Source organism: Biomphalaria glabrata, chromosome 11 (genome assembly GCF_947242115.1).
Source record: "Biomphalaria glabrata chromosome 11, xgBioGlab47.1, whole genome shotgun sequence".
Taxonomy (NCBI): Eukaryota; Metazoa; Mollusca; class Gastropoda; family Planorbidae; genus Biomphalaria; species Biomphalaria glabrata.
The window spans coordinates 40,368,912-40,482,753 of record NC_074721.1 but is presented as its reverse complement, the minus strand read 5'-3'; the positions used below and the strand labels follow the sequence as shown (position 1 = coordinate 40,482,753).

At 37.1% G+C, this 113,842-nt stretch overlaps 2 protein-coding genes and 3 long non-coding RNA genes across 6 annotated transcripts; all 5 read right to left on the bottom strand.

The window, feature by feature from the left end:
- Positions 1-15,499: 15,499 nt before the first annotated feature.
- On the bottom strand, positions 15,500-25,778 carry LOC129921808 (uncharacterized). 2 transcript variants are annotated; one of them, XR_008773786.1, is made up of 4 exons: positions 25,663-25,778; positions 19,317-19,391; positions 17,954-18,024; positions 15,500-15,739 (listed from the first exon to the last, which is right to left on the bottom strand). XR_008773786.1 is itself a non-coding variant. In XM_056004764.1 (4 exons), the coding sequence occupies exon 1, from the start codon at positions 24,014-24,016 to the stop codon at positions 20,906-20,908; it is 3,111 nt and encodes a 1,036-aa protein (XP_055860739.1). In that variant the 5' UTR covers positions 24,017-25,655; the 3' UTR covers positions 15,500-15,739; positions 17,954-18,024; positions 19,317-19,391; positions 19,527-20,905. The 2 variants fall into 2 exon arrangements, 1 of the variants encoding a protein (XP_055860739.1); XM_056004764.1 differs by lacking the exon at positions 25,663-25,778 and adding an exon at positions 19,527-25,655.
- Positions 25,779-37,218: 11,440 nt separating this feature from the next.
- LOC129928982 (uncharacterized) lies at positions 37,219-65,014 on the bottom strand. Its single transcript, XM_056045600.1, has 11 exons — positions 65,002-65,014; positions 64,019-64,108; positions 61,900-61,944; positions 60,595-60,687; positions 48,820-49,073; positions 47,082-47,376; positions 45,687-45,815; positions 44,374-44,405; positions 42,161-42,280; positions 41,895-41,996; positions 37,219-40,668 (listed from the first exon to the last, which is right to left on the bottom strand). The coding sequence occupies exons 1-11, from the start codon at positions 65,012-65,014 to the stop codon at positions 40,438-40,440; spliced, it is 1,404 nt and encodes a 467-aa protein (XP_055901575.1). The 3' UTR covers positions 37,219-40,437.
- Positions 65,015-65,252: 238 nt separating this feature from the next.
- Positions 65,253-66,428, bottom strand: LOC129921624 (uncharacterized). The gene is made up of 3 exons (XR_008773561.1): positions 66,330-66,428; positions 66,049-66,186; positions 65,253-65,331 (listed from the first exon to the last, which is right to left on the bottom strand). It is a non-coding gene; the product is annotated as an uncharacterized LOC129921624 (long non-coding RNA).
- Positions 66,429-83,811: 17,383 nt separating this feature from the next.
- LOC106054943 (uncharacterized) lies at positions 83,812-92,495 on the bottom strand. The gene is made up of 4 exons (XR_008773704.1): positions 92,377-92,495; positions 87,858-87,936; positions 85,853-85,917; positions 83,812-83,987 (listed from the first exon to the last, which is right to left on the bottom strand). It is a non-coding gene; the product is annotated as an uncharacterized LOC106054943 (long non-coding RNA).
- Positions 92,496-93,972: 1,477 nt separating this feature from the next.
- On the bottom strand, positions 93,973-101,988 carry LOC106054944 (uncharacterized). Its single transcript, XR_001215476.2, has 4 exons — positions 101,842-101,988; positions 98,977-99,052; positions 97,623-97,687; positions 93,973-94,145 (listed from the first exon to the last, which is right to left on the bottom strand). It is a non-coding gene; the product is annotated as an uncharacterized LOC106054944 (long non-coding RNA).
- Between the last annotated feature and the right edge of the window lie 11,854 nt (positions 101,989-113,842).

Sequence of the window (113,842 nt, the reverse complement as noted above, 5' to 3'; positions counted from 1 at the left end):
AGGATACGCTCGTCCTCCATCCGGGGGGCATACATTTTAAATTAATTAACACATTTTTAATAAGGTCGAAAATAATTACAATGTGACAGATGTTTATTTGTTTTTGACTTCAACAATGTAAAAAAAAAAACAGTTTTAAAACTAGTCTATCTAATAATGTGGGAAGCGTGGTCGAGAGGCCAAGTACGCTTGGCTTGGCTACCTAGAAGGGGGCTCGAGGTTCGACACCCGACTCGGGCAGAGTTGTGTTTACAGAGTTGTGTCTACCTAAAGGCAGCACGGAAAACCAACTTCTAGATACCCTAACCCTCCCCCCACTGGTCCACAAATGAGATTGGACCAAAAGCGCTCTGAGCATGCTATAAGCATGAAAGTAGCGCTATATAAAAGCTATAATAATGTTATACAGACAAGAAGACAAGAACGGTAACTCAGTAGTCAACACTATTATCGTTGTAGTCGCCCTTTCCAAGCTGCTCTTGCGTATGACAGCGACCCTCCACAGTGCTAAATCCATCCACTGTGTGCAAAGTGGTTATGATGGTCTTGTATCCACTCTGGCAGCAGTAGGTCTACAAGGGAAAAACACAAGCATAAACAAAGTTAGCGCATTAAAGACATTTTTTTTTCAGTTGAATCCTTTACGTCAGTGATGCTCAAACTAAGGTCAGCGGGTCGTATTTGGCTTGAAATGCGGTGATATGGGGGGGGGGGGGTCATCTAAACTACTGTCCTCGATGTATATTAAAGTCAAAGGGGTTCAGATCAACTGTAAGTGTTACCGTGTTCACTTTTTGAAAGCATTTATATTTTTAAAAAAAGCGAACGACATGAATTCCAACTCCTAGCTCAATCCTCCTCAACCCGACATACTAACCACTTTGCTAACGAGATGAATATAAAAGTAGAAGATCGTATAAAGGTGTTTCAAACTTACTTCGAAGCGTGGACCTACAAAGGGGACTTATTCAGCTTATACGACCGTTTCAGTCATGTAAAATCTCTTTCCCTTGTTCGAGATACCAAACAGTTAATTAACTAATTGTTGTTGTTTTTTTAAATTGATTCTTGTGTTGTCAGGTAAAAGAAATAATTGTACAAACATTCAGCTTGATCCGAGATTGGGTGTTGGAGAAATAACGTGTACAAACTTTTTACAAGACAGACAAAGTGAAACTATGGAAACAATAGATAACTTTACAATCTTCCATGCGCATAAGCTCTCCAGTATTTTCTTGTTTTTCTTATATTAATGTCAGTTTTTAACTAAATAAATAAATAAATATTTCGCCACATCTAATGCAAACAAAGTGGGATGAGAGTCATCACTTAATAGACATTGATAATCTGAGAAACAAATGTACATAGAGTTGCACATATATAAATGAAATAGTTAGGTCGACCAGTCTCTGAGGCAGATAACTCGTGGCTTTGGCACTCAGCACAATGTAGACAAAAGAGAACTAAATGTAAAAAAATGTTGTGGCTCTTAGATCTTAATGAAAAAAAGAATGTTTCATTAGTGGTCCGTCGCTATTGAATTACGAGTCTTTGAAATTTCGCATTTTTTTAAATACCTGTAATAAAAACGGAAAAAAAACAATCCACATTTTGTCAAATATTACATTTAACGAATTCCAAAATTTATTTTAAAAAATATATGAATATATTATGAATACTAATTCTAGCACGACACGCTTCGCTGCTACTGATAATTGTCAACAGCATACGATTGGTTTCTACCTAGAGTAAGCGCCTGATTGGCTTAGTACAGCCATGGAAAAACAAACAACTTTTCAGAGTTAAAGTCATTGATTAGCATGTATGACTAGAATAGCACATGAAATGCTTAAAATTATTTAAGATAAGAGAGATAAAGAGAAAGAGAGAGAGAGAGAGAAAGAGAGAGAGAGACACACAGAGAGAAAGAGAGACAGAAAGAGATAGAAAGTGAGAGAGAAAGAGAGAGAGAGAGAAAGTCATCAATCCAGAACTTGCTACGCTACTGATCCCATACGGTATTGGAACCGGCATTCCTTTGGTCAGAACCAGTGGCGTAGCAAGGTACCCGTGGGCCCGGGTTCAAGAACATCTTGGTGGGCCCCCCCCCTCCAGGCAATAAGAAAAATTAGTGTGTGACAAAACATGAGTAATCTAAATGTTAAGACATTCCAATGTAAAGATAGTACCTTTAAAAAAAAGTAATTCGAATGGATGGTTTTAAGCTCATATCTATGTGAATGAGTGGGCATTGCATTGTATTGGTTTCAAAATCAACCACCGCTAGAAAAGAAAAAAACAAACAAACTTTGAATGGATGGTTTTGAGGTCATACGATGTGAATGTGTGGGCATTGCACCGTATTGGTTTCAAAATCAACCACCGCTTGAATCCTCTATCAGAATAATTTAAATCGGCACTCGCTGAACCTCCAAGAAAACATTTAACATTTACATTTCATTTGTCCTTGACAAAAATTGTTTAGCATGGGGATCGAACCCAGGACTTGCATGTGAACAACCAGACATTCTAATATGTGCAGCATTTTGCTTTTGAAATAAATGATTCAGTCTTTTACAATACCTAGATCTGCATGAGTCTAACATGTTGGTTCTAGAATCTATTTTAGTTCTTTTCTGTTCTGAAACAGATATTGTTAAATCTGAGTTAGTCCTTTTGAAGATTTCGGAGATTATGGCCTCATGACCAATCTACCCGCTGTCTCGCGCCCCCAGCCCCCCTCCCCACCCCCGAGGTGCTGTCGGTGATAACGTTTAGAAGCTTAACGTGTAGGACAAAAGGTTGCCACCTAAAGCTAACGAGTTCCTCCTGCCCGAGGGAGATGGAAAACTCAGAATTCAAACCTCTGCTGCCTCCAGATAATTATGATTTTTAGATCAAGGCATATTTTATATGAGATACAGCCCGCGCTTTTTTTTTCCTCGGCGCTATTTTAAAGACACCATTTTGTCAGCGCCACTTTGTTGTACGAAATTTTGGCATGTAACTCAATTTCAGTTATGTGTGCTTCTTAAAACAAGATTAATTCTAGGCAGTTCTATTTATGATTGAAGTCTATCTTTGTTCGTCCATCCTAGGTATGAGCGTGAAAAGAAACACATAATGTTGCTGTCTCTTTGTTTACAGTCTAATACTATAAAATTATACAGGTAATGTTTACGTCGGATCTATTCAGACACGGGTTAGCGGGCAGGACTTTTTGCTTTGATTGTAAGCTATCGCAGCAGTGCCGGATTTAAGGGAGGGCAGAATAGAGACGCTTTGTAGAAGAGTCGACAAGCATGTTCCCTGTAAATAAACGTTTGAACGGTTTACTAAAACGATATCCAGTTCTTTCAAGTGCGTCTGAAAAGCTGTACGGACTCGCATGTTTGATATAACTCTTGATTGGAGCATAACAATTTATCCAATGTGATAGCAGTCTGTGTGAAAGCACAAACAGCAGAGACTCAATTAGACATAGCTTAAGGAACCATAAAAACAGTCTCGAGCTTAATGGGAGATGGCAAAAACACGGCTTGGTGTTGGACCGAATTGATGTTGGAAATCAAGTGCCAGTGCTTCTTGTGACTGAATTAGAGACAGTTTTATAAGTGCACGTTCTTAAAAGCACGGGATAAAACGATATTTTTAATTAATATCTTTTCGATTTAAGACACATTAGGAAGTAATATGTAAGCATGTAGCTTAAATATTGGACTATTAGTGTTAAGTTAAATTTTAATTTAGGGCATGGCCAGAGACTGTAGATGTATACGACGTAACCACTGCCTGCTACACAAGTAAATATCACACCAGTACTGCGAGGACTATAGGACGTAACCACTGCCTGCTACACAAGTAAATATCACACCAGTACTGCGAGGACTATAGGACGTAACCACTGTCTGCTACACAAGTAAATATCACACCAGTACTGCGAGGACTTTAGGACGTAACCACTGCCTGCTACACAAGTAAATATCACACCAGTACTGCGAGGACTATAGGACGTAACCACTGCCTGCTACACAAGTAAATATCACACCAGTACTGCGAGGACTATAGGACGTAACCACTGTCTGCTACACAAGTAAATATCACACCAGTACTGCGAGGACTTTAGGACGTAACCACTGCCTGCTACACAAGTAAATATCACACCAGTACTGCGAGGACTATAGGACGTAACCACTGCCTGCTACACAAGTAAATATCACACCAGTACTGCGAGGACTATAGGACGTAACCACTGTCTGCTACACAAGTAAATATCACACCAGTACTGCGAGGACTATAGGACGTAACCACTGCCTGCTACACAAGTAAATATCACACCAGTACTGCGAGGACTATAGGACGTAACCACTGCCTGCTACACAAGTAAATATCACACCAGTACTGCGAGGACTATAGGACGTAACCACTGTCTGCTACACAAGTAAATATCACACCAGTACTGCGAGGACTTTAGGACGTAACCACTGCCTGCTACACAAGTAAATATCACACCAGTACTGCGAGGACTTTAGGACGTAACCACTGCCTGCTACACAAGTAAATATCACACCAGTACTGCGAGGACTATAGGACGTAACCACTGTCTGCTACACAAGTAAATATCACACCAGTACTGCGAGGACTTTAGGACGTAACCACTGCCTGCTACACAAGTAAATATCACACCAGTACTGCGAGGACTTTAGGACGTAACCACTGCCTGCTACACAAGTAAATATTGCACCAGTACTGTGAGGACTATAGGACGTAACCACTGCCTGCTACACAAGTAAATATCACACCAGTACCGCGACGACTATAGGACTTAACCACTGCCTGCTACGCCACTGGTCACAACAGCTGTGAACATTTCAAATTGTTAAATAGCGTCGAAACATTTAAACTATTTAATAGCGGTGAAACATTTTTAAACTATTTGATAGCGGTGAAACATTTAAAAGTTGCAGATAATGCCTCAGATTGGACTAACACTGTCGGAGTCATTGGAAGTAAGACCTCTACATTTAAGGGTACTTAGATATGATCAATATTTGTAATGGTCATGATTTACTGAAGAGGACAACACTGTAGATTCAAATTAATTGTTTTTGCTACCGCATAAACCGAGCGGAAATCACCATCTTAATATTGATTCTGCCAGGATATCAGAAGTCAAAACATATCGATGATTGTTTGATAGAGTTACGACAATACACAAGCTCCTTGGAATGCAGTGGGAAGCGTGGTCGAGAGGCTAAGTGCGCTTGAACTTGGCTTGTATTGGCTACCTAGAAGGGGGCTCGAGGTTCGGGCAGAGTTGTGTTTACTGAGCGCCTAAAGGCAGCACGGAAAACCAACTCCTAGATACCCCATCCCCCCCACTAGTCCTCAAATGAGATTGGACTAAGGCGCTCGGAGCATGCTATAAGCATGAAAGTAGCGCTATATAAAAGCTATAATAAAAAAAATGCATTGCGCCAAAGTTCAAAGCAGAATACAGTTATTATTGACATTGCAGGGCATACATACATCCAGCCTATAAACACAAGCTTCTGCAGTGAATATTATGCAGCTGAGTAAATAGTGGAAATTAGTTTGGATATACCTTTACCTTTACCTATCCCTTAGTCTGTTGGACCGTTGGGGCACCAGGCAAGATTTGTCGACCGTCTTTCTCCATTCCTCCCTGTCTTTTGCCTTGTTTAGAACCTCTCTCAATGGCAGGCCCGTCCATTCTTTAATGTTGTCCTCCCATCGCTTTTTCTGTCTGCCTCTTCTTCTTTTCCCCGGCACTGTTCCCTGAAGGAAGGTCTTTGCGAGCCCCGTAGATCTTGTAATGTGGCCAAAGGTTTTAAGCTTTCGTCTTTTTACAATAGTTAGCAGGTCATCATGGGCTCCGATCGCTACAGTAACCCTGTCTCTGATTTCTTGGTTTGTGATGCGGTCTTTGAATGTGATGCCTAGGATCCTTCTGTAGCATCTCAATTCCATTCCAATTGAATTGAGTTTATATATAGTGATTATCAACTAGCTCTAGAAAAATCCAAAACGATAGAAGCTGAAATTAAATTTTTTAATGGCCACCTTTTAGTAGTTGATAGTTGAGAATTATTTAAAGCCTGAGCCTATGAATCGTGTAATTTATAAAGGATAACAAGGTGAAACATTCACAATAAAGAGATTAAGACTTACCGTCAATCAAAGAGTAACTTGACACTAGAAGCACCAACAAGAGAGGTAACTTCATGTCCCGGGGTTTTATTCTCCTTAACTCGGTTGTCTCCGCTAGCAAACGTATTCGCGCATTCGCCTCTTTGAGGCTTTGTCGTAGTCTAGTGTCAGCTTGCTATTTTAAAAGCCCGTCTTAGCAAGGTCAAGGTTTCTTTAGTCACATGAACACTCGCAAGAATATTGTCTGTGTGTGTGTGTTTACGTCATCCTTAGTTCCCGCAAGAGAGAGAGAGAGAGCTTCTTTTGTGAGCTGGGTAGCTGGTTTTTTGTTTTCCCCCTTGGTGTTAGGCTTTGGGCTATGGGAAAGTGTGTCGTCTTCCCGCCCTTGGAGTTGTGGAGTAACTATCGTTGTTGAGGCGTAGGGAGTTGAGGTTCTGTTGGGCGCCGAGATGGATTGTGAGCGTGAAGGTGTGTTAAGGAAACTTATTGGTGTGATATTAGACTAATTATTAACCAAATGCTAACAGCAATGATATTGATGTATATGTAAATATGTTGGAAACTTACAATTAAGTTTTATTAAATATTCTTCCTGTTGACAACTGTTGTTATTCACTAAATGCTCAGTTGAATAACTGTTCTTCAATGTTCGTATTTTACATGCTATTACCTTTAGGTTCTTGTGTTACTCTGTTCAGGCTGGGGATACAGCACCATAATATCATACCCTACCTAAGCGACTAAACCCACCTGACAGAAAGATCGTCTCCTTAGGACGTACAATTTCACAAGACCAAAATGCCACAGTTGGCTGCATTGCTGTTGTTCTACTCCGAGAATAAGCGCAGCTGGAATCTTAAAGTTTAGAGTGTGGCCGCCCTCTCCTACGCAAATTAAGTCTGGTTTATCTTTATCTGTGGAGTCATGATTCTTCTTGTTTAATTGTCTATATTAAACTTGTATCGCGACATGCATTGATCAGACATTTAAATATTAGCATCTAGTGTTTAGGCTCAGCTCAGACAAATGAAATATCCAATATCAATTAAAATATAACAGCTCAATATCCCATAGACTGAATCATGACTATACAGAAAAAAATTCGTGTCTACACTTCAACTCTATCTATATCCAAAAGTCCAACTGTCCTGGACTAGGAACAAAACCCACACTACTTTATTATGAGTTACATTCCATTAAAAAAAAAATCTCACCAAGTAAAACAATCCAAAACAATAATAGTTTTGAAGTCAACAACCTGAATTGCCCCCCTTCTCCTCTGCAGTTAACAGAAGACCCAGGCTGACCAGAAATCAGTCCTGACACGTACTGAAAATTCATTCTGGCAGATGCTGCGACAGTATTGATCCCATACTAAATCGACACTGGGTATCCTTTGGTCACATCAGCGGTGAACCATTCCAACCATTGGAAAATTACCATCTTAACCTTGGCGACAGCATTGATGCTGCCAGGACAGCAGAAGTCAAAATCTATCGAAGAATATTTGATAGCGACACGGCAGTGCGCCAAAGTCTAAATCAGAGTTATAGAATGGTGTTATTGATGACATTGCAGGCTAAAACAAATATTCAGATTACAAGCACAAGCTGGTGCAGCAGATTTTATGCCACAGAGTGAATAGTTGAGATTGGCTTGAACCAAGTGATTAATCTATTAACTAGCTCTAGAAAAATCCAAAATGACAGAAGCTGAAATGACGTTTTTAGATGGCGACCCCTAAGCAATGAAACTTGTGGTATGATAAGATAAGATAAAAATGTTTGTTTGTTTGTTTGAAAAATGTTTTACTTATTTCGGATGTTCCTTCAGAGTTGAAGATAATTACTTCCTAGTCCAAACCTCCCGCAGGACGACGGGGGATAGGAGCGGGCAGGGTTTGAACCCGGGACCATCGATAAGTCCGAACGACAGTCCAGCGTGAAAACCGCACGACCAGGCAGACATGATATGATAAGATAAGATAAGATAATTTTTATTGGTCCAATCAAATGGAAATTCAGTTTGACTACAATTTGACAACCTCAGTGTAACTACTGTAACAATAACAATATAGATGCAAATACGAACAACATTCACAAATTATACACATAAACACTCACAGCCACAAGCAACGCTTTAACAGTGTTTCAGGCAGACATATTGAATACTTGATAATTATTTTAAGCTTGAGCCTATGAATTGTATCATTTATAATGGATAGAAGGCGAAACATTTATAATACAGAGATACTTACCGTCACTCAAAGAGTAACATGATACTAGAAGCACCAGCAAGAGAGGTAACTTCATGTCGTCTGTAAGATAGTTAAAGTCAAAATTAAAAAAAAAATAGTTTTAAAAAACATGAAATCTTACAATTTATTAATGATTTTAAGCATTGATAATACATCTCATTAAATATTAATTAGATATCCACCAATTTACTTATGAAGAGAGATGAAGATAAATCAAGATTATGTCTAAACTAAGAGTATATCTTTATTTCTGTTTGAGTTAAATGTAGCATGAAATATAGGTCAAAGTTGGGTCTGCGCAGTAACGTTAAATACTTATACCTCGAAATCTAAGTCTTATCATAAAACGACAACATCATCATCAACAACATTTTAAACATTAACAATATCATCAGCATTATTATCAACATCATCATTATCATCTACAACATTATCAACAATATCATCAACAATATCATCAACAATATCATCAACGACATCATCAACAATATCATCAACGACATCATCAACAATATCATCACAACATCATCAACAACATTTTGAACATTAACAATATCATCAGCATTATCCTCAACAGCATCATCAACAATAACATTATCAACAACAACATTATCAACAACATCATCAACAACATCATCAACAACATCATCAACAACACCATCAACAACATCATCAACAACATCATCAACAACATCATCAACAACATCATCAACAACATCATCAACAACATCATCAACAACAACAACAAACGATGCGAATGACTATTTACGTGTGCCCGCTATTCTACCCGAGGACCAGAGGCAATGTGTTTGTGACGTCTCTTTCACTTACAAAGTAAATATATGTAGGGCATTAGGTCATTAAATAGGTCATTAGGTCATTAATTAGGGTATTAGGTCAGGGGCAACTTTGAACGTGGGACTTCTGCACAAGATGTGACCTTCTTATCAGCCCCTAATACCTGAAGCACTTGTAGTCTGAGATTTTTCGCTTCTATATTCTGTCCCATTATAGATCCTGATTGACCAGAGGCGTGTTCTGTACTAAAGTCAGGCTTAGGGGTGGGTGTGGGGCGAATTAACTATTAACATGGAAGGATCGGGCGTAAAACAATTAAAAAGAATTACCAATTAGTTTATTAATTAATTTTGTTTTATATGACAGAAAGGGAGCTAAACCCTGTCATCTTCAGATGAATTGCAGTAATTAGCGGTTTATTCCTTTAGATAAGTTTGTTGTTGAAAAAGTATTTTTTTTTCTTTTGCATGTTAAAAAACATATCAGTATGGCAATCTGAACATTATAAATAAAAATAAACTTCATAGAATCCTAAATACTGTTGGTAAAGTAGAATGCCAGTAGGTCGACTTCCACAGGACATCCTGTATGGCGATCTAATAGAAGGCAGGAGAGCCGCTGGTCGCCCACTCTTGTGTTATACGGATGTATGCAAACGCGACATGAAGCTCTTCAAAATCGACACTGGCAACTGGGAAGAGGTGGCACTGGACAGATCCACATGGAGAGAGAGAGCATAAAGGAGGGGTCACAGATTGCAGATGTCATACACAACAGAAGCAGAAAGAAGGGTGAAAATGCAACGGCGCCTGGTGATTATATATGCCCAACCTGTGACCGCAGCTGTGTATCAAGGATTGGCCTCTTTAGTCACACAAGAAGTTGCAAAGGGAAAGGATCGTCTCTCGAGACGTAAAATGCCACAGATGTTGGTAAAGTCATTAGCGAAACTGTTTGATGAAAACATTCTTAAGAATGCTAAAAAATTCTAAAAATAAGAAAATCTCCCGTGGAAATTCTGGAATTGTCATTCTGTATCATATATTTTTATCAGTATATCAAGTGGAGCGGTGGCTGAGTGGTAAAGCGCTTGGCTTCCGAACAATAAGGTCCAAGGTTCGAATCCTAGTGAAAAATGTTTTTTTTTATTTTCAACCAACTGTAATGGTTACCTGACACAAGCGGTTGGTCATTGTGCTGGTCACATGACACCCTCATTAACAGTGCGCCCTTACCTACTCTTCCCCCCCCACCCCCCACAGATGCATGGTCTGAAAGGGAAACTCTATTTACTAATATTCTTAAATAATTTAATTTATGCAACAAAGAAAAGAAACCCCTGCCTGGAGGTATGCTCACTGCTACATTTTAAAGACTTGTTATGTCTAGTAAATGTATAGTAATTAAAATCACGCCCAACTGTCTACGCCTCTGGCATGTCAACTTGTTCTAGATTTATTTCTTGGATTTATTTTTTGTCTGGATTATCAGAGTTTTTTTGTTTTATGTTACTTATTCAATTCGTGACTGACATAGTTTTTAAATGGAACACCAAGGGCCAGTCACCCCCCGACCTCATTTATCTACATGCTGATAAAATGGTTTCTGGGTGGTTTTAATAAATGTACACATTTACTGAATTATACATTTTATTCTCTTATTTAGAAGAAGTTTCAACTTAGGTGTGGGAGAAATAACGTGTACAAACGTTTTACCAGACAGACAGACAGACAGAGGAGCTGATATAAGTTTTGTGAAAAAAAAATTTTAACTTGAAACGTTATACAATTTTAAGAGATTTGTACGTCAGAGTCCTGTCTTTGTGTTATATGATATATATATATATTTTTGTTTTATTTATTTACTTTATTGACATTACTTGGCATTACGTGACATTAAGTAACATTAAGTGACATTACGTGACATTAAGTGACATTACGTGACATTAAGTGACATTACGTGACATTAAGTGACATTACGTGACATTACGTGACATTAAGTGACATTACGTGACATTACGTGACATTACGTAACCTTACGTGACATAACGTGACATTAAGTGACATTACGTGACATTAAGGTTGTCAGTGTATTTTATCGTTAAAGTTTCACAGCACATGATATCACTACCCAATCTATGTTTTTGTCTTAAACCGTCTCACTCTCTAATCAGACATCAACTTCATACTGAAACAGAAGACAACAAAATGTGTCTTTCTCCAGAGGGCAAAGTAGGCGAGGTGACTGAGTGTTTCAAAGCGCTTAACTTCCAAACCGGGAGGTTCCGGTTCTAATCCTGCTGAAGTCTGGAATTTTTAATTTCGAGATCTTTTGGGCGCAATGGGTCTACCCCACTGTAATGAGTACCTTACATTAGGTGGGGAAAAGTAATGTCGGTTGGTGGTTGCGCTGGCTACATGGCACCCTCGTTAGCTGTGAGCCACAGAAACAAATGACTTTTACATCACCTGCTTTGTAGAACTGATCTGAAAAGGGAACTTTATTTTTTTTTTTACCAGAGTGCATTAAACAAAACTTTAATAATATTTAGGATATAGAATGTTTTCTCGTGACATTAAGAAGCACATTTTTCCTATTTCTTTAATTTTTATTTAGCTTAAAATGCACATATTGGAATCAGAATGATAAAGTGATTGACTACCAAATCTAGTGTTTCGAGTTTCAATCCCAGTGAAGGCTGTTTTTTGTTTTTCTTTGGGTGGTAAATATGTGGGTCGGCGCCTTAGGTCACAGCTTTTTTTACAAAATGAATAAAGCAAGAAGTTCAATCTGAACATTTAATGTCACATTGTATGTCTGGGAATCTTGTTAGGGGAAAAAAAAAAAGAAATTTCTCTTGTGGAAAGCGTGGTCGTGAGGCTAAGTACGCTTGAACTTGAATGGCTTGGCTACCTACGAAGAGGGCTCTAGAATTCGTAACCCGACTTCTGCAGGGCCGCATCTGCTTGTCGCATTTTTAATCCATGAAACCCTTGCTACTGGTCCACAAATGAGATTGGACCATAGAGCTTTGAGCTATTTAAAAAAAAGCTGTAATTTACTTGCCAAATAAAATAAAAAAATTCTTCCTTCGATTAAAACTCCTAAGATAATTAAGCACGCTCTATCATCAAACATTTTTTACTATATTTCAATTATAGATACACACACAGAGTCTTTAACATGAAGCTTCAAACGTATTGACAGACCCAGTCAGTTGTCTTCCCCTGTATTTATAATGTCTCCAAAATTAGCTTTTCTAACGACAAGAAAGAAATAGAATCTTCGACTAAAAAGATCCCTGTTTATTTTTAACTCCCTTGGATTCAACTGAACTATATATTTCAACCTACCCCTTTGTCTGTTAGACCGTTGGGGCACCACACAAGATTTGTTGATCGTCTTTCTCCATTCCTCTCTGTTGGATAGAAAATCTTTCAATGGTAGGCCCTTCGATTTTTAAAATGTTGTTTTCCCATCACTTTCTCTGCTATTTCTTCTTTATCCTGGTACTGTTTCCCGAGCCCCGAAGACCTTGTAACATGGCCATAGAGTTTTAGTTTGCGTTTTGTGTACAATAGTTAGAAGGTCATCTTAGGTTACAATCGCTGTAGTAACCCTGTCTCTAACCTCATCGTTTGTGATGCGGTCTATATTTAGCTTATTGGAATGCTGTTTCTCAAGATGTAAACATGTTCTATATTTTTCACATGCTTAAAAGGTGAAAAGCCAAATATATCAAGTATTCTGATATTGTTAAGTTCAAATTGTGTTTAAGTCAGTTTAAGTGAAAAAAGCTAAAAGGTTGGTTGCTTACATTTGTTTTTTTCAGTCTTGAAAATTATGCAAACTTTTAATACCTTTTTTATTTCCACTTATGTTTATTTAATTATTTAAGATCTAACAATTTCCATTTAGGGATTAGTCAATTGTTCTAGGTACAAAAAATTTGCAAATAAAAATCTATAATTAAAAAAAGCCCACTTAAGAAGCAAGATGGCCCATTAAAGAGTCAATGAAAAGAGGCCCAAGGATTCCTATGATGATAAAGCTAAAATTGAATAGCGCAAATTCTGAGGTTTCCTTTAAAAAAAAAAAAAGAATCTAAACTTGTCTATTGGTTCAAACAAATTGCCAAAACTGAAAATTAAATTGGTTCATAATTTCAATTTGATTTTTGTTTCTGAATATCGGTATCTTGTTTGGACTAGCAGGCTCAAAGCTTTAATAATAATAAGGTGTTTGATGCTGATTATTTAGAATTGACATTTAGGAAAGTTATGGAATTTAGGGTAGAAAATTATTTAGTTTGAGTTTTAAGTGAATTTACAATACTCATGCAGTATTCCAGAAATTAGGTTGGCGATATATGATAAAATTCGTTTTAAGATAGATGAAAAGAACTGTGTGTTTATTTGTGTTTATATATGTATGAAGTGTATGTGTGTATGGTTATGCGTGTATTAATTAAGGTGTAAGTATGTGGGTGTGGCCATGAATGTGTAAGTGTGTAAATGTGTAAATGATGGTGCGTATTTGCTTTTAATTTTGTTTAGTCATCCTTTGGTTGTTGATATCCTGGTTGTTAATCTTTGTATCATTTTTCTGTCTTAAGTATATGCTCATCATTTTTCAATTGTTTATGTTTTAATACTTGTGAATTATGAGAACCTACAATTAAAATTAAAAAAAAAGCCCACAAAAGAGGCAAGAGAGCCCAAAAAAGAGGCATTTAAAGCCCAAAAAGAGACAAAGAAAAGAGGCCTAAGGCCCAAATTGTATTAAATAGGCAACCGATGATTCCACAGAAACCAGAATGAGAGCCAAGAATGGCATTGGATAGCTTCCCGATTTTCATGTGAATTCTTCATATAGTAGACAGAAATAAAAAATAACTTCCTTGGAAGTCCCCTGTGTCAGACGTGGGTGGTATGTAAATCTTTACCGTACACATCCGCGTGACTTCTCTTGGCAAATAGTAAGGCCAATAAGTTCAATGTTTGGGTCACAAATCTTATGAATTTTATATTGTTTGAGTTGTAAGATTTGTTATTTATAGGGCTCTAAATAACACAAATAAAAGAGAGAGGAACAAAATCAAATCTGCAAAGCATCCACGTTATCCTGATGGAAATCCCAGCTGCGATGGGCAGGACACGTCTGCAGAATGGAAGACCGCTGCATCCCTAAACGACTCCTGTATGGCCAATTAAGGGAAGAAAGCGCTCATAAGGCGGACAAAGAAAACGCTTTAGGGACACCCTCAAAGCTTCTCTGAAAGCGTTCAACATAAACTCAGCCACCCAGGAGACAGAGGCACATGACAGAGCATCATGGCGTCGCGATGTGAAAACTGGCGCACCAATTGCTGAGGAAAGGAGAACAGCGCTGGCAGGAGAAAAACAAGGCCAATGACACTAGCTCCAGCTGGAATAACCTGCCCAGTGTGCGGCCGAACATTCTGGGCTCACATAGGTCTCACCAGCCACATGAGGTGGCATAAACCCCAGTGCAAAGCCCTCAGCCCCCTGGATGACAAAAGTTGTCATCCTCAAACCACGATGGACGAACTAAATATATATAACACAAGTAAGAGAGGGAGAAATAGAGAAAAAGAGAGAGAGAGTGAAAAAGAGAGGAAGAGATGGAAGAGAGAGAAAGAGAACGAAAGAGCGGAAAAGATAGTGAGTAAAAGAGAAAGAGCGAGAGACGGACGGACAGAGAAAGAGAGTAAAAGAGAAAGAGAGAGAGACGGACGGACAGAGAAAGAGAGTAAAAGAGAAAGAGAGAGAGACGGACGGACAGAGAAAGAGAGTAAAAGAGAAAGAGCGAGAGACGGACGGACAGAGAAAGAGAATAAAAGAGAAAGAGAGAGAGACGGACGGACAGAGAAAGAGAGTAAAAGAGAAAGAGAGAGAGACGGACGGACAGAGAAAGAGAGTAAAAGAGAAAGAGCGAGAGACGGACGGACAGAGAAAGAGAGTAAAAGAGAAAGAGACAGACGGACAGAGAAAGAGAGTAAAAGGGAAAGAGAGAGATACGGACGGACAGAGAAAGAGAGTAAAAGAGAAAGAGACAGACGGAGAGAGAAAGAGAATAAAAGAGAAAGAGACAGACGGACAGAGAAAGAGAGTAAAAGAGAAAGAGAGAGAGACGGACGGACAGAGAAAGAGAGTAAAAGAGACATATAAATATGCATTCATAAATACAGATTTTGTATCTGAATTTTGAAACACAAAACATAAAAGAAAGGCAAAACAAATACACAAAAAATATTTTTGCCAGAAATTTTATTCAAATCTGACAGCTTGACAGTCTCGCAAAACAGAATTAACTTTACACAACTTTGCTTGCAAAGACACTGTTTCAGGTATGGCACTTCCCTCAAGCAGGTCCTTTTGGCTCAGAAGCCGCCTTTTACGTTGTCAGGCAGTGACACTCCACTGTGCTAAATCCGTTCACGGTGTGCAGTTTGGTGGTGATTGTTTTATAGCCACTCTGGCAGCAGTAGGTCTTCAAGAGATGGAGATAGGAAGAGACCATTAATGATAATATCAAAACCAATGACCTAGAACAGCGGTTCTCAACCTGTGGGTCGCGACCCCCCTTGGGGGTCGATTGACGATTTGCCAGGGGTCGCCAAAGACCATCGAAAAAAATAGATTGTTATTGACTATGCATCTATTGCTGTATGTGTGTGTGTGTGTGGGGGGGGGGTCGCGGCAGATTGGTGGAATGCAAAAAGGGGTCGCCGAGCAGAAAAGGTTGAGAACCGCTGACGTAGAAGATGTGTCTGATTCAAACTATAGAAGCATCTGAATACAAGATTTTCAAAGCTGGCAAGAATTTTGGTGTATCAGGCAGAGGCGTAGTTGAGGGGGGGGGCAGAGGGGCACGATTCCCCGGGCACTACCCTCAGAGAGGCGCTTATACATGTTCAAGTTAAATGGGGGAGGGGGCGCCAATAAAGAGCTGTTATAACTCTGCAGTGCGCACCGCCATCCAGGCTAGTGCTAGAAGGTGCGCACTGTGATAGACTAGACCTAAAAGGATGTCAACATTAGGAAGAGAACGATTTCCGCCCAAGTCGAGAGCCAATATGGAGAGATTGTGCCTAAGATAGATGTTGTTTTGTGTACCTGTGATGTCGTGTACATAAACGTCTATGCCTCGATGAGTTGCCTCCCTTTACAGTACCTTGCCCAGGGGCGTATAATTTGCTCACTACGCCTATAGTATCAGGTGTACAAAATACTGAACTATAGATAAGCGAAGTATCTTAACTCTTTCTCTCCGTAATTATTTACCACATTCTGGTGGAATCAACGTTGGTATCGTCAGTTAGGAGAGAAAGAGTTAATAAACCACAGAATACTATTGTGTTCCCTTACTGTTTTATCTATTTATTATACCTCTATTCAACTTGCAGCGTCCTGAAAACTTTATGGCGGGCTCAAACCCTGGGTGGACAAATATCTCGAAAACGACTCTAAACATTTTCCTTGAAATTTGACAGCTGATGCGTAACGTTGGGAAAAGAATTACTAGCTCGTTGGCCACTGTGCAGAAACTTTAGCCTGACTGTTATCATTTTTTCAAAAGAATACAAAGAAACAAATTTAAATTTGGCTTGAGAACTAGAAAATATTTATCTTGTATTTCACCGGGTTTCTATGTGACGTCACACTAGCCTACTAATTTGATACATTGACTTATTGTATAACGGGAGACCATAGAGCAAAGTTAACATTCTCGTAAAAGAAACATATTTTTGTCTATGCAGTTAGATCTAGGATCTTGTAAGCCAAGAAAAAATGCGTATTAAAAGTAGATTTACATGCTTGACTAACCACGGCAGTGTGTATCTTCTCGCCTGACCAGTCAACATACAACAAACACTATCGCTTGGCTGTCTTGTCATGACCGACTACACGTAGTCTCGACTAGCCTTACACTGACCAGTTTGTTCGAATCAGTCAGACACGAGTTCTATTTACTTCTTGGGACAGGGAGGGGCTTAGATGAAAATGTTACTCTTTTTCTCGAGTTGGTTATCCTAATGCTTTTAGATCTTCCTAAGTTCCTATACATGTATTTATAACTGTATCATAGCTCTGGACTAGGCAGTCACTAAGCCTAACAGCTACTGTAAGAATGAAGCGATACGATTGGTTAAATCTAGTTTTCTTCTCAGTTTTGTTGAGGGAAGTGAAGTATGCCTAACCTAAAAACAAAATCTCAAAGCACCCAGTTTTTTTTTTGAGATGTAAAGAATGTACTGTCTTATTTATTAAATATAAATGTTTCTAAGCATTTAAATAAACAATGGTAAAATGTTTACTATTACAACTTTTTACGCAGAATTCAAATATGTCAATAACTCAAATTTGAAAAAAACACCGGAGTCTCCCTTTAATATTAAGATGATAATGTTTTGTAAAATTGTAACGGTCAAACCAAAGTTTTCAATGACTTACCTATTAGGTAGATTTATTTGTTTTCAAAAGATATACATAAACTGTCACATTTCTAGAAAGTCGTTAGAGTCATACTCGAAATATTCAACCAGTGTCCTGTCAGTGCCAAGACACCTTTTTGAACACATGAATAGAGGGAGGCACTGTGAAAACACTGAGCTGTCAGTTTATCTGTTTTATGTGTGCCACTGTTCGATGTTGTTACAGTAGAGATGTGATGATGTCAATTAATACAATTGGCTTGACTTACCTGTCCATTTTCTTTAGCAACTAGCTCGTGGTTCACACAGACAGCGGCCCCATAGAGACATGGGCCAGGAACTGTTGAGAACAAGGGAAAACCATTGGAAGTTATCTCTCTCTCTCTGTCTCTCTCTCTCTCTCTGTCTCTCTCTCTCTGTGTCTCTCTCTCTGTCTCTCCCTGTCTCTCTCTATCTCTGTGTCTCTCTCTGTGTCTCTCTCTCTGTCTCTCTCTGTGTCTCAGTCTCTCTCTCACTGTCTCTCTCTCTCAGTCTCTCTCTCTCAGTCTCTCTCTCTCTCTCTCTGTCTCTCTCTCTCTGTCTTTCTTTGTCTCTCTCTCTCTGTCTCTCTCTGTCTTTCTCTGTCTCTCTCTCTCTGTCTGTCTTTCTCTGTCTCTCTCTCTGTCTCTCTCTGTCTGTCTTTCTCTGTCTCTCTCTCTCTGTCTTTCTCTGTCTCTCTCTCTCTGTCTCTCTCTCTGTCTCTCACTGTCTCTCTCTCTCAGTCTCTCTCTCTCTGTCTTTCTCTGTCTCTCTCTCTGTCTTTCTCTGTCTCTCTCTCTGTCTTTCTCTGTCTCTCTCTCTGTCTCTGTCTCTCTCTCTCTGTCTCTCTCTCCCTGTCTCTCTCTCTGTCTCTATCTCTCTCTCTCTGTCTAAATGTCTCTCTCTCTGTCTCTCTCTCTGTCTCTACTACTACTACTATGTTCTATTTCATTATCTCTTTCCTTCATTCTCTTTCACTATTATGAATATCATAGTGATATCAGACGGCTAAACTCCAGACTTGGAAAGGCTTTATAAGTTAACACAGCGGAACAGCACTCTGTGATACACCCTGGCCGAGTCTGCGGATCAGCTGATTACCTTCTTCCCTAGTGCTATTAGAGCATGGAATGGGTTGCCTGAGCTAGCCAGGAAAATCAGTGACTTGGCAGAATTTAAGTCATTGGTTAATATGCCTGACTAAATGCATGACGCGTAGGACGTAATCATCTTCTTTTTTGAAGTAACGTCTGTATTATATAAGATAAGATACCGTTTGGACCGACAGCTGCGTTAAAGGGTGGAAACATTGAGTGGGCGCCAATGCCCAGACCACTTATGAAATACAGACATGACCTTTGGTCAGTCGTCAATCAATGACTTAAATTCTACCAAGTCATTGATTTCTCTGGCTCAGGCAACCCATTCCGTGCTCTAATAGCACTAGGGAAGAAAGAGCACCTGTACACATTTGTCCTAGTAGATGGAACAAGGAATGCGCCTTTATTTTGTGTCTTTCCTTCACGAGATGAGTTCTAGTTGTCTTACGACTAAAGGCTTTTAGTTAAATGAATACAGTAGATGTCTTAGTACTTATAAGACCAGAAAACTTACCACCATCAATAAGAGAATAAGACGACACCAGAATGACTAACAAGAGAAGAGCCTTCATTTTGTGATTAATTTTATCTGTAAGAAAGTTTACGCCAAAAAAAAATTAAATTAAAAAGGGTATTCAAATGTATTGTAGTTAAATATATATTAGTTCATGTCCACTATTTTAAGTTCATATGCTACTCTATTTAACTGATCATTATCACAGACCTGTAAAATTAGTAGGTGTCCATTTAAAGTCGAGCTTGCGCGATATTATGACTGTCACAACATTCATTCGGATGGTATGACGTCACGATGTGTTGTGATGCCGGGGATTTTATTTGAATTCAATAGTTAACAAAAAATGAAGATCTAGAATCACAATTGACAATTCTTTGATAAAACAAAACTCTGGAACTTTATTAAATGTAACGTAAGTACAGCTTATGTACAAATTATAAATCAATGAGCATGGAACATATTACAAAGGCTTTTCAAACAGAGCTCTTAGAAACGTGACTGACTACAAGGACATTATTTATTCGACTGACTTTACCTTCTTACTACCGCCAATTCTCTGGCGCTAACTCTTTTCAAAAATGTCTTTGTTTAAATTCAAATCAACCAATAGATTTCAAACATACTAATTAAGTCCCTTGGGTAAATCCTGATTTGAATGTCAAGTGTCTAAATTTGAGGATTAAATCCCGAGACTCATGTCGAGGGCTTATATTTCTTTTAAATAAGAAATGTACACACAATTCTATAATGTGATCTGTGACATATTACCCCCCTCTCCATTTAGCATTTGTATGGTAATAGAAATGCTCATATGTATTCAAATTATTTAAATATACATAAAATACCATACATGAAACTATAGAAAAATGGTTGAGGTAACATATGACAAAATAATGTCAACTTGGAGATAACAAAATATGTAAATGCAGTGAATAAAATTATTGATGACTTTGAACACCTGTCTCACTATTGAAATGGTTATGAAAATGAGACAATGCTTGTCATGAACAATATCAAAAATTGTACAAGGCATAATACTTGGATAAAATAAATCTTGAATTGAATAGGTTACTTCTCATGGTGCTTCATGATAATATTAAAATATGACATTATAACTCATTTGGTTAGTACTAATGTGAAAATGTGTACATGGAAAAATATATTGCATATGAAAAATTGACATAGAAAAAATAATTGTGATAGTACATGACAATCTTCTGAGAAAATAATACTCAATGTGATATAAATCTCAACATGTGTGAAGCAATGAAAAATTCCAATTATAAGTCATGTATCTGTACTATTATAATAGGATATATGCAATAATATTGTACCTGAAATAAAATACCTGAAATAAAATGCACATGATTTAAAAATTAAAATGTCTGATGCATGTCATATGCACAAAGATGCTGAAACATAATTAAAAAGTATCTTGAATGAGTGACCTTCCTCAGTGGGTTGCTTGGTGCTGAAATAAATACAACATCTGATATAGAACTCCTGTGGAAAAAATGAGTAGACAAATTAATTGATTAAGTACAACTGAATACTGTTCTTCCTTGACGAGTATGAATGATAATGGATCAAGTGGCACTAAATATGCTATAGTACATATGTAGAGTGGAAATGTAAAGTTCGGAACCCTTCTGAATTGCCGACATGGATGTGCATGTGCGTTTTCTAAACTTGAAGAAAAGGTCTTTCAGTTTATGAAGCTGTTGTCTCCATGTCATATTGATCTCACAGATAATGTCTGATTGAACCGCGTTTGAGTTTGGTGAAAATAAGAACTGTCCGAAACCAAAACTCAATTTTCTGGTTGATGAACTTTGACGCTGTAGAACAATGGTAGCAGAATGTTTTGCATTAGAATGTTCAATAGAGCAATGACTGAACATGTCTGAGTTCAATCGGTCAATACGGCAATGTTGAAGAAGTTCATTTGTTCCTTTCTGAAGAAAAGTTGCCCCTTGAGTGGACGGAGGATGAACCTTGGTGTTGTCAATGTTATTGCTTTCTGAGTTTCTTTCAAATTGCAGTACTGGAAATGTTTCAGAAACACTGGTAAAGAAATCTGCATGGTCTGGAAACACTTTAATGTTCTTCACTGTTTGTAGTGCTATGTCATTCAGAGTGATGACTTTGGGACTGTCAATTTGATTTGATGCTGCTATGTCATTCAGAGTGATGACCTTTGGAATGTCAATGTTATTTGATGTTGGTAATGAAACATCTATCTCAGGAATGGGTGTTGATGATGTTTCTTCTTCCTCAGGAATAGTTGCTAAGCTTGTAAAATGTTCAACTTCTGCTTTGATGTCTTCATTATCTGTTTCCTGGTAATGTTCAAACATATGAACATGAAATACTCTGGTAAACTTGTTGACATTGATTTCATAAAGCAGGTTGGAAATCTTTCTGGTGATGATAAATGGACCTTGCCATTTGTAGAATAGCTTGTTACTCCAATCTGGTAACAGTAAATTGACTTGATCTCCTTGAGCAAAATATCTTGATTTCATGTGTTCATGTAATATTCTTTGACTTTCAATATTCTTGGTTGTAATGGCTTCGTTAGTTGACTCGCATTCTTTCAAATGAGGAATACTTGTATGAGTGATAGAGTCAAGTTGCATAGTTTTTCTTTTGTCTGGTATAGCCAAAGTTGATTGAATAAAAATTTCTTTGTTATCTGCTTCTGATTCTGGTTCATGAGACTTGTCTTGATTGACTTCAGTTTGACCAGTTAGAGTTCTTGTATCATTGCTAGAGACTCTGGGCATGTCGTCTCGTTCTTCAAAGTTCAACAATGGACATTCGGGAATTGGAGGTGGACTTATGACCGGTAGGGATGGGCTTGATGTAACTGGGGGTGTCCATGTTGAATGTTTTTGATTGTTGCTGGCTACTGGACTAGTAAATGGTTCTGTTGCATCCTGCATAACTTGAGTAACTGAGGTAGCTATGTGATTATTTTGGCTAACTTGTTCAGGTGCCAAATGTTCTTGTCTGGTCATGGATCTTGTCATTACTGCCAAACATTTTTGACCTTGCTCTATGGCATTTGTACATTCAGTAAGTTCTTGAGGAGTGCATTCTTTAACTCCTTCTATGTTTCCAATGATTAGGTCCACTGGTAGATTGGGTGTTACTAATGCTTTGGTTTGACCACTGAAGAATGGTGTAGTAACATAAATGATGGCTTCAGGTAACTTGCTGACAGTTCCGTTGAATGCAGTGACTTGGACGTGGTTGCCTGTGAAACGGTTTGCGTGTACGAAGCGTTCATGTACTAATGTGGACGTGCTTCCGGTGTCACGAAAAACTTCCACCTTCTTGTCTCCTACAAAGCCTGGATAAAATTTGAGACCATTGGACTTTGCAATGACTGTCATAGTTGAGTGCTCATTGTAATAGCTTCTGTTATATGAGCTTCTGTTTGGCATATATTGTGGTCTGGAGTCCTGTGAATGACTTCTGTAGCGAGGTTTGTTGTTATCTGGTTTATTGTTTCCAGGTGCTTTGTTGAGATTGTATTGCTCTCTATTGTTGTATCTTTGAGTTGGTGATGTGGGTCTATCAAAATTTTGATTTTTGGAGACTGCCTGTTTTTTCCAACATTCATGATTTTGGTGACCCTTTTTATGGCAAAATGAACATTCTGTGGTTCTGCTGCGGCATTGAGACGTGAAATGCCCTAGTTTATGACATTTGTTGCATTTGACTTTGTCATCTGACTTATATCTTGCATTTTTGTCTTGAGCAAAGCAGACAAAATTTTCTTCAACAGATGGTTTGACTGACTTGTTTGGATAGGCTGCTCTATATTGTCTGATGATCTTGGTTAATGTCTGTATATCAGTAGGATTTCTCTCTATAATGTAGGATTGAATATCTTCTGAGTGAGCATGGGTGATGTTGTCGATAATAATATGTTGACGAAGAGCTTGGTAACTTTCTTCTATTTTTGCCATGGATACCCATCTATCAAACCACATTGACATATTAGCTACAAAAATTTGAGGATCATCATTTTGCTGTGGCCTTTCATTATAGAATTTCTTTCTATAGTTGGCTGAAGTTGCTCCGTATTGGCGCAGTAGAGCTTCCTTGATATCAGAGTAAGTGCTGCGTTCATTGATGGACAATTGTGAGCAAATGTTGACAGCTTTGCCAGTCAAAAGGGTGAGGAGTGAGCTCGACCAATGTGCTTCAGGTAGACCGGATGTTGTAGCTATTTCTTCAAATCTTATGAGATACGAGTCCATATTGTCAATGTTTTCGTTGAAAGCCGATATTTTGTTCATTAATCTGTATTTGTCAAACATACTTGAGTGACCTTGAATTGGAATGCTTTCTTTATTTTCTTTATTTTGCCTTTCGAATTCCATTTTTTCTTTTTCGTGTTGCCTTTGTTTCTCGGCTTCTTGCCTTTGTTTCTCGGCGTCTTGCAATTTTTTTTCTTCTAATTGCATGCGTTTTTCAGATTCTTGTAATTTTTTTTCTTCTAATTGTATGCGTTTTTCAGAATCTTGCCTTTGTTTTTCAGCTTCTTGCCTTTGTTTTTCAGATTCTTGCTCTTGATATTCTTTCTCTTCTTGTTTCTCTGCCCACTGGTCTGGCTTTGAAATTTGCTTTTCTTTGGCAAATTCTATTAATTCGAAGAATCGTTGTGTTCTAGAACTGGAAGCCATATTTAATTTTTTTGTTAGTTTCTTGTATTGGAGCAAAATGTTCAATATCTGGATTTTGGCTTTATCTCAGATATAATAATAATATAGATCTATTGAGCCGATGTACTTTTTACTGGTTTAACAGTTGGTTAAATCTGGTCTTCTTTATAACGCCAGTTATTTGATTTACTGTTCTTTTTTATACTGCCAGTTATTTGCTTTACTGGTCTTTTATATTGCCAGTTATTTGCTTTACTGGTCTTTTAATAATGCCAGTTATTATGTATATTGGTCTTATTCCTTTTGCCAATTACATATAATAATAGTTTTCGTGAGTTAGACGTAACTCTAACGAAAATCTTTATAAAAGAATTATCGATAACCAACTGACCTGTTAAACACAGAAATTCTGTCCTCCGTTAAATAAGAATGAAGTTCCTTTGAAGAGTTTAGAAATTGGTCCTAGATCTTGAATAAATTTCGTTAAAAGTTGTCCATGAACTTTTGTTAGTCGGAGAGTGCCAAATATGTCACAACATTCATTCGGATGGTATGACGTCACGATGTGTTGTGATGCCGGGGATTTTATTTGAATTCAATAGTTAACAAAAAATGAAGATCTAGAATCACAATTGACAATTCTTTGATAAAACAAAACTCTGGAACTTTATTAAATGTAACGTAAGTACAGCTTATGTACAAATTATAAATCAATGAGCATGGAACATATTACAAAGGCTTTTCAAACAGAGCTCTTAGAAACGTGACTGACTACAAGGACATTATTTATTCGACTGACTTTACCTTCTTACTACCGCCAATTCTCTGGCGCTAACTCTTTTCAAAAATGTCTTTGTTTAAATTCAAATCAACCAATAGATTTCAAACATACTAATTAAGTCCCTTGGGTAAATCCTGATTTGAATGTCAAGTGTCTAAATTTGAGGATTAAATCCCGAGACTCATGTCGAGGGCTTATATTTCTTTTAAATAAGAAATGTACACACAATTCTATAATGTGATCTGTGACAATGACCATTGACCAGTACTACACCCTGACGGAGCCTGCGACGCCACTGATCCCCAAACGGTATGGGCACTTGACGTTCCTTAGGCTAGATCAGCTGCGTGGAGTGTGAGGGGAACTGCTGTGTGGGCGACACTTTCCGACCAGAGCTAATGCCGAAACATCAATCTCTTTTCAATGAGATAACCATAGTCTCTCCGCGACTAGTAGTGTCTAAACTGATGCAGTACATGTAGCTATTTTTAGAAGGATCGACTGCGGTCTACGGTACAGATGAAATTATCTTTCCCTTTTTTCAAAACATTTATGCTATGTTTTAAAAGTAGTGTATTTTATTGAAAAAATTCTTTCATAATTAATTTTTTATGGTTTTCTTTAAGAAAACAAAGTAGCAATTGGACCAGAACTTTGCAAGCTGATAAATATTGTAAAATCGGATTTTCAAAAAAAGTTTTTTTTACATTTTGAGATTTGAGTGTGACAGTTGGACGGACGGACGGACAAACCGACCTGACAAAATGAACAGAGTCATTTCCCCTTCGTGGGTAGCTATTTCAAATAATAGCGTCTTTTCTGCTTACGGGGGCCTCTAAAAAATCAAAGTATTGCATTTGACCACAATCTATATCTTTCTTCTTACCTGAAGGTACAAAGTGCCGCTGTCGTCAGACTGCTTGTTTTAGCAGTTGAAAGACTTGTATAGGGCATATGGCCAGTTACACACATACACATTCTTTTTAACTTGTTCATGTTAATCAAGTAGATCTAGTCATCTTATCAGTTCCAAATACAGAAGTCCTTAAAAACAGATAAGGACTGCCCAGATATGTTTGAAATACCTATAGAACCAAGTGTTCCATCATATAGTCAAAGAAATTGATGAATCGATGTGAGGCATTTATCTATCTCTCTATCTCTATCTGTCTACCTGTCTACCTGTCTACCTGTCTACCTGTCTATCTATCTATCTATCTATCTATCTATCTATCTATCTATCTATCTATCTATCTATCTCTATTTTTCAATCAATCAATCAATCAATCAATCTATCTATCTATCTATCTATCTATCTATCTATCTATCTATCTATCTATCTCTATCTTTCAATCAATCAATCAAACAATCAACCAATCAGTCTATATCTATCTATCTATCTATCTATCTATCTATCTATCTATCTATCTATCTATCTATCTATCTTTTCATCTATCTATCTATCTATCTATCTATCTATCTATCTATCTATCTATCAAACAATCAATTAATTAGTCTATCGATCTATGTATGTATGTATCTATCTGTCTATCTGTCTGTCTTTCTATCTATCTATCTTTTCATCTATCTATCTATCTATCTATCTATCTATCTATCTATCTATCTATCTATCTATCTATCTATCTATCTATAACTATCTTTCAATCAATCAATCAAACAATCAATCAAACAATCAATAAATCAGTCTCTATCTATCTATCTATCTATCTATCTATCAATCAAACAATCAATTAATTAGTCTATCGATCTATGTATGTATGTATCTATCTATCTGTCTATCTGTCTGTCTTTCTATCTATCTATCTTTTCATCTATCTATCTATCTATCTATCTATCTATCTATCTATCTATCTATCTATCTATCTATCTATCTATAACTATCTTTCAATCAATCAAACAATCAATCAATCAGTCTCTATCTATCTATCTATCAATCTATCTATCTATCTATCAATCTATCTATCTATCTATCTATCTATCTATCTATCTATCTATCTATCTATCTATCAAACAATCAATTAATTAGTCTATCGATCTATGTATGTATGTATCTATCTGTCTATCTGTCTGTCTTTCTATCTATCTATCTTTTCATCTATCTATCTATCTATCTATCTATCTATCTATCTATCTATCTATCTATCTATAACTATCTTTCAATCAATCAATCAAACAATCAATCAAACAATCAATCAATCAGTCTCTATCTATCTATCTATCTATCTATCAATCAAACAATCAATTAATTAGTCTATCGATCTATGTATGTATGTATCTATCTATCTGTCTATCTGTCTGTCTTTCTATCTATCTATCTTTTCATCTATCTATCTATCTATCTATCTATCTATCTATCTATCTATCTATCTATCTATCTATCTATCTATAAATATCTTTCAATCAATCAATCAATCAATCAATCAAACAATCAATCAATCAATCAGTCTCTATCTATCTATCTATCTATCTATCTATCTATCTATCTATCTATCTATCTATCTATCAAACAATCAATTAATTAGTCTATCGATCTATGTATGTATGTATCTATCTATCTGTCTATCTGTCTGTCTTTCTATCTATCTATCTTTTCATCTATCTATCTATCTATCTATAACTATCTTTCAATCAATCAATCAATCAATCAAACAATCAATCAAACAATCAATCAAACAATCAATCAATCAGTCTCTATCTATCTATCTATCTATCTATCAATCAAACAATCAATTAATTAGTCTATCGATCTATGTATGTATGTATGTATCTATCTGTCTATCTGTCTGTCTTTCTATCTATCTATCTTTTAATCTATCTATCTATCTATCTATCTATCTATCTATCTATCTATCTATCTATCTATAACTATCTTTCAATCAATCAATCAATCAATCAATCAAACAATCAATCAATCAGTCTCTATCTATCTATCTATCTATCTATCTATCTATCTATCTATCTATCTATCTATCTATCTATCTATCTATCAAACAATCAATTAATTAGTCTATCGATCTATGTATGTATGTATCTATCTATCTGTCTATCTGTCTGTCTTTCTATCTATCTATCTTTTCATCTATCTATCTATCTATCTATCTATCTATCTATCTATCTATCTATCTATCTATCTATCTATCTATCTATCTATCTATAACTATCTTTCAATCAATCAATTAAACAATCAATCATTCAGTCTATATCTATCTAACTATTTATCTATCTATCTATCTATCTATCTATCTATCTATCTATCTATCTATCTATCTATCTATCTATCTATCAAACAATCAATTAGTCTATCGATCTATGTATGTATGTATCTATCTTTCAATCAATCAATCAATTAAGCTGTCTATCTATCTATCTATCTATTTATCTATCTATCTATCTATCTATCTATCTATTTATCTATCTATCTATTTATCTATCTATCTATCTATCTATCTATCTATCTATCTATCTATCTATCTATTAAACATATATATCTTCTTTAATGTCGACATCTCTTCTTACTCCAGTCTCTAGCAGTCACTTTAACAGTGTGCACCTACTGCATTATTAGGATGGATATTCTTCTTCTTCCTAAACTGTCAGGTAGAGTTCAGCCTTCGGCTCTTGGAACTGCAGGCCAGCAAAAGTGGACAAGAGCTCCCTCTCACCGGCCTGTATGAAAGCAGTGTACACTGTTTTGTCTGGCGGGTGGGGTCAGACTCGCGACAAGAGGCCGCGTATAGATCTACTAAGACCCCCGCCATTTTTCTTTTCTATACCAGGCTAACCATGCGGGACACGCCATTTATTATGTAACGGCCCCTTGAGGAACAGCGCCTGGATTGTGATAAGGTTGTGGGGGCTTTTTTACAACTCCGAGCAGTGCAATGAGGATGCTCTCGCACCCCCTTAGGCACCCCCACGGGAGTCTTGTTTTGCTACCCTTTAGCCTAATCGTTTCCTCCTACGATCGTTTCCACCCGGGCGCCACTATGAGGCAGGTAGCATGCCCGGGTAGGATGGAGATATAAACTCTCTTTCTGTTTATCTACCTATCTATATGACTTTACTTTCATACAGTGTTCACTAAAGCTTGAACATTTATTTCAATCCAAATAAATAGATCCGTTACATCCTTTAAGGTCTACATTGTAACGTTCACTGCCACCCACTTATCTTGCCCTTGAGCTAGAGAAAAAGTAAAGTACCCCAGACCTTGCGATCTATAGGGCAGATGATGTAAGGGCATCTGTATTTGTGGCCCACGGTTAACGCGGGTGTCATGTGGCCAGCACAACAACCAACCGTCTTTACTTTCCCCAACTAATGTCAGGTACCCATTAGAGCTGTGCGCCTCAAAGATCTCAAAATTAAAAATCTCAGTCCTTACCAGGATTCGAACCAGGGACTTCGGCTAATTCCTCAGCCTCCATAGAACTTTAGAAATTTATAGGTATTTCAATATTCCACGAAAAGGTCCTCAATCAGTCAATTTAGATTCTGATACACTTTTTTGGTCTTTTATTGTAGTTCTTATAAAAAAAAAACATTTGCTTTCTGGACCGCGTTGTTAAGCCCCCTACTCTGCACTACACATGATTTATTTTTACAAAGTTTTTATTAACCCACTTCGCCTGTCTGTCTGTCTGGGTGGATTCTTTCACACTTTTTTTTTTCACCAATTTTCCATTCTAGGATCAAGCTAAAATGTTGCAGCTATTCAGTATCGATGAACTCACACTACGCAATAAAAAAAATTAACAAATTAGTTAAATGGCAATTATGTTTTTTTTGGTCTTATATAGAAAAGCTTTCTCAATATGCAATGACCCTATCAATCACCTGGACCAGTTGAAAGGGGGAGAAAGAACGAGGCGATAGCTTTTTAAGCCAAGTCTTCGAACAAACGTCCAATAGTCTCAAGGAAATGAATAAAGAGTCTAGTCAAACTGATTGTGTTCTGAAGCTTGAGAAAGCAGATAGCCACAAAGCTCCACAAAGAAAGCAGATAGCCTCAAAGCTCCACAAAGAAAGCAGATAGCCTCAAAGCTCCACAAAGAAAGCAGATAGCCTCAAAGCTCCACAAAGAAAGCAGATAGCCTCAAAGCTCCACAAAGAAAGCAGATAGCCTCAAAGCTCCACAAAGAAAGCAGATAGCCTCAAAGCTCCACAAAGAAAGCAGATAGCCTCAAAGCTCCACAAAGAAAGCAGATAGCCTCAAAGCTCCACAAAGAAAGCAGATAGCCTCAAAGCTCCACAAAGAAAGCAGATAGCCTCAAAGCTCCACAAAGAAAGCAGATAGCCTCAAAGCTCCACAAAGAAAGCAGATAGCCTCAAAGCTCCACAAAGAAAGCAGATAGCCTCAAAGCTCCACAAAGAAAGCAGATAGCCTCAAAGCTCCACAAAGAAAGCAGATAGCCTCAAAACTCCAGAAAGAAAGTTTACCAAAGATTGCAGATTTTGTGGAGGACGACATGAATTTAACAGAAAGACATGCCCAGCTTGGGGCAAAACTTGTTTCAATTGTCAAATCTTTAACCACTTTGCAGTGCAACAAATCTAAATATTAGTTACCTGTTGTTTTTTTTTCTGGTCATCTAGCTGCTAAAATTAAAAGAAAACATTTATATTTGTTTATAAAGGCTAAGAATGCACTTTGTATGTAAATATCAAGCACATTCTTTTAAATGGATTTTTTAATGCAGCGCTTTCGTGCAGTAGCGTAAGTGACGCGACCACATGATACTAAATTAGTTTCTTCCAAAAAAAAATCAGATTTTGTATTTTTTTTGTTTAGTGCCTCCATCTGAATAAAAGTGTATATTTTGTCGGTCTACTTCTATGTCACTTTTACATTGAAATAGAAAGCAACAACTAAAAGCTATTGAAAATCTGATTAATCTTTCCCTTACAAAAACAACGCAATAGTTTTAAGTGTGTATAAGAGATTGTTCCGGATTTCTCTAGTGAAGCAGACTGTAGTGAAGCAGACTGTAGTGAAGCAGACTGTAGTGAAGCAGACTGTAGTGAACTGTCTTGACCGTAACACCTCCGTTCTTTCTTTATAGGGTCCACGCTGGCTTCGTCAGACATCTCCACTCGCCACGGTTGACCAATGATAGAAAGAACATGACAGTGAGACCATGACAGTGAGACCATGATAGTGAGACCATGACTTGAGACCATGATAGTGAGGGCATGATAGTGAGACCATGATAGTGAGACCATGAGAATGAGACTATGATAGTAAGACCATAATAGTAAGGGCATGATAGTGAGACCATGATAGTGAGACCATGATAGTGAGACCATGTTGGTAAGACCATGATAGTAAGACCATGATAGTGAGACATTGATAGTGAGACCATAATGGTGAGACCATGATAGTGAGACCATGATAGTGAGACCATGATATTAAGAGCATGATATTGACACCATTAGAATGAGACTATGATAGTAAGACCATAATAGTAAGAGCATGATAGCATGATAATGAGAACATGGTAGTGAGAGAATGGTAATGATACCTTGATAGTTACCACCATGATAGTTAGACCACCATAGTACTAAGACTATAATAGTGAGACCATGATAGTGAGACTCTGATAATAGTTAGAGAATGATTGTAAGGGCCTGATAATAAGTGCATGCTAGTGAGAGAATGATAATGATACCATGATAGTTAGACCACCATGATAATTAGAATAACATGATAGTGAGACCATGATAGATAGTGAGACCATGAAAGTGAAACCCTGATAGTGAGACCATGTTAATGAGACCACCATGATAGTAACAACATGATAGTTAGGAGAGCATGATAGTTAAGAGAGCATGATAGTGAGACCATAAAAGTGAAACCATGAAAGTGAGACCATGTTAGTGAGACCAACATGATAGTGAGAGCATGATAGTTAAGAGAGCATGTAAGTGAGATGATCAAAGTGAGACCATGAAAATGAGACCATGTTAGTGAGATTATGGTAGTGAGAGCATGATTGTGAGAGAATGATAATGCCACCATGAGAGTTAGACCCCCATGAGAACACTAAGATAGTGAGACTCTAATAGTTAGACCCTGATAGTGAAACCATGTTAGTGAGACCACCATGATAGTAAGGAAAGCATGATAAATAGGAGAGCATGATAGTGAGACCATGATAGTGAGATAATGATAGTGAGATCATGATAGTTAGACTACCACAATAGTGAGAGCATGATAGTGAGACAATGCTAGTGAGACATTGATAGTGAGACATTGATAGTGAGACCGTGATAGTTAGACTACCATGATAGCGAGAGCATGACATTGATAGTGAGACCATGATAGTGAGAGCATGATAGTGAGACATTGATAGTGAGACCATAATAGTGAGACCATGAGAGTGAGACCATGACAGTGAGACCATGATAGTGAGAGCATGTTAGTTAGACTACCAAGATAGTTAGAGCATGATAGGGAGACATTGATAGTGAGACCATGATAGTGAGAGCATGATAGTGAGACATTGATAGTGAGACTACCATGATAGTGAGAGCATGATAATGAGACATTGATAGTGAGAGCATGATAGTGAGACCATGATGGTTAGACCATGGTAGTGAGACCAAGATAGTAGTTTGAATAAGATAGTTGGAATATCATAGTGAGAATATGATATCCACCCAATTAGAGTTGGGCTGACTCAATGGTATCTAAAACTAAATCCCCTTCTAGTTTCTCCACTGCCTCCCACGGAGCTAACATAAAAGCCCAAGGGACATTAACGTTTTAACCCCCAATCCCCCACTCCTCCCACGGGCCTAGCACTAAATTTCGGGATGTGCGTCTATCGTGTGTTTTTGTTGGGCGTGCTTGTTTGGTTGGTCTTGGCGTGGTGTCTTAGTGGGTGTTGGATCGTATCTTGGTGCGGGAGGACTGTCTACGTTTAGTGAAGAGCTTATATGGCCTAGTGTAGGGAAGGTTCTAACCGGATCTGGTTTGTCTTTGTCAGCACATATGTTTGTTGCCTGTCGATGTAAAAAAACTAAGCATTAAAAACATTTTTTTAAAAAAGAGCATACCTCCATTCTACAATTTATAGACCGATTATTTTTCTATCAATAACTCATGAATGTTAGATTTTTTTTTTTAAATTACCACGATCCATTGCCCATAAAATTTTAAAAATTAAGACTCTCAAAGCAGAGTTTCCAATTAGCTATTAATTCTTCCCACTACGGTGTTCATCAACTATTAAATTTCGAGGACCTCTATGTCCAAGGTTTTGAGCCCACCCGCCCGGAAGTTTACACGAAAGGATGAGTCAAATGGAGGTATTATAAATAATAATAAAAAAAACAAAGAAATAAAGAAAACATATAAAGGTAATGTATTGGAATGGCTGCCACGTGTGTATTTTTTTTATCCCACCACTCCCAGAGCAGACGTGAAGTTTGTTTAGTTTGAATACACTTGGCGCGGACTTCAAAGAAAGCTATTGTGAACTTAAGCGCTTTCGATTACACACACACACAGTTACGCGCCTTTTTTTTTATTCAATGTTTTCGAGTCCAAAGATCAATGAGGAATGCAGTATTTCCCATGGATAAGCAGCCCCAGCAGCGACCTTCAAATTTTGCCATATCCAGCGTAGGCTTCACCATTGTGCGCCAGTGGTCGATTTACATTTTTTTTTTGCCGTCTACGTCTGTCCTTGGAAGTGAATTTTCTTTGTCCTTGTGAGTGACCTCCAGCCTGGTACCAGGTGCGGGATACGTGTTCTGCCAGACCACAAGAAGCTCCTCTATACTGTTTATACTGGCGCTCGCAAGTTCGTAGTGCGGTCTAACGTATATCGTGTATCGTAAATCTCTGATGGAGAGCAAGTATCTTTGTTGAAAGCGTTTAAGAAGTCTTAGTTGCTTTCTTCTTCTTCTTCTTATATAATACAGACGTTACTTCAAAAAAGAAGATGATTACGTCCTACGCGGCATGCATTTAGTCATGCATATTAACCAATGACTTAAATTCTGCCAAGTCACTGGTTTTCCTGGCTAGCTCAGGCAACCCATTCCATGCTCTAATAGCACTAGGGAAGAAGGAGTATTTGTACAAATTTGTCCTAGCATATGGGACGAGGAATGTGCCTTTATCTTTGTGTCTTTCAGAGTATTTTATTAAATTTTGTTTTTGTATTTGAAGATTATGGTTCAGTGTTTTATGTATGATTGCTACTTTACTTTTGAGCCTTCTGTCCTGAAGACTTTCTAAATTTAGTGATTTTACTAAAGGTGTTACTCTAGTCAAATGTGAATATTTCTGTTTAGTTCACTGCAATAAAAAAAAAACGTATTGAGATAAAGATTTTACTCCCTTACTGCGCACGTAGTTGGTAACAAATAATTTTTTTTTCTGCCTTTTTTCAAACAGTGTTAGGGTTAGGGTTAGGGTCAGACAAGCTGCTATGGAAGGTATAATTGTCACAAATATAGATTCTTTTCGTAAAATTCACGATAAGAAGACTTTTTTCTTTGGAAGTTTCTGTTCCTCTGAAATGGTTCCTTGTTATGTATTTAAAAGAAACGGACTGACGGACAAACAGGCCACACAAAATTAATAGCGTCTTTTTCCCTTTCGGGGGCCGGTTAAGATGAGCAAGGGGAAGAACAAAATATTTACTGCTGCGGGAACAAGCTACATTTTTTTTAAATTAATTAATTACCACTAGTTAAATAACTGATTCGCCACTCAAACATAATAATAATATTATTAATATCCGTAAGGAAATTTGTCTTTCAATTTGTGCATTACAATAAACAAAACATTATAACTATAGAAAACCAAAGTGTACATCAACACCAGTAGACATGGCTTTAGGAAATATAGATCATGTGAAACACAACTAATAGGACTAATTGATGATTTTTTCCAAAAGGATAATAGTGAGCAAATAGATGCTATCTTACTAGATACAGTTTGTTCTCTCCCTATCAGAAAATCTTTAATCCACTGATGCAGTGAACCATTAATGCCGAAATATTTTAATTTTTTAAGCAAACTATGGTGGTGGACTTTGTCAAAAGCCTTAGAAAAATCTAGTAAGATAGCATCTATTTGTTCACTATTATCTAAACCTTTTGAAAAATCATCAATTAGTCCTATCACATGATCTATATTTCCTAAAGCCATGTTGGTATGGTGTGAGGACATTATGTTTGTCTAAGTGGTTTATGATGTTGCTACATATTATGTGTTCTAGGATTTTACATGTGATGCTGGTAAGTGATACTGGTCTGTAGTTTCCTGGGTCAGATTTTTCTCCTTTTTTAAATAGGGGGGTGAAATTAGCTTCTTTCCAGTCCTTTGGTACTCTGCCCTGGTTAAGTGAAGCCTGAAAGAGTATTTTGAACACTGGGGCTAGCTCATTGCTTAGTTCTTTGAGTAATCTAGCTGGAATACCATCAGGTCCAGAAGCTTTATTTGGTTTGGTGTTGGCTAATAGTTTTTGAATTCCATTTTCTTGTACTACTATATCATCCCTTGTTAGGGACCCCTCAACTCAAGAAAACATTAAGAATCTGGAACAGACACAAAATAGAGCAGTGAGATTCATAACAAACGAATATTCACATTTGACTAGAATAGCACGTTTGCACGTTCCTCGTATTGACCTCCATGTCATCGCAACTCTTGGTATGCGCAGTTGCAGTCGGGATACGATTGTGTTAAGAAGGTATATGTTGTCTTAAGTCCAATAGCTTGGCTCGTCATAATAGGATACAGCTTTTGGAAAATTCTCCCTGCATTTCCATTCGGCACGCTACATCATGGTAGGCATCCCCATCATTTGTTATGATGCTGCCAAGGTATGTTAACTTGTCCAGCTCTTCAAGCTTTGACTCCTCAAGTCTGAATGGGGCACCCTTTGTCTTATTTTCCACTCGCAAACTTTTAGTCTTAACCATGACTTAACTTTTAATACCTAACGAAACATGAATCAATTTAAAAAAATAGCCAATTAGTAACTTAATTTCATCCATCGCAGCCCATGGAGGGCTCTGGCCTGCTTCAACACATCCCTCCATTCAGATCTCTCCTGAGCCTTTCGTCTCCACGCCCTAACCCCAAGCTGTTTCAGATCTGCTTCCACGTCATCTATCCATCGCATTCATGGTGCCTTAGGGTTTGATTTGATTTGATTTTTTATTTGAGGCACATCGGCACAATTTAGGCCATGTCGTGCCTGGGTGCCTTAGGGTCGCCTGCCTTTTTGGTTTTTGCCTGTATACAATTTTCGCTCCTCTGTTATCTAACATTGTTTCAAGGTGACCTGCCCAACGTAATTACTGCCATTCAATCATTTTGTTGACATAGAAAAAGTGACAATTTCTTCATTATTGAGTTATAGTTTTACATGTTGATATTATGGGATACATTTTTTTGCTTGTTTATTTCACAAACTCAATCATGGCTGACATAGTTTTTAAATGCCACACTTGAGCCATGCTTTATCTCTTGTTGGGAAGTGGTTCATGCTAGAAGCCTTAGCACGAGATTAATATAGAGCAATTCCTTTTCAACTACACATTTTATTTTATTTTTTGCTTTCATGCTGTTTCATAAGAGCTATATTAAAACACAGTAAACAAAACACTAAAATAAGTTCCTCTTTCAGATCAATAGGCCAGATGATGCGAACGTCATCTGTTTTTTTTTGTTGACGGTCAACGAGTGTGTCCTGTGGCCATCACAACGAGTGTGTCCTGTGACCATCACAACGAGTGTGTCCTGTGGCCATCACAACGAGTGTGTCCTGTGACCATCACAACGAGTGTGTCCTGTGACCATCACAACGAGTGTGTCCTGTGACCATCACAACGAGTGTGTCCTGTGGCCATCACAACGAGTGTGTCCTGTGGCCATCACAACGAGTGTGTCCTGTGGCCATCACAACGAGTGTGTCCTGTGGCCATCACAACGAGTGTGTCCTGTGGCCATCACAACGAGTGTGTCCTGTGGCCATCACAACGAGTGTGTCCTGTGGCCATCACAACGAGTGTGTCATGTGGCCATCACAACGAGTGTGTCCTGTGGCCATCACAACGAGTGTGTCCTGTGGCCATCACAACGAGTGTGTCCTGTGGCCATCACAACGAGTGTGTCCTGTGGCCATCACAACGAGTGTGTCCTGTGGCCATCACAACGAGTGTGTCCTGTGGCCATCCCATCGGAGCTTGGTTGACACGGAGACACCCTCAAATTTGATATTTTAAATCCCATTCTTTACCTAGATTCGAACCCGGGGAGTTTTTATTTCGGAGGCCAAGCGCTTTGCCCACTCAGCCTCCGAGCCCCCGAAACCAGTTTCAAATGTGAAAAATCAATTAATGCTCCAATACGAAAACAAAGAAAAAAAAAAGAATCCATATTTATTCAGTAGTGGATAATATTATTGAATGTATTTTTTGTGCATTGGTAATATGATAGAATACAAATCTGAATATATAAATATATATTTATATATATAAAATGTATAAAAAAAATTTTTTTTTCAATAAATAGTTGCATATAGCGCAATGTTTATATGGGGATTATCAGAACTGGAAGACATAAACAACATGGAGTTCTTGTCATAATGGATTAGAATAGAATAAAACGCTACAAGTGTTCCAACGTATCATAACCCTATCAACATATAGAACATGTACACTTTGGGCTACAGACAAGCCATATCACGCAGTCGCTTACTGACCATGTGACTGATTAACCAAATGGCTTCTCCCAACACCCAAGTACAAAAAATTAGTTTAAGCATTAAGGAGTCCCCGGCTAGAGAACAACAGATGTCACAGATTCAAAGCGACGTCAGTTCTGGTCCTGGTAGATATAATCTAAGGCAAACAACAATCAGACCTAATTATAAATTCTAGAATAATCCAACATATTGTTGTAAGTGGACTGTTATGCTGGTCAGTGTAACCCTATGGGTAATCAACCGACACATGTGTCACAGGCCTGTGTACTTAAAAAGGACTGATGTAAACATTCTCCGTGTAGGTCAACACTGTTTTTTGGTTATCCGACTATGAACTATGTGTTGGTTATAAGAAAGGTTGGGTCAGGTCTGGCGGACTGAGAGAGGAACAAGAAAGTTAAGGAAAAAGAACATTCATTGTTAACAAGTTGTGTATAGCTGTTTTATTCAGACATTGACTTCTGCCCATTTGTAAAATATTTGATTGTTTTCTCTTCATTATTTATTACACTCATTAAAGTGTCTCTTTATATTAGAGTCCAAGTTGTCTGGTTCTTGACTTAGCCACATTGTTTTGTCAAGGGTTTATAGAGAAACCTAACATACTGTTATGACCCTATTGGCGGCGAAAAAGGGTTAACTATAGGCTCAGCTGACACACACGTGAATCACTCAGGTCAGCGGGGCCATGGACAAGGGACAGTACTACGATTACACGATTACACGCAAATATGACCAATGTTATGGTCATGTGATCCAAAGCCTGCGTGTACGAATGAGACAGTGTGTAGGAAAGCGGGCAGTTCAAGACCGGAAAGCGTTGAGACTTTCTCCAACGACAAAATTAGAACACGAGGTGAGTGCGGCGACTAGTAAAAGATGCTTCTTTTGTGGAAACAGCCCACATCAACGCTTCAGATGTCCAGCCCGTGACGCTACATGCAACTTGTGCGGTAAGAGGGGCCATTTCCAGAAAGTCTGTAAATCGACCAGACAGACACTCAAATCTATAACCTCAGCCATAGTGAAAGGAGATGACGAGACGTCACAGACTACAACCGTTGGATCTTCCTGGGCATCGACACCAGCGTTCAGCCTTAGTAAATCTGCTATTTCAATACTCGTCAATGGAGTACCATTGAAGGCTCTCGTAGATAGGGGAGCAGTGAAAGCTATATATCTTCTTCAATTGCTAAAAGGAACTAATGGAAATTAGGAACGTCCAGAAACAGAATCTACATGGCCTCTACACACCTTTCTCGCACTACTCACGGCCACATTTTCGCCAAAAAAGATACAAAGATGGCGACTGGAGCTTAGTTGTTTCCAATATGACGTCGTTTATCGACCCGGGAAACAAAACGCTGCGGCGGATACCTTTTCAAGGAACCACTTTGCGTCAGCAATGACTGGAGAAGACCTCAAACTGTTACACAACAACCTCTGTCACCCAGGGGTCACGAGACTCCTCCATTACGTTCGGACTAAGAAATTACCTTTTTCCTGCGAGGACGTCCGCAAAGTGGTAAACCAATGTAAAACTTGCGCTGAACTGAAGCCTAGATTCTTCAAACAGTTTTCAGGCACCTTTCATCAAGGCTACCCTACCATTTCAGAGAGTAAGCATCGATTTTAAGGGACCAATCCCATCTGCTACTCACAATAAATATTTATTAACAATGGTGGATGAGTACTCACGCTTCCCATTTGCCTACCCATGTCCTCATCTACTGTCATAAAGTGTTTAAATCAGCTGTTTTCCTTAGTTGGGATGCCAGAGTACGTCCATTCTGACAGAGGTACGTCCTTTATGTTGAGGGAGGTGCAATCCTTTCTGCACGAGAGGGGAATAGCTACAAGTAGAACAACCGCTTTTAATCCTTCATGCAACGGGCAAATTGAACGACTAAACTAAACTCTATGGAACGCTGTTACTTTAGCACTGAAAGACCTCGATCTCCCGATCTCAAGATGGTAGCTTGTCTTGAACCAGGCCCTATACTCGATTAGATCATTACTATCTACGGCAACAAACGAAACTCCACATGAGAGAGTTTTCCGGTTCAACCGGAAATCCTCCTTCGGGATATCTATCCCAACTTTGCTATCCAGCCCAGGTCGAGTGTTGCTGAGAAGAGAGAACCGATCTTCAAAGTATGATCCTCTCACGGAGGAAGTCGAATTGCTGATGTGTAACCCCCAATATGCCGTCGTACGGTTGCCCAGCGGTAAAGAGGAGACGGTCTCTCTAAGACGCTTGGCTCCCACCCCCTCTCCATCCACAACAACAAGTGAACCTTCGTTCTTCGCTCAGGGTGAGGATAATGAATATCCTCCAGAAGCTCAAAACACGGAAGTACCAGTCAACACCCCTACGGTGATACAAGAAAGGAAAGAACCCCTGGAAGGCTCTGAGGACCTCCGAGCGCTTCCTCTTGAAAATACTCCACTTGACGCTCAGGAACTCACTAGTGACTCCCACACTGTAGAACATGATAGTTAACCCCGTTACAACTTAAGAGAGAGAAGAACCAGACAGAACTATAGAGTCTAGAGTTGTTTCTTTATTGCACTACTTATACTGACTACACAAACTGGCGTTGTTTATCTCTTGCTACTGATACTATAGTTTACTTTTCACTTACTTACGTACATATTTACTTACTACACTGTTTGTTATTGCTTAAAACAGAAACTAGTATCCTATTATACATATTTTTTTTTTTAGGTTTTCTTTGTATCATCATGCACTATTTTTACAAGACGAACTAATATTTCTACTATTTATTAATCTATTGTATTACAGGCACTGTCATTCTCTTTTTATTTAAGCTATGGCCTACTATATTACTATGCTTGCTATTTTAATTATAGGCGGGGTGAATGTGGTGAAATAGTTAGGGTTAGCGTTAGTCCAAAATTTGTTTTTCTAGCTCTTTGATCACGGAAAGCAGTACATCAACTGAGAACTTGCTATCTGCTTCAATCTTCGTCCTGCACAATCTGCAAACGACCTCTTCAGTCTCGGCTCTTTCAACACATTCTGAGCAAGCTATGTGTCTGCAGTTGATCTGGAATGGTTCTCTATCCAGTGTGTCAAAGTTGTTGGTGCATGAACAACAATTGAGCGACTTGTAGATCTGAAACGATAAAAATATTGATTAAAACTAGCAAAAAAAAAAAAAATATATATATATTTTTAAACTAAGATTGCTCTGGGTCTGGCAAGATATGTAGGTCACAGCTGCGGCTGCGTATCAAGGGTAAGTGCTGCATTCCTCATTAATCTTCGGACTCGAAGACAAGCTTTGTTATAATAATAATAATTATTATTATCATTATTATTACATCACACATAATTGTATCAATTAGTTTGGATCAGTCAAGTCTTGTATTGTCAATGTAAAAGAAATAGCCTAATAGTGCTGAATTTCAGCTTGGTTCGAGATTGGGTGTGAGAGAAAAAACGTGCACAAACTTTTGACCAGACAGAGAAGCAGTGTGAGTTGATAGAAGCTTTGTAATGAGTTTTAAAGAATACAATACGAATATTTTCTCATGGCTGACTGAATAGTATTAGAATATTGACTGTGTGTGAGCAGTGGCGTAGCTAGGGTGGGGGGAGGGGGGAAGAATTTGAAAATCCCCCCGGGCCCCAACTTGAGAGGGGCCCCAAATGAGTATTTTTTTTACATTAAAAATTAAATATTACACAAAATGCAAGGGCCTCCCAGGGAGGTCAAGCCCCCGGGCCCCCAAATGATGGCAGATTCCTAGCTACGCCCCTGTGTGTGAGTATAATATTTCGATTCGTTATGTTACGAGCTGTTTGTAATTGCGTATTCAGAGTTGACTACGAAGGCAATGTTTTAAATTTAGAATAATAGAGATGAGTACAGTGTTACATATGACTAGGCAGACCCAGTTGCAACCTACATATTTTCCCACATCTTATGCAGACAAAGACGTTGTTCGCAGGCGGTCTTCTGCGCCTGTCTTCAATTTATAGAGGTCGGGAGGCTAAGTGCGCTGGAACTTGGCTTGGCTATCTATGAAGGCCAGGTTCGACACCTGACTCGGGCAGAGTTGTGTTTACTGAAAACCTAAAGGCAGCACGGATAAACCTTCTCCTAGATACCCCCTCCCTCCCCCCCCCCCCCCAAACTGGTCCTCAACCGAGCTTGGACCAAAGCACTCTGAGCATGCTATAAACATCAAAGTAGTACTAAATAAAAGCCATAATTTATTTATTTTAAGTATCTAGGTGTAGATAAAACAAGGCACTATTTTAGTTCAAAAAATGAAAGGGCTTTCATAAATATATTTAAATTTTATCATTTTAATTGTATAGTCACTTTCCATTTACCTTCTGGAGAGCACAGTTCTTGTCTCGCAGTCTTTTCTTCGCCGCATCTAAAGATGTTTCTGCTTGTTCCGCTTTAGATTTCCAATCTTTGAGTTCTTTCCGCTGTAAAGGTAAAATCAGATATCATAAGAACCACGATCTACTATTGGTACGGTACTCAAATTACTGCAAAATCGATAAAGGATTCATACACTATAAAAACAAAACAAAAACTTTTATTTACTAAACAGAATATAAAATAATAGTTCTAAGAATCTTGCAATTACATAAGTCTCTTGGTTGCTTTTGCTGGTATGAAGTGTTCGCTTTAGGCTTTTAATCTCCTCGAACAAAGAGTCAGAAAATTTGACTTCCAAATCATCTTTTAGAGCTCTTGGATAGGTCCCCTGTGGAAAGAAAAGACAATTAGTTTTATTACAATTTTGATTACAATGATAATCGTAAAAGAAAACAACAACAAAGTTTATCTATAGGAAAGAACTCCACATTTACAACAATATTTCTCAATATTGTAAGATTTTTATTGCCCCTTTTTGAGACCAACAAGACAAAATTAATTAACACTACATTGGTTAATCTGTTTTAGAATCGAGGCATGTTTTATTATGATCAATTGTGCGAGGTTTCAAATTGATCCGAAAATGGAAAGTGGGGGGAGGGAGGGGAGAAATAGCGAGTTCCAAATTTGTACTTGATAAACAGATGGCGTGATTTGATACAATAATAAGGCTTGCCACTAGTTTGAAGAATAATGAGGAGTGCAGAATTTCCTGTGGCTACGCAGGTCCAACTGTGACCTACATATTTCACCACCCACAGCGCAGACATAACCGTTGTCCGCCGGTGGTCGATTTAAGATTTCTTGTCGCTGTCTACGTCTATCCTGGGCAGTGGATTTTCTTTAGTGTCCAGTGTGTAGCCCGCTGCCTTTGTAACAGTAGCCAGCCCTCTTTCAAAATTTACATAATATTTATAATCATCACCATTATTTCATCTGTTCCTGACTGTCATCGTAAGGTGCTGTGACAGTTTGCGTAACCCAGTGTTGCCCAACCTAATTCAACCTGCGGGCCATTTTAATTTCCGACACTCGTGTCGCGGGCCACATGACCAAAAAAGATTTTAAAAACATCAACATGAAATTGACCTGAAACTATTTCATTAAAAAACTCGTGGATCTAGTAATTACATTAAGAATTCGGTATATTTGAAGTTTATCCTTAATCTATTGTATTCTACGTGTCTGGAAATGGCTTTAGTTCCCTACTTAAATTGTGATCAACTTAGTCGTTAGCCGCGCCATTTAAGTCTTGTTCTTGTCTCTTTGTATTCCCATGGATCCTCCAACGTCATAATTGTTGTTTTGATGCTGTTGCTATATGTTTTTTATTGAAACAGCCAGACTTTCTTTATAAAAAAAAAATGCTGGCTTATTACCATGTTCCACAAAATAGATCCGTTCAATGGTTCTGGTACATTCTTAATTTTCTTTTCATAAAAACACAAATGTGGTAGTAGCTAGTGGTACCAATTTATTAGAGGAAAAGTAGGGAAAAGATACATTTTTTTTTATATTTTTTTAAAGGGTTTGGAAGATTTTCTACACTTTATACCGACGTTCCAGCGGGCCGGATGGAACCTCGTCACGGGCCGGATCTGGCCCGCGGGCCGTACTTTGAGCATTTATGGCGTAACCAATTTCCTCCACTTTTCCCGGTCAACAGCTATTCTTAGCAGGCTATCAAGAGAGAGAGAGAGAGAGAGAGAGAGGTCCACTCTGTTACATCTCCAGTTTTTCTTTGGGCGACAATTTCTTTGTGCTCATCACACCCCCCCCCCCCCAACTGTACATTGAAGGATGACTATTGACAAGGATTTATGTTACAACCATAGACATATATATATAGACTGGACGATGAAGAACACATTATTATCGGAAATAAAAGATAAGTGTGTAGATCCACATCACAAACCTATATATATTTGCCTATGTCTATGATTATGAAACAAAGACAAAATATTGGAAATATGGCAGTTTTTTACTTTTCAAAACTAAAGATCAAAGGTATATATTGGCTGAAATGTTAGCCGCCATTTCCTTTTCACATAGATATAGTTCATAAAACATATTTGACTTCCCCCAAATAAAAATAACTTCCTACTTCCAGTCTATATTTATTTATGTCTATGGTTACAACACTATAAGCAAACCAGCTCAGCTTTCATTCCCTGGAGTGTTTAGAGGTCCCTCATTTCTACAAGTCTGTTTGATTGTTGTTTTTTTTTTGTTTTTTTTTCTTTTTCTACTATCAGCATTTTTTGCTCAAAGGCTTTAATTCTTCTTTTGAGCCTGGGCGTTCTGTTTGCTCATTACAAGGGTTACTAAGGAGATATCCTACTTAGATTTTGTGTATATAGCAAAATTAAGACTAGGTTACAATTGCAGGTTGTAAAATATTATAATAGCGTCCTAGATTACCTCTTCGGGTTCCATCTTTGGTCGCTTCCTGGCTGTGGATAACAATGTAATGATTGATTAAAGTGTGTACTGTGTATTTGATGTGGGAATTTTTCTTAAAGATTTAATAGGCATACATCCTAATAATCTTCATACATTATTATCCCCTCTCACTATAGCGTGAAATCGTCGCAACTGTAAAAGTAGAACAGTTGTTTTGAGCTGATTGGACTTTGTATCGTGTTAAGATGCCGTAGGAACGCTTAAGGTTAGGGTGAGGCGAAGGTAAAAATGTATAAGGATACAAAAATAAACTGAAACATATAAACGTAGAATGAATTCAGTTATGTCCCTTTATTCTTCATGTAGTATTATTCTGTGTTATCCCCCTTATAGATTCACGTTGTCTGGTGAAAGGCCTTGCGCTGCCATACACTTGAAACTAAGATAGGTAACTAGTATTAACTACCACTTTCTTTACTAATTGAAAGTGCTTGTTTCGCTGTAGAGCATGGTGGCAGCTTAAAAATAAGCACAGAACGGCTTGAAAAAAATGTCACCCACGCTATGGTAATGGAAAAAATATATAAGCGATTCGTGTTTTGCTTCCCCGCCCCCCTTTTTTTGTTAAACACATAAGCTGAAATACTTTAGGACCATTAATTCTAGTAGCATTTTAAGTTTCTATTCTCCACCTCCCCCCCCCCCGAGCCTCTTTTTTTTTCAGGCTTCTTAATTGACAACCCCGAAATGGTGATATTAGTATGCACATATATATATATGGCTCCTTTTGTCTCGAAAGGCAATGGATGCGCCCAAGTGAGTCACTGGTTTTGGCTTAATCTTGAGACGGGGCAGAATCTGGTGTGGCTAATCAAGCCAATTCTAGAACGGCAGACTTTGCCACAATTCGTACATGTGTATGCCTCTGATTTAGGGCTAGCGGACAGGGCAGCTTTCTTTTTTTCCCTATTGATTAAGGCCGCTTCAATTCTTTTGTTCTCAGCAAGGGTTGTCCCAGCACGCACAGTCTGTCTCCATGCACTCCGGTCTTTGGCTATGTTTTCCCACATACTTTCGCTGATGCCTGTGGCTCTCATGTTTCGCTTGCAGACATCTCTATATGCTAGTCTTGGGCGGCCCTTGGGTCTGACTCCTTCCACAAGCTCAGCATACAAGATATCTTTCGGGATTCTACCATCTGGCATGCGGGTGACATGTCCGAGCCAGCGTAATCTTCTTTGTGTCAGGAGAGCATACATGCACATACGTCTGGATATAACGGTTTAAAAAAAAAAAAAAAAGGTAAAATTAATATTTATTTCGACACTTACTGACACGGCTTTCCTCACCAAAAGAGTCACTTGAGGAGCACGTTTCTTCAACAACTCTTGTACCAGGGTCAGTTTTTGGCAGCGTTTCCAACCCTACTTTGGAAGACATGAGTCCTGCTATTTTGTTTGCTGAAGGACACAGTTAAAAAAAAATTTAAACTAATTTTGACACCTAAAAAAAAAGAAAGTAAAGTTTCCCCTTGCAAACCTTGTGGTCTATAAGGCAGATGATGTAAAGGTCACCAGTTTCTGTACCCTATTATTACAGTACTAGTCGACCGGCGGCGTAGCATACGCCTCTATTTTGCAGGGCCGGCCTTAGGCGCCTGCAACCTATGCGACCGCAGTGGGTCCCGCACTTTCATAGGACCCGCACTTTCATACGGCCCGCTCTAATTGAAGATGTAGAAATTATTAAATTAAACCATTTTATAACTTAAAAACGATATTTCCCGCGCCCTCCTGTCGATTTACCAGGAGCACTTACATAGGACCTGCACTTTCATTGGACTCTCGCTTTCATAAGACACGACTTTCATAGGACCCGCACTTTCATAGGACCCGCACTTTCATAAGACCCGCAGTTTCATAGGACCCGCGCTTTCATAAGACCCGCAGTTTCATAGGACCCGCAGTTTCATAGGACCCGCACTTTCATAGGACCCGCACTTTCATAGGACCCGCACTTTCATAAGACCCGCAGTTTCATAGGACCCGCACTTTCATAGGACCCGCACTTTCATAGGACCCGCACTTTCATAGGACCCGCACTTTCATAGGACCCGCGCTAATTCAAGGTGCATAAATTAATTAATTAAACCATTTTATAACTTAAAACAGATTTCCGCGCCCTCCTGACGATTTACCAGGAGCACTTACATAGGACCCGCACTTTCATAGGACTCTCGCTTTCATAATACCCGCACTTTCATAGGACCCGCACTTTCATAGGACCCGCACTTTCATAGGACCCGCACTTTCATAAGACCCGCACTTTCATAGGACCCGCACTTTCATAGAACCCGCACTTTCATAGGACCCGCACTTTCATAGGACCCGCGCTTTCATAAGACACGCACTTTCATAGGACACGCACTTTCATAGGACCCGCGCTAATTCTAGGTGCATAAATTAATTAATTAAACCATTTTATAACTTAAAACAGATTTCCGCGCCCTCCTGGCGATTTACCAGGAGCTCCTGGAAATCTCCCGAAATCGCAAAATATACAAAACAGTTCTTAAAATATACTGAAATATATACACGAACATTGTCATTGTCGTTAACCGTAGGCCTTTACATCATCTGCTCCTATTGACCACAAGGTCTGAAAGAGTAATTTAAAAAAAAAACAACAAAAAAAAAAAAACACACAAGTAAAATAATGTAACTCACTGCTCCCATCTAGTTTAGGCTTGGGCCAATGACAATTGCAACCCACAAGCGGGTGCACGAGATCAAAGTGTACTGCGTCTGTGTTACAAATTGAAATATAAGAACATATGTTGGATAACTGTATGTCCTGAACTATTTGTTCGTGGACAAATAGAGGTTTGAACCGTGTCCAGGTGTACACTCCTGATTGGCACCTCACAAAAACAAAAATGTCTCTCTGCAGGAGGGTTGCCGCTGCAAATATTTCTGATGTTGTACCCCATGTGCCTTCTGTCGCCATGTCCTCCAAGTGGACCTGTAGTAAAGGAAAACAAAACATGCGAAATACATTTTAAAAGGCTAAAAAATATATAGCTTTGCTAAGGTGAAAAGCTTCACATTTACTACAGTGTATACACAAACGTTTTTACTACTTTATCTGGGGGTCCTGGGTTCGAATCTCGATGAAGATTGTGATTTTGATTTTCGGGATTGTCAGGGTGCCCCTGAGTCCACCCAACTCTAATGGGTACCTGACTTAAGTTAGGGAAAGTAAAAGCGATTGCGCTGGCCACATGACACCTTGCTCGTTAACTGTTGGCCAAAGGAACATATGACCTTGACATAATCTACCCTTTAGATCGCAAAGTCTATAAGGAAAGCTTTATTTTTTTTCTTCAAATGAATTAGTTTATTGGTTAATATTTTCATTGATTCATGTATTTGTTAAGTGAAATAAATAACTGTGCAAATTGTTTGCTTGATCCGCGCATGTGAAGGAGAGAAATATCGTGACTAACACCTGTTATGACACGATTAAGAATTAAATTATTTGTGTTGGACATAGGAAAATTTGTGACATATCTTCAATGGCATGACCAATAAAACAAGGAAAGGGTCTTAGAGACAGATCGAAATAGAAGCCAAACAGCTGCAGCTGGACAACGTAGTAACAACCAGCATTCCATGAACGCAGCAGACATTTGACGTTTCCCCTAGTTGCTATCAAACTTGCTTGACACCTAGTACCAGTGTCGACCAACCCCCATTGATTTCTCGGCACCGTCGACCAACCCCATTGATTTCTCGGCAGTACCAACCCCCATTGATTGCTCCGCAGCGTCGACCAACCCCCATTGATTTCTCGGCAGCGTCGACCAACCCTTATTGATTTCTCGGCAGCGTCGACCAACCCCCATTGATTGCTCCGCAGCGTCGACCAACCCCCCATTGATTTTTCGGCAGCGTCGACCAACCCTCATTGATTTCTCGGCAGTACCAACCCCCATTGATTGCTCCGCAGCGTCGACCAACCCCCATTGATTTCTCGGCAGCGTCGACCAACCCTTATTGATTTCTCGGCAGCGTCGACCAACCCCCATTGATTGCTCCGCAGCGTCGACCAACCCCCCATTGATTTTTCGGCAGCGTCGACCAACCCTCATTGATTTCTCGGCAGCGTCGACCAACCCCCATTGATTGCTCGGTCCTGAGCCGGTGTTATTGGATTTCGCATTACTCTGACCACCACCTCCATTTGGTTCACTTGTAGGAGACATTGCGCAAGCGCCCAACACACCCAACAAACCAATCACGTGTCATTGCTGGAGAATTAGTCTTTAAAAGCAAACTTAGATATTTTTCACTTATAAATGTCTACTTTGAACAAAAAGTTTCTTGTTTACTTAAAAAATGCAATTAATTACTACAAAGTATCCATAGTATCTTATAATTTTAAATTATGCTCAGGATCACTAACCTCAAGATTTTCCGTATCTATCAGGTGCGAAAACTGGTTAATATGTCGCCTTAAAAAATCCACTATGATTTTACGTGTCAACTCATGCTTGGATTCCATTTTGAACAGGTACGTGGAAATGGCTCTAAAAAAACAATTGCCATCAGTTTGTACGAAACTTATGCCACGTCCTTCCTCTGACAAAACATGAGCTAATTGTGAGTAATCAATTGTTGACGGTACTGTGTGTAGAGGGAAATGGTGCTCTTCTTTGCCTGTAGAATTCACTTTGGGTATTTATGTTTGGATTAAAGAACAAAGCGTCATGCTGCATTATCTTTACATATTTGTTTCTCGTATTAAAAATCGAGTAATTAGTTATTTTGTTTGGTATTTCGAAAAGAGGAAAGAAAAATAGTACTAGACTGGAATGGTAGTATAAGCTGCATTAGTCCCCCCTTATAGTCGCCTTATGTCACTTAATATCTTGCATCCCATGAAATGGTTGTACACTGATTACATTTTTATTCTGTTCTACTCAATTTTCAGTTTTTACAAATAGCGTTTGACATGGCACAGAAGTTAAAAAATAGGTGATGCAACATTGATAACACAATCATATCAAACAATAGGTGATGCAACATTGATAACACAATCATATCAAACAATAGGTGATGCAACATTGATAACACTATCATATCAAACAATAGGTGATGCAACATTGATAACACTATCACATCAAACAATAGGTGATGCAACATTGATAACACTATCACATCAAACAATAGGTGATGCAACATTGATAACACTATCATATCAAACAATAGGTGATGCAACATTGATAACACTATCATATCAAACAATAGGTGATGCAACATTGATAACACTATCATATCAAACAATAGGTGATGCAACATTGATAACACTATCATATCAAACAATAGGTGATGCAACATTGATAACACTATCACATCAAACAATAGGTGATGCAACATTGATAACACTATCACATCAAACAATAGGTGATGCAACATTGATAACACTATCACATCAAACAATAGGTGATGCAACATTGATAACACTATCACATCAAACAATAGGTGATGCAACATTGATAACACTATCACATCAAACAATAGGTGATGCAACATTGATAACACTATCACATCAAACAATAGGTGATGCAACATTGATAACACTATCACATCAAACAATAGGTGATGCAACATTGATAACACTATCACATCAAACAATAGGTGATGCAACATTGATAACACTATCACATCAAACAATAGGTGATGCAACATTGATAACACTATCACATCAAACAATAGGTGATGCAACATTGATAACACTATCACATCAAACAATAGGTGATGCAACATTGATAACACTATCACATCAAACAATAGGTGATGCAACATTGATAACACTATCACATCAAACAATAGGTGATGCAACATTGATAACACTATCACATCAAACAATAGGTGATGCAACATTGATAACACTATCACATCAAACAATAGGTGATGCAACATTGATAACACTATCATATCAAACAATAGGTGATGCAACATTGATAACACTATCACATCAAACAATAGGTGATGCAACATTGATAACACTATCACATCAAACAATAGGTGATGCAACATTGATAACACTATCACATCAAACAATAGGTGATGCAACATTGATAACACTATCACATCAAACAATAGGTGATGCAACATTGATAACACTATCACATCAAACAATAGATGATGCAACATTGATAACACTATCACATCAAACAATAGGTGATGCAACATTGATAACACTATCACATCAAACAATAGGTGATGCAACATTGATAACACTATCACATCAAACAATAGGTGATGCAACATTGATAACACTATCACATCAAACAATAGGTGATGCAACATTGATAACACTATCATATCAAACAATAGGTGATGCAACATTGATAACACTATCATATCAAACAATAGGTGATGCAACATTGATAACACTATCATATCAAACAATAGGTGATGCAACATTGATAACACTATCATATCAAACAATAGGTGATGCAACATTGATAACACTATCACATCAAACAATAGGTGATGCAACATTGATAACACTATCACATCAAACAATAGGTGATGCAACATTGATAACACTATCACATCAAACAATAGGTGATGCAACATTGATAACACTATCACATCAAACAATAGGTGATGCAACATTGATAACACAATCACATCAAACAATAGGTGATGCAACATTGATAACACTATCATATCAAACAATAGGTGATGCAACATTGATAACACTATCATATCAAACAATAGGTGATGCAACATTGATAACACTATCACATCAAACAATAGGTGATGCAACATTGATAACACTATCACATCAAACAATTGGTGATGCAACATTGATAACACTATCACATCAAACAATAGGTGATGCAACATTGATAACACTATCACATCAAACAATAGGTGATGCAACATTGATAACACTATCACATCAAACAATAGGTGATGCAACATTGATAACACTATCACATCAAACAATAGGTGATGCAACATTGATAACACTATCACATCAAACAATAGGTGATGCAACATTGATAACACTATCACATCAAACAATAGGTGATGCAACATTGATAACACTATCACATCAAACAATAGGTGATGCAACATTGATAACACTATCACATCAAACAATAGGTGATGCAACATTGATAACACTATCATATCAAACAATAGGTGATGCAACATTGATAACACTATCACATCAAACAATAGGTGATGCAACATTGATAACACTATCACATCAAACAATAGGTGATGCAACATTGATAACCCTATCATATCAAACAATAGGTGATGCAACATTGATAACAATATCATATTATTCCTCAAGAAATATTGCTTTTAGTATTAATTTCATTTATTAATAAGCCTCCCTTTATCCACGACTTTTGTCATAGCGATTTCTCTCACTGCGCCTGTGGACTTTCATTATTCTCCCATTCAACTGGACAAAACCGAAACTCCAACGTTTATAAGAAAAAATAGCATGAAACAAAAGTGACTCAGCAAACAGCAGGCTACAAGATGCACCGACACCGGCAATTATAACCCAAACAGAGGCACCTAACACATTATTGAAGCCAACATTTAACCTCTAATAAATTATTTAAAACCATAATGACCGAAATAAGGAGCCAAGCGCTAATATAGATTAAGAAGGCTAAAAAAAATGCTCAATGTGGAGCTCTGAGGCCGGATTTAGTGTTGTGGAGACCCCTAATTATTTCCCTAATGAAAGACATTTTTTTTTTTTTTTTTTTTGGTCAAATGTATTGCCACCAAATAAAAAAATTTCATAATAAACAAGAAATAAGTTGTCAAATTTAATTTATTTAACATTTATTTTTAAGGCTTAACCAATGCCATCTGTCAGATTTAAAAAGTGCTAAAATCAAGAAAAAAAAATTAGTTGCAAAAAAAAAAAAACAAAAAAAAAAACCGCCTAATAGTTGGTGAAGGTTGAAATAATTTTTAACTTCTTATAGTGGATGACCACAGCTTGTAGAGTAGTCCCTCCTGACATGCCCTAACCCTGCATTAATCATTGAGATAACGTTCATACAAATTGTCTGTTGGAATAACGAGTACATACTTGGCTCATCATCATCATTCATACAAATTGTCTGTTGGAATAACGAGTACATACTTGGCTCATCATCATCATTCATACAAATTGTCAGTTGGAATAACGAGTACATACTTGGCTCATCATCATCATTCATACAAATTGTCTGTTGGAATGACGAGTACATACTTGGCTTATCATCATCATTCATACAAATTGTCTGTTGGAATGACGAGTACATACTTGGCTCATCATCATCATTCATACAAATTGTCAGTTGGAATAACGAGTACATACTTGGCTCATCATCATCATTCATACAAATTGTCGGTTGGAATGACGAGTACATACTTGGCTCATCATCATCATTCATACAAATTGTCAGTTGGAATGACGAGTACATACTTGGCTCATCATCATCATTCATACAAATTGTCGGTTGGAATGACGAGTACATACTTGGCTTATCATCATCATTCATACAAATTGTCGGTTGGAATAACGAGTACATACTTGGCTCATCATCATCATTCATACAAATTGTCGGTTGGAATGACGAGTACATACTTGGCTCATCATCATCATTCATACAAATTGTCAGTTGGAATAACGAGTACATACTTGGCTCATCATCATCATTCATACAAATTGTTTGTTGGAATGACGAGTACATACTTGACTTATCATCATCATTCATACAAATTGTCGGTTGGAATAACGAGTACATACTTGGCTCATCATCATCATTCATACAAATTGTCGGTTGGAATGACGAGTACATACTTGGCTCATCATCATCATTCATACAAATTGTCAGTTGGAATGACGAGTACATACTTGGCTCATCATCATCATTCATACAAATTGTCGGTTGGAATAACGAGTACATACTTGGCTCATCATCATCATTCATACAAATTGTCGGTTGGAATGACGAGTACATACTTGGCTCATCATCATCATTCATACAAATTGTCAGTTGGAATAACGAGTACATACTTGGCTCATCATCATCATTCATACAAATTGTTTGTTGGAATGACGAGTACATACTTGACTTATCATCATCATTCATACAAATTGTCGGTTGGAATAACGAGTACATACTTGGCTCATCATCATCATTCATACAAATTGTCGGTTGGAATGACGAGTACATACTTGGCTCATCATCATCATTCATACAAATTGTCAGTTGGAATGACGAGTACATACTTGGCTCATCATCATCATTCATACAAATTGTCGGTTGGAATGACGAGTACATACTTGGCTTATCATCATCATTCATACAAATTGTCGGTTGGAATGAGGAGTACATACTTGGCTTATCATCATCATTCATACAAATTGTCGGTTGGAATAACGAGTACATACTTGGCTCATCATCATCATTCATACAAATTGTCTGTTGGAATAACGAGTACATACTTGGCTCATCATCATCATTCATACAAATTGTCGGTTGGAATGACGAGTACATACTTGGCTTATCATCATCATTCATACAAATTGTCGGTTGGAATGACGAGTACATACTTGGCTTATCATCATCATTCATACAAATTGTCGGTTGGAATGACGAGTACATACTTGGCTCATCATCATCATTCATACAAATTGTCGGTTGGAATAACGAGTACATACTTGGCTCATCATCATCATTCATACAAATTGTCGGTTGGAATGACGAGTACATACTTGGCTCATCATCATCATTCATACAAATTGTCAGTTGGAATGACGAGTACATACTTGGCTCATCATCATCATTCATACAAATTGTCGGTTGGAATGACGAGTACATACTTGGCTTATCATCATCATTCATACAAATTGTCGGTTGGAATAACGAGTACATACTTGGCTCATCATCATCATTCATACAAATTGTCGGTTGGAATGACGAGTACATACTTGGCTCATCATCATCATTCATACAAATTGTCAGTTGGAATAACGAGTACATACTTGGCTCATCATCATCATTCATACAAATTGTCAGTTGGAATAACGAGTACATACTTGGCTCATCATCATCATTCATACAAATTGTTTGTTGGAATGACGAGTACATACTTGACTTATCATCATCATTCATACAAATTGTCGGTTGGAATAACGAGTACATACTTGGCTCATCATCATCATTCATACAAATTGTCGGTTGGAATGACGAGTACATACTTGGCTCATCATCATCATTCATACAAATTGTCGGTTGGAATGACGAGTACATACTTGGCTCATCATCATCATTCATACAAATTGTCAGTTGGAATAACGAGTACATACTTGGCTCATCATCATCATTCATACAAATTGTCGGTTGGAATGACGAGTACATACTTGGCTCATCATCATCATTCATACAAATTGTCAGTTGGAATAACGAGTACATACTTGGCTCATCATCATCATTCATACAAATTGTTTGTTGGAATGACGAGTACATACTTGACTTATCATCATCATTCATACAAATTGTCGGTTGGAATAACGAGTACATACTTGGCTCATCATCATCATTCATACAAATTGTCGGTTGGAATGACGAGTACATACTTGGCTCATCATCATCATTCATACAAATTGTCAGTTGGAATGACGAGTACATACTTGGCTCATCATCATCATTCATACAAATTGTCGGTTGGAATGACGAGTACATACTTGGCTTATCATCATCATTCATACAAATTGTCGGTTGGAATGAGGAGTACATACTTGGCTTATCATCATCATTCATACAAATTGTCGGTTGGAATAACGAGTACATACTTGGCTCATCATCATCATTCATACAAATTGTCTGTTGGAATAACGAGTACATACTTGGCTCATCATCATCATTCATACAAATTGTCGGTTGGAATGACGAGTACATACTTGGCTTATCATCATCATTCATACAAATTGTCGGTTGGAATGACGAGTACATACTTGGCTTATCATCATCATTCATACAAATTGTCGGTTGGAATGACGAGTACATACTTGGCTCATCATCATCATTCATACAAATTGTCGGTTGGAATAACGAGTACATACTTGGCTCATCATCATCATTCATACAAATTGTCGGTTGGAATGACGAGTACATACTTGGCTCATCATCATCATTCATACAAATTGTCGGTTGGAATGACGAGTACATACTTGGCTTATCATCATCATTCATACAAATTGTCGGTTGGAATAACGAGTACATACTTGGCTTATCATCATCATTCATACAAATTGTCGGTTGGAATGACGAGTACATACTTGGCTTATCATCATCATTCATACAAATTGTCTGTTGGAATAACGAGTACATACTTGGCTCATCATCATCATTCATACAAATTGTCGGTTGGAATGACGAGTACATACTTGGCTTATCATCATCATTCATACAAATTGTCGGTTGGAATGACGAGTACATACTTGGCTCATCATCATTATTCATACAAATTGTCGGTTGGAATGACGAGTACATACTTGGCTTATCATCATCATTCATACAAATTGTCTGTTGGAATGACGAGTACATACTTGGCTTATCAACATCATTCATACAAATTGTCGGTTGGAATGACGAGTACATACTTGGCTTATCATCATCATTCATACAAATTGTCGGTTGGAATGACGAGTACATACTTGGCTTATCAACATCATTCATACAAATTGTCGGTTGGAATGACGAGTACATACTTGGCTTATCATCATCATTCATACAAATTGTCGGTTGGAATGAGGTGTACATACTTGGCTTATCATCATCATTCATACAAATTGTCGGTTGAAATGAGGAGTACATACTTGGCTTATCAACATCATTCATACAAATTGTCGGTTGGAATGACGAGTACATACTTGGCTTATCATCATCATTCATACAAATTGTCGGTTGGAATGACGAGTACATACTTGGCTTATCATCATCATTCATACAAATTGTCGGTTGGAATGACGAGTACATACTTGGCTCATCATCATCATTCATACAAATTGTCGGTTGGAATAACGAGTACATACTTGGCTCATCATCATCATTCATACAAATTGTCGGTTGGAATGACGAGTACATACTTGGCTTATCATCATCATTCATACAAATTGTCGGTTGGAATGACGAGTACATACTTGGCTTATCATCATCATTCATACAAATTGTCTGTTGGAATGACGAGTACATACTTGGCTTATCATCATCATTCATACAAATTGTCTGTTGGAATGACGAGTACATACTTGGCTTATCATCATCATTCATACGAATTGTCGGTTGGAATGAGGAGTACATACTTGGCTTATCATCATCATTCATACGAATTGTCGGTTGGAATGAGGAGTACATACTTGGCTTATCATCATCATTCATACAAATTGTCTGTTGGAATGACGAGTACATACTTGGCTTATCATCATCATTCATACAAATTGTCTGTTGGAATGACGAGTACATACTTGGCTTATCATCATCATTCATACGAATTGTCGGTTGGAATGAGGAGTACATACTTGGCTTATCATCATCATTCATACGAATTGTCGGTTGGAATGAGGAGTACATACTTGGCTTATCATCATCATTCATACAAATTGTCGGTTGGAATGACGAGTACATACTTGGCTTATCATCATCATTCATACAAATTGTCGGTTGGAATGAGGAGTACATACTTGGCTTATCATCATCATTCATACAAATTGTCGGTTGGAATGACGAGTACATACTTGGCTTATCATCATCATTCATACAAATTGTCGGTTGGAATGAGGAGTACATACTTGGCTTATCATCATCATTCATACGAATTGTCGGTTGGAATGAGTCGTACATACTTGGCTTATCATCATCATTCATACGAATTGTCGGTTGAAATGAGGAGTACATACTTGGCTTATCAACATCATTCATACAAATTGTCGGTTGGAATGAGGAGTACATACTTGGCTTATCATCATCATTCATACAAATTGTCGGTTGGAATGACGAGTACATACTTGGCTTATCAACATCATTCATACAAATTGTCGGTTGGAATGAGGAGTACATACTTGGCTTATCATCATCATTCATACAAATTGTCAGTTGGAATAACGAGTACATACTTGGCTCATCATCATCATTCATACAAATTGTCTGTTGGAATGACGAGTACATACTAGGCTTATCATCATCATTCATACAAATTGTCGGTTGGAATAACGAGTACATACTTGGCTCATCATCATCATTCATACAAATTGTCGGTTGGAATGACGAGTACATACTTGGCTCATCATCATCATTCATACAAATTGTCAGTTGGAATGACGAGTACATACTTGGCTCATCATCATCATTCATACAAATTGTCGGTTGGAATGACGAGTACATACTTGGCTTATCATCATCATTCATACAAATTGTCGGTTGGAATGAGGAGTACATACTTGGCTTATCATCATCATTCATACAAATTGTCGGTTGGAATAACGAGTACATACTTGGCTCATCATCATCATTCATACAAATTGTCTGTTGGAATAACGAGTACATACTTGGCTCATCATCATCATTCATACAAATTGTCGGTTGGAATGACGAGTACATACTTGGCTTATCATCATCATTCATACAAATTGTCGGTTGGAATGACGAGTACATACTTGGCTTATCATCATCATTCATACAAATTGTCGGTTGGAATGACGAGTACATACTTGGCTCATCATCATCATTCATACAAATTGTCTGTTGGAATAACGAGTACATACTTGGCTCATCATCATCATTCATACAAATTGTCGGTTGGAATGACGAGTACATACTTGGCTCATCATCATCATTCATACAAATTGTCGGTTGGAATGACGAGTACATACTTGGCTTATCATCATCATTCATACAAATTGTCGGTTGGAATAACGAGTACATACTTGGCTCATCATCATCATTCATACAAATTGTCGGTTGGAATGACGAGTACATACTTGGCTTATCATCATCATTCATACAAATTGTCTGTTGGAATAACGAGTACATACTTGGCTCATCATCATCATTCATACAAATTGTCGGTTGGAATGATGAGTACATACTTGGCTTATCATCATCATTCATACAAATTGTCGGTTGGAATGACGAGTACATACTTGGCTCATCATCATTATTCATACAAATTGTCGGTTGGAATGACGAGTACATACTTGGCTTATCATCATCATTCATACAAATTGTCTGTTGGAATGACGAGTACATACTTGGCTTATCAACATCATTCATACAAATTGTCGGTTGGAATGACGAGTACATACTTGGCTTATCATCATCATTCATACAAATTGTCGGTTGGAATGACGAGTACATACTTGGCTTATCAACATCATTCATACAAATTGTCGGTTGGAATGACGAGTACATACTTGGCTTATCATCATCATTCATACAAATTGTCGGTTGGAATGACGAGTACATACTTGGCTTATCATCATCATTCATACAAATTGTCGGTTGGAATAACGAGTACATACTTGGCTCATCATCATCATTCATACAAATTGTCGGTTGGAATGACGAGTACATACTTGGCTTATTATCATCATTCATACAAATTGTCGGTTGGAATGACGAGTACATACTTGGCTTATCATCATCATTCATACAAATTGTCTGTTGGAATGACGAGTACATACTTGGCTTATCATCATCATTCATACAAATTGTCTGTTGGAATGACGAGTACATACTTGGCTTATCATCATTATTCATACAAATTGTCGGTTGGAATGAGGAGTACATACTTGGCTTATCATCATCATTCATACGAATTGTCGGTTGGAATGAGGAGTACATACTTGGCTTATCATCATCATTCATACAAATTGTCGGTTGGAATGACGAGTACATACTTGGCTTATCATCATCATTCATACAAATTGTCGGTTGGAATGACGAGTACATACTTGGCTTATCATCATCATTCATACAAATTGTCGGTTGGAATGAGGAGTACATACTTGGCTTATCATCATCGTTCATACGAATTGTCGGTTGGAATGAGGTGTACATACTTGGCTTATCATCATCATTCATACGAATTGTCGGTTGAAATGAGGAGTACATACTTGGCTTATCATCATCATTCATACAAATTGTCGGTTGGATTGACGAGTACATACTTGGCTTATCATCATCATTCATACAAATTGTCGGTTGGAATGAGGAGTACATACTTGGCTTATCATCATCATTCATACGAATTGTCGGTTGGAATGAGGTGTACATACTTGGCTTATCATCATCATTCATACGAATTGTCGGTTGAAATGAGGAGTACATACTTGGCTTATCAACATCATTCATACAAATTGTCGGTTGGAATGAGGAGTACATACTTGGCTTATCATCATCATTCATACAAATTGTCGGTTGGAATGACGAGTACATACTTGGCTTATCAACATCATTCATACAAATTGTCGGTTGGAATGAGGAGTACATACTTGGCTTATCATCATTATTCATACAAATTGTCGGTTGAAATGACGAGTACATACTTGGCTCATCTTCATCATTCATACAAATTGTCTGTTGGAATGACGAGTACATACTTGGCTCATCTTCATCATTCATACAAATTGTCTGTTGGAATGACGAGTACATACTTGGCTTATCATCATCATTCATACAAATTGTCTGTTGGAATGACGAGTACATACTTGGCTCATCTTCATCATTCATACAAATTGTCTGTTGGAATGACGAGTACATACTTGGCTTATCATCATCATTCATACAAATTGTCTGTTGGAATGACGAGTACATACTTGGCTCATCTTCATCATTCATACAAATTGTCTGTTGGAATGACGAGTACATACTTGGCTCATCTTCATCATTCATACAAATTGTCGGTTGGAATGACGAGTACATACTTGGCTTATCATCATCATTCATACAAATTGTCGGTTGAAATGACGAGTACATACTTGGCTCATCTTCATCATTCATACAAATTGTCGGTTGGAATAACGAGTACATACTTGGCTTATCATCATCATTCATACAAATTGTCGGTTGAAATGACGAGTACATACTTGGCTCATCTTCATCATTCATACAAATTGTCTGTTGGAATGACGAGTACATACTTGGCTCATCTTCATCATTCATATTACGAATTGTCGGTTGCAATGAGGATAGTCGGCGGTCTCCTTTCAAGCCACATTTTGCCGAGACACGACCTGTTTAAAAGAAATAAATATAATTAGTATCAATTGATTTGACCCATCATCCTCTCAATTAATTGGCTTTCGTCGTAGGGGCGTTGTGAATTTCGAGTAACCAAGTCCCTCCAAATTTTACCTGTCGGCAGATGTTCCTAACAAGATATCAAGAGAGAGAGAGAGAGAGAGAGCGAGAGAGAGAGAGAGAGGCCGGTCCATTCTTATGCTTGTCCAGCCAGCTTTTCCTTAGATGACCCTTTCTTTGTGCTCCTCCTTTAGACCTTGAAGGATGATCTTTGGGTGTTAAAATAGAATTTGTCCTTTTAAAAAAAAATTGGTATCTTGTTATGGAGCAATATATAATTGTGCAGAGTTCAAAACCTTTAACTGACAGACAGAGTTTTTATGAGCTTTGTAATGGTACAATCACCTACGATATTAAATTGTTTTATGAGCCCCCACACCCTAACTAGAGATCCACTCCTTTTAGTTCTAATTAATTCACTTTAAATACTGGAATCTTCTCTCTCTCTCTCTCTCTCTCTCTCTCTCTCTCTCTCTCTCTCTCTGTATATATATACATATATATATATCATGGACGTAGCCAGGACTTTTTTCCGGGGGTGGGATGAGTGTATTTTTTTTCTCCCTCCCCATAAATATATATGTTTATAGCATATATATGTGTGTACATATGTGTGTATTTGTCTGTATATATATATATATATATATATGTATGCCTATCCAACTTTATTACATTCTGACCTTCAATTCTTATAATATCTTTATTTTTACATCAACGAGGGGGTTTTTAATGTCTTATAACTCTAAAGGGAGTTTAAACTCAACCCTCTCCCCCCTCCCCCATTTGGCTGTGCTCTTGAATGTTCGTGACTTTTGCTTTTTTTTTTTTAATTAAATATGAGGTTTTACCCCCCTTGAAAAAAAAAGGGGGGGGGGGGTGTGTTTAAACCATGACTACGCTGGTGCAAGTAACATTTAAATCTCATATACCGGTACAATAAACAAATTGAAGAAAAAAAAGGCCCCCTCCCCCCCCCCCCCCCTTTCGGGGATCTCAGTTATTTTATTCCAGCGGGTTTGAACCCCAAGAACCCCCCCCCCCTCCTGGCAACGCCCATGATATATATATATATATATATATATATATATATACTCTTCTCTTCAGGCTAACGGACACATCACATGATTAAAACTCTGTTAACTCACCATCTTGTGGTTTAGGACCTAGAGCTTTTCTCAACCTGACAGACGCTATGGGAAAAAAAAATATTTTTCTTACAATATCAAACATAGAATTAAATTTGGTTTTGTTTTTCTATTTGTAATTTACGGCTCAGTTGTTTTTTAAGTGTGATAAGATGACCGAGCCTGGCTCGTTTGAATAACTTGTTAACCCTTAAATTGCTGAGCTGTTTTAATTACAATTGTGTGGTTTAGAGGGTAAACTACCACACGCGTTTTAAGGGTTAAAAAAAGCTGCGGCTTTCGTGTTCATTTAGTTCCAAAGGTAGATGTACATGACGTTTGGAAAAGAAAGTCTCTTAAGCCCCAATATCACGCATAGAACGCAATCATCGTCTGTATTACATAAAGGGAATGGTCATAACGGCGCTCCTCTATGCCGATGATTGCACTCTGCGAGCGCACAATGAACATGATCTCTAGGACTCGGTCAACGAATTTGCATTCGCTGCCGCCTATTTCGGTTTATCTATAAACCTCGGGAAAACAGAAGCCATGTTCCAGAAGTCACCCAATGAAACCTACCCAGCCCCAAGGATCGCGGATTACGGACAGCCCCTTAACGTGGTAGACCACTTCTAATATCTGGGTAGTATGGTATTAAATGACGCTTCACTTTCAAGGGAAGTTGATAACCGTCAGGCCAAGGCCAGTGGCCTTCAGGCGAAAGTTTGGCGCATCAAATAGGTCCGCCTGCCTACAAAAATCAATGTTTACCAGGCGGTGATTCTCTCAACCCTTCTATTTGGATCTGAGACAAGGGTACTATACAGAAAGCAACTAAGACTACTTGAGCACTTTCACAGGAGGCCGTGGAAAATCTGTTATAAGTTATAAAATGGTTTAATTTAATAATTTATACATCTAATATTAGCGCTGGTCATAAGAAAGTGAGGGGCCAGCTGCGGTCGCATAGGCTACAATGGGCTAATGCCGGCCCTGCTGGTCGACTAGTTATTATTATTTCATAAAACGATACAGTCTAGAAAACCGCAGCTCACGCCGAGTCATTTACATTGCCTAAAATTATACGGCTATTATTGGCCTGGGAGATAGTCTTTGCAGTGAAACGTCTCAAATGGTTACGTTCAGACAGTAATATTGCAATCAGTATATTCATCAAGTCTTAAGTAAAAAAAAAAACATCAAGAGACGTAAATCTCTTCTTTATAGGGTAAAACATACAGTTTGTAAACAAAGTAAAATGGAACTTTTTTTTAATAGTTGGTCGGATAGTAAAAGTTCACATTATACCTATTTAATAAGCATAAAGTAGACCTCGTTTCATTACTGGTTATTATAGAATGTGTTAACGTTTATATTTAAAACATAAAATGGCTGCCTGGTCGTGCGGTTTGCGCGCTGGACCGTCGTTCGGATTTATCGATGGTCGAGGGTTCAAATCTTGCTCGCTCCCATCCCCCGTCGTCCTGAGGGAGGTTTGGACTAGGAAGTAAACTATCTTCAACTCTGAAGGAACATCCGAAACAATGTAAAACATTTTACAAACAAACATTTTTACAAAAAATGTGCTTAAAATAGGACATATGAATATGCACCAAACATCTTTTATTATAAAGACAAGGACTGGTTAATATAAATAGAAATCAACCTTTACATCAAGAATGCGCTTTACATACAGAGCAGCAACGGCTGGCACATTTTTTTTTATATATTTTGTCTTGAACGTTGGTTAGACCGCCGTCTGTCTAGCTGTCTACCTCTCCTGAGATAGAGATGAACAACTCTCACCCCCTTTTATTTGTTTAGTCAATTACATAAAGTTTATTTATAGACAGGTGACCACAAGTCAAATACCATCGACGAATTCACTCTCTAGAAGTCATACAAGGGAACTGAGTGTGTTTACTTAGTTGAAAATCTTAATTAGGGGGCTGAGCTTAATGCTACACCTTTACAGTAATTACCAGACAATACGTTTTCTTATTTGGAGGAAAAAATTCAATCACGTGGTTGGACTACAAGCCACGCCTGTACACTACGTTTTTACTCAAATGGATTCATGAATCTGACTTTGCCGTTAGCGTAGTTTGATGTTTTTATCATACCACTAAATAATTACCAGATATCTGCTGCTGCTTCTCTGACTTCTGAGACTTTGGGTTCTCTCTCAGGCCAATGATGACTTCCTCAAATTTGCTGACATCGTCATCTGCAACAAAAACATTTTACAGAAGTGTTTGACTCTCTCTAAATATCTATTCGTACATGCATCTCTCGCTCCCATATAAATTTGGTTGTTACTCATTCCATTTTAACTTTTCAGCCATCTATCTATCTATCTATCTATCTATCTATCTATCTATCTATCTATCTATCTATCTATCTATCTATATCTATCTATCTATCTATCTATCTATCTATCTATCTATCTATCTATCTATCTATCTATCTATCTATCTATCTATCTATCTATCTATCTATCTATCTATCTATCTATCCTATCTATCTATCTATCTTATCTATCTATCTTATCTATCTTATCTATCTTATCTATCTATTATCTATCTATCTATCTATCTATCTATCTATCTATCTATCTATCTATCTATCTATGTCTATCTATCTATCTTATCTATCTATCTATCTATCTATCTATCTATCTATCTATCTATCTATCTATCTATCTATCTATCCTATCTATCTATCTATCTTATCTATCTATCTTATCTATCTTATCTATCTTATCTATCTATTATCTATCTATCTATCTATCTATCTATCTATCTATCTATCTATCTATCTATGTCTATCTATCTATCTATCTATGTCTATCTATCTATCTATCTATCTATCTATCTATCTATCTATCTATCTATCTATCTATTAGATGGCTGCCTGGTATTGCTATATGCGTTCTGGACTGTCATTTGTTTGTTTTAATGGTCCCGGGTTCATAAATATATATATATGCATAAATGCTTGCACTAAGATTATGTCACATCGAATTAGAATGTTACAGCAGGGAGATACATGATGATCTTATCTTGCATGATACAAACTTTACTTAATAAAAAGAAGCTGTTTACGTCATACTCGTCCTACATCTGTCATGCATTTTAACCAATGATTTAAACTCTGGTTTTCCTGGCTGACTCAGGCAACCCATGCTCTAATAACTAGGAGAGAAGGAGCATTTGTACAATTCTACCATAGATTAATGTGGAAATAAACAAATGATTTACTTACGGTTGGGTTAGGTTATCATGTCACATACATGAATATTAAGTATTTATTATTTTTTTTTTTTTACAAATTAGTTAGAAAGGAACAATATCAAAGAAAAGTCAAATTACCTTGAAATACAGCCTTTAAATATGATGACCGTAATTCTCCTGCTTGGCCGTTCATATTCTGTCCTTTTATATAGAGCTTCTATAATTGTGGAAAGAATGGTATTAATATGCTATATTGAAGTGATTATTTTATACTTAAGAGGTTTACAATTAATACAACATCTAATGTAATTCAATACGCCCTTGGGTTCAGTCATGCAGATGAACAAAAAAGGCCTTTTAAATATGACTTTATGAAACCATAACCATCATTGAGTCACATATACCGCTGATCTTGACCTCATTTACCCTAATAAATCGCACGGAATGAAATGGGTATTTTTTTGTTTTGTAAAATGTTTTACATGTTTCGGATGTTCCTTCAGAGTTGAAGATAGTTTACTTCCTAGTCCAAACCTCCCGCAGGACGACGGGGGATGGCAGCGGGCAGGATTTGAACCCTCGACAATCGATAAATCCGAACGACAGTCCAGCGCGCAAACCGCAGGACCAGGCAGCCATCTTCGACCAGGCAGCCTTACAATGATTATGTTGTTAAGATTTAGTTTTTAATTGAGCCATGATTTGTCCGCGACTCGTAGTTGGCTCACCTCTAACCAACGCGTTCATCTTTAACTAATTGCACTTTGTCACAAGACATAAATCATTTAAACCAATACCCTTATATTCTAATGCTCGGCAGTAAACATCTTATTATTTATTTTTTTTTTAAATATAAGGTTGATACTCGTGATGTACAGGTGGTATTAGTCACAAACAGATGCCAAACGTTATCAGGAAAGTCAAGACGTCTTACTTCTCCTAACTGTTCATCACTGAGAAAATAGCACCCTATGTGGACGTTCAGTTGTGTAGGTTTCGTTGCGTTAACTGATCCTTTTGCTCTGTACACGTATACAGGGTGTCCTGCTAAATATCTCTCCAGTAGATTTTCCTTGTGTAAAGAAAATATACAATTTATTGTAAAAGTTTTGTTTGATTTTTAATAACAAGATTTATATGTATATTTTTACTTTAAGCAAAGCAGTTTGTAAAACCAAAGACCAAAATACGTAATGAACAATATTTATGTCGTACCTTAGGTTTTCTTCTTCTGGACGTTTCTCTAAACTTTTCCCGTCTCCCCATCTCCCTATACAGTTCACTACTGGTAATCTCTTTACAAATATTGGACCCCTAAAAAAAAAAAACAATGTTAATCATAGAAAAAAAAAAAAGGGAAAGACAAATACAATCAATTTAAGATGTTAACATTAAGACATATTAAAAGAAACCGCACATTGTTAATGTTTATAATAGGCTCAATCGTTAAAAAGTTTTCAAAAAAGTTTTTTTTTTTCATTTAAAAGCAAAGACATATTTCTATGGGCTTGTATTTACAAAAACAAACATAAAAAAAAAAACACTAGCTATATCAATGAACTCAATGATATTCAATGAATATATATATATATATAGATATATATATATATATATATATATATGAATACAGAGCCTGGACATGGACTAGGTGGCACCTACAGAAACACAGTTCCAACCAGCTGAAGTGTTCAAGAGAATATCGATTGTTACATCAGTTTGTGACCAGAGGCGTCGCATGTATGCTGAAAACTTCATAAGAATCGCCAGTCTCATGTATGGGTATAGCTGCAATGTTTTCCCTCTCATGGGTGGATAGCTAGTGAGTTTCTTCCCCCGAGGCCATTATGGTTTGTTCACACTCAATAACTCTGTTACCACTAACTGTCATTTTGCGCCAAAACAGACAAGTAAGCAAGTTAAATCAAGTTCCCTTTCCCACCATGTGGTATACAGGGCAGATGATGTAAAGATCGACTGATTCTGTGGCTTTCGGCTAACGAGGGTGTCATGTAGCTAGCACAACCACAAACGGCGTTTAATTTTCCCCAACTAATGACAGGTACCCATTACTTTTTATCCGTCAAAACAAACTAGTAAGTAAACAGATTTATATCCCTATAGAGTCATAGACAGTCAAGTGCATTATATTATCAAACTTAGGGGAAAGGGTATTTCTTGGTTTTAAATAAATTCATTAAAGTATTTCAAAGGTGCTTTAATCACGGGAAATCAATTTTTCAAAGTTTTATGTAGGCCTATATAGTGTTAGGTAATTATGAAGATGTAGAGTAATTTTGGGTAAGATGTAGTGGTCATCGGTCAGACTAAAATATTAACTTAAAGATAAACACCTATATCACAATATTTTTATATATATTTTAAACTAATTGCACTTCACATTAACACGTTATAGTTACAATGTCGTTATTAACTTATTGTCCCCTAGTCTCAGTCCACCACCAGCATGTGAAGTCTACTTGCGGCTGCATGGCGTTCAAGTCGAATTAGACTACCAGGGCCATCAGGCGTCAGCTAGCAAACGCCGTGGAAACTTTGGGGCACTGTGGGACACTGGTCATCCACTGCACCCAAAACCATCTCCAGTTGTTTGGACTCTGTTCTGCCACTGGATTCAGCTGGCAAGGGGTGAGAGAGTGAGGCTGATGCTGCGTTCTGCCACTGGATTCAGCTGGCAAGGGGCGAGAGAGTGAGGCTGATGCTGTGTTCTGCCACTGGATTCAGCTGGCAAGGGGCGAGAGAGTGAGGCTGATGCTGTGTTCTGCCACTGGATTCAGCTGGCAAGGGGCGAGAGAGTGAGGCTGATGCTGTGTTCTGCCACTGGATTCAGCTGGCAAGGGGCGAGAGAGTGAGGCTGATGCTGTGTTCTGCCACTGGATTCAGCTGGCAAGGGGTGAGAGGGTGAGGCTGATGCAGTGCAATTCTCCCTCACTTTAATAAATTTTCATTGCGCAAGCCACATTCTCATCTTCGATTTTCATCAATCAAAATCCCTGCGGAGATAGGCAAATGGCAAAGTGGCAAGTGTAGATACACTGCAGCCATAGCTAAAAACCTACACGTAGGTGGCCCAGACCATCTGGTTGATTGCCAGTGACTGGAACTTGGCAGTAGTCTGAGCGTCTAAAGCTACCTTTGTTAAGAATGCACTGCGAACCTCCTTAGCATGAGGAAAGGACTAGAGAAGGTGCCCTAAACATTGCCTGTCCCCTATGACCCTGGCCAGTCTCCCGCGACTGGCGGGGATCCCACTAATGCGGGAGAAACAAATCAAATAGAAAACTAAAAAAAAAAAAATCAAAACACATGAACTTACACTCGGCACCTAGTACTGCTCTTGTTGATAAGAGATCGCCTTCGACAGGCCTTGCAGGGCGAAGATGAATATCCGGACTGGTATCTGTTAGACAACTGGCCAAAAACAGGTTGGCGCAGCCTAAAGATTGTTCTTTATCTTGAAAAAAATAATGAGGAAACACTTGAAGCTGGTGTAGGCTGTGCTGTGAAATCTAAATTAGTCAACAAGTTAGCAGGATTACCAAAAGGCATAAATGATCGTCTAATTAACTTACGCCTACCTCTGACCTCAAGGCGACTTGCCACTCTTTTAATCAGACTACAACACCACCTAGAAACTGGCCTATTTCCGGAGAGTCAATGCGGCTTCAGGCAGGGTAGAGGCAAGGTTGACATGATCTTTGCATTCCGTCAACTGCAAGAGAAATGTAGAGAGCAAAATTCAAATCTCTATACTGCATTCATAGATTGGACCAAAGCTTTTGGTAATGTCAGTCGTGAAGGCCTTTTGCAAATCATGTCCAAATTCGGCTGTCCGGATCAATTTATAACAACGGATACTTCAAGCCTTTTCCTGTCTCAAATGGCGTGAAGCAGGGCTGTGTGCTGGCTACAACGCTTTTCAGCATAATTTTTACCCCTATGCTTAAAGATGTCTTTCGCACAGAAAGCATCGGAGTTGGCATACGACATCGCAATGATACAAGTTTATTCAACGCTCAAAGACTCAAGGGAAGGACCAAAGTAAACTATGACTGCACCAGAGACCTGCTAAATGCTTCAAACGAAGAAGACCTTCGAAAAAGCCTGTCTCTCTTCGCTAACGCCTGCATAATTTTTGTCTTAACCATAAATGTAAAAAAGACAGAAGAGCTGCACCAACATCCTCCAAAAAATCTGTCACAGAACTAGACATTCTCATAGATGGCCAGAAATTAACAAACGTCAAAAAGTTAGACTTCAGTTAGGCCAGGGGAGGCGCGGCGGCTGAGCGGTAAAGCGCTTGACTTCCGAACTGGGGTTCCCGGATTCAAATCCTGGTGAAGACTGGGATTTTTATTTCGGGATCTTTGGGCGCCTCTGATTCCACCCAGCTCTAATGGGTACCCAACATTAGTTGGGGAAAAGTAAAGGCGGTTGGTCGTTGTGCTGGCCACATGACACCCTCGTTAACAGTAGGCCACTGAATCAGATGAACTTTACATCATCTGCCAATAGACCACAAGGTCTGAAAGGGGAACTTTTTTTTTTTAAAGTTTGTCTATCTGGAAATCACCATATCAGCAAACGCCAACCTAGATGACGAGGTAGACTTCCGTGTTGCTCGTGCCAGTGCTGCTTTTGACAGACTTCAAGGACAAGTGTGGCAGGAAGAGAACTCAGCATATGCACAAAACTGAAAGTCTAAAGTGCTGTAGTTCTCCCGTTGCTCTTATACGCATCAGAGCCCTGGACCTTATATTCCCGCCACATCAAAAGCTAAACTCCTTTCACCTACGATGTCTAAGCAGTATCCATAAGGTGTGTTGGTCTGACCACATGCCATACACAGAAATCTTAAAGCTGTCCAACATGCACAGTATCAATGCAACAGTTAGAAGGTCCCAGCTTCGATGGGCGCGACATGTTGTCCGCATGCCAGACAATCGCCTTCCAAAACGACTTCTGTACAGAAAAGCGCTCCCAGGGAGACCAATGCAAGCGACATTAGTTGGGGAAAGTAAAGGCGGTTGGAGATTATGCTTGTCACATGACACCTTCCTTATCAGTTGGCTATAGAAAACGATGATTTTTTTTACACCCTAGTCCAGCGGTTCTCAGCCTTTTTAGCTCGGCGACCCCTTTTTACTATTCCCAACTTTGCGGCGACCCCTAACAGTAAAATTATTTTTGTTTTTATATGCCTAGGTAACTGTGCTTTTGCAAATGGTAAAAAAAAACTTTCGACAAATGCGAATATATTGTCAAAATGTTATGTTTAATTTAATTTCAAAACAATATATAATCGCCGTATAGCAGTAATGCCCAACCTCATTTGACCCGCGGGCCATTTCAATCTCCAGCACTCGTGTCGCGGGCCACATCAACGGAAATGTATATAGACGATTGGAAATTGACCTGAATTTGAAGTTATTTGATTAGAAACCCTTGGGTCTATATTAAGTACTTACATTAATGAATTGTATATTTGAAGCTTTTTTTTTTTCACGCGTTAGATAATGGCCTAATTTCTGTACCGTACTTAAAATATGAGCCATTTTATAGCTAGCTTTACAACCGAATAAATTTATTGTCTCTTTTTATTAAATATTCTTATAGGCATAGTTAAACTATCTTTTATTCGCGGCTTAATCGAGAATGCCGCCATAATGCCGTTTATACGTTTTTTTTAAACAGTCACACTTTCTTTACAAATCAAATGTCAGCTGATTATTTTGTTCCACAAAAAGTAAAGAACCTTCACCTTTTCTGATATATAAAAAAATTGGGGGCCGTAACGTAGATAAAGATACATTTGTCAACTTTTTTTTTTTTGAATGGGGGATTTTCTACACATTGAGTCAACATTTTGGCGGGCCGGATGGAACCACGTCGCGGGCCGGATCTGGCCCTCTGGCCGTATTTTGGGCATCATTGCCGTATAGTCTTGAAATATATTTCTGCATATAATTAAATTCCTAAGAAATACAAGTTTAAGGCGTGCAATCATTAACTTGTTTATTAGGTATCCACCATATCCATGTTCCATACGTATGTGAGAGTTTCAAAAGCTTGGATAGTGATCAGGGTAACAGTAAACTACATAGCTACAATTGTCGCGACAGTTTGGCATTGTTTCTGTCTCACCAGAGGATGAATTATTGTCTTCTGCATCAAGTCTTTTTCTGTATTTAGCTCTACTTGATAACTAACCGGCTGGTAAAGCCAAGTTACCCAAAATATATATTATTGACAATGAAATAGGAGAGTGCAATACAGACAACTCGGGTGCAAACACCAAATCCAGCTTTATGTTACTGACATTAAAATGAAATCATTTTTCGCTGCATCTCTATTAATGAGTTTAATAAACTCTTTCTGTCTGCGGAACATCTTCATATTTGACTGTGAATGGAATTCTGGCAGATGCAAGCAGCAAGCGGTTCGTCAGATTTGGAAAGTAAGCATTCACAAATGTTCTTTCACAAATTATCATTTGATTTCTTTATCAGGTTCAATATCATTTTCCTCATAGAGAGTTAATACATGGAAATATTATTTTAGTCACAGTTTGTTTGTCACGTGAATGTTAATGTTCATGTGAAGTTACATTCTGAAGGATCGGATTATTTTCAGACAACTCGAGAGACATGTTGCTTTAGGTCCTTGTAGTGAAGTTTTTCATTCCTTCTTGTAATTCTTGTGTCTGTGTCGTCGATATCGTGAGCTCCGATGACTTTTGGTGACTCATTTAGTAGCAGACGTTGAATTCGTCATACTGGCAAACTTCTTGTACCATCTGTACAAACATCACTAATAGTTTTCAACGAGATTTTCTACTTTTCCAAAAATGAATCAACTTTCCGACATAAACCTCGTTTTGTAGTCCATTCAATTGCTTTGCGAAAGATAAACTCGTCTTTTAAATCATGTATATATCTCAACATACCTCTACATTACTTGGTCTCCATGTTGGCAAAGCTCAGATGTTCAATATCAATAGAACGCTGCAGTTATTTGAGTCAAAGAGATTCTGATAATAAAGCTTCTTTACAAATGATGCCTAGGAATTTCTTAATTCCCACTTCTACTATTGAACTAAAACCAAACCGTCAATAAATCAATTAAATGTTTTATGTTTTTAATGTTTCATTTCCATGGGTTCTTCCCAGATGAAAATATTTCATTTAAATAACATGGACAATTTAAAACTATAACCTATAACATGGACAATTTAAAACTATAACCTATAACATGGACATTTTAAAACTATAACCTATAACATGGACATTTTAAAACTATAACCTATAACATGGACATTTTAAAACTATAACCTATAACATGGACAATTTAAACTATAACCTATAACATGGACAATTTAAAACTATAACCTATAACATGGACAATTTAAAACTATAACCTATAACATGGACATTTTAAAACTATAACCTATAACATGGACATTTTAAAACTATAACCTATAACATGGACATTTTAAAACTATAACCTATAACATGGACATTTTAAAACTATAACCTATAACATGGACAATTTAAACTATAACCTATAACATGGACAATTTAAAACTATAACCTATAACATGGACAATTTAAAACTATAACCTATAACATGGACATTTTAAAACTATAACCTATAACATGGACAATTTAAAACTATAACCTATAACATGGACAATTTAAACTATAACCTATAACATGGACAATTTAAACTATAACCTATAACATGGACTATATAAACTATAACCTATAACATGGACTATATAAACTATAACCTATAACATGGACAATATAAACTATAACCTATAACATGGACTATATAAACTATAACCTATAACATGGACTATATAAACTATAACCTATAACATGGACAATTTAAAACTATAACCTATAACATGGACTATATAAACTATAACCTATAACATGGACTATATAAACTATAACCTATAACATGGACAATATAAACTATAACCTATAACATGGACTATATAAACTATAACCTATAACATGGACTATATAAACTATAACCTATAACATGGACAATTTAAAACTATAACCTATAACATGGACTATATAAACTATAACCTATAACATGGACAATTTAAACTATAACCTATAACATGGACAATTTAAAACTATAACCTATAACATGGACAATTTAAAACTATAACCTATAACATGGACAATTTAAACTATAACCTATAACATGGACTATATAAACTATAACCTATAACATGGACAATATAAACTATAACCTATAACATGGACAATTTAAAACTATAACCTATAACATGGACAATTTAAACTATAACCTATAACATGGACAATTTAAACTATAACCTATAACATGGACTATATAAACTATAACCTATAACATGGACTATATAAACTATAACCTATAACATGGACAATATAAACTATAACCTATAACATGGACTATATAAACTATAACCTATAACATGGACTATATAAACTATAACCTATAACATGGACAATTTAAAACTATAACCTATAACATGGACTATATAAACTATAACCTATAACATGGACTATATAAACTATAACCTATAACATGGACAATATAAACTATAACCTATAACATGGACTATATAAACTATAACCTATAACATGGACTATATAAACTATAACCTATAACATGGACAATTTAAAACTATAACCTATAACATGGACTATATAAACTATAACCTATAACATGGACAATTTAAACTATAACCTATAACATGGACAATTTAAAACTATAACCTATAACATGGACAATTTAAACTATAACCTATAACATGGACTATATAAACTATAACCTATAACATGGACAATATAAACTATAACCTATAACATGGACAATTTAAAACTATAACCTATAACATGGACAATTTAAACTATAACCTATAACATGGACTATATAAACTATAACCTATAACATGGACAATATAAACTATAACCTATAACATGGACAATTTAAAACTATAACCTATAACATGGACAATTTAAACTATAACCTATAACATGGACAATTTAAACTATAACCTATAACATGGACTATATAAACTATAACCTATAACATGGACTATATAAACTATAACCTATAACATGGACAATATAAACTATAACCTATAACATGGACTATATAAACTATAACCTATAACATGGACTATATAAACTATAACCTATAACATGGACAATTTAAAACTATAACCTATAACATGGACTATATAAACTATAACCTATAACATGGACAATTTAAACTATAACCTATAACATGGACAATTTAAAACTATAACCTATAACATGGACAATTTAAACTATAACCTATAACATGGACTATATAAACTATAACCTATAACATGGACAATATAAACTATAACCTATAACATGGACAATTTAAAACTATAACCTATAACATGGACAATTTAAACTATAACCTATAACATGGACAATTTAAAACTATAACCTATAACATGGACAATTTAAACTATAACCTATAACATGGACTATATAAACTATAACCTATAACATGGACAATATAAACTATAACCTATAACATGGACAATTTAAAACTATAACCTATAACATGGACAATTTAAACTATAACCTATAACATGGACAATTTAAACTATAACCTATAACATGGACTATATAAACTATAACCTATAACATGGACTATATAAACTATAACCTATAACATGGACAATATAAACTATAACCTATAACATGGACTATATAAACTATAACCTATAACATGGACTATATAAACTATAACCTATAACATGGACAATTTAAAACTATAACCTATAACATGGACTATATAAACTATAACCTATAACATGGACTATATAAACTATAACCTATAACATGGACAATATAAACTATAACCTATAACATGGACTATATAAACTATAACCTATAACATGGACTATATAAACTATAACCTATAACATGGACAATTTAAAACTATAACCTATAACATGGACTATATAAACTATAACCTATAACATGGACAATTTAAACTATAACCTATAACATGGACAATTTAAAACTATAACCTATAACATGGACAATTTAAAACTATAACCTATAACATGGACAATTTAAACTATAACCTATAACATGGACTATATAAACTATAACCTATAACATGGACAATATAAACTATAACCTATAACATGGACAATTTAAAACTATAACCTATAACATGGACAATTTAAACTATAACCTATAACATGGACAATTTAAACTATAACCTATAACATGGACTATATAAACTATAACCTATAACATGGACTATATAAACTATAACCTATAACATGGACAATATAAACTATAACCTATAACATGGACTATATAAACTATAACCTATAACATGGACTATATAAACTATAACCTATAACATGGACAATTTAAAACTATAACCTATAACATGGACTATATAAACTATAACCTATAACATGGACTATATAAACTATAACCTATAACATGGACAATATAAACTATAACCTATAACATGGACTATATAAACTATAACCTATAACATGGACTATATAAACTATAACCTATAACATGGACAATTTAAAACTATAACCTATAACATGGACTATATAAACTATAACCTATAACATGGACAATTTAAACTATAACCTATAACATGGACAATTTAAAACTATAACCTATAACATGGACAATTTAAACTATAACCTATAACATGGACTATATAAACTATAACCTATAACATGGACAATATAAACTATAACCTATAACATGGACAATTTAAAACTATAACCTATAACATGGACAATTTAAACTATAACCTATAACATGGACTATATAAACTATAACCTATAACATGGACAATATAAACTATAACCTATAACATGGACAATTTAAAACTATAACCTATAACATGGACAATTTAAACTATAACCTATAACATGGACAATTTAAACTATAACCTATAACATGGACTATATAAACTATAACCTATAACATGGACTATATAAACTATAACCTATAACATGGACAATATAAACTATAACCTATAACATGGACTATATAAACTATAACCTATAACATGGACTATATAAACTATAACCTATAACATGGACAATTTAAAACTATAACCTATAACATGGACTATATAAACTATAACCTATAACATGGACAATTTAAACTATAACCTATAACATGGACAATTTAAAACTATAACCTATAACATGGACAATTTAAACTATAACCTATAACATGGACTATATAAACTATAACCTATAACATGGACAATATAAACTATAACCTATAACATGGACAATTTAAAACTATAACCTATAACATGGACAATTTAAACTATAACCTATAACATGGACAATTTAAAACTATAACCTATAACATGGACAATTTAAACTATAACCTATAACATGGACTATATAAACTATAACCTATAACATGGACAATATAAACTATAACCTATAACATGGACAATTTAAAACTATAACCTATAACATGGACAATTTAAACTATAACCTATAACATGGACAATTTAAACTATAACCTATAACATGGACTATATAAACTATAACCTATAACATGGACTATATAAACTATAACCTATAACATGGACAATATAAACTATAACCTATAACATGGACTATATAAACTATAACCTATAACATGGACTATATAAACTATAACCTATAACATGGACAATTTAAAACTATAACCTATAACATGGACTATATAAACTATAACCTATAACATGGACTATATAAACTATAACCTATAACATGGACTATATAAACTATAACCTATAACATGGACTATATAAACTATAATCTATAACATGGACAATTTGAACTATAACCTATAACATGGACAATTTAAAACTATAACGTATAACATGGACAATTTAAACTATAACCTATAACATGGACTATATAAACTATAACCTATAACATGGACAATATAAACTATAACCTATAACATGGACTATATAAACTATAACCTATAACATGGACTATATAAACTATAACCTATAACATGGACAATTTAAAACTATAACCTATAACATGGACAATTTAAACTATAACCTATAACATGGACAATTTAAACTATAACCTATAACATGGACTATATAAACTATAACCTATAACATGGACTATATAAACTATAATCTATAACATGGACTATATAAACTATAACCTATAACATGGACTATATAAACTATAACCTATAACATGGACTATATAAACTATAACCTATAACATGGACTATATAATCTATAACCTATAACATGGACTATATAAACTATAACCTATAACATGGACTATATAAACTATAACCTATAACATGGACAATTTAAAACTATAATCTATTATTAGCTATAATCTCTAATCACTTTCGTCACGACATTACCATACAAATTATTACTTACGATTCAGCATGGCTGCGCTATGCTTAAAGTTACATCAATTTAAACTCGTAAAACATTATGTACGATGCGACATTTAATATGTTTGAAATCACTCTGATCTAGTTGTCTATCCTTCAATATCAGCAACAACAAAAATATGAACTTCCAATGGAAGAACTTTATACAGTGTCAAGTTTTACAAGTTAGAATAGAGTCGAGATAGACCCAACAAAAAAAAAAAACATATTTTCGATGGTCTAGGCGACCCCTGGCAAATTGTCATTCGACCCACAGGTTGAGAACCCCTGCCCTAGTCAGTGTAAGTTCTGCAATGGTTATTTATTGTATTATAATTTTATAATCTTTTCTAATAATTCTGACTCTCTCTTCAAAGATCTGCTAAACTAATAGTAGTATTATTCTATTATGCAGACGATACTCAGCGATAATTACTTATAATAAAACTACAATACCACACTTAACAATACTTATAGTAACTTATACTGATTACAATTAAAAATGCTGTGGAAAGTAAAATCCGAAAGGGTATAGGCTAAACTGAATTTAAATTAAACAGATTTTACTTGTATACTTTTATAATAGTTTTCACTTTGTATTATCTAGATTTAAAAAATATTAATTATTAATTCTATTACTATTTTTACTTTTGTTCTCTTTAATTATAAGTGACACAAGGTAGTAAGTGTTTAATGAAAGTGCAGAGCCAAACATTATTACTTAAATCGATGGTGCGCAATTCGTTTTTTTCTTTACGTATGTTATGGGCTTTGTTGCTGAACATAAAAATTATATATGTGTCAGACGCGAATAGCCCAATTTTTCAGTAAAAGAATTTACAAAAGTCATTTCTCTATAGAAGAAGTCACGAAGGCTATATAAAATACAACCACAGACCTATATATACTACAATAAATAAAGTTTTTGGATTTCTAGTTACGATTTTTTTTAGGTAGGTATCATAAATAAATAAATTTATTTTTAAATAGAAAGTTTTATGGAAGAGGCAATCATGGGCGCCTGCAGGGAGGCGCCTTTGAATTCTTAGTCGCCATATTTTAGCTATTAAAAAATATGAATGAAATACTTCTTCCAGATGTGTTTTTTTTTTTTTTTTTTAAGACGTAGATGTGATGCAGATTTAATCAGAATCCAGGCGACGTAGTGTACTAGAAGAAGCCGAGAGGACCGGGAAGAGCTGGGAAACCATAAAAAAAAACTAGCAAGAGACCGTGGAGAGTAGCGTGTTTTTGTTGAGGCCCTATGTTCAACGAGGAACCCAAAGGAATAATGATGGGGGGGGGGGGTACAAATGCATCACAGTGTACTCCCTTGCGGGCGCCCATGCATTATTGATTCAAGAGTTAAATAAATTAATGCACATGGTCTTCTAAGTCTAAATCTAAAGGCCTATCATTGAAGCATTGTTAGTTTCCAAATAAGTAGTGCTTCCACTGAGGTACAGTTCTTATCTTATCTTATCTTATCTTATATAATACAGACGTTACTTCAAAAAAGAAGATGATTACGTCCTACGCGTCATGCATTTAGTCATGCATATTAACCAATGACTTAAATTCTGCCAAGTATCAGTTGTAAAGATATGCTAGAATAGTATTTCACTAGAATAGGCAAATCTGTAGTTCATGTCCGACTAAGTACGGTTTATTGTAGGCTTGCAATTCTTTGCACTATAAAGGGTGTCAGATATTCTATAGTTAGCCCATTCTTGGTCATTCTAAACAAAATCCGAGAAATGATTTTGCATTATTTCTAAACTTTGAAAACTAAAGATCATTCCTTTGTTAAGACAGAAGAGGTTGATTCGGGGCGACTTCTCTTACAGCTTGGAAAAGAGTTATGTATATAATAATCTATATATGTCTGTGAATCGATCAATCGCGGATTAGAATTAGTTTCCGGTTTCCAGTCTAAAAATAATACATGTCTATGGTCTGCATTCTTAAACACTAGTTTCTACAGATGTTTTTTTTTTTGCATTCACCTTCGGGTTAAAGGTTGAGGCAATCCACCCAATCGGAGTTGGGTTAACTCAATGGTAACTAGAACTAAATCCGCTTCTAGTTTCTGTAATGCCTCCCACGGAGCTAACATAAAACCCCAAAGACCTTGATAGTGAAACATGGATACTGAGACCATGACAGTAAGAGGATGATGGTTATACCACTATCATACTGAGCGCATGATAGTTAGGCCATGATAGTGACACCATGATAGTGAGACATGATATTGAGACCATGATAGTGAGACCATGATAGTGAGATTATAATAGCGAGAGCATGATAGTGAGACCATGATAGTGACATCTTGATAGTGAGACCTTGATAGTGTTATGACTTTGCCGTGCGCACCGCCATCCAAGATAGTGCAGAAAGAAGGTGCGCATTATCTGTGACTAAGCAAGTCGGATGTTGACATTAGAGACTAACGATTTCCGCCCTAATAGAGAGCCAATATGGAGATGCTGTACTCAAGGCAGATGCCCTTTGTGTTTGTCATGTCTCTATGTAAATAAACGTCTATGTCCTCGTTGAGTTGCCTCACTTAAGTTATTACAATAGTAAGACCTTGATAGTGTTACGATCTCTCCTACTATCCAGGCTCTCTTCTCACTGCACCACACGACACAACGAACTTAAAGAACCTCACAACTCATCAGGGCTCCAAAGTATCAGTCAGTTTAATTTCAAATACATTACAAATATTGCGCAGTTGGCAACAACATTACACAAACTGTCCAAAACCAAGCCTTGCTCCACCTTCACACACCGTGCTGGTTTTCGCCTCGTACTGGTCACATGCGAGGTAACGTGAAGTCTTTTTGACACACTCGCTCTTATATAGTGTCTCTACCAGGGGCGGACTGGCTATATGGGCATTTGGGCAAAAGCCCGGTGGGCCGGTACCCTAATGGGCCGGTAGGGCCACCGAAATGGCCTGATCGAAGTCACTATGGCACATATCATGTTGTTAAAGGTTTTATAATATTCTTATTATGTTATTATTATTATTTTTATAAAAGGCCCTCTGAGCGTCGTGTTTAAAAAAAAAATCTTTCACAGACATTACAGTGTAATACTCTTTTAATCAAACACATTTTCCGAAAATAAAATGTAGAATGTAGACAGTGCTTCTAGTAGGCTTCATCTTTTTAGGGCCTACATAATTGCTGATTTAAAAAGACGCTATATATTGCTTATTAAGATATAGAGTTCACTGTATGCATGCATATCGATACATTATCAAACTTAACAATGATTTTTAAGGACCGATACACCTAGAAATGGATGCCTATCACATGATAGAGAATTTGTGGGCCGAATTTTATAGAAATTCCCGGGCCGATTTTGACAACCAGTCCGCCCCTGGTCTCTACTGGCCTTCTAGAATCGGATGGAACGTTCTTGACCACTCAGAATGATCACAATCGCCTTGACTTGCGTGCGTAATATTTACACACAGGTCGTTGCCGAACTGGCGTGTACTGTCACTGGTCACAGTTGACCGCTCTTCCTGCGCTGGAATGTGGCGATTTGGGTAGGCTAAAAACACACAACACTACCCCCATTTGTGTCACCACCAGATTTACAACAATAGTGATAGCATGATAGCATGATACTGAGACCTTGATAGTGAGAGCATGATAGTAATAGCATGATAGTGAGACTTTGGTAGGGAGACAATCATAATGAGAGCATGATGGTTAGGAGAGCATGATAGTTAGAGCATGATAGTTTGACCATGATGGTGAGAGCATGATGGTTAGACCATGATGGTTAGACCATGATGGTTAGACCATGATGTTTAGACCATGAAGTGAGATCATGATGGTTAGACCATATGGTTAGACCATGTGGTGAGACCATGATGGTTAGACCATGGTGATTAGACCATGATAGTGAGACCATGATAGTGAGACCATGTTAGTTAGACCATGTTAGTGAGACCCTTATGGTTAGACCATGATAGTGAGACCTTGATAGTGAGAACATGATAGTAGTTTGAATAAGATAGTTGGAATATCATAGTGAGAATATGATATCCACCCAATTAGAGTTGGGCTGACTCAATGGTAGCTAAAGCTAAATCCCCTTCTAGTTTCTCCACTGCCTCCCACGGAGCTAACATAAAAGCCCAAGGGACATTTACGTTTAAACTCCCAATCCCCCACCCCTCCCACGGGCCTAGCACTGAATTTCGGGATGTGCGTCTATCGTGGTTTTTGTTGGGCGTGCTTGTTTGGTTCGTCTTGGCGTGGTGTCTTAGTGGGTGTTGGATCGTATCTTGTTGCGGGATGACTGTCTACGTTTAGTGAAGAGCTTATATGGCCTAGTGTAGGGAAGGTTTTAACCGGATCTGGTTTGTCTTTGTCAGCACATATGTTTGTTGCCTGTCGATGTAAAAAAAACCCACCAAAAACAAAACAATTAAAAAACAAGAAAAACACTTTAAAAAACAATGCCTCCATTAGACTATTTAAAGCGATTATTTTCCTGTTAATAACTAAGGAATCTGAGATTTTTAAAAAATGATTTTTTTTACCACGCGCCATTTCACATCATTAGATTATTACACTTCTACAAATTATAAAGGTCAAAGCAGAGTTATTACTATTTGAAGAATTTTAAGGAAAAAATCGTTGGAGCCGTTTTCGAGATCAGTGACAACTTTTTTTTGAGCGCGTGAGTTAAATGGAGGCATTGTAACATACAACAAAAGTTATGAAACGTTAACAAAATCTAATACAACGAAAATAGAAATAAACAATTAAGAAACAAAGTAAACGAAAAACAAACGAGAGGGTAGTAATGTATTGGAATGGCTGCCACGTGTGTATTTTCAATCCCACCACTCCCAGAGCAGACGTGAAGTTTGTTTAGTTTGAATACACTTGGCGCGGACTTCAAAGGAAGCTATTGTGAACTAGATAGCTTTCAATCAGACACACACAAAGTTACGCGCCCTTTTTTTTTTTTTTATTCAGTTCGTTTCAATTAAACAGAGGAGATAACTGATGCAGATCATTTAGTTATTCACTCTTGACACCCCAATTGGTCATTTTTAAATATAAAAAAAAAATACGATATCTTGTTTTAGCTTCCAGTAGTAAAATTTGTTATGAATGTATTTTAATTAAGAAACTATTGAACATTTTTTAAAATTACATCGGATCAAATCAATTAGCAATGGTTATTATTAGATCTGATCTTATCTTAATCTACATTAGGTTTACCTGCATCTTAAACTTTTAGAAAAATTGTAAGAACCATTTTTGAGATTATGATACTTAAGACTTTTAAAGTTTTGAAGATTCGGCTACTATATGCAATTGGAAAGAGAAAATTTTAATTTTTAAAACGAACTATGAAGGCATTTTTTTTTTCATAAAATTACACCATTTTTTTAGCCTACAGTTATTCACTATTAATAGTCAAAAACAAATGGAAATTATGTAGAAACCTTTGGGGCACCACACTAGATCTGTCAACCGTCTTTCTCCATTCTTTCTTGTCATTCGCCATTGATAGAATTTCATTCATGACACGCCTGTCCATTCTTTGATATTGACTTCCCATCGCTTTCTCTGTCTGCCTCGTCCTCTTTTTCCTGGTACTGTTCCCTGAGGGAAAGTTTGAGCACTGAGGATATTGTGATGTGGTCATAGAGTCTAGGTTTTTTTTTTTTACAGTGGTCAGCAGGTCAATCGTGTGTGGGGGGGGGGTCCATTAGCTGTGTTATTCTTTTTGTAAGTTACACAGTATTTAGCCATATTTTCTTAAAAATAAGCTCAGTTTTAATAATATTACAACCTGGCAGAACTGCGTCGCCGCTGACCCCAAACTGTATCACCACTTTGGATACATCAGCTGCGTGGAGAGGGGGGAACTGATTTGTGGGCGACATCGTTCCGACCACAGCTAATGCTCGGGCATTCATCTCATGTCCATAAGATGATCCATAGTCCCCGTATCTTGTGGTATCAAGTCGTTAGTCCAACTAACAATATAACTGTATCGGCAGCTTTTTCGATGATATTGACAGAGATTGTAGTCTTTGTGTGCATTTCTAATTCATGAGTTTGGATATTCTTAATAATATTTGTTCATGTTCCAATTTTGGTTTGCATAAAAATTGAACAGTACTAGTTCTATAACAAATGAAGAAACTATTAGAATTTTGTGTCTTAATTCTTAAAATATAAGAAACACACTAGTGTTGGAAAGTTTTATTGGAGATCTAAACAAGTTAATTCCACTACATAAACATAAACAATGTTACGTGAGTGGCCATTCAGGTCAGAAGACATTGACAGGCAACACTCAGATGTCCGGCATTAGTGTGGAGACTGGTATAAATCGTGTGGTAGCCGCTCATGCAGCAATAGGTCTGAAAGAGACAATGTATGGAATCAGCCAAACACAATTGTGTGTCCATTTTTACATTTTTTGTCTGTCTCTCTGTCTGTCTGGTAAAAAGTGTGTACACGTTATTTCTCCCACACCCATTCTTGGATCAAGCTGAAACTTTGCACAATTATTCATTGACATAGACAAAACATGAATCAATAAAAACATATAACCAATTATACATTAACTACTGGTAATTAATTAATCTGTTTAGTAGCAACAGTTGAAACTAATCTTCACAAATATGGAATAATTTGTTGGGTTTAGTCCCCTTAAATAATTGTTACTATTTCCCCCTCCCCTCACGCATTCTTCGATCAAATTGATACTTTAAACAATTATTTATTGTACTTAACAACAAGGAATCAATTTAAAAAAAACTCAAATATTCAGCTAATCATTGGTAATTAATTATTTTGTTTGATATCGAATACATTTTGTACATTATTGGTAGATATAGTTTTAAAGATGGAGTTCTTCCCTTTAAGATAGGCTTTTTTTTTTTTCAAGGAGTTTATATTTTGTTTCTTTACGTTTTATATGTTTCGGAAAATTCTTATATCCTAGCCCAAACATAGCACAGAACGGCTGGGGTTCGGACCTTAGACCATCGAGATATCGTGCAGAGAGCATACCACTCGACAGGGCTAATCTTAACTGGGTGCAATAGCAGTCTATATTTACAAAGCTTTTATCAACTTACTCCGTCTGTCTGTCCGTCTGTCTGTCTGTCCGTCTGCCCGTCTGTTCGTCTGTCCGTCTGTCTGTCTGTCCGTCTGTCTGTCTGTCCGGCTGTCTGTTTGTCTGTTTGTCTGTCTGTCCGTCCGTCTGTCTGTCTGTCCGGCTGTCTGTTTGTCTGTTTGTCTGTCTGTCCGTCCGTCCGTCTGTCTGTCTGTCTGTCTGGTACTTATTAGATCTTATTTCTCCTTCTTCCTATTTTCAGATCAAGTTGAAACTTTGCACACATTTTTTTCACTGTTCCTAACAAAACATAAATTAATAATTAAAAAAAACCCTCACAAATATTAATAGATTAGTTTTCAATTAAAAAAAAAAAGAAATACGTCTTTCAGTATTAAAATATATTAAAAATGTGGAGTTCTTCCCTTATATGCGTTAGTAATTTTCAAATATTTTATTTAATGTCCGTTGATCTCGTTGTTCTGAGTTGTATGAGACCATCACTATCCTGAATTTTTAAACGAGTGTATAGCGACTCTATCAGTTCAAACAGAAACCTATTGACACAGTCGAGACCAGTGATGCCTAGATTAAGGCCTGTGGTCCACATTCGGCCGGTGACGCCGTGTTTGCCTCCGTCCTCCAAACTATTATAATAAAACAGAAAAAGATTGGTTCCATTCGACTGGATTTATAGATTTTGTATGTTTGTGCGCCCTTTGACACTTACCTTGGAAATTGATTTAGTCCCTTCTCCTCAAATACTGAAACAGTTTGGGAACCACTGGCCTAGATCTATCTATCTCTCTGTGGGAGTTTACGTCTCGAGAGACGATCTTTTTCCTTTACAACTTCTTGTGTGACTAAATGGCCAATCCTTGATACACAGTTGCGATCGCAGGTTGGGCATCTGTAATCACCAGGCGCTGTTGCATTATCACCCTTCTTTCTGCTTCTGTAGTGTATGGCATCTGTAATCCGAGACCCTTCCTTTATGCTCGCTCTCCATGTGGATCTATCCAGTACTACTTTTCCCCAGCTGCTAGTGTCGATTTTGAAGAGCTTTATATCTATCTATCTCTCTCTCTCTCTCTCTCTCTCTATCTATCTATCTATCTATCTATCTATCTATCTATCTATCTATCTATCTATCTATCTATCTACCTGTCCATTCTCCACTGTTGATAGTACATGTTGAGCACACACTGGTCCAAAGAGACATACATCAGCTGTAGAGAAGAAGACACTTGTGTATACTTGTATCGGTTTCATATTGTATACTCGCCTCTCATGAGGAAAATACTAATGTATATGTCCTCCTTAGCTACCAAAAAGGGGCTGTTGGTGGTGGTGGTGGTCCGGGGTAATGCTGTTCCCAAGTGCCAACAGTTCTTCTGCATTTAGAGCTGCAGATGTTCAACATACGTCTTCAACTCACCATTAAAAGTAAGATAAGATAAAGTCAAACACAGGGGCGGAACTGAGTGACAATGGAATGTAAAGGCGTTGGACAGTGGCGTAGCTAGGAATTCGCCATCATTTGGGGGGCCCTCGAGGGCTTGAAAACTTTAGGGGCCCCTGCATTTAGACATTCCACATGAAGACGAGATAATGGCGTAATGTTTAATATTAAATGTAAAAAAAAATTCAATTCGAACACTCAATTTGGGCCCCCATCAAGTGGAAGCCCAGGGGGAATTTCAAATTCTCTTCAGTCCCCCCAACATAGCTACGCCACTGGCGTTGGAGGCAAATATAGTCTTTAAATAATAATAATAATAATCTTTATTATCCGTAAGGAAATTTGTCTTACAATTTGTGCATTACACCAAACAAAAAGCATTATAACTATAAGAAACCAAAGTGTACATTCACACCAGACTCACTCATAATTTACATGTGACAAAGTTTATACCAGATTGTTCTTATTTAATGATTTGATTGCCAGGGGAACAAAAGAGTGTTTGTGTCTGTTTGTCTTTACTATCGGTGTCTTGTATCTGTTTTGTCAGTGTTTGTCCTAAGATCTTCAAGTTAGACAATATGTCTGTAAAAATATGATTTACGGAGACCTAGAGGGCTAGGACTGACAGTGCCTGATAAGATAATTGGAGGCCCTAAGCGAATTGAAATTGGTGTCCCTAAATGAAATAGATTTTAAAAAATTTAAAAAGCCAAAAAAAAATAAATAAAATGACGCAATTTATTTAAAACCTAACATTGGGCACAAGTTTTGCTATTTCTTCTCTAAAAAAGAATCCTATGCGAGGCCCCCACCGATCAGAGCCCCTAGGCGGCTGCCCATAATATATTATTCATAACAAATAAACTCGGACAAGTTTTAGGGGGTGGGGCACTATATAATGGGGAGGGGGTCCTAAGCTGTAACTTGATTGGCCTACACCTCCTGACCTCTCCACTCAACGAACACACGATGTATACCTACCTTTAGGCCTAAAGTATGTACCTATGTACATATATATAGACACTTGAAAGAAAACACAAGTCTAATGTTACATACACAAAGTCATGTTACGTTAATGAGAGAAAACCTTGCTTAACTATGGAGAAGCAATGAAAACCTTTGACCTGGGCACGGACCACGGACGCTCAGATTCAACAAGCGTTACAGTAGTTAGCTCCGCACTTGTATTTTAATTTTATGCAAATGGTTAAACACCATTTTTAAAAGCAAGATATTTAGAGCAGGAATTATTGTTGATATATGTGACGTTACCTCGGTGACTATATGCTATAAATAAATAAAGAAGGCGTCATGGCTGAGCGGTAGAGCACTTGGCTTACGAACCTTGAGTCCCGGTTTTGAATCCTAGTAAAGACTGGGATTTTTTATTTTGGGATCTTTGGGCGCCTCTGAGTTCACCCAGCTCTGATGGGTACCTGACATCAGTTTTGCTGGCCACTTGATACCCTCGTTAACCGTAGGCCACAGAAACAGATGACCTTTACATCATCTGCCCTTTAGACCACAAGGCACGAAAGGGGAACTTTACTTTTTTTAATTATTATTATAAATAAAATAACACACTTAAAACTAAAAATACCTATTTTCTATTGTACCTAGACATAAATACTATTATTTAAAATTTAAATCTATTTTGAGCATTTATATGATTTTTTTTTACAATTTATTACCTTGAGATCTTACCTTCACAAGAATAATAGAGAGCTAGAAAAAAGACGAGGCATAAGAGCAACTTCATGTCGTCTTTCTTAATGAATAGCAGCTGCAAAAGATTCAATCAGCTTATCACCACATTTAAAACAACATTTGTCAAATAAAAATAAGGGCGTATAATCATGTGTAAGACGGTGTTACTTCTATACTTAATTTACTATTTATGGATTTCACGAAATTAGGTATAGAAAAGTGTCTGGTGAAATCCTAGGCCCCCAAAATCAGTGAAGAGAACAGGTGGCAGGGTTTGAACCGAAAACAATCGTCATAGAAAGTCCGAGCACTGATCTACAACGTCACTATCATCTTTTACTTCGTGTTTTCACAATCATGTGCTAACTTCATGTTCCCACTATCATGTTCTAACTTTATGTTCCCACTATCATGTTCTAACTTCATGTTCCCACTATCATGTTCTAACTTCATGTTCCCACTATCATGTTCTAACTTCATGTTCCCATTATCATGTTCTAACTTCACGTTCAAATTATAATGTTCTAATTTCATGTTCCCACTATCATGTTCAAACTTTTCATGTTCCTACTATAATGTTCAAACTTTTCATGTTCCTACTATAATGTTCAAACTTTTCATGTTCCTACTATCATGTTCAAACTTTTCATGTTCCTACTATCATGTTCAAATTTTTCATGTTCCCACTATCATGTTCAAACTTTTCATGTTCTCATAATCATGTCCTAACTTCACTTTCCCACTAACATGTTCCAACTTCATGTTCCTACTATCATGTTCAAACTTTTCATGTTCCTACTATCATGTTCAAATTTTTCATGTTCCCACTATCATGTTCAAACTTTTCATGTTCTCATAATCATGTCCTAACTTCACTTTCCCACTAACATGTTCCAACTTCATGTTCCCACTATCATGTTCTAACTTCATGTTCCCACTATCATGTTCTAACTTTATGTTTCCACTATCATGTTCAAACTTTTCATGTTCTCATAATCATGTCCTAACCTCACTTTCCCACTAACATGTTCCAACTTCATGTTCCCACTATCATGTTCTAATTTCATGTTCCCATTATCATGTTCAAACTTTTCATGTTCCTACAATAATGTTCAAACTTTTCATGTTCCTACTATAATGTTCAAACTTTTCATGTTCCTACTATCGTGTTCAAACTTTTCATGTTCCTACTATCATGTTCAAACTTTTCATGTTCCCACTATCATGTTCAAACTTTTCATGTTCCTACAATAATGTTCAAACTTTTCATGTTCCTACTATAATGTTCAAACTTTTCATGTTCCTACTATCATGTTCAAACTTTTCATGTTCCTACTATCATGTTCAAACTTTTCATGTTCCCACTATCATGTTCAAACTTTTCATGTTCCTACAATAATGTTCAAACTTTTCATGTTCCTACTATAATGTTCAAACTTTTCATGTTCCTACTATCATGTTCAAATTTTTCATGTTCCCACTATCATGTTCAAACTTTTCATGTTCTCATAATCATGTCCTAACTTCACTTTCCCACTAACATGTTCCAACTTTATGTTCCCACTATCATGTTCTAACTTCATGTTCCCACTATCATGTTCTAACTTTATGTTCCCACTATCATGTTCAAACTTTTCATGTTCTCATAATCATGTCCTAACTTCACTTTCCCACTAACATGTTCCAACTTCATGTTCCCACTATCATGTTCAAACTTTTCATGTTCCTACTATAATGTTCAAACTTTTCATGTTCCTACTATCATGTTCAAACTTTTCAATTTCTCATAATCATGTCCTAACTTCACTTTCCCACTAACATGTTCCAACTTCATGTTCCCACTATCATGTTCTAACTTCATGTTCCCACTATCATGTTCTAACTTCATGTTCCCATTATCATGTTCTAACTTCACGTTCAAATTATAATGTTCTAATTTCATGTTCCCACTATCATGTTCAAACTTTTCATGTTCCTACTATAATGTTCAAACTTTTCATGTTCCTACTATAATGTTCAAACTTTTCATGTTCCTACTATCATGTTCAAACTTTTCATGTTCTCATAATCATGTCATAACTTCACTTTCCCACTAACATGTTCCAACTTCATGTTCCCACTATCATATTCTAACTTCATGTTCCCACTATCATGTTCTAACTTTATGTTCCCACAATCATGTTCAAACTTTTCATGTTCTCATAATCATGTCCTAACCTCACTTTCCCACTAACATGTTCCAACTTCATGTTCCCACTATCATGTTCTAATATCATGTTCCCACTATCATATTCAAACTTTTCATGTTCCTACAATAATGTTCAAACTTTTTATGTTCCTACTATAATGTTCAAACTTTTCATGTTCCTACTATCATGTTCAAACTTTTCATGTTCCTACTATCATGTTCAAATTTTTCATGTTCCCACTATCATGTTCAAACTTTTCATGTTCTCATAATCATGTCCTAACCTCACTTTCCCACTAACATGTTCCAACTTCATGTTCCCACTATCATGTTATAATTTCATGTTCCCACTGTCATGTTCAAACTTTTCATGTTCCTACAATAATGTTCAAACTTTTCATGTTCCTACTATAATGTTGAAACTTTTCATGTTCCTACTATCATGTTCAAACTTTTCATGTTCCTACTATCATGTTCAAACTTTTCATGTTCCCACTAACATGTTCAAACTTTTCATGTTCTCATAATCATGTCCTAACTTTACTTTCACACTAACATGTTCCAACTTCATGTTCCCACTATTATGTTCTAACTTCATGTTCCCACTATCATGTTCTAACTTTATGTTCCCACTATCATGTTTAAACTTTTCATGTTCTCATAATCATGTCCTAACTTCACTTTCCCACTAACATGTTCCAACTTCATGTTCCCACTATCATGTTCTAATTTCATGTTCCTATTATCATGTTCAAACTTTTCATGTTCCTACTATCATGTTCAAATTGTTCATGTTCCCACTATCATGTTCAAACTTTTCATGTTCTCATAATCATGTCCTAACTTCACTTTCCCACTAACATGTTCCAACTTCATGTTCCCACTATCATGTTCTAACTTCATGTTCCCACTATCATACTCTAACTTCATGTTGCCGCTATCATGCTCTTACATCATGTTCCCGCTACTATGTGTTCACTGTAAAATTCCGACTATCATATTCACACTATCATGTTTTCACTATCGTGTTCCTACTATCAATGTTTTACTAAAATGTTCTTACTATCATGTTTTCACTATCATGTTCTTACTATCATGTTCTTACTATCATGTTTTCACTATCATTTTCTCACTATCATCTTCTTACTATCATGTTTTCACTATGATTTTCTCTATATCATCTTCTTACTATCATGTTTTCACTATCATTTTCTCACTATCATGTTCTTACTATTATGTTCTTATTAATATGTTGGAGGTATCAGCCACAGTTAACTAGTCCTATATCTGAGATGCACTGCGCAGTGGTTTTCCGATCAGTTCGCTTTTTCAATTGGCATTTTGGACCACTGTCTAGTTAGGGCCTCTATATAGAGTAAGCAGGTTATAGGACATGGTCGGCATTCTCTGTTGACACATGGAAAAGTCAAATTTCGTTAGTCCCAATTTTCAGGTTCCCGGGATTCCGGAACATGTGTAATTTCATTCTTTGGCTTAAGAAGTGAAAAATTATCCGTTGATCTTGTCGGGAAAATTGAAATTGGCATCAGCTTTCATCAATTATGGGTGAGTGAAAGATTGTCCTTTAATTTATCTATCAATCTATTACTCTCTATGTAGTGTTTCATCTCTTCCAGATTGTAACCAACACATTTGATATGGAGTCATTTTGGTCAACCACTTGGATTAGACAAGAGAGATCACTTTGTAAGTGTCGCTAGCGTTGAGTCAAAGACTCCTAGGCTCATGGAAGCTTCCTTCAATCGGCTTGCATGTTTTGTCTTCGAGGGATCCATGCAGATGTAAATTTGTTATATTTATTATAACCAAGTCACTCGGGCTAGAGACAAACCCCAATGATGAGCAATGATGAGCGGAAGTTGGGAAACTTCCCTAAACTTCTGTTCCGTCCGCCTTACATCGGCCTGTCAAGGAACCGAGTGTGGATAGTTGTGGAGGCTTTCTTCCATCCCCGCCAGTGCAATGGACTCGGTCCTTAGGCTTCCAAGCGGGGGTTCTCGTTGCTTTCCTTCAGGGCACCAAGTTAAGGTTTAGGCTCGCTGCCCATGAAAAGCACAACTAATACATATCTCAGAACCCCTGCCTTTTTTCTATAAAACACAAATGGATCTGGAAGGAACACTGTTAATACAATAGAGATGTAGTACCAACTATAAACAACATATATTAACCCTTAAAGTGTGGAGCTTTTTTACAAGAATGCAGATTAAAAGATATTACAATTCTAGTGTTTAGTGGATAAACTACCACACGTGTGTAAAGGGTTAACAAACTCAGTATCGATGTATTGATCTGTTACAGTCTTACCTGTGACTTCAATTATATCCCAGCCAATGTGTACAGCAGCTTTTTATTCCTATCTTTAAAAAAATGTGTTTTAGTTTCATTAACCCTCGAGCTATAGATATGGGCATCTTATCATTAGCAATGAAAGACAAAAGTATTCTAATAAATTAGATACAGATTTTTTTCTTCCGACTTAATTATGTGATTTCTGGAGATAAGGTAACTACATTATGGCTTCATGGCAACATGGCTTCTATCTATCTATCTATCTATCTATCTATCTATCTATCTATCTATCTATCTATCTATCTATCTATCTATCTATCTATCTATCTATCTATCTCTGACTCTCTTTCTTTCTCTCTCTCTCTTTGCTAGAACTATTCGAGTCACTGTCATTGACACTAATGGAACATGCACACATTCCTTAGACGAGTGCCCACCCATTTCGGTAGACTAGTGTTTCTCAAATTGTGTTCCGCGGGCACCTGAGTGTTCCAGGTGGCCTACTGGAACAGTTAACTAGTAGGCCTCCACCTGAATTAATCTCTCTATAAAAATAAGCAAATAAAGACAATAACACACAATAGGCTTTAATAAACTTATTGTTTTCTTTTGTTTTGTTTTGTAGCAGATGAAGACATCGTGGCCCAAACGTCTAATGTTTTACAGTCGTTTACCCCTGCAGCGGTAAGTCCCTGCCTCGCTCCTAAGTCCTCTATCTTGAAGACTTTCTTAATTTTCAGTTTTATGTTGTTTTTTTAGTAGAGGGGTAGGAGAATATTTTTGAGCTTTCGGTTTGAAAACTTTATAGAGAGGAGATGAGCTTATTTCAGGATCCAATCTATGTGTTCAGTCTCTAAGTTTTAAGCTTCATGTCAAGTCTACATTTGTGAATTAATTATTGAAATTAAAAAAATATTGCTTGATATTTAGTGTATGTTCAATCGTTTCAAAACATTTTATTTCGTAAAGATGAACGCTGCAATTTTTCCACTTAACCAAAGAACTCCCATATACTATAGGATACTGAATCATCAGATTGATCTTTTGAATTTTAAGGAGTCTATTGACCACACAGTTGCACAGTAATAAAAACAAGTGGATCGAAATTTCAATAAGTCTTATGTAGGCATAAGAAATTGCCAATAAGGAAAACCATGTCAGAATTGTATGCCTTTAATACGCTGTATATTTTCTATTAAAACAACATTAATTAAGTACGACTAATTTTTTTCTTGAGAGATTCATGCGTTGTCATTTACAATAACAAAAAATGTGTGCAAGGCTAAACTCAAATTATAGCTTTTATATAGCGCTACTTTCCTGCGTATAGCATGCTCATTTGTGGATCATCTGGGGGGGGGGGGGGGGGAAGGGGTATCTGGGAGAAGGCTTTTCGTGCTGCCTTTAGGCTATCAGTTAACACAACTCTGCTCGAGTCGAGTTAGCCCCCTTTTATAGGTGGCCAAGTTCAAGCGTACTTAGCCTCTCGACAACGCTTCTCACTTAATTCGAAATTGGAAGTGGGAGAATTAATTTATGAAGATTTCACCAAGACAGACAGACGGACAGATGGATTAAGATAAAATATGATTGTTAAAAAAAAAAAAGAAAAAAAATTTGTAAACTTTATTAGTTTTACAATATGCATGCAAGTCTATCCACAGGTACACAGTTTTATGAGAGTCCGTTTACGCCAGAAGGCATTGACATGCAACACTCAGGTGCCCGGCATTATTGTGGAGACTGGTATAAATGGTGTGGTAGCCGCTCATGCAGCAATAGGTCTGAAACAGAGAAGGTATGGAATCAAGCGAATACAAGCGTTTGTGAGCTAATAATAAACTTGCATTTATCAAACTGTTTTGTATTATTATTATTATTATGTTAGAAATGAACGAGTAGTCATTCTCTGGCGCTGCCAGGGTCGAGTTTCGCTAAAGAGAAACAAAATTCATCGTATTCCCTTTAACAGTTTCCACTGAGGAATTTTCTGGTGATGTGGCAGGTCTGCAGCAGTACCGCCCTCTGACAGGCAACGAAGATGTTACTAGGAATGTTAAGGGCCTTGAAGGTGTCTGTGAGGTCAGTTGTTATTATCCCCTCGGTTGATATAACAATGGGGTATATTGTTATTTTGGACAATTTCCATAGACGCTTAATCTCCAAGCCTAGGTTCCCATATTTTCTTTGTTTTTCTATCTCAGTTTTTCTTAAATTATGAGACAGTGGTACGGCGATATCGATAATGGTAGCGGTTTTTTCTTTTTTATCGATGAACAGCAGATCCGGGCGATTGATATCTACCGTTTTGTCGGTCAGAATAGGCCTATCCCAGTACAGCAGATGTTCAGTAGACTCGAGAACCTCTTGCGGAGAGTATTTATAATAAGGGGGAGTGTCCTTATCGATCAATTTGTACGTTAAAGCCAGGTGTTGGTGTATTAACTTTGCAACTTGGTTATGGCGACCTAGGTAGGCTGATTCTGATAGGGCTGGACATCCTGCCATAATGTGTTCAATCGACTCGCCCACATTTCCACATTTTCGGCATTTGTCGACAACATTGAGTTTCAGGATATGCTTCTCGTAATTTTTTGTCCTGATTACTCTGTCCTGTATTGCTGTAACAAAGCCTTCTGTTTCAGGGTAGAGATGACCTGCTTTGAGCCATGTTAAGGAAGCAGCCTTGTCGATGTTGTCCCCATGTAATGAAGCCGGAAATTATTATTATTATTATTATTATTATTATTATAGCTTTTATATAGCGCTACTTTCATGCTTATAGCATGCTCAGAGCGCTTTGGTCCAATCTCATTTGTGGACCGGTATACGCGAAAAAAACGCTGGTAATGGTGAATAGTACTTTACAATCAACGAAGATGTTGAAAATAATTAAAGTAAAAGTGGTTGAGTGGTAAAACTCTTGAATTCCGAACCGGAGATCCGGGTTTAAATCCTGGTAATGACTGAGATTTTAATTGCAGGATCTTAATGGCGCCTCTGAGTCCACCCAGCTGTAGTGGGTGCGTGTCATTAGTTAGGGAAAAGTCAAGACGGCTTGGCGTTTTGCTGGCCACATGACACTCTCGTTAACCGTGGGCCACAGACACAGATGACCTTAACATCATCTGACCTATAGATCGCAAGGTCTGAAATGGAAACCTTTTTTTTTTCCTTTCTTATAATAGACTGTGCTTTTAAATAAAGGAAGATGTTGCAGACGTGACCTATTTTCGAAGAGGTGAACCACCGTGACATGATTTTTGTGCAGCCCTCTGCCCTCTTCTAGCATCAATATAAATGCACTTAATAAATAGCGTGTCATACTTGAATAGGATGAAATAGAGTACTTGTTAATCGAATCCCGTAAACCAGTGATGCCCTAGCCAATTCAACCTGCGGGCCAATTAAATTTCTGACACTCGTTTCGCGGGCCACATGACAGAAAAGGTAAAAAAAAAATGAAAAGAAATTGATCTAAACATTTTTTAAATAGAAACCTGTGGATCTAGTACTTACTACTTACGATACTTATATTAATTGATGCCATATCTATGCGCCAGAAAGTGGCTTCATTTCTCTACGTAAAATGTGAGCAAAATTATAGCTAGCTAGCTATAAACTCATTTTCTTTTTTTGGTAAATATTCCCATCGATCTAAGCATAGTTTAAAAATCTTTTAAAATAATATTTGTTGTATAATGCCCTTTATATGTTATTTAAAAAAAAACACACTCTCCTTTTACAAATAAAAAAAGTTAGCATATTATCATGTTTAAAAAAAAAAAGATCCATTCACTTTTCTACATCTCTCCAATTTCATAAACCTACAAATGTTAAAGGTTATGGTACCAAGCCATCAGACGGCCCTAACGCAACATTTCGCAACATTTTTTTTTGGGGGGGGGGGGGAGGGGGGATTTTTTGCTCTTTGTGCCTACGTTTCGGCGGGCCTGATGGAACCACGTCGCGATCCGGATCTGGCCCGCGGGCCGTATTTTGGGCATCACTGCCGTCAACGTTCTAGTACTTAGCACATTAGAATTATGTTTTGGAGGGCGTTCTCACGCGCAAACATCAAACATTCGTTTTATATACCTGACGAAGATCATCGCTATTTCGCTGTTCATGGCTTTAAAGGAATCGCCTTCATCCTTTTGGACCGTTGGAGCACAACACATGATCTGTTAAACGTGTTTCTCCATTCCTCACTGCCTTTCGCCTTAGATCGACATCGCTTCCAATGAGAGTCAAGTCCATTCTTAGGAGTTCAATCTCCATCGCTTTCTCTGTCTGCCTCTTCTTCTTTTCCAGATTACTGTTACTTATAAGAAGATTTTCGCGAGCCCGGGGGACCTCGTGATATGGCTACACAGTCTATGTTTACATTTTTGACATCAGGGCATCGCAGAATCCAATAATCAATGTTGTCATGTTTCTAACTTCCTCATTTTTATCCCGATTTTTTGTTTGTAGGAGATATCTCAAATACTTCTATAGCATCTGTACTCCTCTCTAATTCTACAGATAGCGTCTAAGATTCGCAAACATGCAAGAATGTCGCTATGAACAAAAGCGTATTAGCCTGACCTAATGCCACGCTCTATGCCATTGTCTTTAAAGACTGCTACTGTGGACTGTGCAGTTCTGGCCAGTAGGTTTGGTTCCTTCATATGACACAACAGAGAAGTATTTAAAACTTGTGACACTTGCCAGTTTGTCGCCTCCAATAATAATGCCCATTTTAGATCCTTGTTAATTATTGGTCGGAGGCGCGGTGGATCAGCGGTAAAGCGCTAGGCTTCTGATCCGTGGGTCCTGGGTTCGAATCTTGGTGAAGACTGGGCTTTTTTAATTTCGGGATATTTGGGCGCCTCTGAGTCCACCCAGCTCTAATGGGTACCTGACATTCGTCGGGGAAGTAAGGGCGGTTGCTGGCCGCATGACTCCATCGTTAACCGTGGGCCAAAGACACAGATGATCTTAGCTAATGGTCATAATGTGTTGTTTTTTGTTTCTGCATTGATTTGCATACCTTATGCTGCGGAAGTATTTTCTATGCGCATAAGAGTGTCAGCTAACTATTCCCCTGTCCTTGTTAGACCATCTATAATCTATGTTATCATCAAAGCGCAAGGAATTCTTCTTCCGTTTAAAATAAAAAAAAAAAACTGCCTCAATAAATTCAAACATAAACAGATTGATAGTCTAGGAATCTATATTTATAGACTACTGAAGTCTTATTTTTAGAAAAATTTTACCTGTCCATTTTCTACTGTCGAAAGTTCATGGTTAAAACACACTGCTCCAAATAGACATTGATCACCTGAAGAGGCACAGATGTTTGAATACATTTTCTAGCACATCGATAATCAGAAACTTTATACAAATAGAGTATAACCTATAAAGGAAACGAAATATGTAAAACAAATAACGCCTATGTACTGAATGTGTAGACTGACACATATTGGTACACTACTTGCGAGTCCTCTTAAGGCAAATACATTTATTTATGCACAGTGACTCTAATATGATGAAACCTGATTAGCTTTTATCTCCTCACTGCGTGGATGAGACTGTGTAGGTTGCCAGCGAGAGTGTTGACTTGTAAAAATACAAACTCATTTGTCTTCTTTATTTGGTATCTGATACCCTGCATTTTTCTGTAACAGTTACTCTAAAAGTATTGAAGAGCTTCCCCCTTTTTTTTTGGAGCCAGATATAGACTTAGAAGCCGATGTGCAAAATTTTCCTGAACTCCTCAATCAGGGGCGGACTGGGTGTCAAAATTGTCACGGGCATTTCTATACATTATAACTCATAAATTGAATATCATGTGAGATGGGCATCTAATTATAGGCCTATCTGTCCTCAACATCATTATACGTTTGATAATGTATCGATAACTGTACACTTGCATGCATTGAACTCTATATCTTTATAAGAAATATAGGCCTTATGTTGCTATATATTCGCTAAACGGGACTAGGCTCTAAAAGGATAAAGTCTACTAGTAACACTGTATACTGGTGTAGGCTATTACATTTTTTTCGTAAATGTGTTACTTTAAATTAGTATTACAATGTTGAGCCTGTAAAACTTTTTTTAAAACTTTTTTTTTTTAACTTGAAGGTCATATGGTCACTTTTATAAGAGAATATTGTAAAACCATTAATAATTTAACACGTGTCATAGTGACATTTATGCGTCCCTTTCAATGGCCTTACAGGCTCGTTTGTGTAGCGGCCCACCTGGCATTTTCCGAATGCCCACATAGCCAGTCCGCCCCTGTCTTCAATGAATGTGAAACCATCCGTAGACGTATACACAGTGTGATCAAGATAAATACTTCACGTTCTCTGTCATTAAGGTTAGAATTAGGGTTAAAATTATAACGGTCAAATTAGAGTTTTCTAAGTGAGGCTAACGGTATAGTAATTCTTTTCCCAACGATATACAGAAACCGTGAAATTTATAGGAAAAATGGTTAGAGCCGTTTTCGAGATCCGTTTCCAGCTAGGTTCTATCCACCCACCTTGTACTTTCCAGGAAGGTAAGGGCTAAACAGAGGTATTGTGTTGCTACGTGTACGCAATAGACCAATTGAGATCTTACCTTCACACGAACGAAAGAGGACTAGGAACAAGAGAGGAAAGAAAAATAATTTCATGATTATCTTTCTTTGCTGCACCTGTAAAAACATTCAAAAATACTTATAAGAGCAAATACATGAGTGATGCATAAGCTATGGACTAAATGTGAGCCTAGATTTATGGAGTCTGTGTATGTGTGTGTTTGTGTGTTTCTATAGGTTATGGTGACGGGGGGAAGAAGTTAGCGAATGGTCCTGAATGATGCAACATATTGTCGTCATCGGTCTTAGTTAGGGGAGACAACTCCAGAACGTGAGACTGAAAAGAAGTGGTATTGCAGTAAGTTAGATTTTTTTTTCAAGTACTATTTTATATTATTACTTAAGTCTACTAAATTTAATGCATTTCATCTCAAGCTGATTTTGACTATTATGATAATAAAAGTAATATTTAGTTTTGTTCGCAAAGAAGTTATTTCGAGTTTTACAAGATAAGATATAATATGCTAACAGCGGTTTAGTTGTCCAACAGCGACATAATGCCACAAGTCAACAACCTTAAATAACAACTGGATGCAGCCATACCCGGTCCCTAGACGCCTTGTTTGTTCTCTGTGATGTGGCTTTTTGACACGCGTGTTGGAAACTTAAATGGCCCTCAGCCCGAAAAAGTCTGGCCATCACTGACCTACAGGTCCAGATAAAAAGTGTCGTATCAAAAATTGGAAACAATGTCCAAACTTTTATTCAGTTCAGAAGATTTCAGATTAATTTTTAATCCGTAAATAACTTATATTGTGATCTTAGTATCATAATGATTGTAAACATGCTTGTTTGTACATTAAGATAACTTTTATTGATCCAATCAAATGGAAATTCAGTTTGACTACAATTGACACCCTCAGCGTAACTCCTGTACAATAACAATATAGATGCACGATATAGATGCACATACGAACAACATTCACACACGAAAAACACATACACACTCATAACCAGCGCTTTATAAATAGACTTCTATGAATTCTCGATGAAGACAGAATGTTAATTTTTATTGTTGGTCATCCAGGGTCTATTACTGAATGTTTTAATTTTCTTATTTGGTACAATCATGTTTTCACAGAACTGGTTGTACGAATTAACAGTCGTGGTAAGTTCATCTGTCAGGGCAGTTGTTTAGAAACATGTCCCAATCTGTTTGCTCCAGACAATTTTGTGGCTGTGAAACAGCGTCGTCAGACCATGACTGAATGGACTGTACTTCGGGTTTTGTTGTTTCTAAAACCGGTTTGTACACGGGTGTAAGTGTGGTCCGACTCTCCGAGGGGAAATAACGATCGAGTTGTGAAGACCATTTGTATGTTGCTATAACAAATGTCCAAGGTTTTATCGTGCCTTGTGGGACAATTAAAATATTGACTATAAGTTGGCAAGTGTTGAGCTAACGAAAGATGATTGAAATCTCCCATAACTAGTCGGACAGCATCAGAACTCTACACCGCGAGAATGTATATAATATCCAGTATATGTTTTGCTGCTTTCTCTGTGTTGGCTGTTATCCAGATGTTTTGAAGGTTCATGTTTATAATAACACAAATTCAAAACAATGTTCTCATTTTTGATTTCCACACACTTCTCTATTTGTTTTTAAAAAGTTTTAGATTTTTAGGAAAGTAGGTCGCAGCCCACACTTTCTTCAAGGTGGTGGAGGTTGTAAATAGGCAGGGTTAGAACTCAGGACCATTGTATCCAGGGCCGGCCTTACAAATCGCGTGGCCCAATATTTAATGGAGGATTGTGAGGCCCTCCTTCTAAAAATTGTTTACAATAACAACTATTATTATCACTATTATCTTATATTCACAAACCAAAAGATTAGAGACAGTGTTACTGCAGCGATTGGACCCCACGATGACCTGCTAACTATAGTAAAAAAAAAAACGCAAGCTAAATATCTATGGCCATATTACAAGATCTTCCGGGCTCGCAAAGACCTTCCTTCAGGGAACAGTACCTGGAAAAAGAAGAAGAGGCAGACAGAGAAAGCGATGGGAGGACAACATAAAAGAATGGACGGGCCTGCCATTGAAAGAGGTTCTAAACAAGGCAAAAGACAGGGAGGAATGGAGAAAGACGGTCGACGAGTCCTGCATGGTGCCCCAACGGTCCAACAGACTAAAGAATAAGTAAAGTTAAAGGTAAAGGTATCTTATCTTATCTTATCTAATATAGACTTTACTTTAAAAAAAAAAGTATTATCATTATATCCACAGGTATTGTACATGCATAGGAAGCAAGACAAATGCAATATGCGGCAATGGGTTAATTAAAGCTACGTGAATTGTACAATACACTAAATAGATTAACCCTTTGATTCCTAAATGTTTAAAAGTCTGTGACAAGAGCCGTGACTAATAAGGGGGATATACTAAATGTAAATTGCGGGACCCCTGACAGGAGCGGGGCCCAATCGGAGCAATTGGTGAAATCGGCCCTGAGGGTATCTCTTTGTAACGACACTCTAAATTGTATGTATATCATAAGACACACAGTCTAATCTACTTTTATTTTGTTATTCAATAACGATCAGTATTTATGTACTTCAATATCTCAAGTTCCCCTTTCAGACCTTGCGATCTGTAAGGGCAGATGATGTAAAGGTCACCTTTTACTTTGGCCAAAGGTTAAGAGCAGGGTGCCATGTGGCCAGCTTTTACTTTCCCCAACTTAAGTCAGGTACCCATTAGAGTTGGGTGGGCTCAGAGGCACTCTAAAAAATCCATGTCTTCACGAGATTCGAACCCACAGGACCCCATGATCAAAGTCACGCTCTTAATCATTCAACCACCTCGCCAAACTTAAAAATGTGTTATTAAAAAATTTCTTACCTGCGAGTGTCAGTAGGTCCTAATGAATGTGTTCTGCAGCTTTACCAGATTTTTAAAAAAATTAATTTTGGTTCTTTTGACCCAGATCTTGTAGATAAAAATACATTATCAAAGTTTTAGGAAGAAGGCGTTCGAAATTGAATCCATAAAAGTCATTTTTTGTTTGTTCTTGAGTTAATTATCTGTGAGACTTCTTCTTAAGATAAGGGCAGGAACACGGAACTTCAAAGTGTGTAGCAGATGGCTGAGCACACATTTAGTAAAGAAACTAGCAAAATAGTTTTAGGAATCTTTAAAAAATTTTTTTTTTTAAAATAGAGGTTTTTAAAGGGAAAGAACTTCGCACTTACAACTATTAATGTTCAATAATGTAGAAGGTGTTTCCCTTTATAAGATGTTGAGCAAATGAAAAAAAACTACCAGTGATGAATTGAATAATTGGTTGTTTTTAGTTAAATTAATTCATGCCTTGTCTATGCCAGTGAATAATTATGCAAAGTTTCAATTTGATGCAAGAATGGGTTAGGAATGGGTAGGAGTAACGTTCCCGGACAGAAATACAGACAGACCAACAGAGCAAGTTCATATACGTTTTGTTAAAAAAAAATAATAATATGCTGTTTTTTATAAATTGTTCTAGAAATTGCATACCAATGCATTAGATTTTGTGTATTCTTGTTTTTTTTTAATCGTCTACATATTTCCTCATGAGATTACAGGCTGCTAACACACACACACACATATACACACATATATCTATCTATATCTATATCTATCTATACAATATATATATGGATATATGTAATTTATTAAAAATAGAACTTTCTGTAGATGATTTCCCTATAGAATGTTGTTGGTGAACTTTGAAAATACTTTTTTTTTTCGCTTAAGTTAATCCGCGTATTCTGATTTTCATTTGTTAACATTTAAATGTTTAGATCTGGGTCACATAATTTTTATACATATTATATACAGCATTTTATCATTTCGATGGAACATTTGTTTTCGTACTGAAAAAGGGAACATTGTTTGCTGTGATTACTTTCTGTTTCCATGTCCTTATCAGGGCTAATTTCAGACTCCAGGACAAGTCTAATTATAATTATTTATTAATTAACCTAACGGACTAGTAAGTAGATTATCTTCAACTCTAAAGGAACATCCGAAACATGTAAAACATTTTACTAAAAATTTTTACTAAACCTTTTACCATATGTCTTAATAACAGGCATTGTGTGTAGAATAGATCCTAAATATTTCATTTCTCGGAATGATTATTCTGTAAATGTTCAGTCAGGATAAATGCACGCTTGTAAATCTTCATAATGTTGTTTCGTTGGCTTCCGTGTTATGCATAGCAACATAACTATAATCAAATCTTACTACTGAAATAAAAAAAATATATAAAAGAATTGACATAGTCACGTGGGCTATGCACGTGATTCTTAGCCCAGGTAAGGGGGAGATGGAAGGGATTGTAGAAACTGGGTCAAAATATAGATTTACGCAGTGACCTCAGTGACACTAAGTCCACCCAACAGGTCATTACGCCCACACGATAAAAGTGACACCTAATCCAATACACACAACCGGCGGCATTAAAAATCAACACTTCACATTGTTTTCCTTTTATCTGTCCCTTAGTCTCTTGGGCCGTTGGGGCGGCATGCAAGATTCGTCGACCGTTTTTCTCCATCCCTCTCTGTCTTTTGCCTTAGTTAGAACCTCTATCAATGGCAGGCCCGTCCATTCTTTTAGGTTGTCCTCCCATCGCTTTCTCTGCCTGCCTCTTCTTCTTTGTCCTGGTACTTTTCCCTGAAGGAAGGTCTTTGCGAGCCCCGAAGATCTTGTAATATGGCCATAGATTTTTAGATTCCTTTTTTTTTTTTCTTTTTTACGATAGTTAGCAGGTCATCACTACATGACCTGCTAACTATTGTAACGAAACGCAAGCTTAAAAAATATGGCCATATCACAAGTCCCACGGGTCTCGCACAGACCTTCCTTCAGGGAACAGTACCAGGAAAAAGAAGAAGAGGCAGAGAAAGCGATGGGAGGACAACATAAAAGAATGGATGGGCCTACCATTGATAGAGGTTTTAAACAAGGCAAAAGACAGGGAGGAATGGAGAAAGACGGTCGACAAATCTTGCTTGGTGCCCCAACGGTCCAACAGACTAAGGGATGTGTAAAGGTAAGCAGGTCATCATGGGGTCAAATCGCTACAGTAATTCTGTCTCTTATCTCTTGGTTTGAATGTGATACATGGGATCCTTCTGTGGCATCTCAATTCCATTGCTAAGAGCCTCCTCTTTAGCCCTGCAGTCAGCGTCCATGACCAGGGGCGTAACTAGGGATTTGGGGGCCCGGGGGGATTGACCTCTTTGGGGGCCCCTTGCATTTTGACATTCGACATATGACATGAGATAATGTACGCAAAAATATATAAGCCCCAAATCAAATTGGTTCAGTATATCAGTAAACCTAACAAAAAGTAATCATCAAGACTCTTTTAATGAATAATACCGTTGTTTATTAGTTAAATAATGCACAAGTGACAACTCTCAATTGATATCGCTTCACGTCGTGCATTCTGTGTAGCAAAGACATCTATAACATCAACTACATCGATACTTTCTAGTATTTGTGACTTCACTGACATTAAAATCATGATAAGCCTTTCTTGCGTCATTGTGCTCCTGAGATACTTTTTGATGAGCTTGAGCTTTGAGAATGATCTCTCACATGACGTAATGTCGTAATGGAAGTAACCTGAGTTAGCGGTATTCGGAGGAGGTTGCAAAGTCTGAGCACACGTAATTCCCATATGAAGCCTTTTTTCTTCAATATGTCTATTGGTGATTGTATTACTGTTTGTTGATGAAATGTGCTCGTGCATCAATGACATCATTGAAAAAGCTATTTTCCATTTATTTCATCATACAAACAGGAAAAGTAGCACAGTTTGTCACAAGCGTGTCTTCTAACAGGTGTCTTGGTTCAAGAAGAAACCCAAAGGTATCCATTTTCTTTCCAGCCTTTGGAATCTGCCCTTCATCTCCATATGAAATCTGTCCAGCACTTCTGTCACAACACGTTTGAATTGCAGTTTTATTGACAGTCCTACATTAGAACTCAACGTCCCATCAAGTCTTTTCTTTCTTCTTGTTGTTTTGATTACAGGGAATCCATAGTATTCACTATCTTCTTTTGCTTTTTCGATGGATTGGGTTTTTGTCAGTTTCTCATCATTTTGCAGAAAGCATGAAAGGGTACTAATTTCTTTAGCAGATTCCCGTATATGCAGTCCAGACTTTTGTAGTTTCTTCCGAACTATATTAATTGGGCACAGGATCTTTGGCCAGAATTCCAGATAGGCAAAAAATTCTTAATTTTCCACTGCATGAAGAAGATTCTGTGCTAATATTATATGGCATTACGTCATTGTTGGTTGTTTATGTTTTGTGCGAAAGCAAAAGGATTCAGGGTATACAAAAGTGGGAAAGATCCATATCTCGTTATGCTCGAGTATAGAAATACTCCGATAAGTGGACTGCCGTATTCACCATCACAACTGCTGACGAGTAGAAGACTCAGGGAATCATTCCAACTGATCACAAACTATTGAAACCATTGGTAGCTGAAAATGCAGAGACATTACTCAACGAACGACAGATGAAAAGCTAAGTGAAATACTTTTGACATTATGCTTATCCCTACCCAGACTAGGCCCCGCGCGATCTGTTTCGCATAGGGCCCCGCAAATGCTAGGGCCGGCCCTGCTAGTAGATATCACCATTAAGAACTTTAAAAGGAAGGGTGTGATAACAACTTCAATAGGAAGGATGTATTAATATTATATGATATTACGTCATTATTTTTTTTTTATTTTTTGTGCGAAAGCAAAAGGACTAGATCATTAGATGTAAATAAAAAGAGAGAGTTTCCATTGGATTGAGGAAAGATGAATAAAGGGGTAATAACTCGAGTGTGAAGTTTAATTCTGAAATTATAGACGCCTAACCCGAAAAATGGACAATTTTAGCATTGTTAAGAATAACTTTTAGTTATACTCGATTCTGTAAATTTTGCTTCAAGGTTAATTAGTGTAGCCATATAATACTCGCCATTTAGATCTATTATTAGTAAAGGTAACAAGATACCTGTATATCATGCAGTTTTATTCGTGGCAACAAAGCTCAAATTGAATGGCCGATCTCATTTTCAAAAACTGATCTCTGCGACAAAAATATTTTTAAAATATCTAGGTTTAGTCTTTGTGATAAATTTAATCCATAAATGTTGATTAAAAAAAGACACCCGTTGACATTATTTGTCAATCAAATATATTAATTTATGTATTTACAAATAAATTTCGGACACCCATTTGGGGGCCCCCCCTAGGTGGGGGCCCGGGGGGATTTTAAAATTCTCCCCCCCCATCCCCCCCCTTAGTTACGCCACTGTCCATGACTCACAAGCATATAAAAATCTGGCCACGTTAGCGATGTAATAACGCGAAACAAATACATTCCTCCACGCTGACACTAGAACCATGGAGTGTGGACTTCGAATACAGCGGCACAGCCTAGCAGCAAGTACAGGTAAAAAGCAGTAGTCCTATAAAGGGTACTCTGAAGCAATCAGTGCGTATTTATAGTTGAACCATCAACAACAAACTGAAATAGAGTGAACACTGTCAAAACCTTTACACAAAAATTCACCAACGACTCTTCTATCTCAGAAAGCTAAGAAAATTTAAAATCGACAAAACAATAATTTAACTTTTCTATACAGCAACCATCAGCAGTCTAATTAACTTTGCCATCACCTGCTGGTATGGTAACACTTCACTGGCACAAAGACATAGACTAAATAGACTAATTTAAAAAAGCATCGTATATCAGACGAACACAGTTACCATCTCTTGAAGAGCTTTTTCATGAAAGATGCCTTTCCAAAACACTCACGATTCTCAAAGACAACATGCACCCATTAAACCACTGTTTCATAAGATCTGAACGAAGTGGTCGTCTCCTTTCCATTAGGACTAAAACTGAATGATTTTAAAACTTCTTTATCCCACTTTCGGTCAGAGTGTCACAAGGTCATCTGTCGTCAACGAGAAGTACATAGAAGTCAAATTCATAAAGCGCTGGTTGTGAATGCTCCTTCTTCCCTAGTGCTATTAGAGCATGAAATGGGTTGCCTGAGCTAGCCAGGAAAACCAGTGACTTGGCAGAATTTAAGTCATTGGTTAATATGCATGACTAAATGCATGACGCGTACGACGTAATCATCTTCTTTTTTGAAGTAACGTCTGTATTATATAACAGGTCACAGCTGGGGCTGCGCAGCCACGGGAAATACTGTATTCCTCATTAATCTTCGGACTCGAAGACAAGTCTTATTATTATTATGTGTACACAAAACACGCAATTTGACATTGATGTTAGGAGATGATTCATGATATTTCCCTACAATGTTTAACATATGTGCTTCTTGTGACAAAATCGCCACTATTTTCGATTGTGCTTAAACATTAGCTTTTTCCTTATCTTAGATTTTTTATCATGCTTTAAGCATGTATAAAGAAAAAAAAATATTTGACCCTTTCATATTTTTTTGTAAAGATTAACTGCAATTGATTATGGACTTCTATAAATAGATTAAAAAAGGATCAAATTTTATTTCATTATTTGGGTTTCTATCGGCTGGTAAGTCTGAATGTATAAATAGACCTACTTTAAGATAATGTAAAAATTTTAATTAATTCACAAGTAAATCTAGACTGATCAGAAAAAGAAATAGTTTTTTTTTTATTTTTAAATGTAGGCCTATAGCCCTAATGCCGGTCTTTTGCATCGCCATGGAGAAAGTACCAAAAAGTAGGCTTACTTAGAAGTCTAGGGCCGAGATACGGAATAATTTTATTACCAATAACAATATAACGCCTATTCCTATACATTTTTGATCCATTTTCTTGAATATGTCAATATCCTAGAGGAGTAGTTTAGAATGGCTGGATACTGCCACGTCACGGGCTGGTATAGCATATAAATCATAAGTTGGGCTCGCGATATTTATTAATCATCTAGTTTATGGAAGAATCTTGGGATACTTCCGTAAACACAGTCGGGGTCATCATTTAAATAAAGGTAGCACAACATACCAGATTGGATTTTGTTTAGCTGATTTATTTATTTTTTACGTTTGGTCTTTAAAAAACCTGACTAATGCGTTGTTGTTGACTTTCTATGCTCAATACAGTGTTTCCTAATTCCCAAGCTGTGTTCCGCGGAACCCTTGTGTTCCCCGAAGCCTGATAAGGTGTTCCACGAACTACTGGAATAATAACTAGTAGGCCACCACGTGAATTAATCTCTCTAAAAAGATAAGCAAATTGTTCCTTTAGATACTCAGAATATGCAAAGTGTTCCGTTAAAGTAAAAGGTAAACACTGGTATAATAGATAAATAATAAATAAAACCACAACATTTTACCATTCCCTGGCCACTCCAAACACGATGTAGTTAAGGACGCCGAGCTGGTAATGGCGACCTCGTCGGTATTTACGGAAATAATTCAATCTCTGGCTGAAGACTCGAGGCAGAGCCGCTCTGTTCCTAATGGCGATAGATCGAAATAATTTCTTTGGTCAAGGGTTTCAAGAGTTAGTGTTAGTCTGACTCGTTTTAGGGCAGTCTACAAGGAATTCAAAAAAGTTAATGTACTTTTGTCTACATCCGTGTCTGCATAGTCACGTGACACACTTCAGCTCTTCTCTCAACCTCGGACTCAAAGACATTCGCATTATTATAATAGTTCTAATAATCATTCTAAAAATCTGATAACTTATCTTTAACTCTTTTTATTTTCAGAAACTCCGCATTTAACATGAAGCTCTTGTTCTTCTTCGTCCTCCTCATAGCTTGCTACTCTGTTAGCAACGGTAAATATTATCTTAGTTTTAGCTCTTATCCTGTTTACCTATTATAAGTTTCACTAAAATTTAATTATTCAGCTGATGTATCCAATGGAACGGTGGTTACTCAAATAGAAGGGGGAACTGCTGTGTGGGCGACATCGTTCCGACCACAGCTAATTCCCAGGCATTTATCTTATGTCCGTGAGATGACCTACAGTAGTTTCACGACTGAAGGAGGTCATACCATACCATAGTTATTTAATGGTTTTTGTTTGTACATAAGACTAAATAAAAAATGTGTCTTCAAGGTAATACAGTTCCTTTTGTCTCGGAAGGCAATGGATGCGCCCAGATGAGTCACTGGTTTTGGTTTAGTCTTGAGACGGGGAAGAACCTGGTGTGGCTAATCAAGCCAATTCTAGAGCGGTATCTAATTTAGTGCTAGCGGACAGGGCAGCTTTCTTTTCTTCCCTCTTGATTAAGGCCGCTTTGTTTCTTTTTCTCTCAACGAGAATCGTCGCAGCAAGCACAGTCTGTCTCCATGCACTCCGGTCTTTGGCTATTTCTTCCCACATACTTTCATTGATGTCTGTGTCTCTCAGGTCTCGCTTGCAGACATCTCTATATCTTAGTCTTAAAGGTATTACCGAAAAATATAGACCAAAAATATTGCCTCCAATCAGTGGAGTAGCATCCATGGCGCGAAGGGGTTCAATGAACCCGGGTCCACGGATACCTTTGCTACGCCACTACCTCCAATCTGACAAAGAGTAACGATTTCATAATGAAATAGTTTAATAGAAATAATTTTTTTTTATATTAACGTGTAAATATTAATAGGGTATTCTAAAAATCAGCTGTATATCTATAATTTACTAGAAAAAAACCTCATATTTTAATAATTTGATAAAGAAAGCTGCCCTGTCAGCTAGCTCTTGGACAGATATTTATACATGCACGAATTGTGGCAAACTCTGCCGCCCTAGAATTGACTTGATCAGTCACACCAGATTCTGCACCGTCTCAATACAAAGCCAGGGACTCATCTGGGCGCATCCATTGCCTTCCGATACAGAAAGAGCCCTATCTATATAAATCTACTCGTCGTTTTGTTTTGTTTTGAATATATCGAGTTCAATAAAGAGTCTGGTCAAACTAAAGGTCAGGAGTGGTCGTGAGAGAATGTTATTGTTGTTGATGTACGATATTCATGCTAATTAGCACTGCTGTACGCTTCTCATCAATTAATATCGATACTTTTTGTTATGATCAACTCACACCATGTTTCTTCTTGCTGTATTCTGCTATTCTCTATTCTGATCAGCCTGTTGTCAGGCTTTGTAGGATCTCTATTTAAATACTTTATCTATAAGCTATAGCACATATATTACTTATATGTAATTTCTGTTACAGCTGCTGAATGTCTATATGGTCCAGTTTGCAGTAACCACGCGCTGACCTCATTCGAAAACGGACAGGTAATAGACTAACATAGTACTATTAATTAGCGAGTTGTCTCTCTTGAAAGTTCACGCTCCACCTCCGTAAACGCTTTAACTCTTTCTCTCCGTAATTATTTACCACATTCTGGTCGAATCAACGTTGGTATCGTCGGTTAGGAGAAAAAGAGTTAAAGACCGAATCAGAAACCCCATTAGTAATGAACCATGCTGATAATTACTCCCTAAAAGCACGTGAAAGGAAGCGGGCAGTGAGTTTAAAGGTCGCCTTGCCCCCGTACAAGGACAGCCTTAATGCCGCACACGAACCAGTTCTCTCTCAAATCCTTGTTCGGATCTTCTTTCATGCATCATTCGTAAAGAATATATATATATATAGTCTATTGTTTCTAAGTCCTCAACGCAGTGGCGACACCGGGTGTCTTAATTCTCCTTGAACCGTCTAGGAACTGAGCCTGTTTCGCACCAGTTGCAACCACGCATCCTTTCGGTATGGTCTACTCAACGGCCTAGAGAGCTCACGGCCTTTTGTCCCAACTGTCGTGCCAACAATCGGGTGTCGGCTAGGGATCGTACACACTCGTAAGTGCACGGTTCGTCATATAAAAAAATCGCTTTTTTTCCAGGAGACCAAAGTTTAAACAGCTACTCGACTCCGCCCCCAACGCTTAAAAGCCCTGCTCAGGCACCAGATGGCTAGAACTAACAGAGAAACACAGGATAATATTTAAAAAATATTTTAAAAATATTTTAAACAAAACCTTACATAAGAGAAACAACTTTAAATGCTATTAAATTTATTTCCTTTATTCATTATTGATGCATGTCTTATTAGATACAATAAATAATTGTGTAAAGTTTCAAAAAAATTCAAAATAATTTTTTTTTATTTTATTTCATGTCTTCGAAGATCTACTGCTGTCAGAGTGGATATCACAACATTGACACTTCAGTGCAAGACATTGACGGATTCAATGTGGTGCGTTGCGTTTGTCACTAGACGAAATCTGACGCCACATAATGGAAGAAGTGGATAGGACGCAACTGTAAATGGTTTCATCAATAAATGTTTTTATTATTTGTATACAGGAGTCTTTTATGTTCTTGTGATGAAATATTTGTGTCTTTAAATTAATATTCGTATGTTTCTATTTGTATTACACAAAGCAATGCTAAGTAACATGTGAAGAATATTAGTAAACAAAAAAAAAAGCTTACAAATAAGAATAATTACAATAATAATTTAACAAAAAAAAAGGTCTTTTGATGTGTATTTGTATCCATTAGTTTGGATCAGACATGTAATTAAATTTGTATATAGATCTAGACTAACTGTGCGTTTAGAAATTGTTTTAGTTTAGCGCATTCTCAAGCTTTTGGCTTTCTCAATTGATCCTATCACTTTACAGGATCAGTTAGCTAAAAGGAAAAATTGTGGGTATCTGTGTAAATGTTACCGTGGTCGCTTTTTAAACGCGTAATAAAAGTTTTACGACGAAGTCAAACTCAGTGCTTAAGCCTCACCAAGGGAACTAATTCAACTTATGCTACCACATCTGTCAATTACGATTTCTTTCCCTTTTTTGACACCAAACAAAATAATTAACTACCAAAACTTAACTTACTAATTGGCTAATTTTTTTTTTATTCATGGGTTGTCAGGTACTAGAAATGGTTATGCCAAATTTCGACTGGATCTGAAATTGGGTGTGAGAGAAATAAAGTGTACAAACATGTTACCAAACAGACAGACAGACAAAGTTGATATAAGCTTTGTAAAGAGAACATTTTACCAGACAGACAAAGTTGATATAAGCTTTGTAAAAAGAACATTTTACCAGACAGACAGACAAAGTTGATATAAGCTTTGTAAAGAGAACATTGTTTCTTTGCCCCCAACATCAAAGAAAAATAAATCCTGGTTTATGAGCATGTGTAAATCTTCTCACAGTATATAACATTCTAGTTTTGTGATATATATCAAGACATGGCAACATTAAATAACAGTTTAAGACAAGTATACTGGATTAAACTAGAAGATTTAAGTTTGGTGATAGGGTTAGAGGTCAACACTTGGAAGATGATGCGCATAATGTTCCTGGCTGTCTATTTATTTATTTCTCTCTTTCATCATGCTTTAACCAATAAATGAGTATGTGTGTTCAAGATACGATTGACTAGACCTAGAGACCAAATCAAATTTTAGAAGATAATATTTTGAAAATAACGGTCAAACCAGAGTCTTCCCTGTGTGGTCAATTAACTAGTAATTTTTTCCCAAAACTATACTTAACCTGCCAAATTTCTAGGAAAATCGTTAGAGCCATTTATGAGATTTTTGTCAGCCCAGGTTTTTTTTTTTCTTTTTTTTTTCTAATCGCTTTTTGACCTGATGAAGAATTTGCAAGCTCTTAAAAGGATTCTAGTAAATCAGGGGTCTCAAACTCATATCAGCATGTGGGCCACAGTGGAAAGTAACAACCATTCAGCGGGCCACACCATAAAAAGAGAATTTTTTTTTACGAACACTACTGTCACTGCAGTAAAATGCTAAAATAAAGTTTTTATAATTATTAATTACATTTAGTGTAGTTTATTACATGCACAGGAGTTTAGTTTACTAAAATAAGTTGAAGTTGTCTCTGTCACTAATAAAAAAGCAGAAACTGTTGTTCTTCAGAAAAAAAACAGCAACTATAATTACTAGGCCTACTGCAGATGACTCGTCACTCATGTTTCTGTCCACTCAGCTGAGAGCGTTTGGCAGAGATCAGACCATCGACGTTAGGCCTGAAGTCGCGTGTGGTGGCAAGCCGCAAGGTTGCTCTCAGATGCTCATCAGTCTGTTTTTATCGTAATGGTGTTTTGTTGATCTTCATTCTGGAAAAAAAAACTTAGCAAACGTACGTACTCCCAAACATCGCTAGAATTCTAGCAGCTGCGCAGAATAAGTTTGGAAACTTCTCTCTGGGAAGAAACTGGTAGAAAATCTGGAACGCCAACATCAGCGTATTTTTGCTTCAGAACAGTGTCACACTGCAGGTCCAGTAGTTCAATCTGGACTTCCACTGGAACGTTTTTCACTTCACCTGCGAACGGAGTGGCAACAAGGAAAAACTGTGGTTCGAGAGCAATGAATTGCTGAAAGCGGTGTTCAAAATCTTCCAGTAGTCTGGAGAGGATGTCTACGTAGTCTTTCAGGCGCTGTGGTTACACCGTTATTCTCTGTAGAAAAGAGAAATGAGCCAGGTTTCCATCTGCCAGCTGAGTGGCCCACAAAGTCAGCTTGCATCTGAATGATTTGATGCGGTCAAACATCACGGTAATCAGCTGCTTTGTGCCCTGTAGTTGTGAATTGAGTGCATTGAGATGTTGCGTGATGTCAGTAAGAAAAGCAAGATCCGACAAAACATTGGGTCACTGAGCTGTGGTAGGCCTATGTCTCCGTCTTTCATTGCCATGAACAATGCTATTTCCCGTCTCAGTTCAAAAAATCTCTGCAGCACTTTTCCACGACTCAACCATCTGACTTCCGTTTCTAAATCAGCTAGAAATGACACAAACTGTCTGTGGTTGAGACCCCGTGCACGTATGAAGTTCACCGTCTTCACGA

What these genes read in the sequence shown, in the direction of transcription:
- LOC129921808 (XM_056004764.1), bottom strand. Translation starts at nt 24,016, where the DNA reads ATGGCTTCCAGTTCTAGAACACAACGATTCTTCGAATTAATAGAATTT.
- LOC129928982 (XM_056045600.1), bottom strand. An exon ending in GCCTAAACTAGATGGGAGCA is followed by an intron (nt 45,816 to 47,081) that starts GTGAGTTACATT and finishes TGTGTCCTTCAG; the next exon opens with CAAACAAAATAGCAGGACTC. An exon ending in AGAACTGTGCTCTCCAGAAG is followed by an intron (nt 40,669 to 41,894) that starts GTAAATGGAAAG and finishes TTATCGTTTCAG; the next exon opens with ATCTACAAGTCGCTCAATTG.